At 42.5% G+C, this 144179-nt stretch overlaps 3 protein-coding genes across 7 annotated transcripts; all 3 read right to left on the bottom strand.

Moving 5' to 3' along the window:
* Positions 1 to 1509: 1509 nt before the first annotated feature.
* On the bottom strand, positions 1510 to 46162 carry dpf2 (double PHD fingers 2). Of its 2 annotated transcripts, none has more exons than XM_060912568.1 (11): positions 45830 to 46162; positions 13610 to 13770; positions 13383 to 13490; positions 13098 to 13282; positions 10812 to 10904; positions 10574 to 10658; positions 6434 to 6571; positions 4157 to 4291; positions 3846 to 3958; positions 2336 to 2417; positions 1510 to 2245 (listed from the first exon to the last, which is right to left on the bottom strand). In XM_060912568.1, exons 1-11 carry the CDS (start codon positions 46153 to 46155, stop codon positions 2163 to 2165), a joined length of 1509 nt encoding a protein of 502 aa, XP_060768551.1. In that variant the 5' UTR covers positions 46156 to 46162; the 3' UTR covers positions 1510 to 2162. The 2 variants fall into 2 exon arrangements, with proteins under 2 accessions (XP_060768551.1, XP_060768552.1); XM_060912569.1 differs by lacking the exon at positions 45830 to 46162 and adding an exon at positions 23142 to 23227.
* cdc42ep2 (CDC42 effector protein (Rho GTPase binding) 2) lies at positions 37132 to 45917 on the bottom strand. The gene is made up of 2 exons (XM_060912570.1): positions 45830 to 45917; positions 37132 to 42237 (listed from the first exon to the last, which is right to left on the bottom strand). Exon 2 carries the CDS (start codon positions 42036 to 42038, stop codon positions 41370 to 41372), a length of 669 nt encoding a protein of 222 aa, XP_060768553.1. The 5' UTR covers positions 42039 to 42237; positions 45830 to 45917; the 3' UTR covers positions 37132 to 41369.
* A 24399-nt stretch (positions 46163 to 70561) lies between the features above and the next one.
* sptbn2 (spectrin, beta, non-erythrocytic 2) lies at positions 70562 to 142874 on the bottom strand. 4 transcript variants are annotated; one of them, XM_060912411.1, is made up of 41 exons: positions 142124 to 142874; positions 110888 to 111039; positions 110475 to 110648; positions 103365 to 103456; positions 97957 to 98037; positions 96386 to 96501; positions 96150 to 96262; positions 95811 to 95998; positions 95602 to 95719; positions 95300 to 95458; positions 94905 to 95207; positions 94545 to 94698; positions 93997 to 94391; positions 93342 to 93446; positions 93074 to 93232; positions 92772 to 92983; positions 92469 to 92606; positions 92162 to 92381; positions 91584 to 91937; positions 91288 to 91470; positions 91006 to 91208; positions 88417 to 88507; positions 88072 to 88218; positions 87723 to 87986; positions 87309 to 87533; positions 83745 to 83834; positions 82151 to 82444; positions 81812 to 81942; positions 81519 to 81723; positions 80869 to 81246; positions 80518 to 80762; positions 77459 to 77597; positions 77300 to 77384; positions 76960 to 77156; positions 76767 to 76885; positions 76608 to 76683; positions 76186 to 76293; positions 74478 to 74653; positions 74103 to 74276; positions 73875 to 73917; positions 70562 to 73405 (listed from the first exon to the last, which is right to left on the bottom strand). In XM_060912411.1, exons 1-41 carry the CDS (start codon positions 142227 to 142229, stop codon positions 73193 to 73195), a joined length of 7125 nt encoding a protein of 2374 aa, XP_060768394.1. In that variant the 5' UTR covers positions 142230 to 142874; the 3' UTR covers positions 70562 to 73192. The 4 variants fall into 4 exon arrangements, with proteins under 4 accessions (XP_060768394.1, XP_060768395.1, XP_060768396.1 ...); XM_060912412.1 differs by lacking the exon at positions 76186 to 76293; XM_060912413.1 differs by lacking the exons at positions 97957 to 98037; positions 103365 to 103456; positions 110475 to 110648; positions 110888 to 111039; positions 142124 to 142874 and adding an exon at positions 96826 to 97359.
* Positions 142875 to 144179: the final 1305 nt, after the last annotated feature.

The raw sequence follows: 144179 nt of genomic DNA, 5'->3' as shown, positions 1-144179 counted from the left end.
GCATTCCTGGACAGCCCACCCACACGTGAAGTTTGTGCCAAAACTGCAAGCAAAAAGTCAGGGAGCGCAAACGAGAAAGCTGGAATCGCAACCAAAATAAATTACGTCAAGCAAAACCGAGCAAGACGCGGAACAAAAATAAAAAGTTTCTGAAGAGTAATAGACTGATATTTTGCACGATTACACGAATAATTTGTTTGCCAGTCTAAAAAAAAATTGACTTTTTTTCTTTTTTTGTATTTTGATTTGTCATTTTTGTTTGATACTTCAAAAGTGTCGTATGAACATTTTGGCACAAAATTGATTCCATACCTCCAGACGTTAACGCCGGAATTAAAAATCGTTCTCCTGCTCCTTCGAAACAAAGAAATTATACCATTTGTGCTTAAGGATTTAAAGTATAAACAAACATCGATGTAGTACAGTATAAATATAATAGTAAGTGCTAAATAGTTTTTATTGTCCTTGGAGAAAAAGATTTGTACCACAAAGCAAAAAACATTCCATCATGAATCAAAATGCTGAAAAACAAAAATAATTGACAAAAAAAAAAAAAAAAATGGCCACTTTTCTTTAAAAAAAAAAAAACTGTGTGAACAAACTTGCTACCTTTATTTACCATGTTAATAATGGTTAGTTGACTACTGATATAACAGCAGAACTAAAAATATCACAAAACTTTCCCCAAAAATTAAAGACCATTATGTTGAGTGCAACAAGAGGCGAGCGTAAGCGCAAGTGTACTTTGATAACTGGTACCAGGTAAACATGCATACGGTTAAACAGTTCTAACTGTAAATGACACTAGGATACGGTCAAAGTGACAGGTGCTGGAAGCAATACTCAAAAGTACTGCGGGTTGACCATGGAACCGTCTCGACGAAAGACACCGTCCTCAACAGACAGAACGTCGTGTCCACGATTTTGTCCGTTTTTCGAAGTCAGGCAGGCCATATTGCATTTCATGCTGGACAGTGCGTCAGTACTGAGCTCGTTCTGACAAGAATCTAAAACCAACCTGAGTTGTGAGCTGTCACTCTCAAAATCCACGAATCTTGGGTGAACTTGCATTTTAAGCCACATTGTCTCCTGAGCCATCTTACACACTAATACACTACATTTCACTTGATTAGATCCTTGAGGAAGTTGTATTTATTTCCATTAACAAACTAAAGAAAAAAAAAAATTCTTAACCTCCTAAGGCCCAAGCTGTTTTTTTACATGCATTTTTTATTTCTCTTTGCTATTTGGGCTTATTAGAACCTGATTAGAATAAAAACTAAGCATCATCTTTTGATAAGATGTACTTTTAGAGAAAAAGTATGTCCACATATGTGGATTCTTGTTCCGAATTTCTAAAAAGTGCTGTCCACGCATGTGACCGCTAAGCCCTAGGAGGTTAAGGTATCATCATCATCATCAACGAACCTTGCGACGACGGCGAAGCAGACGCATCGATGGCACTGGCGAATGATGCTTGGGACAAAAACAGGCTTAATACGGCGAAAATAATAACCAATCACTTTTTATAATCTCACTTTTAAATACATCACACCTTTATATGCTTTACAAATATATAAATATACAAAAAAAAGAAAGGAAAGAAAAAAAAAAAGCTACCATTTGTCTTATTACGAACAAGCATGCTGATTGGTTTCAACTATTCCCAGGAGGTGAGAAACGTAAACGGTATGAAGAGTAGTCTTGGCTAACGTTAGCTAGTGTGGGGTTTTGGGGAATATTTCAAGTAGCTGAAGGATGCGTTTACTTATAAGCAGAGTCGGATATTCTCAGAGCGGCTTGCCAGACGGTTTCGGTTTGGATTAGTCGGCTATTGTTATTGTGTGTGGTTCCCCCCCCCCCAAAAAAAAAAAGATTAATAGTTGAAAACAAAAAGCAGTGGATAGTTTAAAACTTGGAACTGTGTAACAGTCATATTAGAATTAAACCTGCCAAAGAAGAGGGATTCGTTTTCTCTTTATCCTCGTTCATTCCTCCCTTTCCTTGGGTAAATAGGTTAGTTATGTTTCCCTTTTCCGGTCCCCAGCATCTGTGTTTTTTTTTTTTTTTCCTTTTTCTTAAATCTCTTCCCTCACTCACTGAGTGGCCACAGAAAGAGCTGGGGACCGAGAACGCGGGGCCAGTGTTCTGCGGCAGGTCCATCAAGACGGCGGCGCGTTCTGGTTCTGGTATATAGAAGCCTTTTCTTTCAGCAGGTCCAAACACAAATGGCAGCTCCAGCTTCCTGTACAGGGCACGGAGAAGGGCAGGGTTAATTCTGGGTGCATGGGTATTACAGGAAGCTCGCGTGCTATAACACGTGTACATTTATTACCTTCAGGAGGCTCCGACATGGGCGGGGTCAGGCAGTACATGTGATAGCCTCGGTCACAGTCGTCGCAAAAGAGCAGCTGGTCCTGTGGACAAGCAGGAAACTCGAGGTTAAACATAATACACCTGGAAGGTTAACAAGGTGTAGATCCTAAAAACAGGCAGAACGTGTATGTGGTTTAGGATGATGTCGATGGACATTTCTACCAAGATGAGTCACGAAAATAAATAAATCAAGAAGGTAAAAACTTGATAGCCACCAGACAGGGTTTACTACAGTATCTTGCTCATCCGGCTAATCGTTCGTTACTCCGCAATTTATTTCATTACAGTCATTTGTACGCCAACTCGGCAAAACGAACACTAATTCCAGAATTTATTCATACTGCCGCGCGATGTGGTACCTTCGCAGTTAGGGCTGGGTTCAAAAGATCGATCCACGATCCGATATCGATTCACGCTCAAAAAATACGAGATCGATTCAAAAATGTGTGGATCGATCTCTTCCAGGTGGCTATAGGCACTATTTTCTCGACCGCGCAAGGACCGCTATAAAAAGCGGGTGCTGGCAAACGAAACCAAAACTTAAGAACGCGAGATGGCTGAGGCTGCACAGCTAAAATCACCGCCTGGCCTGAAAGCTGATGTATGGCATTACTTTGGATTCAAACGTTACGAGGACAGAGACAAAGTCGACAGAACAAAAGCAGTGTGCAGGGACAGTTTTTACTTTAAAGTGACAATCCAGCAATATCTAAGTAGATCAATATCGGATCGAATCGTGACCTTATGAATCGGGATCGATTCCCAGCCCTATTTGCAGTTACCGCAAATTCCAAACATTCGTAACTCAAAGCTGGAGCCGCAGAACTTTCACACGCAACAGGACAGATGCAGCACCTGAACTTCATACACGAAACTCAATCTCACAAAACACGCGGGTACTGCAGTTCGGCAGCTTCGGACTTAATGAGCGAGTTCGGACGCGACCGCAGTCAGGAATTAAACACTCGGAGCGCTCATCTCATCTCGTTATCTCTAGCCGCTTTAGTAAAGATGATTTTCTTACAACAGCACAGCCTGAAGCGTTTTATTCCTCTTACGCCACAGCAACGGCTTTTTGTCTTTTTAATTGAATAAAGAACACCTTATATTGATTATCCATTTACAGATACGTTTAAGGTTGTCTGTGAAACAAGTTATTCCCTGTTCTTATTGATGTTAAAGAAGCTATAAACTGTTGACATGAATAAAAAAAAGGGGAGACGACCAAAAGAGGGGAGAAAAAGAAAAAAAAAAAAACACCTTCTGTTAAATCACACCGCAAAATTTAACGACTGACATTGGAGACTCCTTCCAGAAATGTAAACATCACCATAGCAACAATTCTTTGTTAAATCACACTGGTTATTATGCTTCAGACTACCCCGAGCGTCCCGACACGCAGGGACTTGAGCCATCATTATAGAAACTATAACCGACGTGTGCGTGTGAGGAGAGTAAACCGAGCGTACGTCGTTCTCCGACGTGCCGCACATGTTGCAGCACTTGCACTCTATGCACTGCCAGCGGTACGTCTTCACCGCCGCCATCATCACCGGGGTGAACTGCAGACACGAGGGATGACCTGAAGAACGGAAAAGAAAGGGGAAGCAAAAAAAAAAAAAGAATATTATTTATTTATTTAATATATAAGCAAGAGAGAACAGGTGTGGTGAAAAGTAAGATAAAGGAAAAAAAAACCACAGTGGAAATGCCACAAATGAGAGGTAATAATACACAAAAGCAAGTCAACCAAGTGTTCTTTGCATTTGTTCGCTCGTACCAGAGCGGCCGCAGTCGGAGCAGGACACCAGCTCTTCTGATTGGCCGGTTTTCTGGTTCATGTTGGAATCACCCAGGCAGAAGTCGCAGTAGTTGTTGGGCAGCGCCAAACCGTCAGGACCCCTCTTTGGGGCTGCTAAAGAGGAAAACGGAAGCTTTTTTTCATTATTAATATACAAGTAATAAATCTCTCATGCACTTCATGCTCATTAACATACAGGAATACAACTTTTGTTACGGTAATCTAATAGTCTTTAGTATTTAGTTCTTGTCCTGTTAAAAGGAATCGCATCTAAATACTGTATTATGATGAAACCGTAGCTGTACCTTTTCCTTCTTTTTCTACAATTATAGAAAGAAAAAAAAAAACCACAACAACCTTATGGTCTTCATGCTGGAGCCAGGTTGCTGGGTGACAGGCTTGTAGTTCTCAAGCCCGACTCATTTTAAGGACTCGTGACTTGACTCGGACTCGTAAATTGGAGTCGAGGACTCAGATTTTTTTGTAACATGCCATAATAATTTGGCACAAGATCTATTAATTCTTAGACTAATTTCGTACAAGACGTCATGTTCAGGGACAAACTAATGTTAATGGTGCTAAAACGCCTGGAGAGAACGCCGCTACGATTGTCTGCTTTGCTTATACAGACTTCTCGTGCAGTGGGGGGGGGGAACGCACTGCTATGTGTTCCATACGTAGAAGAACTATCGTGGAGACGACGGGGACAACGTCGAACTTCATTCGCCATTTGGTAAGACTCCACCCATAGAAGGAAGGAAGTGACACGCTACATTCATTGCTCTGTTGATAGTAGGCGGGGCTTACTTGCTGAGCGATGAACTAGCTAGTGTAAACCCCCTCTCATGTTGATAGTGGGCGGGGCTTGCTGAGCGATGAACAAGCTTTTTTTATCTGGAGCCTATTAGCTAAACCGGGGCAGTGGAGCAGTAACGTTAGTCCAACACAGCAGCAGAGACGCTTTCACATAAAGGCAGCAACAGCCACCGTCACATGGTGCAGACGGAGTCCTGTTCTCGGACTCGACTCAGACTTGAACACTGGGGACTCGAGGTTTGGTGACTCGACTACGACACTGCTGGGTGACATCATCGTGTGATATTATCGTGTCATGATACACTTGAGATTTCTCATATCTCTTTTTATAACAGTTTAAATAACAGTTCAGCTCAAAAGGAGCTGATTAGACGTTTCTGTATTATTATTATTATTATGCATCTTCAGTATCATCAAGTGTTACAAATTTCCAGGCTGTTCCACTTTTTCAGTCATAAATAATATTTTTGTTGAAATTTCATTACAGTATCGACTTGTGTTGCATGTACGGCGTCTGTGTCCATCTTGTGTTATAACATGTCGCGGAACGCAGAAATGTCTTTAAATATCGCGATACGACATTTTTGTCATATCGATCAGCGTCTAAATCAAAACACACAATTATAACAGGCAGGTTTAGACTAACATCTCTCAGGTCACAAAAGACCTACCGTATTTTCTGGACTATAGAGCGCACCTGTATATAAGCCGCATCCGCTCTATTTAAAAAAAAAAAAAAAAGATATACAAGCCGCACCGGGCTATAAGCCGCAGATATCTATGTTGAAAAATTAGATATTTACTGCACGTACAGAACGATTTTGTACTGTAAATGTACATGTACCTGAACAGATTCTTTCCGAACAGTGCCTTTTAACACGGCAGCAACTTTGCTGATTAAAACGGAACAGAACCAAGAGAAAATAACCGGTATTTATTTACCTTCATTTCTCCTGTGTTTGAAACCACAAGTCACTTTAATCATCTTCGCTGGATTTGAAAATAATTACCAGTTAGTAATTTGTCGTGCGTGTTCTATCTGCTAAAGATCTGCTAATTCTTCTTTGCATTGATTTTTCGTCTATCTTATTTTTGATTCTACTTCCGGTTAGAGCGCCCCTAGCGGTGGAAGAAAAATCCACAGAATAGCCGCACCTTTGTATAAGCCGCATGGTTCAAAACCTAGGAAAAAAGTAGCGGCTTATAGTCCAGAAAATACGGTAATACTCAGAGATGCTTCCAGAAAGGCGAGGCGAGGGGGCGGAGCTAGAAGGAAACGTTTTCACAAACGGTGGCTGTAAATTATAACTCGAGTACAAGACGGTGACGATACAAGATCGAGACCAGGCGCTGCTGTGACGTGGAGGATTACTTCCGACAGGAAATGAACTCAATGATTATTATTATTATTAAATGATGTACTCAGCATGAGCTCCTTACTCTTGGGCTCTTCAGGTGGGGGCGGAGTCTGTTCTTGAAGCTCCACCTCCTCTTTTTCCTCCCCTTCCTCCTCGGCTAAATGAGAGTGGGTGTAATGGTAGCTCAGTCCGGGTCTGTTCTTGTAGCGCTTCCCACAGACTACACACACACACACACACACACACACTATTCAGCATGTCTATTTCATTATTTTTTCCATCCTTACAGTATGTTGTTCACTCATGACACACACAGCCACATTTAGTTACGCAAACTGCTGACACTCAAAACTTTTTACTGTCTACGTAAACCTAGAATAAATCTAAAGGCTAAAAATACTCGGGAGGGGTGTCTTCCGCAAAGATCGTGGTTTCTGTTCCTCTCCTCTGAGCTAGGAGAACAGCAGTCTGAGTCTCTCACACACCATCATGCATTGTTTTCCTTTTCCGCGCTCACTCAACCTCTTAAACTCCAAGGAACCACCAGTGGTCCCAGATCCGTATACTGGATTAATTCTTTTACTTCCTGTAAAATTTTCAAATCAACCTGCTACATTCTTAATACTCGTAATAATCCACAGACCCTGGAGGATGAGAGGTTCAACACGAGATGCAACAAAACAGAGGCTTGCATACACATTCACCACCCCATGAAGTCAAGGGTAACGCTCAACATGATGCTCCCACCACCATGCTTCACGGCCGCAACGGCGCTCTAGAAAATGTTGGGTTCAGTTCCAGGTTATAAATGCTACAAAATGGAGGGAAAATGTTCAGGAGGGGGGTGAATACTTATACAAGCCATTGTATTAAATCGCTAAAAAGCAGGAGGAGCAGTTCTTAGAAGCATTCACCAAGTTGAAGGGAAGAAGGAATGAAGGTGTGATGAGCGACAGAACATTTTTAGCAGATGGAGGATGAAGAGACTGACGAGGACTGGGGCAAGGTTTCAGCAAAGCAGACGCATTCGACCAAAAACAGCAACATCATGAAGAAAGAGAAGTAGTCAAGTCAGACGGCGCAGTAAGAATGACACTCGGCACAATCTCTGGACTACTAGTGTTGCCACGGTCGCGTCGTTTGACTGACAGATCCGTTTAATTACAGGGTCGGATTTGCCTGAGGGTTAAAACACAAGGATTTCACGCTACAATCTCTCTTCAAATGCTCGTTATTGCAGAACTCCACCGTCATTTGGTGAAAATCATAATCAAGGGCGTTCGTTTCATTTCCTTCGACTAACCTCAGAGATGATGATCAAAGGCTGCTCTCTGCTCAGCGCGTGTGTGTGTGTGGAGATTACATTTTTAAATCGCACAACACAATATTTTCCTGATGTTACAATATTTATGAAATATATGATGTAGTACTTGGAATACCCGGTTGTGCTAGGAGTAGAAAATAATCGAGCTGCGTCACGTTCGAGTGTTTTATTCCTCTTGTACCTCAGAACTTCATCAACTGTTGCAATGTGCTTTAAATGGAAAAAATAAAATGTAGATTTTATCAGTTTATAGCTACGTTTAATACTGTTATCGCATACGTTACGCCGTTCCCTCACCAGCAACTTGCGTATTATATATTTTTTGTGCAGCTTTATACAACCCCGATTCCAAAAAAGTTGGGACAAAGTACAAATTGTAAATAAGAACGGAATGCAATAATTTACAAATCTCAAACTGATATTGTATTCACAATAGAACATAGACAACATATCAAATGTCGAAAGTGAGACATTTTGAAATTTCATGCCAAATATTGGCTCATTTGAAATTTCATGACAGCAACACATCTCAAAAAAGTTGGGACAGGGGCAATAAGAGGCTGGAAAAGTTAAAGGTACAAAAAAGGAACAGCTGGAGGACCAAATTGCAACTCATTAGGTCAATTGGCAATAGGTCATTAACATGACTGGGTATAAAAAGAGCATCTTGGAGTGGCAGCGGCTCTCAGAAGTAAAGATGGGAAGAGGATCACCAATCCCCCTAATTCTGCGCCGACAAATAGTGGAGCAATATCAGAAAGGAGTTCGACAGTGTAAAATTGCAAAGAGTTTGAACATATCATCATCTACAGTGCATATCATCATCAAAAGATTCAGAGAATCTGGAAGAATCTCTGTGCGTAAGGGTCAAGGCCGGAAAACCATACTGGGTGCCCGTGATCTTCGGGCCCTTAGACAACACTGCATCACATACAGGCATGCTTCTGTATTGGAAATCACAAAATGGGCTCAGGAATATTTCCAGAGAACATTATCTGTGAACACAATTCACCGTGCCATCCGCCGTTGCCAGCTAAAACTCTATAGTTCAAAGAAGAAGCCGTATCTAAACACGATCCAGAAGCGCAGACGTCTTCTCTGGGCCAAGGCTCATTTAAAATGGACTGTGGCAAAGTGGAAAACTGTTCTGTGGTCAGACGAATCAAAATTTGAAGTTCTTTATGGAAATCAGGGACGCCGTGTCATTCGGACTAAAGAGGAGAAGGACGACCCGAGTTGTTATCAGCGCTCAGTTCAGAAGCCTGCATCTCTGATGGTATGGGGTTGCATTAGTGCGTGTGGCATGGGCAGCTTACACATCTGGAAAGACACCATCAATGCTGAAAGGTATATCCAGGTTCTAGAGCAACATATGCTCCCATCCAGACGACGTCTCTTTCAGGGAAGACCTTGCATTTTCCAACATGACAATGCCAAACCACATACTGCATCAATTACAGCATCATGGCTGCGTAGAAGAAGGGTCCGGGTACTGAACTGGCCAGCCTGCAGTCCAGATCTTTCACCCATAGAAAACATTTGGCGCATCATAAAACGGAAGATACGACAAAAAAGACCTAAGACAGTTGAGCAACTAGAATCCTACATTAGACAAGAATGGGTTAACATTCCTATCCCTAAACTTGAGCAACTTGTCTCCTCAGTCCCCAGACGTTTACAGACTGTTGTAAAGAGAAAAGGGGATGTCTCACAGTGGTAAACATGGCCTTGTCCCAACTTTTTTGAGATGTGTTGTTGTCATGAAATTTAAAATCACCTAATTTTTCTCTTTAAATGATACATTTTCTCAGTTTAAACATTTGATATGTCATCTATGTTCTATTCTGAATAAAATGTGGAATTTTGAAACTTCCACATCATTGCATTCCGTTTTTATTTACAATTTGTACTTTGTCCCAACTTTTTTGGAATCGGGGTTGTACACACACTCCAATTTCAGGACAGTCAGATGTATTACTATCTGAGGAATCCGAAGAATCTCCAATAAATCTGAACGAAGAGGCCATTGCACCGCTCTCGCCTGACGAGTCTGGCTTTAGTCGATAGCACAGGTTACCGCGGTGACGTCACGCCCTCAGGGCTGGCTGGCTCAGCAGGGCAGCTCGAATGCCAACTTTGCGGTTGATTTTAACTCTCAAAAATATGTATTTCTTAAATTCCCATTTATGCAGCAGACAAGAGTCAAGGGTAGAGAGACTATCCACTCAGAAACGTATTTAAAAATAAAGGTTCTGTGTATCTCCTTTCATATATGATTAACTTTTTTGGTGCGACTGAAATTCTGGACAGCGCCAATTTTAAACTAACGACTCCCATCATACAGTTTGGGATCGACGAGACACCCTGACTTACAAAAGAAATTGCGAATGCACATAAAACAAACAAAACATCCATTCACAGATCAAGCATCAGGCAAAGAAAGGCAGAGTGGAGAAACAGGGACAGGAAGTGAGAGAGAGAGAGGGAGAGAGAAATATACCTCGCTCAGACGTTTTGGAAATATGCTTTTGTTTGAAAGTGTCTGAAAGAGAGAGAGAGAGACAAAGAAAGAGCAAGGGAGAGAACAGACTCTCAGAGTGACATGAACAATCAGGAAAATAAAGAGAAGTTAAAATGTCTGAAGGACGAAGGAAAACAGGAACTTCAGCACAGCATCACAATGTGTTTTAAGCGAGACGGAGGAGATTAAAGAGCGCTCTGAAGACGAACGTAAAAACAAAAGCCGACCTGTAATCCAAGTGCATGGACAGGAATTTTATTATAAGCTTGGATTAAAATTAATTAAGTGTGATGTAGAGTTTGTTGGGTCTTACTTTGAACTACATTTCCCAGAATGCCACATGCGTGAGAGAGAGAGAGAGAGAGAGAGAGACTCACTGTCACAGGCGTAAGGTTTGTCCCGGTCCTCAAGAGCGGCGGCTGCTGCGTCCAGCTTCTTCCGAGCGCTGCCGACACCCCGCCCCTAAACACACACGAAGGTGAAAATTAATAAATCGACACAAGTCATATGATCATAACTACAACTGTAGCGTTTCAGTACATCATAAACAGCATCCCTTTCACTTCAAACGCATCTCCTATTCCGTTCCATCATCGAGAAACGAACAAGATCTACCTTTCCCTTGCCTTTCCCGCGTCTCTTCGGTGTATCTTCCTCATAATCTTCATCATCCAGGTCGTCCATGAAGTCATCAGGTTCCACAATCCTCTACACACACACACACACACACACACACAGTCATCTTTTGCATGGCGTGGTACCTTGCTAACGCTAAAAGCAAAAATGCACAAGTTTAAAGGCTTCACGGGGGAGGTTTAACTTCTCCGCTTCCTGTCTGAAAGCTCAGCGTTTCCACCACGGCTGAACAGAAAACGCTCGTGGCTTACGTGGGGTAGCCATAGCGACAGCATCGCCGAACGCCTTCAGAATCAGCACGCACCCAATCCGGAGATCGCACTGCTGATTTAAACCCGTTGGCTGTATGTCAAAAACAAGGCGAGGTGAGAATATCACCACCACGTCACCACCATGTCACGAGCCAAGTCAAGGTTGGAGAACGAACAAAGAAACCGCCGACAAAAACAAAAAGTGCTGAATTTAATAAATAAATAAGTCAAACTACAGTGAAGTGATATTTTTATTTACTGTTGAGAAGAATTAAATATTTAACACTGAAAACAATGAACATTTATCATCAAGAAAGAGTACTGCGAGATAACTGAATCACAGCACTGATGATCTCTCCACGCTCACTGGATATGAGAAATCGTGCGCTCTGATTGGCTACTCTACGGCGAGGATATCAGCTCATATCCTGCCAGAAGAGGAAAAAACAAAACAGCGGACCGTGTTGCTGAACCAACCGAGGACGAAATAAAAACTCCACGAAAACAAAATCCCAAAAAATAAAAAGCAACAAAATATGGAATAAAAGTCTCTCATGGTAAGAACATTTTTATTTTTCAAGTATTATTATTATTGCATTTTTCACAAACCGCTCATGTCATTTCGCCGGTTTGTTTATATTCTTCTTCTTTAAGCATTAAAATGTGCTGAATTTTTTTTAGACTGGGTCAAAAACTCAAAGAAGTTTGAAAATTACAGAACTGAAATGTGCAAGGAAGAATTTAATAAACATCTAAAGCTCTTCTATACCTCGGCACGACAGCGAGACGGCACGTTCTACAAAAAAAAAAAAAAACACAAGTCGATTTGTGCAGCCAGCGATAGGTTAAGTCATCCGCCTGAGCAGAAATGATTGTCAGACATTTTATGGAAAAGTTTTTATTTATCGAATTTGTAAAAAAAAACAAATAAAAATGCTCCGTTTCTCAAAATCCGGTGAATGTGGATAGAATAAAAGTTATTCTACTCAATCTCGTCATAGACGGATTATAACCAACATCAGCTCACGTACGACTCGATTTCGTGGAATAATTGTTCAACAGTCCGCACTAACTCCTGAGCAAAAGGAGGAGACACATTTAAGACATCGATAAAACATGATGTCAGCACGTGAGCTACACAGAAAGCGTTTAATACTAAAATAGACCGCTAGGCAAAACTAGCAAACCTCTCTTCTCTATCAATATTTCTAGATTACGTTGTACTGCTCAGGAAAATCCGGACACTGTGATATTGAGGCATTTCATGTTCCCTCAGCAACAACAACCACCACCACCGATTTCACTGGTCAACACGAGGGGTGTAACGATTCTGAACTCAAGTCGATTCACGATACCAGGTTCATGATTCGATATTCTCGGAATATTTTGAACAAACTTCCAACGATTATGACTGGAAATTATTTCTGAATGCAAAAAACAGTGTGCGATTTTATCTGTATGAAATATTAATATAAATAAATAATTCGCCTTTAAGATTTTAAAAATAAAACACATTCATTTATGAACGTCTCAAAAAACTTCGACAAACTCAGTAACTCTGCAGCAGTGCCCGAGGCATCATTTTAACCAGGAATGGAGCTCCAAAGGGGGCTAAAATGACCGTTTTCCGCAGTCTCTTTCTCAGGGACTGTAGATCACAGCGGAGTGCGGCCGGTGCTGCTGAAGAGCTCATTTTAACACGTCATAAAATGCAGACATCTGATTTTGACAACGGTGTATAAATGGTTCTGTATGAACGAACACAATCACCTGACCAGCATGCTCGACATTTTAACAAGCGCAGACCGGGACCTCTGGTGTTCAAACAGTGCCATTGCGATGAACAGAAGGCGAGTTGCATCACAGTGTCTCGTTACACCCACGACTCAACAATAAAAGAAAATCAGGAAGCAGGCGCGAGTTAACGTCTTCCCGAAAAGCATCACGAGGAGGGGAGGTATCGGGTATCAGGGTTGTGTTCTGTGATGTGTTACTGTGCCAACGTGAGCGTTACCTTCCTCACTCTGGTCGCAGGGTTGAGTCCTCCGCTCGTGTACTCGTTGTGCGCAGGCTCCTCGTCGTTCGGTCTGAGCTCCAGCGCTGACCTCTTCTCCAGAGGCTCTCCACGGAGCAGGGCCTCCAGACTGCTACTGCCATCGCTCGAGCCGAGCACTTCCTTCTTCAGACCCAGGTCCAACTCTACACACACAGAGACAAAATTCTGCTCACCAGACAAACGTTCCATTAAAGTATAATGAGGAAAAAAAGTGCGCACACACTGGAGCTCCCGAACGAGTACCTGACTTCAGGGAGGGGAACGCCAGCCGAGGGTCTTCTGGAGGATGAACTCTCCTCTTCTTCCTCCAACGGCGGGCGGGGTACGTGTATAACTGCCCAGGAGCCACACCTTCTCACACACACAAACACACCCAGTGGGAGGAAGAGAAAGAGATTCACACACCATGTTTGTGTGTGTTGTATCTATTCATGATTCACACACCACGTGTGTGCGTGCGCGTGTTATACCCGGTCCTCGGTGCCTCTTCTCCATCCAGATGTAGCAGTTGCTCTGGGCGACACCAGTCTGTGAGTCAAGGAAGGGCATTCTCACACTCCTCTCTGCGCACAGACGGGCGTTATAGTTATGGCACTGCTCCAGGGCGTCTCTGTAGTACTGCTCTCCCAGTCTACACACACACACACACACAAAAGTTATGGTGTCTTCACAGATGTCTCTAGATCACTGTCCCGAAATCAGATTAACTCAGCAGCTCCTCCGTGTGTGTTTGAGTAACAATACTGACTAGGAGTTTAATCAACAGCTTCTGTGCGAGAGGCTAATCCGCTGCCAGAGGCGGAGCGGTCGTCCAGTCCTTTCATTCTCATGTGTGCGCGCGCGAGATCCTGACAGCAGGTGGTGACACGCTGTTACCGAGCAGCCGCTAAGAGCCAGAAAACACTCCGGAGAGAACACGAAAGAATGATTTCAGGAAGGACGAAGAGGAATGTCTCCTCCTTTCTTCAAGTCACAAAAAAAAAAAAAGTAGCCAGCCAATAACATTCCCCATTTTGGAAACGTCATCAATATCAGGGCTCGAACAGACAGACAGACTCATTACCCAAGCCCAGGGGCGGAGCTAAGGGTTGGCCAGGGGGGCCGTGGCCACCCCAGGGCCGGACAATAAGATTTATAAAACCGATACGTCCCACGAAATGTTAGTTCCGCCCGCTGGATTTTTGTTCCGCCTATTTGGTTTCTGCGGGGATGCATATTATCGTAGCACAAACATTTCGCGCGTTCAAGCAGCAGGTGGTATCAGATAGTCATGCTCTAGTTCGACAACACAACAACCTACGAACTGCGTGAACGTGCGATTAATTTGGGATGCAAGTTATTCATCTCTTATACTCTCTTCAAGTTCTCACTTTGTAGACATACAGTTACAATTCTGTCCTCAGACAATCCCGGGTTTCCAGAAATCTCCACTTTGCCCGGGGTTTTTGAAAGTATCCGTTTTCAGTGACTGAAACCTTCGTTTACATGTAAATGCAACCGTATAGATAAATATGCGTCTTTATAGATATCCGGCTACAGTGGGATTTGTGCCGTTTTAGTGATTGTTCCTGTGTCCCTAAAAAAAGCTGTTGTAAAGCCAATATCAAATCTACCATTCATCGGGAAAATCCTGGAAAAAATTGTCTTCAATCAATTAACTGCCTTCTTGATATCAAACAGCCGTTTTGATAATTTTCAGTCAGGATTTCGTACCAATCATAGCACTGAAACAGCGCTGATTAAAGTTATAAATGACATACGTCTTAATACTGATGCAGGCAAAACATCGGTCCTGGTATTATTGGACCTCAGTGCAGCTTTTGATACTGTTGATCACAACATACTGCTATATCGACTTGAACACTGGGTTGGATTGACTGGTAAAGTTATCAATTGGTTAAAATCATACTTAAAAGATAGAAGCTTCTTTGTTACCCTGGGAAATTGTTCCTCAACGTCAATGTCCTTGACCTGTGGTGTCCCCCAGGGGTCGATTCTTGGACCATTACTTTTCAACCTTTGTATGCTCCCACTTGGGCAAATTATCAATAAAAATTCAATTTTGTATCAGAGCAATTCCAGCGTTATGGATGTGACATTTGGACTCAAAATGGCAACAACTGACCTAGCTAATTTTTATTCCTTTCCAGTATTTTAAAATTTGTTGTATATTTTTAAGACCTCTCATATTGGAGAAGTCATGGGAAAAAAAGAATTCCTATAGTACATTTAGAACTCTAGAAAATGCCAAAAAAGACATGCGTTATGGATGTGACGGAAAAAATACCCCATTTCCAGGGTGACTACACATATTCATCAAACTCTGTGAAATTGCAAACATAATATCCAAATGCAGGCATGCATTTAATAAAGGAGTCTTAGCTGAAAATAAAAAAAGCCTTTGTTTAAAATATTTTCTATTTCAAGCAGAATCTAGGAAGAAAAAATCAGCGTTATGGATGTGACATAATTCCGTTATGGATGTGACGCATCTGAAATAGACATGGCATATGTTTAGAAAATCAGCAATTTAACCACCATAACCCTTTGAAAAACTCTCTAAATATCAGCTAAAACTATCAAAGTTCTTAAATAATATTTAGGATGGCTATTGTTTTGCTGTTTTGTGGATTTTAGCATACATTTCTGTGGCTTGTGGCAATAATATAGAATTGTACATGATCAAAGTTGATTTTAGCTTGGGTTTTACATTATAAGAAAGAAAGACTGACAGTGACATATTAGGTTGGTTACAAATTGGTTCAACTTATTCACATCTGTAAAATACAGGCCTCGGTGAGATCTCTGGGAGTGGTTTTGATGTATTACATGTTGCTTTATTTTTGCATGGTGAGGTTGACATTTACATGGAATTGCCCTTCACTGCTATGCAGATGACACCCAAATTTATTTTGCTCTATCACCTAATGACTATGCCCCCCTTGAATGTCTCTACCAGTGTATCGATCAAATCAATAGCTGGATGTCACAAAATTTTCTTCAGCTGAATACAGATAAAACAGAAGTAATTCTATTTGGAAAAAAAAGATGAAAGACTCAGGATTACCACTATTCTTGACACAAAAGGGATTAAAACTAAAGAAATGGTTAAAAATCTTGGTGTTTTCATTGACAGCGAGCTAAACTTTGACAGTCACATGAAAGCAATCACTAAAACGGCATTTTATCACCTAAAAAACATTTCCAAACTAAGAGGACTTATGTCAAAAAATGATCTGGAAAAACTAATACATGCCTTCATCTCTAGTAGGGTTGATTACTACAATGGCCTTTTCACAGGCCTGCCAAAAAAGACCATCAAACGACTTCAGCTGGCTCAAAATGCAGCGGCGAGGGTTCTCACACGAACAAAAAGAACAGAGCACATTACTCCAATTCTAAGGTCCCTTCACTGGCTTCCAGTAAGCTACAGAATTGACTTTAAAGTATTGCTGCTGGTGTACAAATCTCTAAATGGTACAGGGCCCAATTACCTCTCTGATATGTTGCAGCGGCCTAACCCAATCAGATCTACCAGATCAAAACAGAAAAATTTACTATTAAAACCAGTTGTTAAAACAAAGTGTGGTGAAGCAGCTTTTAGCTACTATGCAGTACAGCTATGGAACCAACTGCCAGAGGACATTAAAAATGCTCCTGCTGTTGGCAGCTTCAAATCTAGGTTAAAGACCAAGCTGTTCTCAGATGCTTTCTGTTAAATAATTAATATTGTCTTCTTTACATTCTTTATAATCTTTACTTCTCTGCATGTTTTAAATGTACTTTAACTTTATCCTATTTTATTCTTTATTCTATTCTGCTGGGGTTTTTTTTCTTTTCTTTCTCATCCTATTTGAACTACTACTTCATTTTATTATTTTATTTTTACTATTGTTTAATTCTTATTATTTTCTTTTAATTATTTTAATTAATTGTTTTAGAATAAAAATAAAATTATTTTATGTCATTTTATTTCTCTATCGTTTACTGTTTTTGTTTTTACTTCTGTAAAGCACATTGAACTGCCATTGTGTATGAAATGTGCTATATAAATAAACTTGCCTTGCGTGCACACATAGATACTAGATAGAAAGCAAAACGTTGGTGGTTTTCGACTGTACGACTCAAAAGAGAAAATTACGTCGGCAAGTTAGCTGTCTGTGAATCACTTTGCTCACTCTAACCGCAGAATACAACTTTTAAAAGTTAATGTTTGTCTGTTACATGAAAATATAGAGATGTGTGTTACTGGTGGGAGTACACATTGATTAATAATCATCACACTCATACATACACAACACTCATGCATTCTCTCAACACACACTCTCCCCACCCCTCTCTCTCACACACACACACACACACACACACACACACCACTCATGCACAGCACCTCATCTGTGTCATGTGTTACATCAGTATAACACTTTCACTCACTCTCACTCGCGCGCACAAACATTTTGTAACTCAACACATTTAGTTTGTACAGTACTTACAATGGACAATATCACGACATGTAAGTGTTTATATATGTTGTATGTATGAGTTAAGTATACAAGTATTTTCCTTTTCCTGAGCAAAAGCACTCTTTATTCAAGCCTGACTAATATCCTTACTACTTCCCAGGTGCCTGGGGCAGGTGATCTTTTAGTTTTTACTTTTGCATTTTAGTAGTGATCGCTAAAATCCTGATGCTTAACTAGAGTAAACAAGTTGGATGGTTTCTTTGTTTTGCAGGTGCTTTATGTTACATAAATAAATTAATACATTAATTTCTGACCTCTTGGCTCACATGGGTTTTGTTCATGAGTTCGGCACCAGATATGCCACCAGATACATCAGAATACAGGAAATCAAATCTAGCTAATTCAAAATTTCCCGGGGGAGGACCCCCAGAACCCCCCCCCCCCCCCTTTATTTAGTCACAGCATGGCCACCCCTTGTATATCCTTGGCCCCCCTTTGGCCACCCCATGTAAAAAAAAATCCTGGCTACGCCACTGCCCAAGCCTACTGATTACACACTTATTTACAGAACTGTGCAAGATTTGTCTCATTTCAACATACATAGCTTGTTTATTGTGGGCGTGGCCTGTTTTTTTTTTTTTTTTTTAGCCCTGATGAGAAACATTAGGCGCGATAACAGAACTCTGAAAGCTAACTGGCTAAATTATTCATTAATTAGCGGTGGTAGATGTAATAGATAGATAGATAGATAGACAGACACACACTGGGTGCGATTTGCTGGGGGGGATGGTGGGGATCATCCCCCCCTCTGGTTTTTATCTCTGCTGAAAAAAAATCCTCGGGGACAACCCCGTCAATAAAACAAACAAACCAAAAAAAAAGTTGACATGACAGGCATGTTGTGACACAGTTTTCTATGGTCTACATTGCACTCACTTTCAAAATGACCCAAAGTGGCAGCTTTGATGTTCACGAACGTCCCCAGCAAATAGATACATTGTAGATAATAAAAATAGATACATTGTAGATAATAAAAATAGATACATTGTAGATAATAATATCCAGAGTGTGAACGTGGATTTAGCGCCATGAATCACATCCTTACTGATGAGCGCAACAGAATGAATGTATCCACACTGACAGCCTTCTTTTCCTCGCTGTCAATGGGCCAGATGTGCGTTCCTTCCCTGCTGAGAAATTCGCAGAAGGGCGAAACGCGGCGGATAGCGCACCGACGGGAAAGCAGAAAAGGCCACATGAACTGCGCCATCAGAGCAAACTGTTCATTTAGTATTCATGTATTTTAGTGATTTTCGAGTCACTGTCCATTTAATCCGGAGGGAGAGAAACATCACAGCAACGCGACAAGCAATGCGAACTTTGTTGTGTGTTAGTGTTCGTGTATTTAGTCAGAGAGATAGGAAGATGAATTTACTATCTCTGGTTTAGTGTTCGTTTTCATTTAGTGTTATTCATTTGATATCATCGGATGTTATTGAGCTGTTAGCCTATTGTTACCTTAATTTTGTGACGTTTCATGATTAAAAAAAAAAAAAAAACATCCCCCCTTCTGGTTTTTTGACAAATCGCACCCTGTATATATACTGTCTCAGAAACTGGGTACTGTGGGGGTCCCCCACTAAATATACTCAGTCAATAAACTATACGGTTTTGAATGATGTTGGGTTTAATTTGAAATAAAATGATGAAAGAAATAATACAGATAAAACTAAATCTTTGATGTGAATACTCTTCAGAATTTGGCAAAAATTCTGCAAATTTGTGGAAAAATGGCGGCTTGATCTGGGACATGATAAATGGTTGACTCCATCGCATTCCCTTAAAAAGGTTGTAGTCCACTGAAAAGTCTACAGTTATCACTAAGGCTACGTTCACACTGCAGGCTGAAGTGACTCAAATCCGATCTTTTCGCCCATATGTGACCTGTATCCGATCTTTTATTGACAATATGAACGACACAGATCCGATTTTTTCAAATCCGACCCAGGCCGTTTGGATATGTGGTGCTAATTCCGATTCCTATCCGCTCATTTCATATGCGACTTCAGTCTGAACCGCCAGGTCGCATTCATCCGACTTACACGTCATCAACAAGCCACAAACGTCACTATTCTGCGCTGAAGTAGGCGGCGGGTCTCTCAAAAAAGTTACAACAACATGGCGCATAATCACGGGCGCAGATAGAGGGTGGGACGAGTCATATTTAAATTCACCTCGTTCGGTCCCCCCCACTTATAGGGAGGAAAAAACGTCTATGCTGTCTTTCTTTGCATAAGGCAAACCTCACGGAAAAATCAAAAGACTAATTACCATTCGGTTTATTGAGGTGCACAGCAGTGTATACATAGTTGCAACAACTCACATAAAACAAAACAAAGACTGATATTCGGTTGGTTGAGCTGCGCAGACTGCACAGGTTGCGAGCTCGAGCTTGGTTGCTATGGTTACTAACAACAAGTTTGACAGGCATATCGGGGTTGGGGTTGATTTGCTGGCAGCTTTGTCCCCCCCCAGTTCAAAAAACGTATCTGCGCCCCTGCGCATGACATCAATGCGAGGGACGCTTCGTGAAGGTTCTGAATCTTCTCAATGGAAGGACGCAGAGGTTAGGGAGCTGATTTCCATTTGGGGGGATGCAGCTATTCAAGCTAGATTGGATGAGTCATACCGCAACCGGGCGGTTTTACTTCCGTAAACACTGGCCATGCTCACTGCGTGTGACGTCGTCGTATCCTGCAGTGCGCATGCGGAACACTTTTAGGTCGCTTTTCGTTCATACTGAGGATCACATACAAGTCGCATATATTTGTTAATGTGAACGACCTCACAAAAAAATCGGATTTCACAAAAAAATCGGAATTGAGCATTAAGCCTTGCAGTGTGAACGTAGCGTAATTGTATTTTAAGTTGTAACTTTATCCACCTAAGGATTGGTGCGCTCACAGAATAATCATAACCGTAATAAAACATCATGCAGAATATTTGATCACCGTCATAACTCCATTTTCCGCAGACCCAAACCCAATACGATCATGTGTTTTGATCAACGGAAAGCCTCAGGGTCAAGGTCACGACCTCACCAAAAGTAGCAACTTAAAATCACTACGCCGTATAAAAATCTAGTTAAAAATCTGCGATCTTGTTTTTTAAAATGAAAGCTGAAAGTTCGGTATAGAATATGTTTCTTGCAGAATATGTTACGATGGTAGCTGGTCTTGTATGAATTTCTGAGCTATAAAATGAGTCGTGGTCTATTTTTTACCGTAGCATGTTATTTGTGTGCGGGGAAGGACAGACATTAACAATCTGCATGTGTAGAATGGAATTTTCCACTCCAACAGTTAGAAGTTGATCGTGCTTCCATTTGCGGTCTCTCTGTTACGTGGGTGATCTGTTCGGACGTTATCACTGAAAAGGTGAGTTTTGACAGTTTTATTTTGTTTTAGTCTTGCAGTATAAGGCAATAGAATGTTTCTTTTTCATCTTACTTTCATATTTCGTAGTGTTTGCGTATTTTTGGCCAATATTTTGCAACCATGGTCAATTTAGATCGAACTTTTGATAGAGTCTACGGCCAGTCATTTTGCCCCGCCCACACCTCGCGCTCCGTCCGGTGCGGTAGTGATGTCCCGTTGCTCGCGCGCCACAGCAGAGACCCACGCGACCTTCAGCCGGTACAATCGCTGTTCTTTTACCGCCGCCGTTATTCTCATCTTTCCGGTGTGTTCTTGATTTTTCCATTGTGTCCTATTTCGCTGTATCAAACACCCAAAACGTATCATATTATTCATATTTAAGTGAATAATCAATTCAGTCATCATAACTTGGCATTTTTAACCCAAGCAATCAAAAAGAGGAAATTTATTCAATATTTTCACTCATCTGTGAAGGAGGGGCTTTAATTCTTCATGATGAAGTTATTTTATATGGAAATCAATTTTACAAAAACATTTGAACTGTAATCAAAAAAAATATTCCACAGTGGAGGCCAGATAAAGCAAGACACTATCTTTATTCTTATTAAACATGACAAAAGAAACATTGTTAGGTAAATGCAAAAAAATAAATAGTAAAATTAGAAAATTTATTTTTTGACCATAATGTCCCAAATGAGAGAGCAGTTTCTGAGACGGACCTGTATAAGATAGACTCAAACATGGTGAGCGGGGAACTGAAGAAACATCGGACCATGGAGAAGTGAGAAAACATCACCGGTTGTTGAAATCGCAGCACCACATCGAAAATAGACAGACATCGCTTGTCGCTTGCTAGGGTAAATCAAATGAGTAACGAAACCCAATCTCTTTACGGTTCGTGTACAAGATGTGTGTGTGTCAAAAACAGGGTAACTATACAATTTAAAAATACATAAACAACGACTTCCTTTTATAAGCTGATTACAAACAGGATTAGAAATCCTCGAGTGTGGACGAACACACGTGTGACTGCTTTCCAGCTTTCAGATATAAAAGGAAACCATGAACAGTGAAAAATCATTTCCTGGTTCTGGTTTAATCTCACTTCCCCCCTCCAGACTGAACGAAGCGAGTCGCTCTGAGTCGAGTTCTAGAGTAGAGTAATCTGATCGGGGGAAAAAAGGGAAGAAAAAAAAAAAAAAAGTGTTACAGAAAAGATCAGATCAGAATGATCAAGAGTCAGTCAGAGTATAATGATGATGATGAAGTACTTAAAGCAGCAGGATTAATTTCACTGCCACAGAGAGGTTAAACACCACCACCTCATCCATCAAGGGGCATCTTGATGAAAATTTGAGATTTTAATTCAAATGTCTGGGAGGAAGATGTACAGGCCACACTGTTAAAGGTGAAGTAAAGACCTGGGCAAGTTTGTGCGAGTTAACAGTGAGCTGATCTTTAGAGCTAATGGTGCAGGCAGGGCGGCTTCTATTGCCCCAGGGGGAAACACACACACACACACACGATTCCCAGCAGCAGCTCTCTTGCTCTATATCGCCGCCACATCTTTAAAAATAAACTCCTGATGTGTTTAAGAATCATTCGTTTCCTTAAAAAGTCACAAAAAGCTTCAAAACTTGACCCATTTCTCCATTAAGACCAGCTGCTCCTTTCCCCACCCGTATTTCGTCAAAACCCCGCCCGCTTTTCCGACGATACACACTCCAACCAATGCTGCCGTTCAAAGCTCACCGAACCAGCCAATCACAATGCAGTGGGCGTGACATGACAAACCAATCCCTGCTCAACAAAAGTGGGACTCGGAACTGAGAATACGGGTAGGATTAAGATAATAAAGGTACCCTTTTTTTTAAACCCGAATAGGACATTCAGCTAATTCGACAAGTTATCCAACAGTACAAGCTAACGCTAACTAGCTAGCTAGCTAACGTTAGCTACTACAGTGCGCTTCAGGCGTCGCTCGCTGTTTTAACTCACAACCACCTCCAAAATGTCTGAAGTCCTTGTTAATACGAACCAAAGTGGCGCTAAGTCGCGAACGGCTCGCTTTAAACTCCCAACAGCGTGAGAAATGTACTCACAGTTTCACAACATTCTCCACCACCGCCGCCATCTTGGCTCGCCTACACTTGGACTCCAACTGCGCATGCGCACCAAAGAGGTCTAGAGATTTCCGAGAGCGGAAGCAGGTCACGTGGTTACGATGGTTGAGCCACAATAATCTCATCTCACCTAACCTGCATGTCTTTGGACTGTGGGGGAAACCGGAGCACCCGGAGGAAACCCACGCGGACAACATGCAAACTCCACACAGAAAGGCCCTCGCCGGCCACGGGGCTCGAACCCGGACCTTCTTGCTGTGAGGCGACAGCGCTAACCACTACACCACCGTGCCACCCCGCCACAACAACAATAATAATAATAATAATAATGTCTTGCATCGTCAGTTGAGGTCGGTTATTTAAATATATACTTTAATAAGGGTTTAATATCACATTAAGACACGTTGTAAGTAACTTTTTAAATAGCAAGTGAATAAACAATGTTTAAACTAATGAATGAAGAATATTGAACGTGTTCTTTTTTTAATGTTTTTTGCCTTCAATAAATGTCTGTCTCTCTCTCTCTCTCTCTCATTCTCTCTTCTTCTTCTTCCTGTTTTTAGGAGGCAAATAAATCTCATTAAAACCTCGATGGATTTTGGGTCCCTGCTGAACAGCCAAATACTGGTGCAGTTCCCTACTTGGCCACATGATGGTAGTGTTGCTGAAATAATTTCACCTGCTGAGTTTCTTCACGTGTTCAAGGGCAGATAAAGTGATCTGAGAAAAAAAAAAACAACCACTGTGATCAAATCTACCTCAGAACTCTTCACTCCTAGCCCGTGATCAGTGCAACCTTTAGGTTATTTGGTCAAAACCCTGTTTTCTTTTTCACGTGTGATTTTACAAGTGTGTCTTTCGTTCTCCTCCTGAGCTCAGACAGGAATGTATGTTCCTACATGTGTGAGAAATGTGTCAAACATACCAGTAAAACCATGTGTCAGGAGTACAAAGCTAATTATTTTATTCCTCCAAGTGCAGCCAGTCACGTGACCATCAGGGCATTGTGTTCTACTTCAACACCTTGCCTGTTTGTTTAGCACTGAGAACAAAGTAAATCAGTTTCCAGGCTTGGTTTGAGCTCTGTGGCATATTTTATCCATTTAAAACTGAAATCTGAACCAGTTTGCTTAACTCCAGGCTATAAACTTTCCCTGTTTGTTCAATCCATTAGCACTAAAAGCAAGCTTCACACACCAGACCTACTCGTTAATCAGCTACATTTGGTTCATTTGTGGCCAAAGAAGTCAAACGCCATCTTGAAACACGTTCACTAAGGCTATATCACTGTACTTTTAATGCGTTTAGCAATTCTAGTGCTAATTTGTCACGTGGTGTTGTATTTTCATTATTCCTCTAAGAAGTTAGTAGGCGTGTGTCGATCTGACGTCAATCTTATTGTTAGTACATTCACAACCTAGCTTGAGACGTTCTCAAACCTGAGAGTTTTTATGTAGTGCCTACACACAAAATAGCTAGTACTTCTTTTATTCATGAGAAATAAAGTGTAGAAGTAGAAATATTCAAGCAAATGCTAGGCACACATCCCAAGAATTGGATGCAGCTGCTATGTGACGACAGCGTTATGCCAGATGCTCAAGTAGGCAACTAGTTAGTGATGACATGCGCAATGGGGGGCGGCACGGTGGTGTAGTGGTTAGCGCTGTCGCCTCACAGCAAGAAGGTCCGGGTTCGAGCCCCGGGGCCAGCGAGGGCCTTTCTGTGCAGAGTTTGCATGTTCTCCCCATGTCCGCATGGGTTTCCTCTGGGTGCTCCGGTTTCCCCCACAGTCCAAAGACATGCAGGTTAGGTTAACTGGTGACTCTAAATTGACCGTAGGTGTGAATGTGAGTGTGAATGGTTGTCTGTGTCTATGTGTCAGCCCTGTGATGACCTGGCGACTTGTCCAGGGTGTACCCCGCCTTTCGCCCGTAGTCAGCTGGGATAGGCTCCAGCTTGCCTGCGACCCTGTAGAAGGATAAAGCGGCTAGAGATAATGAGATGTGCAATGGGATAAGCAGGAAAGTTAAAACTTTGGAAGTTGATCTGTTTAGACAACTCTAATGAACTCGGAACTTGGAAAAATCCAAACTCGGATACAGAAAAGTGCAATGGAGCGGTCTTTCAGTGTGGAATTCCAACGCTAAAACAAACAATGTCGCACCAACATGGCGGCACTCTCAGTCACCAGGATAACAGATTTCCAATTTTAACAGCTTAGTAACACTGATTTCTGCCCAATTTTATGAGCACCAGTGAACAAGATGATTGTCAGATGTCCGACGTCATTTCTGTTTGTTAATCATGCAGAAATATTTCATGTCGAGCTTCTTCGTATGTTGTTAAAATGCAAAGACTAGCCATATAAACCAGGGCTTTGAACCAGAATTTTTTTCCTATTGGTTCGTTCCGAACAGAAACGGAATTTTAACGTTTCCGGTTTTGGGTTCCACCATTAAATAGACGTTCCCGAACCGGTTAGAACAAAAAAATTTCGTTCCCAGAATGGTTAATTACGTTCCCTGTCAGCTGTTTAACAAATGGCTATAAAACTATGTCTCTGTCTCATCCAGCTTAAGCCAAATGTAGGCTAATTCTATTACAACCTTCATTAAATAAGACAAGAAATAATTCAAAACAATTATTATTTCAAATGTTGGCGATTTGGATTCTCAGTATGTCTTCCCATCTACACAAACAGAAAAAGTGCCAAAAATGAAAGATAATTCGTTTAGTGTGTTACCAAAGGCTAGTCAGGCCCTATAGAGGGCTACTGCATGACGTCACCGCGCCGCGAGATTTTGTTAGGCGCCAAATTGGAAGACCAAGTACACATCTATGCAAGTACATACATACATAAAACAAACTACACCTGAAATGTAGCCAGGGCCGGTTCTGCCCTAATCTGGACCCGGGTGCAACATCGCGCAACCCCCCCCCCCCCCCCCCCCCCCCCCCCCAAAAAAAAAAAACACCAGTCTAAATCAGGACAACCATCACATAACTATAACTATAAACATTTCATATCAACTATTTTAACTAAATGGGCTATAATAAATAAGCCTGAAGGCAGCCACGGCGGGCTGCCTCAGAAAAGTAACCATTTGTCCTACCTTAAAACTCGTTTTGCATTTTCTGCCTCCTTTTTTGTATTTTCAACCCTCTGTTTATTTTCTTTCCTTTTCTGAAAACCCGATTTGTGTCCAGACATTTTGTTCTGCTACCAACGAACTAACTCGTCAGGTCTCGTCTCTCGAGCCCGCGATGATTCCCGTGGGAAGGGCAACAATTGATACATTTTTACAAACAGCCAATAGGGAGGTTGCATCGTTCAGGCTCTTCTTTGCTCAAACACTCAGTAATTCATTTATTATCACATGGAGACGTGATAGTAGTTCACCTTCCCGCTCTCTCCATTCAATCAGCAAACGTCACACAGGAAGTGAACCCCAGCGGGTCATAGAAACTTGCGCAGGAGAAGAATGACTTTTTAATTTGTAGGCTACGGAAACTTTGAGGAACGAAATAAAAACCGGTATTAACCGGTTACCATTATTTTTAATAAGCGTTTCTGTTCCGGAACATAAAAAATAATAAAGTTTCTGGTTTCGTTTCTGTTCCTTGTGAAATAGAAAAAGTTCCCGGTTTTCGTTTTCTGAACCGGTTCAAAGCCCTGATATAAACATGCACTTGCTCTGGGATTGTGTGCGTGGATTGTAGCACGAATCCCACTGCACCACGATGAGCAACAGCATTACGGGTAATATAGGAAAGTGGAAGCCAAAGCAACATATCAAATCAAAAGAAAGGTCAAAGGGGAAAAAAAACCTCACGATATGCCAGCGTTCTAAAGAAGTTGTAGAACTTTTCGACTGGATTTGATTGCCTTGTTTTGTTTGGTGCAGTGGTTAGCACTGTCGCCTCACAGCAAGAAGGTTCCGGGTTCGCACCTCACGGCCTTTCTGCGTTTCGTTCCACAGTCCAAAGACATGCTTTGGTTAACTGGCTGCTTTAAACTACCCGTAGCTGTGAAGGTGTGTGAATGGTTGAGAGGAGAAAAGCTCTATAATAATCCAGTAAAAGGCAACAGGAAACCAGTACTGTAATTTTGCTGAGAGATTTTGAGGCAAGTCAGAGCCACGTCACTGTAGTAACATGCCAAATAATGAGTGAGTAAGATTTGTTTTATTTATTTGATTGCACGTTCCAGCAAAACGAAGGAAATATCATTAAACAAGTTAAGACTAGACTTGAGGAAGGGGAAAAAAAAACAATTCCACTGAACTTCGAAACCATTTCCTCCTCATGGTTGCTTTCTTCTTTCTTGTTTTTTTCCATCGTCTTCCAAAAAGAGTGAGTGACTGTTTACACACACACACACACACACACACACAGAGGTGCTGTTTTGGTTGTTGGTTGCAAAATTAGCAATCATTTTCAGCTTGCTTTAGGGTGGTGTTTCTCAGGAGTGTTGCAATCTTCATGAAGCTGTTGACACACACACACTTTCCTGATTAGCCACACGCTCCAGACTTTTTATGCCTCCAGCATATAATGCGGGGGAATGCAGCTATCGCCAGAGGTGGACAGTAACGAAGTACATTTTTTGAGTAGCCGTACTTTACTTGAGTATTAATTTTTTTTTGGCAACTTATGACTTTAACTTCACTACATTTGAAAGACAAATATAATACTTTTTACTCCAGTACATTTCTGTCAAGGTCCTCGTTACTTGTTACTATGAAGCAGCTTTGAAAGTGGATGTTTTTTTCTTTTCTTTTCTAAAACGTGATTGGTGTTTTCGCAGGTGACCCTGAGACAGCCCATCAGTAATCACTAGGGTCACGTTTCATCCATAGACTGGATAAAATCAAGTTCAGTCATTTCTCTGCAGCATTATTTAACACAATCAGTTGATGGCAGAATGGAAAGAGACGGTTCTTCTGGGGAATGCATGCACTCATGGCTATAGAGGGTTGCCGCGTGACATCACCGTGCCACGAGATTTTGTTAGGGCGCCATATTGGAAGACCTCAAGTGCATACATACATACATACTCACAATACAAAACAAACTACGAGCGAGAGTGAAGTGATATTACAGCTTGTGAAGTGACACGATGGCTGATAATTCTGGTTATGTGAGTACATTACCAGCTGCAGAAAGGACACGGTATGTGGAGAAACTGGCTGTGATAGATGGGTTTGACCTATATGATAAGACTCGGGGCAAGGGAGAATGGAAACATAAGGAGGACCTGACTACTTATCTGTTTTTATTTATATATCTTTGAATTATTTGGACATGGGGAAAAACTATATTTAAAATCCAAAGAGGGATGGAGGGAGGAAAATTAAAACAAAAGAAAGAAATGAAATATATAACATAAATGTGATAAAATTAAGGATGTTTTTATTCAGTAAACATTTAAAAAAATGTTCTACAACACTCTAGCATAGTGACTTACCAGTAACAAAATGGTCTGAACATATTCTGTACTGTTGTAGACTTGAGGTATTCAGATCCGCTCTGCATAAAGCAGCTAAATACTCTCTCTGTCTCCTGGCAGAAAGCTCCTTGGTTTGCTCCCCTTGTGTCTCAATCACAGCTGGTATTCTGAAGAAAGACTTCTTTTCACCTTTCCCATCAGCTTTGTTAGAACACCCTAACACAGCACAAAAGTTTACCATTGTAGGTTTTTGATGAATCAAGTGCCTCGTGGGTTCACATACCGCGCGCTGCCGTTATTTCCCCCTAATCACGAGTTTATTGGTCTTCCAATATGGTGCAGGGTTTGTTTACTTCTGGTTTTGGGTGACGTCAGTGAAAGGGGTCTATAGCTAGAACCCATGTTTCAGTTTTCTGAAAGGATTAAAGAGTTGTTTCGTTTTAAATATTTGCTTTGTTTGCCTAAAACGGAGCACATTACAGCCTACAAAAACTTACCGTCCAACCTGCAGAAGCATATTAAGGTATATAAACGTTTTACTCCAAGAGAAAGCTTGCAGTGAAGTTGTCTGTGCTTTTAGAGCTAGCGATAACGTTGCAATAGCTGTGCAGTCTGGTTAGTCAAATGACTTTCTATGGTTTTTCCCACCAAGTTGCCATAGACTTGTCCACAGCTAACGTTAACACATAGCTAGTTAACTTGGACACTGTTAGTTAGCATGTAAAAATGGAGTTACACTAACATGAATAACGTTAACTTATCTGAAGTGCTTTCAGAAATGTTTTAGCATAATATTGCCAAATAAACAAAATGTAGAAATCTTTATTTTCTAGTAATGTCAGCTACCCAATATGATTTCAAGTTTGAAAAGATTTTGCTAGCATGTCAGGTGGAGCTTCACTGACTAGCTAGCTTAACATTAAACCATCATCATGATTCCAAAGGCAGATTCATATGTGCATGAATACATACACTTGTGTGCACGTGAGACCTGTGAGATGGACAGTATTGTACTAGTCAGTCACAACAAATTGCTGGAATTTTTTTTGTTTTGATGTCAGATGATGGTCTTGCACTTTTTTGTCTTGCTTAAAATGGTGTTGCTGTTGGGCAATTATTAAGCTCGAGGTGTGGACCTGGGTTTTAAGCAGGTTGGACTGTCATTTTTATTTTCTGAGCAAGCTGCATTTACAGCTATTCCACTGTCTTCCTGATTAACATACACGTACATGTGTGCACATACTGCCAGAGCTGGGTCAGAACCCTACCATGTTGCTTTGTAGGGGTGGGGAGGAGTGTGACAGTTTAAAAAAATGATGACAATGGTTCTTTTTTCAGTTCAGTTGTGTTTCATTTTGTGTTATTCTACCAGGTGTTTATTCTACAGGTTCTACAAGTTAGTCAGTAAATCCAATTGGTTGCTTCAGAGACATTAGGTTTTGTAAGCGTTGTGGCAATAATACAACGATGCATTGACAGAAAATGTACTTTGAATACTTAAGTATTTTTAAAAGCAAGTACTTCAGTACTTTAACTTAAGTAAAAAGTTTGACTGGACAACTTTCACTTGTATCGGAGTAACATTTGACCAGTGGGATCTGTACTTTGACTTAAATAATGAAGTTGGGTACTTTGTCCACATCTGGCTATCGCTCTGTCCGTCTGTAAACATTTTAGTTTCCGGAGCATAACTCAAAAACTATTAGGAATTTTTTTTCCGCGAAACCTCTGATACCCCTTTTCCACCAAATCAGTTCCAGGGCTGGTTCGGGTTCACAACTCGTTCAACTTGCGAACCAGCTGAGAACCAGTTTGCTTTTCCATAGCTCGGGGTGCTAAGGGGAGTCACGTCATTACGTCACTGTATACGTCAGTTACGTCGCTGTGTTTGCATAAACCTTGGCATGAACATCGAAGCAACAACACCACAGAGAAGAAGAAGAAGAAGCAGCAGCAACAACAATAATGGATGACTTTGCATTTGTACAGCTGCTGCTTCTGGCTTTACGGTGCTTCATTCAAAATGGCGCCCTCTTGCGGTCTTGCTATTGCTGTTGGTCTTAACAACTCGGCCCCCCCACTGATGTAGCAGTTCTTTCCTCTAGCCCAGCAAAGAGCTGGTGCTACCCTGGAACCGGTTTTTCTGGCCCAGAGCCAGTTCTTTGTCAGTGGAAACAGAAAACCTGGTTCCAAACTAAGCACTGGCCCCGAACCAGCCCTGGAACTGCTTTGGTGGAAAAGGACTAACAGTTACATTGAGTAGAGGAGTTGTGCCTTTTGACATTTTGGGATTTCTGTGATTTTTATTTTTTCCATATTTCCATGGCAACCAATTCAACTTACGAGAATTTGGAGCGGGGTTTCATGTGAAGGCTGGGGGGAGAATACGTCATCTCCTGATGACACTTGTTTTTTTGTGCATTTAGGTTTGTGCTTGCAATTGACGCTGCATCCTCAACCATGCCATTATTGTTTGATTTCTATCCCAGCTGTAGATACGTTTTATTCCTATCCACCCTGTAACAGTGCTTCATATCCATGAATTATTGCACCAACAACAACGACGATGTCACCTTTCAAATCGGGTTCTGTCCTGCACCGTGGAAGAAAACACCATAAATAAAAAACACTCTGTGTGTTGTGCTGTTTTAGGAAAGTAATCACACTTGAGTGGACTGACAAAGCGGCATTCTTGTTCCCAACGGAAGTGGATTGCTTTCCAGTAACAGCACAATGATTCCTTTTTTTTTAAAGAATAACATGATCTACATTTTATCCATTTATCATTACATTTTTACGCGTGTCGTCGAAACGACTTGGTTCCACTTTCATTCTTGGAGCTTGTCAAACAAGAATCCAGGGTCAACTCCTCTGTCCTGGGGACTTTCCCCATCCTGGCACTGGAGACTCCTTCTATGAATGTTAACAAAACAACCTGCACATTTTTATACATTAATTGTAAGAGAGAGGGAAATGAGAGGCTGGTTAGGGAAAGGCTCTTTATAGGTGCTCTCAAGCAAATGAGAACAGGAAGTAACTTGACATTACATGAACCACACATAGAATGTAACTGTAAATGGATAAAAAGTGCTGTTCTTTGATGAATAAAATTGTAAATGGTGTCAAATCGCTGTTGAATGAAGCACTTGGAAAAGAATAAGCATGCCGCAACGTGTTTTATTCCTTACATTCCTGCACCAAACACTGACATTTTATTTACACACACACACAGAGTTGTGTGGAGGCTGATTACTGTGCCTGGCTGGAAACTTCACCATTGTGTTTGAAGGTTTTATGTTAAACTGGAACAAGTGGTTCAAGTGCCAAAAAAAAAAAGAGAGTTATGCAACAACATTCTTCATAACAGTGCTGCGAAGTGGATAAACAAAGGAAAGTCTTCTGCTTATTCTCTCTCTCTCTCTCTCTCTCTCTCTGGATTTCCCGCTTTCTCTCGCCCATCCCTGCCTGTCCATCTCCTTCCTGTTGTTCTGACTTTTATTTTGAGGAATAAAGGTGGACAATATCTCCCTTCATCCTCCTCTCTTCCTTCCTTTTCTCTCCCTCCCACATGATCTGTTTTAAGGCTTTCTTCTTATTCTATGACCAAAATCACCTCTCTCTCTTTCTCCACCCTGTTCCCATGGTTCTGAAGGCCAGGGTCAAAGCTTCAGCGTTAATACAGACAGTTGGACAGATTCCCAGGCCTGCATGGAGAATACAAAGGGTACACACACACACATTCACACATCCAGGATAGACCTTAAACCTCCTTAAACACTTGAGAAACTCCACAAAGAGACTCACGAATGCAAATACTCTTTCTGGAGCTTGTTTGAGTTTCAAAACCTTGAGGGTCCGAGTTCAAAATCTCACACCAACACCACACGAATCAAGACATTTTTAGTAGCAATCAGCGTCGCTCTTCATGGGTGTGGATTGCATTTGAATATCTGTCAGCTCATCAAGCAGAGAAAAGACAAGCTTAGAGGTAAAAATCAAAATAAAAAAAAAACGGTTTTAGCTCCAAGTCTGTTGTACTCATAAGGTACAGTACTGTCTGTGTAAAAGTCTTTGGCTCAGGTAAAGAAACGCTGTAGACCAAAAAATGGCTTAAAAAATAATTAAATGAAATGTTTCAACATTAAAAAAATGCTATAAACAGTAATCAGTAAGCCATAATAAATCAATATAGCAAAGTCAATATTTGGTGTGAGACGACCCTTTGCTTTAAAAAAAAAAAAGAGTGCAGTTCTCATCTCATCTCATTATCTCTAGCCGCTTTATCCTGTTCTACAGGGTCGCAGGCAAGCTGGAGCCTATCCCAGCTGACTACGGGTGAAAGGCGGGGTACACCCTGGACAAGTCGCCAGGTCATCACAGGGCTGACACATAGACAACCATTCACACCTACGGTCAATTTAGAGTCACCAGTTAACCTAACCTGCATGTCTTTGGACTGTGGGGGAAACCGGAGCACCCGGAGGAAACCCACGTGGACACGGGGAGAACATGCAAACTCCACACAGAAAGGCCCTCGCCGGCCACGGGGCTCAAACCTGGACCTTCTTGCTGTGAGGCGACGGCGCTAACCACTACACCACCGTGCCGCCCATACATATATATATATATATATATATATATATATATATATATATATACACACACACACATATATACAACCCCGATTCCAAAAAAGTTGGGACAAAGTACAAATTGTAAATAAAAACGAATGCAATAATTTACAAATCTCAAAAACTGATATTGTATTCACAATAGAACATAGACAACATATCAAATGTCGAAAGTGAGACATTTTGAAATTTCATGACAGCAACACATCTCAAAAAAGTTGGGACAGGGGCAATAAGAGGCTGGAAAAGTTAAAGGTACAAAAAAGGAACAGCTGGAGGACCAAATTGCAACTCATTAGGTCAATTGGCAATAGGTCATTAACATGACTGGGTATAAAAAGAGCATCTTGGAGTGGCAGTGGCTCTCAGAAGTAAAGATGGGAAGAGGATCACCAATCCCCCTAATTCTGCGCCGACAAATAGTGGAGCAATATCAGAAAGGAGTTTGACAGTGTAAAATTGCAGAGTTTGAACATATCATCATCTACAGTGCATAATATCATCAAAAAATTCAGAGAATCTGGAAGAATCTCTGTGCGTAAGGGTCAAGGCCGGAAAACCATACTGGGTGCCCGTGATCTTCGGGCCCTTAGACGGCACTGCATCACATACAGGCATGCTTCTGTATTGGAAATCACAAAATGGGCTCAGGAATATTTCCAGAGAACGTTATCTGTGAACACAATTCACCATGCCATCCGCCGTTGCCAGCCAAAACTCTATAGTTCAAAGAAGAAGCCGTATCTAAACACGATCCAGAAGCGCAGACGTCTTCTCTGGGCCAAGGCTCATTTAAAATGGACTGTGGCAAAGTGGAAAACTGTTCTGTGGTCAGACGAATCAAAATTTGAAGTTCTTTATGGAAATCAGGGACGCCGTGTCTTTTGGACTAAAGAGGAGAAGGACGACCCAAGTCGTCATCAGCGCTCAGTTCAGAAGCCTGCATCTCTGATGGTATGGGGTTGCATTAGTGCGTGTGGTGTGGGCAGCTTACACATCTGGAAAGACACCATCAATGCTGAAAGGTATATGCAGGTTCTAGAGCAACATATGCTCCCATCCAGACGACGTCTCTTTCAGGGAAGACCTTGCATTTTCCAACATGACAATGACAAACCACATACTGCATCAATTACAGCATCATGGCTGTGTAGAAGAAGGGTCCGGGTACTGAACTGGCCAGCCTGCAGTCCAGATCTTTCACCCATAGAAAACATTTGGCGCATCATAAAACGGAAGATACGACAAAAAAGACCCAAGACAGTTGAGCAACTAGAATCCTACCTTAGACAAGAATGGGTTAACATTCCTCTCCCTAAACTTGAGCAACTTGTCTCCTCAGTCCCCAGACGTTTACAGACTGTTGTAAAGAGAAAAGGGAATGTCTCACAGTGGTAAACATGGCCTTGTCCCAACTTTTTTGAGATGTGTTGTTGTCATGAAATTTAAAATCACCTAATTTTTCTCTTTAAATGATACATTTTCTCAGTTTAAACATTTGATATGTCATCTATGTTCTATTCTGAATAAAATATGGAATTTTGAAACTTCCACATCATTGCATTCCATTTTTATTTACAATTTGTACTTTGTCCCAACTTTTTTGGAATCTACACACACACACACACACACACACACACACACACACACACAATATTTTATATATATACACACAGTACACATACATACAGTGCTCAGCGTAAATGAGTACACCCCCTTTGAAAAGTAACATTTTAAACAACATCTCAATGAACACAATTTCCAAAATGTTGTCAAAGTTTAATATAACATCTGTTTAACTTATAATGGGAAAGTAAGGTTAATAATCTAACTTAGATTACACATTTTTCAGTTTTACTCAAATTAGGGTGGTGCAAAAATGAGTACACCCCACAACAAAAACTACTACATCTAGTACTTTGTATGGCCTCCATGATTTTTAATGACAGCACCAAGTCTTCTAGGCATGGAATGAACAAGTTGGCAACATTTTGCAACATCAATCTTTTTCCATTCTTCAACAATGACCTCTTTTAGTGACTGGATGCTGGATGGAGAGTGATGCTCAACTTGTCTCTAAAGAATTCCCCAACAAAAATAATTTCTTTCCACCACAAAGGTGAAGGCTACAAGAAGATCAGCAAAGCTTTACTTGTCAGAATACTGTAGCAAAAGTGGTACAAAAATTTAAGAAAGATGGAACTGCAACCATCTCACAGAGACGTCCAGGTTGTCCACGGAGGTTAACACCTCAACAGGAGCGTCTTCGTTGAAGAAAATTGGCATGCAAGTTCACTGCAGTTATCTAAAGAAGTAGAAAGCCAAACTGGGGTGACTATTTATTTCCTGTGACACAATACGGCGTACACTGTAGAGAAATGGCATGCATGGACGCCGTCCACGAAAGAAGCCTCTCCTAAAGACCAGCTACAAAAAAGCCCACCTAGAGTTTGCCAGGGCCCATGCTGACAAAGATGAAGACTACTGGGACTCTATACTCTGGAGTGATGAGACCAAGATAAATGTTTTTGGAACTGATGGCTTCAAAACTGTATGGTGAGGAATACAAAGAAAAATGCATGGTGCCTACAGTGAAACATGGTGGTGGCAGTGTCCTTATGTAGGGCTGCTGGTGTCGGGAAGCTGCATTTCATTGATGGCATCATGAATTCACAGATGTATTGCTCTATACTGAAAGAGAAGATGCTACCATCACTCCGTGCTCTTGGTCGTCGTGCACTTTTCCAACATGACTAAACACACATTTAAGGCCACTGTTGAATTTCTGAAGAACAACAGGGTGAAAGTGATTCAGTGGCCAAGTATGTCTCCTGATCTGAACACCTATGTGGAATCCTGAAGAGACAAGTTGAGCATCACTCTCCATCCAGCATCCAGTCACTAAAAGAGGTCATTGTTGAAGAATGGAAAAAGATTGATGTTGCAAAATGTCGCCAACTTGTTCATTCCATGCCTAGAAGACTTGATGCTGTCATTAAAAATCATGGAGGCCATACAAAGTACTAGATGTAGTAGTTTTTGTTGTGGGGTGTACTCATTTTTGCACCACCCTAATTTGAGTAAAACTGAAAATGTGTAATCTAAGTTATATTATTAACCTTACTTTCACGTTATAAGTTAAACAGATGTTATATTAAACTTTGTCTTGTCAACATTTTGGAAATTGTTTGTGTTCATTGAGATATTGCTTAAATGTTACTTTTCAAAGGGGGTGTACTAATTTACGCTGAGCACTGTGTATGTATATACATATATATATAACATTAGACACACACGATGTTTCAAAAAATAAACTACATAGTCTCAGCAAATGAAAAATGAACAATATAAGATTTATTCCTCAAAATCTGAATGAGAAATTCAAAAGGTGTGTGGATTCCATGAACGATTTCACAAATTTTCAATTTGCGTGCCGCCTGAGACAGACTCACAGACAGCCTTCCTCATTGAATTTTTTGTGCCGTGTCCAAATCTGCATTACAGTTGGTACATTTTCAGAAAATTCTCTCATAAACGCACGCTGTATAGTCTTGTTCGACTGTGTTCAAGTGAACTCTAACACACAAAATGCCTTTTCTTTTCCAACGAAGAAATTAAAACATAAAATTGACCCGTTTCCTCACGTTGTTAAAATTTGATGTCAATTGAACGAGAATTAGCAAAGTTATTAGACTGTGAAATATCATCAAATTTTTTGAAACACCCTGTCGACTGAATTCTCAAATCTGATTGGTCAGAATGTTCGAGACAACAGTGCAGCTCATACAAAATAAGAGTCCTCAGATTTTTCCACATTACTGTACGTTCAAATGTTAGAGCCAAAAGAAGAAGAAGAAGAAAAAAAAAAGACTCACGAATGCAGCACGACTTCATATCAAATTGTCCTTTATTGATATTTTTATAACTATATTTTACAATAAAATTCTCTTTATTCACTGTAAATGCACGAATCATGTCCTCATGTGAACTGGGAGCTCATTCACGCAGCAGCAGCAGCAGCAGAGAGAAAGTTTTCTGTCCAATCAGCTCAGAACTGTGTGTGTTACAGAGGTTTACAGAATGTCACGACGAGGTTCGTGTCCTGCTGCATAATACAGATCTCTCCCAACCTCGATCTCAGCTCGTCTGTGGTTTCGAGCTGTAGTGCGAGTTTGGATTTCCTGAAAGTGGGAATAAATAAATTTCACACCATACGCAAAGAAAGAACATTCACACGTGAGAGAGAAAGAAAAAGAAAAAGAGGAAAAAGGCACGTTTGAAAGGGTTTGACAGAAAGTCGGGGGAAAAAAAACAACTTTGGAGAAATCACCCAAGCTGTCCCCACACACACACACACACACACACACACACTCCTCTCCTCCTTCTCATAATGCTTCACTCCTCAAGGCCTCGATGTGGATTTATGACAACACAACCATTGTGTTGATACGCAGGCTTCACCCCCACCACCACCCACCCACACACACACACACACACACTCCACAGCTACTATACTATCACGCCTGCTTGGCTCACTTCTGAATATCTAATCACATTTTCTGAAGAGAAAAGTGTTTGTGCGTGACTAAAAATAGACCTTCGGCATCTCCTATCCCATAATAGTTCAGTCTGAGGACAAGTACAGGACGTGCGCTGATGTTCTTCTCGCCGAGCTTAATCATGAAAATATAAAGAGAATCATGGATAATTAAGTCTTCAGTGTGATGTCATGATGAACATGGACTCCCTCATAATCACAATAATAATCATAATGTTGCTAATATCTGTTATTGCTAATGAATACAGGAAATACAGTGTTCGTCACCTAGCGGGATGTTCTAGCAGAAAGGCGTGGAGCTGGAACATTCTTTACGCCGCAGAAGCTTAAATCAGTGCTTAACAATTTCACCTTGAGTGGTTAATATAGTAATGATCTACTCGCTGTTGACTTACAGTACACCAAGTGTCACATGACCTCGCTCTTCACCCTGTCTCTTCCACTAGCCAAAGTCTTAAAGAGGAATTCCACAGACTTGTTTTTTATGACAGAAAATCTATAAACGCAACATTCTCGAGCAACCTGATTCATCTTAAGGATTGACAACATTACTGACGGTCCATTAGCATTTCTCTTACATGCACGTGCTTCGGTTTTGCCTTTGACCTTTGTAGCTGTATTTGTAGTTTTCCAGACTGCACCTTCAGCTGTTGCGAGTTCTACTCGCAGTTGGGTCATACCATAGACTATCATAAAAATGGTACACTACCGTTCAAAAGTTTGGGGTCACCCAGACAATTTTGTGTTTTCCATGAAAAGTCACACTTTTATTTACCACCATAAGTTGTAAAATGAATAGAAAATATAGTCAAGACATTTTTCTGGCCATTTTGAGCATTTAATCGACCCCACAAATGTGATGCTCCAGAAACTCAATCTGCTCAGTTTTATAGCTTCTCTAAAGAGCTCAACTGTTTTCAGCTGTGCTAACATGATTGTACAAGGGTTTTCTAATCATCCATTAGCCTTCTGAGGCAATGAGCAAACACATTGTACCATTAGAACACTGGAGTGAGAGTTGCTGGAAATGGGCCTCTATACACCTATGGAGATATTGCACCAAAAACCAGACATTTGCAGCTAGAATAGTCATTTACCACATTAGCAATGTATAGAGTGGATTTCTGATTAGTTTAAAGTGATCTCCATTGAAAAGAACAGTGCTTTTCTTTCAAAAATAAGGACATTTCAAAGTGACCCCAAACTTTTGAACGGTAGTGTACCTACTGCCGTCTGGCAAGACATGCTGCAATGTACGGGTAGATGCGAGTGGTGGACCAAACTTTCGTGGTTACCAGAGGACCAACCTCCCACTGTAACCCAAGCTGTATAGGCTGGGGGCTATAGAAGCGGAGATCGGTGCCGCCCAATGCGCCTTAATGGCCTGGTTAGTCCTGGGACAGGAGACTGCCTGGGAAGACCAGGTCCTGGCATGGGAGGGATTTTGACCTTCAACTGTTGGCTTCTGACAAAACGTGAATGTAAATGATAGGTTCCGATCATAGCATCCTTCAAATAGCGGTATTACACCAAAATGGTCTGTGATGCACAGAATCTTGGAAAGAACTTTTTGAAACTTGCTCAAAAATTTGGAAAAAGACACTTTCTTCATGTGTAATTGCATATTGGTCTTAACCAACACCAACCCAGGCTGTGTCCTGTCTCGTTTGGGGTCAGCCATTGGAGTTTAATTTTTCTCTATTTAGTTGTACTTTGTCAGCTCAACTGTATGGTTGAATTGTTTTCCTTGGCTGTTTATTGAGTGGATGGCACAGTGGTGTAGTGGTTAGCACTGTCACCTCACAGCAAGAAGGTTCTGGGTTCGCGCCCAGTGGCCAACAGGGGCCCTTCTGTGCGGAGTTTGCGTGTTCTCCCTGGGTGCTCCAGTTTTCCCCCCACAGTCCAAAAACATGCAGGTTAGGCTAATTGGTGGCTCTAAATTGACCGTAGGTGTGAATGTGAATGGTTGTTTGTCTCAATGTGTCAGCCCTTTAATGACCTAGCGACTTGTCCAGGGTGTACCCCGCATCTCACCCATAGTCAGCTGGGATCGGCTCCAGCTTGCCTGCGACCCTGCACAGGATAAGCGGCTACAGATAATGGATGGATGGATGTTTATTGAGCATTGGTTCTTCAACAGAACATTACACTTAGCGTTATTCTGTCACTTGTTCAATTGGCACTAGAACTTTCGCACTTCTTGTACGTCGCTCTGGATAAGAGCGTCTGCTACATGCCATGTAATGCAAGGTAATGGTCACTGTGGTGTGCAAACATTTCTAATTTGCCATATCCTCAATACAGCCGCTACGACCATTATCCACTCCATAACCACCTTTGCAATAACCATCTCTAAATCTTCTAAAATCAATATTTACCTCCAGAACTTTTATGTACTTTGTATGTTCAAAAAAAATGCATAGCTTGAATGATCAATAGCGCCGTTATTTGCGATGCGACACTTTCCTTTGGCTTGACATACTCCATGTTTGACAAGATTTAATCCCGATCATTTGCTTTCAAACAAGATCTGACTACAAGCGCTGTATTTTTATATTTTTTTCTTATAATCTTGATCCAAAGCGAGCCCAATTTGGCAGAAATAAAGGTCACAACCCTTTTGACCAGCAAAACTAAACCAACGTGCGCTTGTATACTCATTTTTTCTTGTTCTAAGCCCCACCCCCAAATGAACATGGTCATAAATCAGTCTCTAGAATGACGCATTTTTCATAAAAGTCACTCCAGGATCTTGTTTACTTCTCATCAAGCTGATTTTTTTTTTTCAAATCCCATGTGGAATTCCCCTCTAACACTGAAATATGCTGAAGTGATAAATTTCTGGGGCTCGGTTTCAAAAGTGAACCCAGGCCGTGGGTTCAGTGACAAACTGAGCCTCACACCTCCATCTAAAAAAGGCTTGAACGCAAAACAGGGATCAACTGTCCCAGCCTGAGGGAGTACAGAAACATCCAGCAAAGCCAAAGGTGCAACGTTCCAAGTCTTTTCACATTTCCACGAAGATGGAAGACATACTCAGGGTTGTTGTTTTTTTCACTTGGTCTTTAACTGAGATACCTTTCCTTATTCGTAGCTCTTGGACATAATGTGAGCGAGCTCCTCTAGTTAAAAAAAAAAAAAAAAAAGGGGGAGCAAATCCTCAGACAGGCGCATGTATTTGTTCAGAAATTGCCAACACCACCGTGGAGTAAGGTGACGTCATTCTCAGTGCTGAGAGAAGGTCATTTTTCTTCTCCTGCAGTTAATCCTCGATTAAAGAACTCCAGATACGTCAGAAATTGCAGTCCAGGCTGTAGCTCTGATTTGAAAGATGAATTAATATTTAATCAGTGGCTCAGGAGAGTGAGAAGGAAGACCAGGAAGTTGTAAAAGTTGTCAGGCTTTTATCTCCCATCACGAAGGAGGAAAAGAACAGAATTTCTCTGGAGCCTTGAACACTCTGACTGTGAGAGAGAACAATTTCAAGGACAAATGGAAAAGTTACTGTTCAATCCAGCACTCCAGGCAATAAAAAGAGGAGCGGGAACAAATAAGGGTGGAAGAATGTCTTAGGTGTAGACCTCTTGTCGTCCATTTGGCGTGAATCCTCCACCGATTCCTCCCATACTTTGGGTGTCCATGATCTGCAGGACATCCTCAAGGATAGACGGCCCCAGGTCCAAGTGGAGCGACAGAAGGGAGCCAGCATGAGACAGGTACGCGTGCTCGTCATCTTTCTCGCCTTGCTTTTCCGTGCTTTCCTTTTCCTCTGCTCCAAAGCAAGGCTGTTCGTGATCAGGCGAGCGCTTCGGGGAGCCAGGGAGTGACGTGTGAGGTGAATCCAGGTGCAATCTGGGAGGTTTTGGCGGTGGAGCCATGGCAGGGGTGAGAGACTGCGATGCAACAGGGGCTGAAGGCGGAAGCGTGAGCGCCTGCACTCCTCCAATAACAGGAAGCGAAAGAGCGTTCTTGAGCAGCGGCGAACTTTCGGTGGCGGCGCAATTCCACTGCATTGTGTCTTGCTGACCTTGTTGCCCAGGTAACAAGTGAAACTTGCCCTGGAGGAAGGAAAGGTCACCAAAGAGGTTGTCGCCGCCATTGCCGCTCCCGATGTGAATGGTGTGGCGAAAGTCACCCAGCGGAGGGCTGATCATGTCGGATGAGAGGAGGTCACGCAGCTTCTCCTTCTTGCCTTTGTGGCTCCTGCGCTTCAGGTAGATTGGTGCTTTGGAGGACATGGTGGCCACCGAGTGTCCCCCGGAACAACACAGAGAGAACTCGCGCAACAGCGTGGAGAAAGAAAGAAGGACGAGGCAAGATGAGACGAGGAAGCAGAACCACTGTAGACCTTGATTCAAGGAGCTACAAAGCTTCAGGATGAGTATTCCCACTAAAATTCCACACCAAATTCCAGAAGTCCATCACTTCTGTCACTGCCTGAAAGAGAGAGAAAAAGCACTGAGTCCATTAGCACTGAGACTTGAAGGAACAACAAATACACTTCAACTACCAGGCCACATATTCCTGATGGAGACGTGATATTCTTGAAATCAGACACGCCTCAGAGGGGGAAAAAAAAAGAAAAAAAAGGAAGAGGAACTCCTCTTCCTGGGCACCAGCACTCATGTAACGATTATTAAACTCGAAATGTGTGAAATATGAAAATGAAACACTCGCAGTATGTTGTTAGAAGAAAGCAATAGATTGGTGTGACATGGCATGATGCAAAGCGGAGTTCCTGTTTCCATTCCAAAGTTGATTATTTTCCAATAGCAGCGTGTTATTTTTTAATTGTTTTTTAAATCAGTTTTTATTCCTATTAAACAACTGCAATTTGCCACTGAATACGGTTTTCCATTGTTGATTATCATGTCAGCAAGAAACCGCAAGGTGTAAACTCGTCTGTCTTCAAACTTCACCTCGGACTGTTACAAAGCACTGACACTGGAGACTCCTTCCCCAAGTGTGATATGGTTCGTTTTAAACAGTGGAGCGTTTGTTATCCAAGTTGCTGGAGAAATGATCATATATTAGAACAAGTGCATGAATAGAAACTGATGTTTTTAATTAACCAACACCATCTGACCAATCAGAATCCAGAGCTCTGTGGTAGAAACAGGTTTGTTTTCACCTCAGTGAGATGAAAGGTGAAGTGAAGACTTCAGGCCAAACCGCATTCATTTTTCAGACAGGCTTCGACTCGCCTCCAATCAAGTGATGATTATTTTAATAAGCAGCTGAGAAAAAAAAAAGTGTTTTGAGAAAATAATCAGTGTGTTAGTGTTGGTGAACAGTCCAGGTGTGTGTCATGTCGTGGCTTGGTGGGATAGAAGACTTCAGAGAAAGGATGGAGGAGTCTCAGAGAAGGAGGCATGGCCTCTGTATCTGTCAGTCACAGTGAAGGAGGTGTGGCCTCTTTCACATACACACCCATGGTTGAGGTCTGGAAATAAAGTGTGTTTACCGGTCTGTAGAGACAGATAGAAATGATGTGTCCATATGGAAACAGTGTGTGTGTGTGTCAGAGTGGAAGTACACGGAAGTATAACTCACATACTTCCAGCATTAAGTCATTTCTCTCAAGTTACTTCAGTGATCCATCAGTGATAATGCGTGTGTGTGTGTGTGCGTGCGTGCAGTGGCTTGCTTCAGTGTCACTGAGCATGACTGCTGTGAAACTGTAAGCTAGTCCTCCTTCACACACACACACACACACACTAACAAATATCCAAACGTGTGTTTACACTTGACAACAACTGAACTGTGCAGTTCTGCAGGCAAACAACAGCTCACACATAAAGGACTGCAAACATTTTGCGTGTGTGTGTGTGTGTGTAGATGAGTGTTACGATATCACACACACCTTTTGTACAAATGGTGTAACTGTGGTTTAAACTGCTATCACAGGGCGTGAGCTGAGTGTGTGCATGTAAAGCATTGATTAGACAAAGAGTGTGAACAAGGTGTAACTGATTAGGGGTGTGTGTGTGTGTGTGTGTGTGTGTGTGGAGAGAGAGAGGCTGCAGTGTGCTGACTCACTGAACTGAGCAGATAATGAACAACAGATGAAAAGAGAGAGAGAAAACAAATGCATCAGAAAGAGGAAAACATTTTAAATTGGTACGTGTTCTCTCTCTCACACACACACACACACACACACTGCGGTTTCTGCATAAATTCAAATGAAGCTTTTTACAGGCTGGTTTTGTTTTTCAGTACACAATGAGTTGCTTTGTGTTTTTGCCTCATTTGTATCCATCAGATGGATAATAAAGAGTATCAGGCCCTCTGTGTGTGTTCCTGTGTTAACAAGTCACGAGTCGTGTTTGAATGGAAGATTTCTGTTACACACAGGATTATCCATCTCTGTAGGAATCACACAGAGATGGGCGTGTCCTCACTTTCGTTACAGCAGCTATAACAGTCGTTATGGCCGACACACCTCCTGGGGTCCACTGTCAAGTCCATGTGTTAGGTGTTGCTATGGAAACGATAACACATTCAAACGAGAGCTGGGATTCGCAGCTGCGCTGCTGTCTACACGTCTTGACCAATCAGGATGGAGAACCTGACAGCACTGTGGGATCACATGACACGTAACTCATGGAGATTACAGACTGCTGAAAGACCAACCTTCTGACTGGGCTGAATATTTTCTTGCTCATTTCTGCCCACATCAGGTTCACAGTCCATCACTGCTCACCGATGACTGATAGACACCTCACACACACACACACACACCACTCAGAGGAACAGGAACCGGTCTAGACCAGCTAGTGTGTTGCTGCATCTGGTGTGTGTGAAATAAACCTGCATGTTCAGGTGTAAATCTGAGCTTGTGTGTGCGTGTGCGCGTGTGTGTGTGTGTGTGTGTGTAAACCAGAACTGTCCATGAGCAGTGTTTAGCTCTCAGTATTGTGTGTACCACACTGCAGAGAGAACAAACTGTTTAAAAGCAACTGGAAAGACAGATTATATTTTATATATATATATATATATATATATATATATATATATATATATATATATATACACACACACACACACACACACACATATATATATATATAATTTTTTTTTTTTTTAAATAAAAAAAATGTGTGTGTGTGTGTCCTCATCCCTCTGTCCTGGAGCAAAACAGCACAGTGAATACGTCAACAGAAAAGTCAGCATAGAGGGTAAAGGACTGCACACAGACAGAAAGTGTTGAGTGCAAAAGTTTGCACCCCCCAATCAAAAAAAAAAATTTTTTTAAAAATAATGTTACAGCGTACACTATTATCTCATTGTTTTTGGGGTGTGTGCATGAGATAATGAAAGAAGGACATCTGTGAAAAATGAATGCAGTGCTGAAATAAATTAAGTTTTTTCTGCATTTTGGGATGAGGGTGTGCAAACTTTTGCACTGAACATACAGCTGGAAGGGTCGATCAATTAGCAAAGAGAGAGAAGGTAGATAGACACATACATACAGATATAAATACATACACACATACTATATATATATATATATATATATATATATATATATATATATATATATATATGCGCACATTATATTTTATATATATATATATATATATATATATACACACACACACACACACACACACACACACATGAAAGAGAGAGACAGAGAGACAGAATACGAATCTCAGTAGACAGAGAATGTAGAAAGATATATATATATATAATGAGAGAGAGAGAGAGAATGTAGGTAGGTAAGTAGGTAGATAGAGAGAATGTAGAGATATATGAGAGAGAGAGAGAATGAATGTTCGTAGATAGATTAAATAATAGATGGAGAGAGAGAGAGAAACAGAATGTAGAGAGAGAGAGAGAGAGAGAATGAATGTAGGTAGGTAAACAGAGAATGAATGTCTGTAGATAGATAGAACGTAGACAGACAGAGAGAATGTAGATAGAGAAAGAGAACGTAGACAGAGAGAGAATATAGATAGACAGACATAGATAGATAGATAGATAGATAGATAGATAGATAGATAGATAGATAGATGTAAAACCCCACCTTGCGCGCGCGCTCCCTCTGTCCGGTGTGTCAGTGCAGATGCCGGTCCCCGGTCCCGGGGCCCCCGCGTGTCTCAGTGCTGCAGCTGCGCCTCTGACCGGGACTCCGCTCCGGTGTTTCCTCCTCGCGCGCTCTGTGCGGAAAAGAACAGCCCGAGCTGCGGATCCGGTGATGCGCCGCGCGCGCGCGTTATGTGCTGATGCGGGAAAACCGGAGAAGCTCTGCTTTAAGCTCGCGCTCCGCCCCCTCTCTCTCTCTCTCTCTCTCTCCCTCTGGACTGGAGTCGCTCTCAGGACGGGAAGATTCATTTTATATAACTGTATCATCAAATTGTTGATGTCTCGAAATCGGTAAATAATAATAAATTATTTTTTCTGCATTTCTTACACGATCTGTATCAATATTTCGGTTTTTCAGGAAAACTGTCGTGTTGCAATAAAAACACAAATGATACTTTACTTAATTACTAAACTATTTATATTTTATATTTTAGGCGGCACGGTGGTGTAGTGGTTAGCGCTGTCGCCTCACAGCAAGAAGGTCCTGGGTTCGAGCCCCGTGGCCGGCGAGGGCCTTTCTGTGCGGAGTTTGCATGTTCTCCCAGTGTCCGCGTGGGTTTCCTCCGGGTGCTCCGGTTTCCCCCACAGTCCAAAGACATGCAGGTTAGGTTAACTGGTGACTCTAAATTGAGCGTAGGTGTGAATGTGAGTGTGAATGGTTGTCTGTGTCTATGTGTCAGCCCTGTGATGACCTGGCGACTTGTCCAGGGTGTACCCCGCCTTTCGCCCGTAGTCAGTTGGGATAGGCTCCAGCTTGCCTGCGACCCTGTAGAACAGGATAAAGCGGCTAGAGATAATAAGATGAGATTTATATTTTATGTTGAAAAAAATCTGCATTTTTATTCAGAGAAAATCTCACTCTGAAAATGAGGGAGGAAAAGAAGTTAAAAAAAAAACAAAACATTTTATTACATCAGAATAAATGTTTAAAAATGATGGCTAATCATTTAATTTTTAAAACAAATTTAATTCCTTTTTACTGACCTTTTGAACTGGGTACCGCTCAATGACGTCATCAACCTGAACATGTCATCCAGATGGAGCGGGTTTGGAGTCTGTGGGAGGAAAGTTCAGGAATAAAAATCTGTAGATAAATCAGGTGTGTGTTTGTCTGACGAGAATGATATGTGAAGAGTTTGAGAAAAATGTCCAAGAACTTGTTTTATGCTTCGCACTCTGCGTGTGTGTAGGATCGTCATGATCCGGAACCGATAGCGTTAACGTTAGCTGGAACATTAGCATGTGGGGATTGGGAGAAAAATGAGGAAGTTTTTCCAAGGACTTCACCATATTCAAATCTCCTTTCAGCGAAAGTGAGCAAGAAGGAGAAAGTAAAGCTTTCATGGTTCATCATCATCCTGTGCTCATTGACCGTTTGTGGCTCCTCACAAACAGGATGAGAACCTCTGAAGATCTGCACCATGTAGCTGCAGGGAAACAAAACCAAGAGCAAATACAAGTGACTGTATATAAACATGTACGATGGAGTTTTATCAGAATAAAATAAGAGTTTTAGCACAAAAGAACAGAGCAGAATTTTGTCCGAATAAATAACGGAACGGGGTTTTCCCCATGAAGCAATCGAATATTTGTTCCATAATAGAGTTTTACCAGAATAGAAGTCGAATTAAATTGAATACAACATCAAAACAGAATAGAGTTTTTATAACAGTATATTACACCAGAATAGACAAGAATAAATGGAAGAGAAACGGATGATTTCGACAGAATAGAATAGAGTTTTGGCAAAATTAATAGAATTGAATAGAATGAAGCTCTATCATAATAAAAGTAGAACAGGATTTCATTAGAGGAGAGTAAAACATTCCTTTTATCATATTAGCATTTGAACAGAACACTCAGTATAGAATGGAGTTTTATAATATTGGAATAGAATAAAGCAGACTTATGACAAAAGAATAAAATAGAAAAGAATGAAATCACTTTGTGAGAATATAATAGAATCGAGTTTCATCATAAAAGAAATCTACAGTGTTCTATCATAACATGAGAACAGGATTTTAGTTCCCCCCCCCCACACACACACAGTATAATAGAATTTTATTCAAAATAGAAAAGTTTTATCAGAATGGGATTTAACTTGCTATAATATAAAATAATCAAATAGAATAGAATTTATTCATTATTTATTAGTCGTATTAGAACAGAACAGAGTCGAGTAGAGTGGAAGAGCATTTGGTCAGAATAGAATAAAGGTGGAATAGATTTTTCATAATAAAAGAAAACAACAGAATTTTGCAGTTTTTGGGAAGGTGGGAGGAAACTGGAAAACCCAGAGGAACTCCGCAGAGACACAGCGAGGAGATGAGAACCTTCACCCTCACAGTAACTCAAGCTCAAGATTGAACCCAGGAGCTGTCAGGAGACCACAATCCTCTCCACACACCACCTCAGCACTGTGACGGGACATGGGATTAGCACACAGTGGTGTCTCTCTCTCACACACACACACACACACACACACAGAGGTTATGATAGCATGGACAAAAAAACTACAAGATTCATCAATGTGGAGAAAAAAAAACGGCATTTTGATCAAAGATTCTGGAAAAACATGAAATCTGTCTGGGTGGCACGGTGGTGTAGTGGCTAGCACTGTTGCATCATAGCAAAAAGGTTCTGGGTTCGAGCCCCGGGGCCGGCGAGGGCCTTTCTGTGCAGAGTTTGCATGTTCTCCCCGTGTCCGCGTGGGTTTCCTCCGGGTGCTCCGGTTTCCCCCACAGTCCAAAGACATGCAGGTTAGGTTAACTGGTGACTCTAAATTGAGTGTAGGTGTGAATGTGAGTGTGAATGGTTGTCTGTGTCTATGTGTCAGCCCTGTGATGACCTGGCGACTTGTCCAGGGTGTACCCCGCCTTTCGCCCGTAGTCAGCTGGGATAGGCTCCAGCTTGCCTGCGACCCTGCACAGGATAAGCAGCTACAGATAATGGATGGCTAAAATCCGTCTCTTAACAGAGTCAGAGATGGAGCAGGGCCTCGAACGAACATGAATTCTCCTGAACTTCACAGTTCCATACCAGGGTTTCTTTCTCTCTCTGCACTTTGCTTCCTTGTTTCTGTACATTCCAGTGTGACACTGCTGTGTTCACCCTTCATCGTGTGTGTGTGTGGACGCTGACTCACTGCTCAGCCCAAACTCTAACACACCCAGCACGGGTCTCGTGGGAACCAGCCAACTGCGTCAGAAATTCTGATTATGATTCAGTGTTTTTACATTTTTTCTACAGTAGTGCTCCATTTCCTGTACTTGTAACACCTCACCACACACACACACAGACACATTCCATGTTCTGTCAGGAAGGAAATTTGTGTGTGTATTGAATAAATAAAACACACACACACAGATCTTCATGTCTAAAAAATGGCAGCTCCACATGGACCAGAAGTGCTTTCGTGCTCGTGGGGTGCCAAAACATTTGCTCAGGTTTCGAGGCTCATAAACAACTGCAACCAAACAGTTGCATCACTGAGGATGATGCGGAATTCCATGGAAGACTATTTTCCTTTCTTCATTAAAAAAAAACCTCTTCCTGGGCTGATCTTTCAAGTTTTATTTCATTCCAATTTCAGTCAAGTCAAGTTTATTTGTACAGCCCCTTTAACAATAGACGCTGTCGCAAAGCAGCTTTACAGAATTTGAACGACTTAAAACATGAGCTAATTTTATCCCTAATCTATCCCCAATGAGCAAGCCTGTGGTGACGGTGGCAAGGAAAAACTCCCTCAGACGACATGAGGAAGAAACCTCGAGAGGAACCAGACTCAAAAGGGAACCCATCCTCATTTGGGCAACAACAGACAACATGACTATAACATTAACAGTTTTAACATGAAGTCAGTTTCGTTGATGTTTCAGGACAACTGCATTTTTCATGGCCCTCTAAAACTAAAACTGAGGGACGTCAGGTACGATAGATGTTGAAAGCTTGTCGCAGCGCGTCCACGTCGCCACACACTCACCTCCAAGACACTTTTCCTGGCTGTGTAACGATCATATTACATGAGCAGGTCTCAGATCAAGACTAATTTGATCATTTGTTCTGAAGGAGCAGAGTTGTGGAGGAGTGGAATAAGGTAATTCGTTCGAGGAAATCGCTACTTTGCGTGCAGCATTGTTTGAACTTGAGTATGTTTATACTAGTTTTTAAACCACTCTAAAACTGCAACTGTGAGATTCCGAAACGTCGTATTAAAGGAACAATTTGGCCGAAACTCAAAGTTAGTCAACTCAAATGTTTAGTTTTGCACGAGCGCTGTGAGGCTAATGCGTCCAGATTAGCGTTGTGCAAACCGCATGTTTGCGTCATCATACGCTAACCTCAGAAACACTTGGCTCAGAAACCTCATTTCTACATAAACAGCTTCTTCAACTGACAAATCAAATCGTGACTTTATCATCACTGAACTGAATTTTACGTACAGTCTGTCAGTAATTTTTTTTAATTATTACATAACATACTTTTGCACATTTTTCTACAAATATTCACATCCTTTTTTCCCTCCACTTGAACAATTGGAGTCTAATGACAAATGAAACATTAGCACAGAGTGTAACAACAGTAGTGCAAAATACCAAAATTTTGTTTGAAAAATGATCTAAAAATAATCATGGAGTTTATTTGTGTTCAATAATCACGCAATTGTCATGTGTCTCTTACGGGAACCATGGCGTAATTGTTCCAAGATCGAGCATGTCATGACTCGCGCCTAAAATTTACATAATGCTAAACTGGTAGCTATAAGATCATAAAATAACGAAAGTGTGTTGTTGCAAAAAAAAAATCTTTATTTTCATGTTAGTACGACAAATCTTAGAAAATATCTTGTTACAATATGAAAAATATCTGAAAATACGACAAAGTTTATTGGTATTGTTATAAACATTTTCAGATATGATACTGGGCCATTTTTCTTTTTCACATTTTAACAAGGGGCGGCACGGTGGTGTAGTGGTTAGCGCTGTCGCCTCACAGCAAGAAGGTCCTGGGTTCGAGCCCCGGGGCCAGCGAGGGCCTTTCTGTGTGGAGTTTGCATGTTCTCCCCGTGTCCGCGTGGGTTTCCTCCGGGTGCTCCGGTTTCCCCCACAGTCCAAAGACATGCAGGTTAGGTTAACTGGTGACTCTAAATTGAGCGTAGGTGTGAATGTGAGTGTGAATGGTTGTCTGTGTCTATGTGTCAGCCCTGTAATGACCTGGCGACTTGTCCAGGGTGTACCCCGCCTTTCGCCCGTAGTCAGCTGGGATAGGATCCAGCTTGCCTGCGACCCTATAGGAGGATAAAGCGGCTAGAGATAATGAGATGAGATGAGACATTTTAACAAGATATTTTCACGTTATTATGACAAACTAAATACAGAGGAGTATATTGCTATAGAAAGTAGTTTCTTGTTATAACATGAAAAGTTTATATGTCATAATAACATAGAAATATCTTATAATGTGATCCATACCACATAACTCCAGTGCAAATGTTTATTTTAAAAAAAAAAAGCCAGAGTTAGCTACCAAACACGTCTCGGCTGGTAGAAAGTATCGTACAAAGGTAATATTTGAGGATTCTTAAAAAAAAAAAAAAATCCATTCACACCATGCATTTATATTTCCTTTTGTGATCATGTTTGAAATTGTGTAACTTGTACATCACAACTCAGGTAGCCTGTGTATCCCTGTGGTGAAATTTAGATGAAGACACACCTATTTATCTTCCTTCTTAACAGCACCAACAGCTCGTCTGTCTCTCGGAGTTTGAATAACAAAGAGCTGATAAGAAGTGGAACGGGTTTGGCGGCTTCAAAGCCAGTCAGGAATTGTTTTGGGCTTCGCCAGCACAGATTCCGATTTGCATTGAAAGCCTTCGCGAGATAAAAGTGACACGTTGGCATCATGAAATAACACCGTAGCCATGAGAGTTTCACATTCCGGGTCTTTCCGAGGCAACAGACAGAATTCACACCAGTTGTATGAAACTCTAGAACCCTTGAGAAACCTTAGAATGATGTTTCCTCATGAGGAGGTGAGAAGGAAGGGCAGGTGTAGATATCACCCTGATAGAAAAAGAATAAAGGAAATAGAAAGAAGATGGCCGGGACATGTGGAAAGGATGCCGGAATGGAGTTTGCCGGAAAAGGTGACGCATGGAAGAATGCAAGGAACCAGACCAAGGGGTAGACCCAGAAGGACAACAATAAGAAGAGCGAACCCAACACTGACCGCACAAGAAATGCTGAAAAAAAGAGGTGGAGAGACTATAGAGCGGCTGTCAAAAGGGACCCAACCCAGAACACACTGGACAGGTGCTAAACAAATATATGTCTTAATAGCAATAGCTTCCCTTAGCAAAATGAGAACTGTACAAAGAACCTTTTGAAGAACCAAGAGTCTCATACTCAGTGTGGCCACATCATCCACGCTTGTTGGAATTATTACCAAATTTGGCTATCCAAAAAAAAAGAAAAAAAAAGTGTCACTTGTCAACCTTGATGCATTTTGTCATCAATTTCCTGGGTTACTCATCATCCAAGCCCCTCCCCCTCCGAAAGCGGTTATGACAAACACTAGTCACAAACATGACTCAGGTGCATGACCTAACAGTTGTGGTAATGAGATGGTTGTGGAATCCAGAATTCACAATTCCAACCAAATGAACTAAGCACAGGAACCACCAACTTGCTCAAGACCCCAAGAACAGAAAACAGGGCTGACTTTAGATTCTATTTGCACCACAGGAACAAAAACAGTTTTGCAGAAACTCCAGAACTAAAGTTAGGTTCTCCTAATCCTATTTCCTTCACAGGAACCTTTTCCATGGGTGCAAGTATAAAATTTTCAAAAACCTAAAAAGTCTGACAAGGTCAGACGTGCATGGCTCAGCCATGCGGGGGGGTTTACAAAGGGGGGGTGAGCCCCCGTTAGGGCTCGAAAAAAATTTAAATTACAAGTTAAAATGGTTGTCTCTCATGCAATCTCATGCAAACATTTATAATATTAATAGTTATATGATTTGCATAGGGGGGCACGGTGGTGTAGTGGTTAGCGCTGTCGCCTCACAGCAAGAAGGTCCTGGGTTCGAGCCCCGGGGCCGGCGAGGGCCTTTCTGTGTGGAGTTTGCATGTTGTCCGCGTGGGTTTCCTCCGGGTGCTCCGGTTTCCCCCACAGTCCAAAGACATGCAGGTTAGGTTAACTGGTGACTCTAAATTGACTGTAGGTGTGAATGGTTGTCTGTGTCTATGTGTCAGCCCTGTGATGACCTGGCGACTTGTCCAGGGTGAACCCCGCCTTTCGCCCGTAGTCAGCTGGGATAGGCTCCAGCTTGCCTGCGACCCTGTAGGATAGGATAAAGCGGTTAGAGATAATGAGATGAGATGTTTAATACATTTCATCTGAAATAACAATATTTCAAGTACAAGGCTTGATATTTCAAAACATCTAGCAACTACTAATTTAAACGTTGAAACAACCATTTTTAATATGCTTTTGCTGTGATACCTTTTTTACAATATATACACTGGAATAGCTGTGTTGATTTGGTCGAACAACGTGCTACGTGCATGAAACATATCACACATGTATAACACCATGAAACAACGGGCTAGTCAGGACCGCTCGTCGGTGAGCGGCGTATAAATTGAATGAGGTTTGTGGCGAAGACGAGATGAAAAAGATTTGTCTCGTGCAGAGACACTACCGTTGTAACCCAGTAATAAGCTGAGAGTAGAGCCAATGATTTTCCGTTTCAAAATCTGGCTTTTTCCGTTTCAGACAATGAAAAATTCCGTTTCAATTCCGTTTCATAATTTCAGTTAAAAATTGTTCTGTTTGGCTCCAATTTAGTAATTCTGGCTGGCATAATTTTACTTGGGTTTCAAAGTATTGCATCTCTAGACACAAATGGTCCTTTGCATGATGAAGTCATTCATGAAAAAAATTTATAATAAAACAATTACGCTGACAGTAAGCTGATAAATTGCATTAATAAAAAAATTAAAGTGGGATCACAGATTGAGACAACTCAAAATATTTTACTTGACATACTGATAACAGATAAACCAAGAAACCAGGATCACCGTTAACTAAAAACCCATCACATATAATATATGCAATATAATAGCATATATTATATCTCAATATAATATTGAGAGTACTGATAAATTAATATTCAGTAATACTTACTGAGCCTGTAATGACGATACTCATAACTGACTGTTTAAAAATATTACTCTATATCCATCTTTTTTAGTCCACCACAAACTCATGAAATAATGTTTCCTAACAGAACACAGAACACACTCTCAAACAGATGAGAATAGTTTAACTTTGATTGTAATGACAGTCCTGAATATTCCTTGCAGATCAATCATTGCGTGCTCTCAGAGTTCCTAGAAATGCTGCTCGATATCACCATTATGATCGAGCATCATAAGTTGTTTAGTGTTGGTCTCCATGAGACTGAATCTTCTGTCATTTAGAAGATGCTTATACATGGAAAAGGAGCGCTCAACGTCCACACTCGCCACTGGCAACCATATGGCGTCCTTGGCCACCAGAGCATTCGTTTCTTTTTCGTGGTTGCCATTCTGGTTGCGACGCGGGGAGCGAATCTGTAAACAAGCAGCTCATTGGCTGGCTAGGTGTGCCACAAGCTAATCACAATCACCGACAAAGCTGCCTTGACCGGAAAGGCATGTCTGCTTGGGCGTTACCGGCAGTTACGCAGAAGCCTTTTGTGGCAGTTACACTTTGACACGCAAGCAATGTTTCACTATAAAAATTCCGTAATTTCCGTCCGTTTTCCGTGATTGCAGAAAATCATTGGCCCTATGAGAGTGAGACAGTGAGAGGGCCACCCCTATACCCTCCCCCCCCCCCCCCCCAAAAAAAAAAAAATCTTAACGGATTTACACGATTTGGAAAAATGACTTTTTCAGAACCGAAAAAAACGGAGCTTATGGCACATGCCGGAAAACTTGCACCCATGCTTTTCTGGAACCAGTGTCTTTTTCCAGAACTCAAACAGAATGCAGAGCTGATTTGAGGTTCTACAGTACTTGATGCAATTCCAGCACAGGAAGATTTTCAGGAACCGAGGATAGAACTCAGGCCTTATCCTCACTACTGATGGCTTTTTCAGGAGCACAAGACCAGAACACATGGCTGATTTTAGTTTTAACCTCAACATATTCTTAGCTCACAAGGTTTTTCAGGCATTTGAGAAGAGACAACAAGGTTTACTTTGAGAACGCTCCTTGTAGAACCCATCACGGAAGCTGAGGATCTTTTTAAAAACTTGGGACAGCCTCTGAAAAGCCACAACAGAACCCAGGAACTGTGAAGTACTTGTTCAGGAGGGTTCCTGAAGTTTAAGAACTACAAAAAGGTCTGGAATCTTGGTGGAAATGCACAAAGTCATTTTGCTATCTCAGGCTCGGACTTGTGTGTCTGGTGTTCTGGCAAATGATCAGATTTTTTTTTTTTAAAGGTCTTGGCTACAAAAACAGAAAACCCTGTTAACACGTTAACAAACGACCTTGTATAAATTTTTATTGTGAACCGAATTTACTTCCCTGTCTGGCTCTGGGCCACCGGGTGATATGTGGTTTCGAAACGAAGGCATGGTGCGTTCCTCAGCGAGGATCTGGCCTGCTTCAGGCAACATGTGTTTAGCAGATCGCTGCAGTGGGAGATGAGATGACGACAGTGGCTCTGCTATGCGGGTTCAGGAAAAGGGTGTGTGTGTGTGTTGTACAGACTAAATGTGTGTATGTGGGATGCACCAATGACACATATGACTGACTGTCTGATCAAACGTCTGACATCTGAAGTGATGGTAATCAGGTGACAGGTTACGCAACTCAAATTTTATACGATTTTACAATAATGACCAGATGACCAGAGAGCTGATGTCAGGTCGAGGAGGTATGAGGTGGCCCATATGAGATCATGTTCCTCTGGTCCCTCACATCAGGAGCATGGAGAATCTGAAGAAGAGAACTGGAAGACTGTTTACCGTTTAGTGCATGTGTGCGTGCGCAGTTGATTGATATCAGGATGGAGGCCAGCGATTGTAATGTTGTTTCGTTGCCTCATTCAAATCCGCTCCAGATGTGATGGAAAGGACCAGGATCAAGACGGCGTCTTTGCATGTGCAGAGATTATAAAGCCAAGACAAGTCTCGCTTACCTTCTCAATCAGAGCTCGTTATTTTACTCCTAAATATTATCCAATGGCAGCTCCACCTAAACACTGCCTTACTGAGCTTCAAAATAAAACCATATCTCCATCATATTTCTCAAAAGAGCTTTTCTTTATAGAGCCACTGTTCTGTACACAGGGCAGCATACACTCACTGGCCACTTTATTAAGAACACCCACCTGCTGTTTTATTTTCTGCAGTTCTCTCATCAGCTGATCCCTTGACAGCAGCACAACGCATCAGATCATGCAAATACAAAATCAAGAGCTTCAATTAATGTTCAAACATCAGAATGGGGAAAATTGTGATCTCACAGTGGAGTGTGACTTTTTCACTGTGGTACCATATGGGTGTTGGTTGGAGCCAGATGGACTGCTGGTTTGAGTATTTCAGAACGTGCTGATCTCCTGGGGTTTTCACACACAACAGTCTCAAGAGTTTTCACAGAATGGTGCGAAAAACAAAAAGCGTCGAGTGAGTGAGTGAGCGAGCGAGCGACAGTTCTGTGGGTGGAAACAAACACCTTGTTGATAAGAGAGGGAGGTCAGAGATTGGAAAATGGACAGATTTGAGGTGGTTCGAGCTTTTTTGCCAGTAACTCATATAAATCACTCTTTACAACCGTGGTGAGCAGAAAAGCATCTCAGCATGCAACAGCAGAACACCACATTAGGTTCCACTCCTGCAGCCAAGAACAGGGATCTTAGAATCAACAACAAGTTCCTATTAAAGTGGCCGGTGAGTGTATCTCTAGTACGGTTTCCAAAAATGAACCGCATTGAATTAATTTGGAAAAATATCAACTTATTTTCATCACTGGTCATCATTGTGAAATGAAAATCTTCTGAATCATTAAGGCATAATAATGAAATGGAGCACTGCATCCCAGTGTACTATATACTTTATATCGGAAAACATATCCAGCAAACTTTTCAGATCTTTCTGGAACCTAAAAGATCCATCCATTAGCCGTAACTGCTTATTAAGATGGTCCCCAAATTTTTTTTTTTAGGATTTTGTTATGACCACCTTACCTTTATTTTTTTTTTTACATTGCCTAAAAGAAGTTATTGTGCGAAATTTGGTTAAGATTGAACAATGTTTCGAGGTGCCACAAAGCCATTAAAGTTTTCACTCAAGACACAATCTAAAATAATGTGGCTTATTAACTGTTTCATATTAATACAAACAATACAGTAATATAACTTCCTGTGTTCAGAGTAACAATAGCTATTACTCGTCTGTGATTTTCTAAACCCTTCGGTATTCTGGTATCTTGTGGAGATAAAAGAACACACTAAGGACTTCCCTAGCAGAAGGAAGCTTTCTCCCAGACAGTTCCTTGGAAGTGGGACCAATTAACCAAACATAATTGTCCTTTCTGGTTTTGTGCTTTGCACCACCGGTACTACTTGTATTACTGTTGCTCGCCGTCTGAAAAACATAGAAAGAAAAACATTCACAACTTCATCAGCATATTACGATCAGTGCTCGTTGTTTAAGAACCCCTTAGTGCATGAAAGTTAACCTTCTATCAGTCTATAAACTCTTCCTGCCTCTTCTTTTTCATAGAAGTGGCATATTCCCTCTAGAACTGTGACTTTTTGGGGGTTTGAGATCTTCTCTGCAACAGTCTACGCACCAACTAATGTTAATGGCTTAACCCGATTTGCAACCTCATGTGGCACCTCTAAATATTAACCAATTTTTCTGAAATTTTGCTTGTTGCCTTCTTTTAGCCTATGTAAAAAAAATGGTAGGGTGGTCAGAATGTTTTGGCAAAAAAAAAAAATTTCCCATACATTTCGGGACCACCCTACTGCTTATCCTGTGCAGGGTCGCAGGAGCCTATCCCAGCTGACTATGGGTGAGAGGCGGAGTTACACCCTGGACAAGGCGCCAGATCATCGCAGGTCTGACACAGAGACAAAACAACCATTTATACTCACATTCACACCTACGGTCAATTTAGAGCCACCAATTATCCTAACCTGCATGTCTTTGGACTGTGGGGGAAACCGGAGCACCCGGGGGAAACCCACGCGGACACGGGGAGAACATGCAAACTCCACACAGAAAGGCCCTCGCAGGCCACGGGGCTCGAACCTTCTTGGTGTGAGGCAACAGTGCTAACTACTCCTCCACCGTGCCGCCTTGGAACCCAAAAGATCTAAAATATTATTTGGTGACTGTTTTTGTATTGAGAAAGACTTGGTTGTTTTGATAAAAGACAGATAGCTAGCTTAGATCGTCACCATGTTAGATCGAACACTCACCAGAGATTTCCGCAGGGCGTTGCGTTGAGCTGGATGATGAACTCAAGTGATGTAAAGGAGGCTGAGGCTTTGTAGACGTGCAGAAAATTGTGTTCTGCGAATTGCTATTCTATTTTGTGAATGAAAAATTAATTCCTTTTTTTCCCCCTCTGACCAATCCTGGATTTTTTTCTTTTTCAGTGTGAAAAAATATATTCCAAAGTACGCGGGTTTATGTATATTTAATTATAATTAAAAATACAATCCAAATCAGTTTAAATCCAGATCATGGCATTGCATTCCACCCATACGTACTGTAAAATAGTCTTTTGATTTTGTAGTGTTCTCCCATGTCTCATAACATCCCTACAGAGACAAGACGACACACACCAGCTGTACTTCAGAGGCATCTCCGTGAGAGATAATTAAAAATCTGAACTTCTTTGGAATTGTGGGGTTAATTAACTGATCTGACTTGAACGCAGAACTCAAATTGACCCAAAAATCACATGATACCGTACCAGTTAAGAAGGGTAAAGTTTGCGTGTTTGAGCAAATGTCATGAAACTGCTGACGGAAGGACGAAAGACGAGGCATGTTTGGGCAGCCAATGACCCCCTCATTTTTATTTTGAGGTTGAGATAAGTGTGAGATCACCATCTTCCAGTTTCATCCAAACACAACACATGTCCTCCTTCCTCCAGGCCCCTTCTCAAGAATCACTCACTGTGTGGTGGAGAGGCCACGTCATGTTGAAAGCTGTAGCCTGAAGGAGTCATACCACATTATAAGCATTCTGGGAAACGCAAACCACGTCTTTACCATGGATGTGCTCAGACATGTTCATGTTTAATGTTTGCATGTTTAGTTTTTCCACAAGTGTTAAGGATGATAATGGTAACAATTAACATACTGCATGATACAAACCATGTGATGTTCTTCACCACATGATGGAAATTTAAACCCGTAAAGAACAAACCTGAAACAATGAAAAGCTCCTCAAAAGGAACCCGTGCTCTTCTTGGTGACACCAGATGGTGTGATTATAAATCGTTCCAGTATACAGGTGTAGAAAAGTCAAGACGGACGGTACCGAGAATGTTTACAGGATGCTCAGATTGTGAAGCCCGGGTGGGATGAAAACAGGACAGTCAGCAAGTCTACAGCATCCAGGTGAAATGAAACACTGAAGAAAGAGCGAGGCTTGGGCATGAACTGGTTCTGGGACTATAAGAAAAGTCAAAATGACATCAGAGAGCTTAAATCGAAGAGTCAGTCATCATACGGTCCAGCTTGAAGTTTGGTGTCAGCATCAGACTCCGGTATTAGGCGTGGCCTACATGTTAAGGTGGAAATATACTCCAACTCCTCACCAATTTATTCTGCTCTTTAGATGGTGTTTATGATGGTTTGTTCTCTCAAGTCGTGTTGAAACTCAACCTGAACATTTCAGATGCCGAGCATGTCCAGGCTGCTGTTCTACTCAGCAAGAAGTTTCTTTTAAATTCCAATCTAAAACCTTCAGGGAAAAGAAAGCTGAACTCTGAACACCATACAAAGACCAGTTCAAACCTCAAACGAACCCTGGAGGTGGTTTTCAGGATCCGAGGAGCACAAACCGGCTCCTGAGCTCATACACACTGAAGCTAAAACCGTCAGCGTCGATTTCGTTTTCACTTCATTTCACTTTCAAAATAATAAAAGCCTGTAAAGAAAGCACGAACAACTTTATTCTGTGCTGAAGCACTTTTTTATTCAGCTAAGTGACTACAAAAGTTCCTTTAGCTAATCTGTACATGCTAATCCTAATAAAACAATGATTTTTTTTTTTAAAAACTGCTCATCTGAGATCATTTTCGAGTTGAGTTTTGGTTACCTTAGCGCTCTGATTCGACCTACTTGAACAGAAATGCATACATGTCAACCTATACGGAATGTCTGTATTTTATACGGATTTGATTCAATAAACGTAGTATACGGGCGTACAAATAAAGTTATATGGATTCTTTAAAAAACTTCAATATTTATTTAGAGCTATAATCAATTCCCACGATGATAAAAGAGCGCATAACGTTTACAAACGTACTGTACACCACAGAAAGCACAAACAGCCAGTAAAGAGTCTTATGAAATCACACGTTATCTTGTGGTAGCGAGACTTCGTTCCACTTTTGACCATGCGCACACCGCATTGCGAGAATCCCGCCAACCGGGAAGTAACATTTTGTTTGAAAAGCGTATTTCCACCTGAGCGACTTTCACTAGCGACTGAAAAGATTCTGAATGGGCACTCCGGCAAGATCAACACAGACACTTGCTGTGACATGCAGCCTCGTGAGGTATTGGTGCAGAGTGCTAAAAAAGCTGTCATGGAGTACAATTCAGAACATTAGAGTGACACTTTGTGTTTTTGTCGAACATTGGAGCTTTGTATTCATTCTGAAGGTTTATTGTTATTAATATTGAATAAAAAGTAACTTGGATATATCATTGTTAATTATCATTCAAATTTTAGGTAAATTATTTTAATTTGCATCTTATACGGATTTTATAAGGGAAATACGGATTTTGGAGGTTGGTTATACAGGTTTGATTGACCAAAGGTTGACATGTATGGAAATGAGGAAATTAGCTTTTCACACTAGCTGTGCGATTCCGGCTCCAAAATGGATGCTAATTGGGTTTGTGATTGGTTTAAAGCTTTCCTCTACCACCTCACTGCATTACTCATGCTTTAACCACAGTAACTGGAGCTGTACAAATAGCTACTGGGAAGAAATTAAACCATATCTGAAGAAAACTGAGTGCTTTACCAAACTACAGCGTCTATGATTCTTGTTAAAAACAATTCGTGCATCTTGTACGAGTGTAGAGACGGGTGTGGAGACTGGGATTGTGCAGGAGCCAATAAAATGTTGAGGGGTGTTTACTTTCCAGGCAAGAGGTGAGATATGAAGCTCATGGGGCAAAAAACAGACCATGAGAATATACAGAGTCCTCATTCAATCTGAATCAAAAAATGAATCATTCAAATTGATTCATTATCAGTTTGGTGATGTTAGAGATGTAGAATCACAAGCTTTTTGGGATCAGTGGGAAATGTTCCATGTTCTAGCTACAGCATCCTGTGTACATGTGTGCCATTTCCTTCAAAAGCAATAGTCTCAAGTCACACCTTTTTCCAGGGAAGTTGAACAACCTGAAATGGTCAGATGAGGACATATCAAGTTAATATCACAACTTTCTCGGTTATCAGATGTGGCTCGGAGGAAAATCAAAGGGCATCGATGAATTGCAAACAAGTCCCGGGTTCAGTTGAGACACGTTTCTGTGAGAAGTGTTTATCTGGGGAAAAAGTCAGTTGTTATCAGTAAATCTAACTGAAATAACCTGGAATTACATGCTGGAAAGAAAGTGTGGAGAAGAAAAACCCACACAAAACAAAGGAACGCTTTAACAGCTGGCAAGAAAAAAAGACAACAATAAAAGAGCTTGCTTGGAAAAGATAACAATTCGGCCTTGGAGTTTGTCCTCGATAGCCGACTTTATAACTCAATAATGGAATGGAATTGTTGGCAGAACATCTGCGTTATTAACCGCTTCAACACTACAGATAGAACACAAATGTAGAATTTGCTCAAATTAAATAGAATTCTCAAAATATTACAAAACGTTATTAAAGGAGGAACAAATCAAATGTTTAACAGTATTGTTTACATCAGGATAGATATCAAGTCAACTAGCTGTAGTGGTTAGCGCTGTCGCCTCCCAGCAAGAAGGTTCTGGGTTCGAACCCAGCAGCTGGCAAGGGCCTTTCTGTGCAGAGTTTGCATGTTCTCCCCGTGGGTTTCCTCTGGGTGCTCCGGTTTCCCCCAAAGACATGCGGTTAGGTTAATATGGGATGGCCTTGGGCTGAGGTGCCCTTGAGCGAGGCACCGAACTCCCAACTGCTCCCTGGGTGCTGTTAGCATGGCTGCCCACTGCTCTGGGTATGTGTGCGTGCAGTGTGTGCTTCAGATGAATTAAATCAGAGAGGAAATTTCACAAGTGTGTGATGAAGAAAGTTGTGCTTTCTTTCTTTGACTTTGTAATGGTTAAATATCCACTGGGATGGACAACGCTCTTAAACATTGTATTATATGGAACAAATATACATTTCTAAGATATACGGTATGCCGTGGAAATTGAATTTCCTTCTTTGTTGGTAAACAACAATGTCAACATTTATTTGAGGGGGAAAAGAATTTTATTGGTCCAGATGTAGTGTTCGACTTCAGAAAAAAAAAAGCTTTACTTGTGCTCGCCATTTTTTTTCTGCACAGAGTTCCGATTAAACACCATTAAGTTGCAGCAATGAAACCTTTCCAAAAGCGTCTACGTTATTAAATCAATCAATATTGGTGGAATTCAAGATTTTTAATGAAACAAATGATCTAAACATCTCAGTGCACTTTTGCACTCTGCTTTCCTGCAGTGATGAACTCAACAATCAATCATTCTATGTCTTGGCCTTTGGCGTTTTGTGTTCTATTGGATTGTACTATTATGTATTATACTGCTTTTGATTAGTGACCCCTAGTGGTGAAAGAGTATAAATTCTTTGCTACACCTCAGGTTTTTTGTACAAGTTAAAGAATAACTATATAATTTACACCTTTCCAGTAAACGTGTGTTGCATTTAAATGGGACTTGCACAGTTTATTATTATTATTATTTCTTCCATAGCCCTGCCTTATGCTCTGTAGCTTTCTATCTGGGCTGTATACTTATTTCAAAGTATATTGCACGAGTGCAGTTACAGCTCAAAAATGAGCTGAAATCTCAGTTTAATTAAAAATAAGTCTCAAAGCGAATTAATCAGTTATTAAAAAGTTTCACTCAGTATTTCGCAATTTCAAACGTAAAAAGAAACTCAAATGAAGCTTAACCACCCCCCCTAAAAATAATGCCGTTTTCTTACTATATGAGCGCCACCATGTTGGAAAAGGCTGGGGAGTTCTTGGAAATTTTCAGAGGAGGAATTCCAAGTTGAAGCAGCTGTTCAAATTGCAGTTTTGTGGGTTAGGAAGTCGTTTTCCCAGTCCCCACTTGGTGGCGAATGCAGGAAGCACTTCCACTTGTCCTTCAACAGCTGTGAAGTGTTTTGGTTACCATCTGTCCAACATCCCTTTCCTCCTGCCCGCACTCCTGGGGTACAGCTTGACTGCCACCACCAACACACACCTCTCGAGCTGTTCCAGTTTTTTTTTTCATAAAACCACAATCAAGAGTCTGTGTCACAACACAAACCTGAATGCAGATGACAAGCAGAAGGCGGCCATGAAGACACAATGGAATCCTGTTACATACCTGGAGATGCTCAAATTCCTGGACCCAGTCATTTACTGGCCTAATTGAGCCATAGAGAAAGGACAGACTCCGTAAATTTAAATTCCTGACCTCTGCCATGGAAGGCTCCAGATTTGAGGCAATATTTTGGAACCTGCACATGAGCAATGTCAAAGAGGATGAGGAGAATGACCGGTTAAAAGGAACCGTTGGCTACAATTGACTTTTTGTGTGAGGCCCCCAATGGAGCAACTCTTATTGGCATGCAGGGCATATTACCAGCCTCTCCAGAACCTGGCTGTTGGGGAAACCATGGCCTAATGGTTAGAGAAGCAGCTTTGGACCAAAAGGTCACTGATTCAATTCCCTGAATCCTAAAACGTTCTTCTAACATATTAGTGTTGACTATTTACAGACCACCAAGACTTTCTGCACCATTGTTCCTAGAGGAGTTTGGGGAACTGTTGTCAAATATTTGTTTAGAGTTTGACAATCTTATTATTTCTGGGGATTTTAACGTCCATGTTGATAATCCAGATAACACGTATGCAAATGAATTTCTTACACTGATTGATGCCTTCAACCTAACACAACATGTACAAGGGCCAACACACTCCCATGGCCACACCCTCGACCTTGTCATCACTAAGGGTCTTAATGTATCTACTAGTGTCATGGACCTGGGTATATCTGATCATTTCTGTGTTTTCTTTGATGTTTCCATTTCCCCTCACTTTCAAAACAAGTCTGTGACTGTAAAAAAGAGGGTAATTACCAATGGCACAGCAGCTCTTTTTGAGCAGGCACTCTCAGAACTCCCATGTCAGTCTTCAGATTGTGCAGATGATCTAATGGAAATTTTTAATTCAAGAATGAATCATATTATGGATGCTATTGCTCCTTTAAAAACCAAAAGAGTCATAGACAAAGGAAAAGCACCCTGGAACCTAAATCCAACAGTTAAAATGTTAAAGAGGGAATGTAGAAAGTCTGAAAGAAAATGGAGTAAATCTAAACTCCAGATTCATCATTAAATCTACAAAGGGATGTTATGTAAACACAACTTAGAAATTTCTAAAGCAAGACAGTCTTTTTTTGCTGATATTATTAATAGGAATATCAACAATACCCATGTGCTATTTTCTACAGTTGAAAAGCTAACAAACCCGTCAAAACAAATGCCTTCTGAATTTCTCTCAGTTAATACATGCAACGACTTTGCATCTTTTTTCAAAGGAAAGATTGATAAAATACGTATGAATATAGCCACACAGGTGCAAACACTTCAAAATCTGGAACCATTGGATAAAGAGAGAGGGGGTCATAATACAATGTCAACATTTAGTTTAATTGATGTTGAGACTCTGAGAAAAGCAGTACAAAGTCTCAGCTCCTCCACATCTGAACTGGACATTTTACCTACAGTCTTTTTCAAATCTGTTCTTCACCTAATATCAGACGAGGTACTTCAGATTATCAACACCTCCTTACGAACTGGCATGTTTCCCTCATCTCTGAAAAAAGCGGTTGTAAAACCCCTACTGAAAAAGAATAACCTGGATGTCTCAGTACTCAACAACTACAGGCCCATATCCAATTTGCCATTCGTTGGTAAAATAATTGAAAAAATTGTTTTTAATCAATTAACTGCCTTCCTGACATTAAACGGATGTTTTGATAAGTTTCAGTCAGGTTTTCGTGCCAATCATAGCACTGAAACAGCTCTTACTAAAGTCATGAATGGCCTACATCTTAATTCTGATGCTGGTAAAACATCAGTCTTGGTGCTTTTAGACTTAAGTGCTGCATTTGACACGGTAGATCATTCCATACTGTTACATCGACTGGAGCATTGGGTTGGATTTACTGGTATAGTAATCAACTGGTTAAAATCCTACCTACAACAAAGATTTTTTTATGTGGCCATTGGAGGCCATAGTTCATCACCCGTGTCCTTGAACTGTGGGGTTCCCCAGGGCTCAATCCTGGGACCATTACTATTCAACCTTTATATGCTCCCACTTGGACAAATTATTAAGAATAACTCAATAAACTTCCATAGCTATGCAGATGACACTCAGCTTTACTTAGCTATGTCACCTAATGACTATGCCCCTCGAGTCTCTTCATAGATGCATTGACCAAATTAACAAATGGATGTCTCACAATTTTCTTCAGCTGAACGCAGATAAAACTGAAGCAATTATGTTTGGCAAAAAGTAGGAAAGGCTTAGGATTGCCACTGTTCTTGAAACTAAGGGGCTTAAAGCAAAGGATACTGTCAAAAACCTTGGTGTCCTTATTGACAGCGAACTTAACTTCAACAGTCATATGAAAGTGGTAAAAAAGTCTGCATTCTATCACCTAAAAACATTTCTAAACTCAGGGGTCTCATGTCAAAACATGATCTAGAAAAACTTATTCATGCTTTCATCTCCAGTAGGGTTGATTACTGCAATAGCCTTTTCACAGGTCTTCCAAAAAAGACCATCAAAGAGCTTCAACTAATCCAAAATGCAGCAGCAAGGGTTCTTACAAGAACAAAAAGGGTGGTCCATATCACTCCAATCCTAAGGTCTCTGCACTGGCTCCCAGTGAGCTATAGAATTGACTTTAAAGCATTACTTCTTCTATTTAAAACATTAAATGGGATGGGACCCAGCTACCTACTGGATATGTTTCAATTATATGCACCAACTACGGTAGGTCTCTAAGATCACAGGAGAAAAACTTGCTAGTAATACCAGCTGTCAAAACGAAGTGTGGTGAAGCAGCCTTTAGTTGCTATGCTATTAAGCTTTGGAACCAACTTCCAGATGATATCAAAAATGCTCCTACTGTTGTTAGTTTTAAATCCAGGCTCATGACAAAGCTGTTTTCAGATGCTTTCACTTGATTAATTTTTACCTAAAAAGTGTAATTAATTTCCTTTAATATAATTTCTTTTAATTTTGATTTTAATTATTTTACTTTATTTTAATTTCTTTTTAATCTTGGATTTTAATTATTTTACTTTTACTTTAATTCTTTGTTACTGTTCTTATGCTTTTATTTTTTTGTGAAGTACATTGAATTGCTTGTGTGTATGAAATGCGCTATACAAATAAACTTGCCTTGCCTTGCCTGGATCAGCAGGAATGGCTGAGGTACCCTTGAGCAAGGCACCGAACCTCCAACTGCTTCCCAGGCTGCTCTGGGTATGTCGTATGTCACTCTGGATAAGAGGTGTCTGCTAAATGCCTGTAATGTAATGTAATGTAATGTTGATGAAAGAAGGGGAGCCATGAAGTCTCAAACTGTAAAGCAAAATCCCACAAAGTGGAAGGTTAAGTTGTTAAATCTTTGCTGATTGAAAGAATGGCTACATATCGAATTTCAGCATCTATCAGGGAAAAGGTCAATCCTACTCTGGACCTGTTAAGATCCTCCAACTCAGCACAGCATACCACATCTACATGGACATTTTTACACAAGTCCCACTTTGTTTCAGGAGCTTCACAAGAATCACTATGGGACTTGTAGTAGGTCCTGTATGGAAAAATAGAATTGGATTCTCAAAGAGGGGCGGCACGGTGGTGTAGTGGTTAGCGCTGTCGCCTCACAGCAAGAAGGTCCGGGTTCGAGCCCCGTGGCCGGCGAGGGCCTTTCTGTGCAGAGTTTGCATGTTCTCCCCGTGTCCACATGGGTTTCCTCCGGGTGCTCCGGTTTCCCCCACAGTCCAAAGACATGCAGGTTAGGTTAACTGGTGACTCTAAATTGACCGTAGGTGTGAATGTGAATGGTTGTCTGTGTCTATGTGTCAGCCCTGTGATGACCTGGCGACTTGTCCAGGGTGTACCCCGCCTTTCGCCCGTAGTCAGCTGGGATAGGCTCCAGCTCGCCTGCGACCCTGTAGAACAGGATAAAGCGGCTAGAGATGATGAGATGAGATGAGATTCTCAAAGACAAAAACTAAATGCTCTTCCTAAAACAGCCACCAGGGTGATCGACAGATCAGAAAAGGCCCACTCCTGTATGTTAAAGGTCATAGGCAACGGTCGGAGGCGAAACGTAGAATATCAACTTTATTGTCTAGAAGAACGACCCAAAAAGCGAATTCAATCTTCCTGGTGTCTAATTTGCACCCTAAAATTGAATAAAATGGTTAAAATATACTGTTTTGCCCAATTTCCGTAGGTTTGTTTACATCTCACTTCTGCGCACTTTCACCGCCAGGGGACTGTCGTCGTGACGTCATTTAAGCCAAACAGACCGGGAGCAGCTCTGTGTTTACTTGCGAACCGAGCACACGTGTACAGACTTTGGTCGTGAGAGGTTGTGTAAAATGCCTGAAAGCGAAAGCGATTTTGAAGTAGGAACTCTGCAAATTGAATATCGAGAGGTGAAACCGTATATGTATGAACCTATGGCCGTTGCGAAGCAATCGGTGAATGTGGCTCACTGGTTTGACCGTGCGGCCTCGGAATCGGACAGCGACTCGGCCGACTCTGATCACGGTGACCCTGGACCTCAAGACTCGCGCCCAAACGATTTATCCTGGTAGTTATGATAAATTCCTACTTACGTCGTAATACTAAATAAGAGGCCTTTTGAAGAATAATTAAACCGCCCTCTCTAGTGGATATCGGGAACGATTACTGGACAGTGCGCCGGTAGGCCACATTAGCCTGCCATCCATGGCATTATACTATTTATAGCCGACTCTAAGCGAGGAAATATCCCTTTGTCTCATTTCCACAATGATTGTACAGGATCCCTCAGGATTCTTGACTTGTCAATTCCAAGCAAAAGTAAAAATGTTTACCTCCAATCTTCTCCTTTTTGCTTGAGCGTTGCTGGTCTGTTTCTTCTTTGACTGCTTGATTTTGTTTCACGCACACAATCCACTCTCTCCGCCTCTTCTGGAAAAAGCCAACCCACTCGCTCCACCTCTTCTTTTTCGGAAAAAGCCAATCCACCCTCTCTGCCTCTTCTCCTCTCTCGGAAAAAGGTAGAAACTTCTTCCTGAACTGGTCCCGTTGTTACAGTTCACTACACAACAATAAGGCATGGGGTTTTTCTTTGGAAATTCCTGAACGCACATCTGCACTCAAGCCGAACGGCAATGCAAGTAAACGAAAGTACACTCAGCTCAAGTGGTTTGTTTGGCTTAAATGTCACGTGCCAAGTGGTCATGAAAATAGCCGAACAGAAATTCACCGTAATCTGCACTAACTTATTCTAATTATTACTTATTAACAATACTTCTTGGGACCAGAAGAAAATTATAGATAGTTTAACATATAAAGTTTCAAATGTGCATAAAATTAAAACCGTTGCCTATGAGCTTTAAGTGGATTGACACATGGGACGTCACTGTCTGTTCAACAGTCCACAAGGTTTACAGCAAACCAACATGGCACTTGGTCTTCCCAAGCCGTCCCAGTTCCTGAAGCAGTGAAGACATACAATAAGTATATGGGGGAGTCGACTTATCCAACAGTCAAATCAAACACTTCACCGTATCCAAAAGCCAATGGAGTGGTACCGAAAACTGTTTCTTCATTTTGTCGACATCGCTGTGGTAAACAGTTCTATTATTCAGAAAGAGCTGATGGAGGGTAGAAAGCAGAAGGCTCTCACTCCAAAGACAGAGAGGTCCTGTGCCAGTAGCTTGTGGATTTTGAGAATGATAAGGCCCCAGGTCCTGAAGGTTTGGCCCCTGAGCCAATGGAGGCCAGCAAAGAGTTGCCGGAGATCGAGAAGAGACCATGTTACCCAGCGATATCTCTGCCAAGAGACACAGAGCCTCAACGTGGAGCAGACACTACGTACTCTACCTTCAAAAGAGGAAGTACTTCAAGACTATTTACAAGTGCGTGTATTGCAATGGGGCCCTGTGTTTTACAGCAGGTTGTATTTGTTTCACTCGGTGGCATGAACTCATGGACTTGGGCTCTTGACCCAGAGTATTATTTTCAAGTTTGTGCCATTTGGAAAAATGTTCAAAAAAGCTGTTTGCTATGTCTAGATGTTAGCAGCTATGAAAACCTGCTCCTTCTTAAAGTCTCAAGTGTCTACTTTCAAATGAGTTGTAGTATGACATCACAAATAAATTCAATGTGGAATATGGGCACCCCCAAAATAGGCGGAAATTAAAAATAAATAAATATTGGTCTCTGCTCGATACGGGCAGCCTACTGATGAGGAGGATGAGACAGCGCTGCTAGGTTACACCACACACTTGTTCAAAGGGAGCTCTGATGCCTGCTGCAAGGGTTAATTTTTTAAAAAAATCCAAACTTGGTCCTTTACTTGGACACTGGACCCTCCAAAGCCAAGATGTGGATAAGTAAACAACACTAAGTAGCATTGCATTTATGTGACGAAAGGCTGTTTTCAGCTGTGTGGTTGTCAAGATTCGCCATGTCAGATTATCTGATGAAGATCCTCTTCCGATAGACCTGTGATTAAAGAAATTGCTCCGATTATGTTAAGGCTATTATTCTATCCATTATCAAAGGTTTGGCATTTATTTGTGCTTTCGCGGCAACATAACTGAAGCAGCAAATAAACATGACGTATGCTTTCCGGTTCCTCCAGCGTTCAAGGCACATACAAACATACGACAAGCCAAAATCAAACCAGCGTCCTTTTTAAACGATGTTTTATTATTCCTAATATTATTAGATGTAGATACACAAGTCAACAAACAAGTCTTTGTCCATCTGTCCCATCCCTCCCCACCCCACCCCACCCCAGGATCGTGAATGAAAAATGCTGCACGGCACACTGTGGCCCCCTTGTGGCCAGGCTCGGTGTTGCACACGAGAGAGAACCTCAAACTCAACAGCAGGAACGCAGGAGCGGCAGTCCTAATAGTAATAACAGTAGCAAGAAGTCATCAGAAGTGTTTTTGTATTAATAATATTATTAATCAGAATAACAACTGTATTAACAACTCAATTCCATTTAAAGACACAGAAACAGTCGAATGACATGGGGGAACATTTATATATATATATATAAAAAAAAAACACAAACTCTTTCTGCTCAACCCTCAGGAGCTAAAATTAGCATTTGTTTTTATTAATTAATTTATTCATTTTTAAAACCTTTCCCTCATTTATTAAGCTCACTGAAATTAACCGAAGCCCATTTAAGGATGCGGTAAAATTATAACTATTATTGACTTTTTTTTTTTTTTTACACAACCCTGTGCACACAGTGAGAACACACACACACACACACACACACACACACACACGACATTTTATGTTAGTCATATTTCCAGTCAATTTAAAGGTCGACTTTGGCAATAAAATGTACCTTTCTAAATTTTGGTGCATGACGCTTACGCATCATATTCTGTTATGGGTGACGCCAACCTCAATCAACTTATCCATATTAACTTTGGGCGCCACACCTTGGTTGTAAAAGAAATCTGAGGTACAAATTCAGATGGAGATAAATGGTTCACAAAAAAAAAAATCTCCACAATTCAGAAAACAGCATATTTCCGTTCGTATCCGCATAGTGAATGGACAAAGCGGTGAGTTCCGGTTGGGGTTACATTGAAGAGTGCTACCAGGTTTCAGCTACGTATGCAAAGAGTGTCATCTGGAAGCTGATTGGCTGACGTGAGCAAACCTGAATCATCGAACGGGATGATGTCACAAGTCACGACAACTGCCACTGACCAATCGGAGCGGTAAACCGGCTGAGGTGAGAATCAGATCAGTGTGTGCTTTAGGCATGTGCTGATATTGAACTATAGGATCACTGGATCTGCTTCACTTTTTAATCCGGGTTCCAGTTCCAGGTTTTTCTGTAGAAACTGTGCACCAAAAAAAAAACAAAAACAAAACCCTCAACTGCAAATGCAACATTTTCAAGCATCCACAATAACAGTACTGCATGTGCGCTGAATATTATGATATATTGCATAACTTACTATCAGCACATGCCTCTTATTTTTGCATATATACTTGTGACTTGAGTGTGCGGCTGAGTTTTATTCCTCGCCGTAGCCGGTGAGATGATTTCACGTAAAAATGACTGAAATTAAGAAGAAGAAAAAAGCTCAGTCGTTTACTTTGTGTATCTTCCTGCATGTGCACCGCTCCAAAGTGCCACTATGAGTTATGGGTTCTCGTTTTGATACTCCGCTCCCCTCAGACGAAGGGGCTTCATCGTACATCGACAAAATTCCCCGCCCCACCCCCATGGCTACTTCTTAAATCAAACATCACAAACATATCAAGGCAAGCTCGCTAGCGGCGATTAGGACCAGGCCGACGAACACACCGCCTCTGCCTACAAAAATACTGTGTTCATGCTACACCGGATAAATGCAAAACGAACACACACCATGCTCTCCTGTGTACAAATGCAAAAATAGCATCGAAAATATTGGTCAATTAAGCCACGCCCCCTTTTCTGTTCCCACGTTTAAAGCATCGTTTTGTGATTTATCAGTAATACAGCATAGCGTATTGATCGACGAACAGAGGGGTGAGAAAGGTAGATTTGGTCCACATTTATGGGAGGAAAAAAAAAAAAAAAAAAAAGAGGACAGTAGTTTCGTTTCTCGTCCAGTGTTTCGTTTCACAAACGTTCTACAGCGAAGTGATTTTTCCAGAATGTCTCAAAATCACACAAAAGATAAGAGAAGGAGAAGGGAAGGGAAGGAAAACAATCCCATCCTATGATCCTTTTATGTTTTAGTGTGAATTAGAGGAATAAAGACGAAGTTTATTGTGCAGCAAAACACCTCAAAAAAAACCCTCAATGTAAAAACTTTTGGGGATAGAAAATAAATCCCAACTTAAACAGAAGCTTCCAGACTTTTTAGTATTTTTTGTTTTTAATAGTTATCCCCTGCACACCAGAAAAATAAAACACTAATCTAAACCTGAACTATTTTTAATGAAAAAAAATTAAATAAAAAAACTGAAACCGTATGTGCTGTCAATTGTAGAAATCTAAAACCCAGGTTCTATTCTCAAGCTCTTCATCCTCAGGTTCTAGACATGTGTGTGGAAGCGGAAATGGTGTTCCCTCTCTAAAACCAGAGTCGCTGCTTGCTGCACTTGGATTTTCTCTTTAAATATTATTGTCACAAATCATCGTTAAATAATAACAATCTGATATATTAACTAGGAACATGAACATTCGTACTCGGAAAAACAAGGGGAAAAAAAAACAAAAAACTAATTCCGATCCTTCACAAGGTCAAATAAGATGAATGTAAAGGATGAAAGAAGAAAACTTTGGAAGTGCCGCTTTAAGGGAAAGGCTGCTAAGCCCCGACTCCTAACTCCAGGACAGTGTTAAAATAAAGTCATCCAATCAACAGAGGTGTCACTGATGAGCCCTGGTCCTTCAGGAGGCGGGGCTACGTTACAGAAGGATGACAGTGGGTGGGACAGTGATGGAGAAAGTAAAAGGTGTATAGCTATGTGACAATAGAGGGCGCAGTCTTCCTCTCGTCTCAGACAGTTCACGCTTTTCCCCTCCTTTCTTTTCCTCTTTACTTCTTCTTCCCGAAGAAGCTGAAGCGTTTCTCTCGGTCTCTCTCTTTGCCCTCTTTACTGCGCATGGTCACGCCTCCGCCCTCAGTCTCGGTGGGGGACATCGGTGGCATCGTCATGGCTCGCGTCAGAGGTGGAGCCGGAGAAAGATCATCAGCGGTATTCGCCGGCATGGAGGAGTGGATCGCTCGAATCCAGGAACTCATCTCAGCCTGGGGGTGGTGGAGAGAGAGAGGCAGGAAGACCGAGAGAGAGAAAGAGAGAGAGGGGCAGGAAGAGACACACACACACACACAGAGAGAGAGAGAAAAACAGTGGGGGAGAGACAGACATAGAAAATAAAAGAAAAAAATTTGTATTAAAATGGAGACATCCCAGTAAAATGCTTCAATTAAAAGCACCACTGACAAACAAACAAACAAACAAAAACAAACAAACAAACAAACAAATGCAGAACACATTCATTTTTCTCCACAGATGTTTAGGACCATTTCTGCATTTTCAGTTTTGTCGTCCGTGTCCTTGTCATCAGCACCGGAATACGCTGATCATCTCGTCAGCGTTATCGCATCATAAAATACACCAGCATATCACGTTCCAGTATGCAAACGCAGGCTTTTGGCTGCGCGCGAGTGTCGAAGCTTGATGTTTTGTATGGAGATTGTGGAGGGACACACTCACCTCGTCCTTGGCTTGGAACAGGAACTCCTTTCCATCTCCCAGCCTGAGGAGAACAAGAGGAGGACAAGTGTCACACATTGCACATCTGGTGTAACTCTGATATCAGACAGGAAGTACGGGATGATTTTGTTGTAATTTAACAAAAAGATAAACTACTTGTTGATACAGAGAAGCTCTCCGCTTTGAATATTTATGGGAGGAGTCTGTTATATAGACGATGTGTCTCACTTTAGTTTGAAGACGTGTTTTCTCTTCTTGTAGTCATGGGCGACTTCACAGGTGGCCTCGCTGAGGCTGATGGGAACTTCTCCGTGGTAGGGGATGCCGTTAGACGCGCTCTTATTGTCCTTATAGAAGGCCAGACTGCCCTTCCTCAGCACGCAGTACACGTTTTGCCACGATCTGCGTGCACACACACACACAGATGTATATATAAATCATGATGTGAGAGATGTGGTGCCCCTTAACATCGCCCCTTGGTGAGTTATGAATTAGTTCTTATTTGTATAATGTTGCTATAGTATCGTGTAACAGTGATATAATAACACGCTGATAATCTGGTGTGACGGCTCTTTTTTTTTCTCTCCTGCAGTGTTTTTGTACCTGTTGGCTGCTTTCTTGCCCTGGCTCTCCATTTCCTGTTTCCTGCACAGTATTCCCTCCATGGCCTCAGAGGGTGCCTCCATTCGGCTGGGCAGTGTGCCCGATGGCTCGTGGCGTGATGCCGTGTCCAACCCACTGTCCTGGCCAGGGCCGTTCACTGACTCCACCTCAGAGCCCTGCACACAACCGCGCACGAGTCAGAGTGAGGTCACAGCGAGACACTGCAACGCTAATCATCACCAAGGGAATGAGCTCAAGCGGAGAGGCAACGAACATCAGTATGTTGATGTCAACGTGAATCATTAATAGCACCAATTTCATTCATTCTTTCTCCGCATTCAGGTTAAAAAGAGGGTTTTTTCCCTCGTGTCTCCTTTTAGGCTCGAATTAGTTGAAATATTCAGGCTACATTTCTGAACTAGCATTAAACACCAACATATTGAGAGATGACATTTTCTTGGCGAGCAACAAAATCCTAGCAGGCAAAGAGGAAAAAACAAATTAACATATATAAATCAACGGAAGAAAGGACTTCCTTCTCTTCCACACGCATGACAAACAACCACCCTAAGCGCTTTCATTTTTTACTGACCAAAACATCAAGGCCACACCCACTTATTCTGACTGGCTCACAAGACAGAGGCTCATGAATTCACACAGCCCAAAAAAAAAAAAAAAAAAAAACCACCACAAGCATATGCTACAGCTCAATCATAAATGTTGGCACCTCCGCAGATGCATTTGCAAATTTTTCTTGTTTTTGTGCTCCAAGACTTAACGTTGTTCCACATTACAAACAACACAAAGATGAGAACACACAGCCATATGGCCTGGGTGCAATATGGAGAACACCGCAAAAAGCACACACGCACACAGCTGAACCATCCTCAAGGAGTTCCACAAATTCAGCACTTTCACCAAAAAGCCAACGTGAAAAGGAAATCGAGGAGGCAGGGGTGTGATGTTCAGTTCAGCCTTTATGGTACACAATGAAACGTCACATTTAAAAATGTTCCAGTGTGAAACTTTAAGGTCTTTAGTCTTGATACATGATATAGTTTTGCCCCGATGTTCTGAGAGCTAATCCACGTCGACATAAAGACCAGAACCAAACCACTTTTACCACAAAAAGAGGGAGGGGGGAAAAAAAAAAAAAAAAAAAAAAGTGTTTCTCAATCCAGGTGAGTGAACATTTGACTGCACCACGTGCTTTTTTTTTTTTAACTTCAAGAAATAAAAACAAAGGTTGGTCAGAGAATGACCGTTTATAGCTGCTATAGTCTAAGGGAGAACAGGAACCAAGTTGGTTCCTGGATGTTCCACAACATTAAATGTAAATATAAACAATAGCAGACAATGCATCATTTATTTAAAGCATTTAAAATTGTAATTCCTGGCAAATTACTGCAATATAAAAAGAAATAAACCACTTCAGCATGTACCGTTACAGGAAAATAACTGATCGTTTTCCTGTAAATCGCACACCACCAAGTGACTGGGAAACACTGACCATTTTTATTTCTTCACAGACCGACACCAAACAGAACAAACTGGACAAGACATGGAAAGCTCTGCAGACCACAGGGAGGCCCCCGGCGCCCTCTAGCAGGCCGAGTGAGGAACTGCGCCCACCGGTTTGCTAGTGATGGGATTAGCGATGGTGCTAGGCTAAAGCTGGACTTGAGCACGTGCTGGGGTTAGTACTCACACGCTGCTGTGCCTTGTAGGGTTTGGGCACAGAGACCGGCTTAGAGTCCGGTTTTGTAAGAGGTTTCGGTTCCGCGTTCGGGAGTTCAGATACCGAGACCGATAAGGACTGCAGGTAAGAGAAGTGTAACAGGAACAGTTAAGAGTGTGTGTGTGTGTGTGTGTGTGTGTGTGTGTGTGTGTGTGTGTGTGTGTGTGTGAGAGAGAGAGACAGAGATGTAATTTACTCTTAAGATGTCAAGTTTGGGTCACATTAAGACTTCACAAATACAACGTGAATTAAATTTCATAACTCTATTTACAGGGACTTGGACTCTGGAAGAACACGGACATTTACAGGACAACATTTATAAAAACAAACAAACACACAGTAGAATAACGTTTAACAAAGCGATGCTTAAATGTTGGTGTGTAAAGCCCAACCTGTGACGTGTCCTGGTCACTGTGGATTCCATTAACAGACACTGACTGGTTCAGTGTGGTCTGGTCCAAACTCGTCCTAGAGACAGAGAGAGGGGAATGGTCACAAATCTCTCTCTCTCTCTCACACACACACAATTCTGAGACGTGATGTATATTCACCTTGCTCCGGACTCATATTCAGCCTCGGACTGTACCACTTCCTCTGCGGGGGGAGGCGTCGGAGGTCTTCGCGCCCTCTCCTCTTCTTCCTTCCTTCTCAGAATCTCCTGTTCCTCGAGCTGTGCGGTAGAGCATGGATAGTGAATAAATGAGCACACTGATGAAAAGTGAGGGTGAGTGAGTGCGTGTTTACCGTGGTGAGCTTCTCAAGCTGAACGAAACGCTCCTCCCAGCCAGCAGCGAGCTTCTCGAAGGCTTCGTGTCGCTTGATGAGGCTCTCCACCTCGTCCACGTTGGACCCGAGCTCAGCCGCGCGCACCAGCGGCTCCTGACCCGCTAACCACGACTCCGCCACGGAGGCGTCCCGGCTGAACTGCAGCACCTCCAAGACTGACACACACACACACACACCATTAGAAAAATAACAGTAGCCAGTACTGATACAGAAGACACCTAGGCATCTGAGAAGGCGCTGACATTTTTCATGTTCCATGGACAACCAGTCAAACTAAAGAACTAACCAACTCACTCACCAATCTGCAGGTGGTCCATTTTGTCCTGCCACTTCTGGTTGATTTCGTCTCTCTTCTCCTGAAGCTGATCCAGTTTCTCCCGGATCTGGAACACGATCAGATAGTGAGTGTAAGAGCTTATAAAAAGCTGTTGAGAAGTGTGTGTGGTGGTGTGTGTACCTCATCTGAAGCGTAATGGTTGTTGTTGATGAGGGCGTGTCCCATATCAGTGCAGGCGGTGAAGCTGCCGGATCGGGCCTCGATCTCCGCTTTAATATCCTGGTGGTTCGCAATGACGAGCCCAGCTGATGACACGTCCCTAACACACACACACACACACACACACACACACACACACACACAATCACTACATAACAATCCATAATGTGTACGTGTGTGTATTGACATACGAATGTGCTTGTGAACAAAACTCCTTGTTTATTTTGTATTTTTGCCCCAAAACCAGTCATTAAAAAAACAAAAACAAAAGGCAAAACAACATGATGTGCCGGCTCAAGTGCCATTTTAACGAGGGTAGAAGCCATACTGCTGTGACGTCACCACCGTATTCATGTTTATTTCTAAATTTTCAAACTCTTGCTTTTATGTTACATCATAATACTTGAGAGCAAAAAAAAAAAAGGTGGGGGGGGAGAGGAATAACTAAATTAATAAATAAATTAGCAGTCTGCTTCAGTCAGTATTTTCTATCCCATCAGTAGTTTGAGCGCTGGCCTCAGGACTATTTGCAAAACTGTTGTTTTGGAAGAAAATTCCGACTAGGGATGGCGAAAACTAAAAAAAATCTTGACCAACCACCGAGCCTCATTAGCCGGTTAAAGTCGGTTAACCTATGAGTTTAAACAGGGATGCAAACGGCGCGCCTTTTAGTGGATGCCGCCTTTTTCACGGCTGAATCGTGCAAAGATCCGATTTTTTTTTTAGGAGGGGCGTTGGAGTGTCTGAATAACTTCATCAGAGTAAATTCTCAGAGATGCCTACCCCAAATTTTGAATTTCAGTATTCTTGAAAACATTTTTCAGTATTTTGGAATGACTTTCAGCAACATTAATTTATGCACATTTCCATTATAAAGAGGTGTATATACCAATATGTTTAACATTTAAATTATTAAAAAGAACTGTTTTGTGTGAATTGAATAAACAAAACGCAAGCAGCCATCTCAACTGAATTTCCACTCAACAAATTTCTAGAGCATACAATATATCACATTTTTATAAATACAATAGTGTTCCCTGTTTGCAGACATTACGGTTGACGAACAATCATTGGTATTGAATGTAACTCCTCAAAAAGTATTATATTATATTGCTTGGCAAAATGTTCTACCTGTTAACGGATTCTAATAAAATTAAAAAAAAATTTCTTATTTCATGCCAAAGAGAGTCCGACATTGTTATCTTAATGTCCCAATATATAAATACTTCAGCATAATGCTTCAGAAGAGACATTGAATAAAATGACATTTATAATTGTATTTAAAACAGTGGAATGATCAATTTTTTGCCACAATCCCAACAGCACTAATCATAAAATTCTGTTTTTGATCAGACTACATGTACATTTGTACTTGCAACACTGAAAAGACTTTGAATTAAAGAAGTCCAGCCAGTGTTTGATATTTCAGTGAATAAAAAATCAGACATGTAAAAAGAAACTGAATAAGTTTAACTCACATTTCATGGCACTAATTGGCGAGTTCAACTCCAAGCACAGGTCAACCATCACCGCTTCAGCACGGGTCACGTTCCGTGTCTTTTCATCCACAGATTTCGTAAAAAACTGCTGGATACCCCCAGATTTACTTTCCGCCTGACTCGCCATTTCAGCATACTCCATATGTTTTTTGCAGTTGACATGCCGCCTGCAGTCATCGCGACCACCATGAGTGATGTTAATGTCAGTTCTACACAGTTTGCAGTGCGCGTATCCATTGCTCTTCTGACTGGGTGTAACGCACGGCCATTCTACCGTATCGAAAATAGCGCAAACAAATGTGCGGAATCTGCGCATGTCACACACAGCATGTGTGGTTGTCGTAAAAATAAATAGCCGTGAATCGCGCATGGATTGAAAAAGTCGCTTGGACATTTAAAAACAACTCACTGGAATTTTTTAAGACTTTATAATAATTCCGTACAGAATAACACTGTTTGCCGTAACATCGTATTTACGTAACTTTTCCGTACAAAATACGGCCAATCCGTACTAGTAGGCATCTCTGAATTCTGTATGCTCAAAGGAAAGCAATCGGATCTGCACGATTCAGCCGTGAAAAAGTCGGCATCTGCGCCTTTAGTTTGTGTGGAGAGATACGATCTGCAATAACATGCATTGTTGGCTACAGACCGAAACATACTTTCAGAATGCACTGGCCAAGGCAGGACTAAACTCGACGTGCCTTCTAATAATAATTTTTTTTTAAAAATAGTAATTTGTAAGCTAAAAAGCCTGTGTCTACACTTTTTTCTTTAGCCGAGTGGCAGCTGTGTTCAACTGGGGCGGGACGTGACTGAATGGGTGTTTCTGATTTGTTAGCTGTCTTTAACTGGGGCTGGAGGGCGGGACATGACTGAATGGGTGTTTCGGATTCGTCAGCTATCGTCCTTACACCGCATGGCACGCCCCAAGCGTTTACAACACAGAATTCCAAGTCCTCCGCTCCAAAATCGGCAGCTTCAAAACGATTGATTTTTTTTTTTAACTGACAACCAAAAAAAAATTAACCGGTTGACGTTGATTCGGTCAACCACCGGTCAAACAGTCATCGGTTAACATCCCCAATTCCGACAACCTCAAAGCTGAGCAATATCCCATAAGCCTCGGTCACTGTGCAAAAAATGCAAGAAACACACGGAGGGCGCACGTGTGACATGCTGATTTTCGAGCCGCAGACCAGCCGCAGAGGTTCTTTGTCATGTCAAACTCTACGAGCGCTTACGTTTTTTCAGGTTGCAAGACAAACTTACGGCCAACGTGCATCTTTCTCCACGAACAAAAAAAAAAAAAAAAGCAGCGATTTGGGAAATGCCAAAAATCGCACGGCCAAAAAATCGTACATCCGGTTGTGACCTAGGCTTTAATAACATCGAAGAACTCAAGCTGATGTTAATATAAACGCTTACACACTTACAAATGTGGTACTTCTAATAACGTGTACAGTATCTGTAGTGTGTGTGTGTGTGTGTGTGTGTGTGTGTGTGTGTATAAAAACACACCTGGGGCTGTCATGAGACTGGATCTGTAAGTTAATGCCGTCCATCCACAGCATCAGATCTCGGACCATGTTAAAGAAGCGGAACTTCTCCACCGTGTCCAATAGCAGCAGCCGTCTGGCTTGAGTGGCAGCCAGAAGCCCCTCCCACGCCTCAGTGACGGCACGCTCGTGCCGGTGGATGTCGTCTGCCTTCTCTCCCGCGTACGCTTTCTGCAGACGTGCCGCGTCGTCCTGCACCTGTGTCACCTGCAGCGAGATGATGCAAAGATTCATGAAACAATCTGCTGTCGGGTAATCAGATACAGAACGGCACCCGACGCCCCCTCTCGCACACAGCCCCGCCCACTCTGACCTGTCCGCTGAGCGCGTGCACGTCATGCTCGTAGGCCGTGTGCTGCCGGTGGAGGTGCTGCACGGTGTTGAGGTCGCGGCCCAGCTCGGCCGAGTTCAGCGCCTCCCTCTTGTTGCGGACGCGTGCCAGCGCCTCGCGAGCGTCCTGCTGGAAGCGCTGCAGCTCGTATGAAGCAGCCAGCATCTGCGTGCGAGTGTCCATGAGCTCCAGGAGGTCTGCCCAGGCGTCGTTCAGCCCGTCCTTCCACTCTGCCACGCTGGCATTCTCTGGGTGGCCTGACTCGATCAGAGCGTCCGCCTGGGCGTTCACCGCGTCCACACGCTCCTGTCCGATCGCACTCGTGTCCCGCGCAAACTCCCGGAAACGATCCCGCAGCATCTGAGACCGAGACAGGAGAACTATTTATGGAAATAAATGATTATAGACCTTCACTGCTGCAAACTGATCTCTGATGGAATTTAATACCCATGGTAACCTTTTTCCAGTACAGTAACTGATACCGTCATTTCCGAGACCGTTAACTGACTCAAAAGTACAAGATGCATCTTTTATAAGCATTTTCCATGAATTCATGTTTTTTTTTTAATAGTGTGACCCTTAAAAGGCATCTCTGAGCGAGTGGACGGTAATGAGAGTGACGTTATTCTTACAGTGACGTGCTCGTAGTCCTGGCCGAGCTCGTGCGAGCCGGCAACCACCTCCCTCTCGGCGATCCACTGCTCCAGATCGTCCACCTCTCGCTTCAGCTGTGTGAGACGCAGACACTCCTGCAGTTTCCCCCTCCTCTCCTCGGCCAGGTCCTTCAGGCCGGCGTACAGCTTATCCACCTGAGCCTGCCTCAGCGTGATTCGCTCACTGACGGAGACAACGTGTGAGAATCGCCGTTTACGACAGCGGTTTTTAAACAGCGGTTCAGACAGAGATATCCCAGAATGTTCCTCACCTCTCAGGATGTTCGCCGTCCACCATGAGTCTGCTGCTGTTGGCCAACTGGTGGATGGTCTGAGCGTAATCCTCCAGTGCCTGCTCGAGGATCTGGTGCTTCTTTACCATGACCAAAGCGCTCTGCTCATCCTGTAGATACAGTTATAAGCATATTATAAACACCAAAGTGCCCTGCTCGCCCTGGAACAACAGTTATAAATGCATTATAACCACTGGAGCACGAGCCATCCTAAAACACAGCACAACATAATAGCTATAACGCGTTTACAGCATCTTTTACATTAATTGTATTTAAATGTCACCGACATTCTTGCTGCACACGCGCAAGCACACGCACCTTGGCCTTCTCTTCAGACATCATATGCAGCTCCTGCTCTCCCATCCAGGCCTCGGCCTCGGCGGCGTCCGCGTAGAACTGCTGAGCACGATGAGCCTCCACCAGGCGTGCGTGTCTCTGCTCCGTCTCCGAGATAAGCCGCGCCCACAGCTCCCCGAGCTCGTTCAGACGCTCGTCTAAGACAGCCTGCCGCTCCCCGCCCACCTCCGTCCCGTGGCCGGGGCCCATGTTGCGCCCATGGGCCTGCAGGTCGTCAATACGAGGCTGGTGGCCCTGGATCTCCTTCTGCAGGGTCTGAGGATAAAGACAGAACCAAAACCATGAGGGAAAGTGAAAGGTTTATTGTTATTAATATTGAATAAAAAGTAACTGGGATACATCATTGTTAATTATCATTCAAATTTTAGGTAAATTATTTTAATTTGCATCTTATAAGGATTTTATAAGGGAAATAAGGATTTTGGAAGTTGGTTATACAGGTTTGATTGACCACAGGTTGACATGTATGCACACCAGAAACATGGTTCTGACTGATTTGTTGTTTCATTATTTTGTGCATATCCAATAATTCCATATATAAATGCTGAAACAAATAAAATATACATTACACAGCTCCTAGAGATTGCAAATACCTGCACGAGGATAAATCAAAACTGAGCCGGCCAAATTGTCTAGAATTTGGGTAGAATGCTAAGGAAATGGTCTCGAGACTAATTAGCGCGCTCTTCCCGTGACAGCTTATTCACGAGGATAAACAAATCGTCCCGTGGCTCTTCCACGAGGATAAACAATCTTCCCATAAACCAGTTACGAGGATAAACAATCAATCTTCCCGTGAACCAGTCACGAGGATGAACAATCTTCCCATGAAACCATTCATCAGGATAAACAAATAAATCATCCCGTGACAGCTATGTCACGGGGATAAACAAATTTGGGTTTTCGGATACTACCAACCAGGCGGAAGTCCCTCAGACTTACCTGGTCGGTAGATCCCCGTACGGGCCACCAAATTGTTAGGTTTTCTTCACCTCTTGCCCTCTCTCTCCAGAGAGCGATTACCCCATCTCGAGATCAGTCCCCCCGCGCCACCCAGACGTCTGGGGGACTTGCGAATAAGGATGTGAACTACTTTGGGGATCCTGTCTTTCTTTGCGACTCACCCCCAGACGTCTGGGTGGCGCGGGGGGACTGATCTCGAGATGGGGTAATCGCTCTCTGGAGAGAGAGGGCAAGAGGTGAAGAAAACCTAACAGAAAGCGAGTCAGTCAGTGGATTCGTACCTAAAATACCCAACACTACTTCTTTGCACTTCAGTTACTGGCTATACAAGTAATATGGATAAAATGGGCACCCTCGATTTCCCCCCCCTATGCTTTGGAAAGCTAAATCATTTTCAGCAGTTTTATTTTGCATAGTGGGACCAAAAAATAAAAACACACACAAACTGTCTTGCAGCCTATGGGTCAAGCTAACCAGATCATTTAAAATGCAATTATCTTGCAATACAAATACAATATTTCCAAATGCTGATTTATCTCTGCTGGAGAGCTACTAAAGCATGCTACTTTCACACTGTGTGCGCTAGTTTTACCTGGTTCTTTTTGATGAGCAGCTGAACACTGGGCAGGTCTTTGCCATGATCTGTGGATGTAGCCAGCGGCATTCTCTCCTTTACCCATAACTGCCGGAGAGAAGCAGCAAAATGAAATTTGCAATACGTCACACATGTACATTATTTAATTCTCTGGAAATGAATACAGACACCCCAATTAGTGCATCAGTCCAGTTGTGCGAGTGGTGCACATTACACACGTCTCACATTTAGTATAAATCCCAGAGGTGGAATCATTCAGAAAGCAAGTCTTAAGGTTTTGCACGAGACGAATCATTTTGTGTGCGCGGAATCGACTCCGAAGCTTTGGAACTGACTCTTAGCTTTTAAAGCAGAAATTGGAGCGTTATGGTAAATTGGATAAGAAGTTATTTAAATAATAGGTTTCAGTATGTAAAAATTAATAATACTGTGTCACATCTTAGAAAAGTAACTTGTGGCGTTCCACAAGGTTCGGCATTGGGACCCAAGTTATTTATACTTTATTTGAATGATATTTGTGCAGTATTTAATAAGTTGAAATTTATTGCATTTGTGGATGATACAAATTTATTTTGTTTAGGACCAGATATTAAAGAATTGTTGACAACAGTAGAAAATGAGTTGATCAGGTTAAAAGAATAGTTTGATATTAATAAATTAGCATTAAATGAAAATAAAACAAAATTTATGGTGTTTGGTGGGGTTAGGGCAAATTGTGAAATTCAATTAATCTTAAATGGAGTCGAAATTGAAAGAGTATATGAAACTAAATTCTTGGGAGTAATTTTAGATCATAAATTCAGTCGGAAGCCACATATAGAATATATAAAACAGAAATTATCTAAAACTATTGGTATTATTTACAAAACAATCGATTTTTTTGAACAAGAAATGTCTGCGTATATTATATTTCTCACTTATAAATGCCATGTATGTCGTATTGTGTTGAGGTTTGGGGAAATACATATAGAACATATACAGACCCTATAATTAAACGCCAGAAAAGGAGTTATCAGAATAATAAATAAAGCTTCCTATCGTGAAACCACTAATAAACTATTTATTAGAGTCTTGTACCTTAAAATTCTTAGATATTGTATACTTATAAACATTAGAAATACTATTTCGAGTAAAGAATAAAAGTCTTTCCACCTGTATTCAAAACATTTTTAAATCAAGAGAAAAAAATTATAATTTAAGAGGGTTGGGTGTCTTTGAAAGAGGTAATGTGTAGCCTAGTAAACTAGACCCACCCGCCTAGCGGCCAAAAATATTTTTGCCTACGAGTGGGTCTAGCCTCGGACCATATCAACAACGCACCCCGGGCATCAAATCGTGCCCGCCAATCACAACGCAAGGTTTTTGTTTGGATTCTTTGGGCGGGCTTTTGCAGGAGTGACGACAAGGCTGTGCGACGCTGGAGAAAGCACAACAAGAAAGATGGCTACGGCTATTGAACAGCGCTCGTTTGATTCCGCTTTGGAATCAGTTTCAGAAGATTTAGAAGGTTGTTGGAATCTTTGAAAAAGTTGTGTACAGTGGTGTAGTACACCGGCTACTCTCATGTCTTTTTGGCACAAATGACAAAAACAGTCAAACTCGATGATCGCTGAATCTTCACCAAAACACTCGACGCTCCAATGGTGTCCCTCTCCACATGCTGTTTGTTTACCCTCCCCCACTGCTTTCTGTCGCTCTGACTACGTCACAGTTGCGCTGATTGGTCAGAGCTTTGGCCTATAGACCCCTTTCACATGACGTCACCACGCCGCGAGATTTTGTTAGGCGCCATATTGGAAGACCAAGTACATGCACTCACAATATAAAACAAACTACGAGCAAGAGTGAAGTGACACATGGCTGATAATTCTGGTTATGTGAGTACATTACCAGCTGCAGAAAGGGCACGGTATGTGGAGAAACTGGCTGTGATTGATGGGTTTGACCCATATGATAAGACTCGCGGCAAGGGAGAATGGAAACGTAAGGAGGACCGGACACCAATTCTGCCATCTGTTTGCTACCCAGACATCGTAAACTATTTGTTGTTTACACCCAGTGCCTACACTCAGTGTTCGAACTATGCCGATATTTTCGGGGGCCCCCTTTTTTTCCCTTGGGTGTGTGTGTGTGTGTGTGCTTGTCTCGGAGCGCGGATCTCCAAACACATGAGAAGCCTATCTTACGCACATATCACGCGGACTCCACACCTCCACACACGCATCGCGTCTGAAGTCATAACTCATCAGGGGAAATCGTGTTCGCATTGGCATGTTCAAAAAACAACCTCGCGTCAACAATGATACCACACGCAAGAAAAAAAACAGTCAGGCTACTCAACAACCAACCTGGCAGCAGCGAGCAAGCCCCAAACCATCCTAAATTATTATTATTATTAAATTGTAGAAGTCTGGGAGGCTTGCTCCTCATACAGTTATCAACTTGGGGCCAATTTAGCATGTTTTAAATCTGAATTTCTTGCGTTTGCTTACCTCAAAGTGTCCGCAGATCATGCACAGACTTATCCATTATAGCCACAGTTTTTTGCCAAGTCTCACACAGGTTTCTTTCAAGTCTACTGTTGGGCCAATAAATCATAAATAAAACAGCTCAGATTTGTTTGTTTAAGTCGTTTGCCACTCCACTTTATTCTCGTGGGTTCACATACCGCTGCCGTTATTATCCCCTTATCACGAGTTTGTTGGTCTTCCAAAATGGCGCAGGGTCTGTTTACTTCCGGTTTCAGGTGACGTCAGTGAAAGGGGTCTATACGCACAGAGACAGTTTGAAAGACAACGGGTCGTTCCTACCCACACCCTTCGGAAATGTCTACGACCGAGACCAGACCAAATATTCACATTTAGTCTGGCTTGCCAGGCTAGGTAATGTGAGAACTAATGTTAAATATTAGATGTGCTTCATTTTTGGGAGTTATATTGTGGAATGGACTTAGTGATGATTTGAAATTGTGTAGATCGCTGTCGAGTTTAAAAAAAAAAATTGAAAGGTAAAATAATTAAGGATTACAATGTAAAAAATGATTGACGTGAAATGATTAAGAAGAATAATTTAGAGTAATTTTTTTTTCCTTGTATTACTGATATTCTGGGTTATTTTATGGATTGTACAGGATGGGCAAAAATAAGCCTTGGCTTCAGCCTATTCCTTTTTCGGTTACAGAGTTTGTTAAATTTTCTTGTGAGAAAATGTTTAGTGCAAGTATGTAGAATAATTCTTTGTCAGCTGAGTGCACAAAATTTAAGTGTTGTACTGTAGATTGTAACCGAAATAAACCATTCATTCATTCATTCATTCATTCAAAGCCTGGAATCAATGAATCAACTCCTTTAGGATTCACTCCAAAGCTTTCTAAATGACTCTTAGCTTTCAAAGCCTGGAATCAATGAATCAACTCTTAAAATGACTCTTAGCTTTGTGAATTGACTCTTTTTATCCCATAGCTTACATTTAACACATGTGCCATAATCAGTGGCTTAAGATATTTTTCAAATAAAGTCTCAAAATCCTGGACTCAGTGAAGTGTGTGCGTCTCTCTCTCACTATCTCATCCTCCAGGTCTCTGTTGAACTGGTGGGCCTCTTTTGACGCGAGCAGGTGTTTTTGTCTCTGATTGAGAGGCTCCTGGAGCTGAGCGAAGGTGTCCATCACTCTCCTCTGCTGCCCATCCACCTCCACGATCCCGGCGTCCTCCTGAGACAGGGCCTGAGCCTGCGACTGTAGAGACTGCACCTCCTTCTCCCGCACTTCCATCTGGTGCTCCAGCATCTGTCATTCACACAAACACAGCATCAAGCCGTCCATATTCACACCTGCTATCAGCAACGTCACGAGGTGTGGTTGGTCGAGAAGATTTTTTTTTTAAACCTCAAAAAAGGTTCATAACTGCTTAATATATTATATGTATACTGGTTAGCACGCTCCTTTCCCTACACTTCGGTGCCATGTGAGCGTAACCTGGTGTTTCTTGAGCAGGATGTTGACGCTGGTCAGGTCCTTGCCGAAGTCATCGCTCTGCAGCTGTGCGGAGAGGTTCTGCAGCCACGTGTCGAGAGCTGAGCAGCTCTGGGTAAAGAGCTCGGCACGGTTAGCGTCGAACAGACACTGCGCTTTGGTCTGCGTGGTGGTCTCCAACAAATCCCACTGCTTCTGGAGCTCACGCAGGGTCTCGGACACGGTCTCCTCCAGCTCGGGCTTCTCCTTCACCAGAGCCTGACCTTCCTGAGAAAGGCAGCGCGAGAACATTGATCATTTAGCTTTGGATGAACGTGCGCTAGCATTTGTGTGCGCCCGCACGCGTGTATACCTTATCGATTTTGTCCAGCCAGTCCTTGTTGGAGGCCAGTTCAGCCATGAAGGCTTGGTGTTTCTGCCACTTGCTGTGCAGGTTCCTGGCTTCGTCGTACGTCATGTCCTGGGCTGTCAACATCTTTTCATTAATCCACAGAGACAGCTATGACGAGCGAGCCAGAGAGAGAGAGAAGAAACAGTCTGTTAATTTATTACTAATTAACCAAAACCAGTCCCACTGGAATCTTTGGTAATGGACCAGCAGCCAGTGGGGGGGGGGGTTTGGAAGCACAGTGCCAGGTTTCTGGTGTGTGTGTGTGTGTGTGTGTGTGTGTGTGTGTGTGTGTGTGTGTGTGTGTACCTCTTGGCTGTCCTGGAGGAAGTGCTGAAGCTCTCTGTTATCCTTCAGTTTCCCCAGCAGCTCATTAGCAGCCTGTTTGTTCTTCTGGTGCCTGAAGAACAGAAGGAAATATTTAGAGACACTCCAATGCAGCGTTGATAAAATCAGCTGACGTTACACTTCTCTGGTGTTCTTGGCATCAGCAGAGATCAGGCCGATAGAGCACCAGTACGTTTACAGACAAACACACTAATAAATTCGTGAACGAGACCGTCAATGACGGCGTAGCTCACTCCAGCCCCATCTAGAAGGTCCGGGTTCGAGCCCCGTGGCCAGCGAGGGCCTTTCTGTGCAGAGTTTGCATGTTCTCCCCGTGTCCGCGTGGGTTTCCTCCGGGTGCTCTGGTTTCCCCCACAGTCCAAAGACATGCAGGTTAGGTTAACTGGTGACTCTAAATTGACCGTAGGTGTGAATGTGAGTGTGAATGGTTGTCTGTGTCTATGTGTCAGCCCTGTGATGACCTGGCGACTTGTCCAGGGTGTACCCCGCCTTTCGCCCGTAGTCAGCTGGGATAGGATCCAGCTCGCCTGCGACCCTGTAGAACAGGATAAAGCGGCTACAGATAATGAGATGAGAAGTTGTATGCACCCTTGGTACCCCTACCTTCATACCAGAATGAATCAAAATCAGTGAAGAATTGAGGGAGAAGTCGTGATTTGCGTGGAAACTGCTCGTTAGGGCTTAATTACTTCATACCTTCATTATTAATTGCGGTTATGCAAACTCAGATCGAAGCTACTGTATATGCACCCCAGGCAGACCTACCTTCCTGCCAAAAAGAATAAAAAAAGGGTGAAGAACCGAGAGAGAAGCAGCGATTTTCGTGAAACGTGGACGACGCCAGATGACACGAGGGCATAAACTCATCACCTGTCGGCTGGATGAGCTAATAAGCGAACACACATGACACTAGATGGCGCCCTTTTCTTCCCTAATACAAATACATGAAGCCAGGGCTCGAAATTAACTTTTTTTCTTTGTGTCCCCCAGTGGTCCCGAATTCTGTGTTGTATTGTCCCGAATGGAAGCAATAGTGTCCCCATTTTTTTCCTCTCTGAAATAACCAGTGGTTAATATTATCATATGAAGTTTCTATTATATTTGTAACTATACGATTTTGAACCCTCTATATCATTGTTACAATAAGTCACAAAACACAAGTGACACATGTCCAATACATCATCTACTTCAAAATTACAGTTATTGCATTTTCAGTTTATTAAACTTTGGTGATCTCACTGTATGAATAGATACCCGTTTATTTAAAAGGGGCCAACTAGCTCATTCAGAAAATGTTTCAACTCACTACATCTGCAGTACACTTTAGCTGAAAATAAGACCCCTTTTATGTTTGTTTCATCTACTTATACCTTGAATATCTGTTGGCATATATAAGGCCAACTTATCATTTTCACCATTACCGTTATCCATTTTTATGTAATATACCTGTTGCCCCATTCAGAGATGTTTTGAAAGCCATCAGCCATACCATCAATGGATGAAATGCACACCCATGTTGCAAGCAGTACAATAGAAGGTTTGACCCAAAAAACGAAATATTTTAATCCAGTCTACAGTGTAAAATAAAGGAAAAACGCCATCCAATCATATCGAGGTACCACCTCAAAATGATTGGATACTGACACGTCAATCAGACTGAAGCCCGCGACTAGCCCGGCCCTTCTGTGTGTGTGTGGGTGTGTGTGAGAGCGAGCAGAGTGTCACACAGAGCGCAGGATTCTCTCAGTGCGCTCCTTCCAAACAACGGGGATTTACACGAAAACGGAAGGAGATATTCACAAAATTCTTTCACAGTGAGCGCCACAAGGCTCTCCTGAACACACGGATGTAATTTTTTTTGTCTGTAGTGTAAAAAATGAGGTCACTAGAGCGAGTTAAAAACGAGTGACTTTTCTGCCACGTTTATAATGAGAGTCTATGAGGCTGCGCGGCTGTGCTCTCGTTACTTTCAGGCTTGTCATTCAAAAACAGTAAATCCTATCGCTCAGGGAGACACATTGTGTGAATCAGGACAAGTGTGGCTACTACTTTTGAGAAAATTGTGTGTGGAGTGAAAATTGGGGCTGAAAACACAGTTTAAATGAGAAAGTTTGAGCTATTTTTCCAAGCTCTTTACACTCTAACTTAACGAGCTCCACTAGTGTGTAACGCAATAGACACCCATTATAAAGCCGGACTTTCTCAGGCTTTAGGAGGGGGAGGAGGGGTGGAGACGCGGGGGGTGGGAGTGTTTCTTTTCAAAATATGGCTTGCGGGAACCGTTATTCCAAAATCTTGTACTGCACCTTTTAATGTAGAACTTTTTTTCTAGATCTATTTTTTTTTCCATTGTCCCGGGATTGTCCCAGATATGATAATTTTGTGTCCCGATGACATTTTTTATGGTCCCCGGGACATCGGGACACCGTTAGTTTCGAGCGCTGCATGAAGCGCCGTTATTGTGATGTATGACCTACTATATAAATTGTGGGTTATTTTGCAGGGAATCGAGTGAACCGCTTTACACTCGTCTTTTCTCTTCCTCCTTACCTCTCCTCAATGGAGTCGGCTTTCTCCTGGATCTTGTCGGCGTTCGCGTTGCCGTCGGATACGAGGCGCCGCCCCGAGTCCACCACGCCGTTGATCTTTTCCTCGCTGGCCTCCATAGTGGTGAGGAAGTCCTCATGTTTCTTGATGGCCTCCAGTGCCCCCTGCAGGCTCGATGGCATCTCAGTGTGTGACAGGACGTACTCCTGAAGAAAGAAAGACGGACACAATGTCAGAGGATTACAGCTAACCGTCCCTTTCTCAAATTTCGTCTCTGTCTCTAACCTGACTGTTGAGGAAGCTCTCAGCCTGCTTGGCATCTCTGAGGAAGGTCTGGAAGTCGAAGGCCTGGGCCAGCAGGCACTGTCTGCTCTCCCACATCCTGCGCAGATCCTGCCAGCCCGTGTCCAGAGCCTGCAGCCGCTGTGCCAGGAACATGTACTGAGCGTCCGTCTGGCCTTGTGTCACCTACAAACACACACAATATATTTAAGGACATGCCTAATAATTTTTTTCTTTAATCAATCATCTACATATTCTCTCTGTGTGGGCCGTCAAATAAACAAAGTATTGTTTCTCACCTCTGCACCAGTAGCCTTGATCCTCTCGTAGTCATCGCGGTAGTTGTCTATCTCGTTCTTGATGGCATCGTGCTGAGCCAGGAGTTGCTCTGCCTCAGTGAGCGATGTGGGCGTGTCCTCAGAGGCCACGGCTGTCTGCGTACGTGAAAGCCAGGCCTGAAAGTCATCGAGGTGGCGCAGGAAGCCCTGCAGCTTGGAGGCCTCGCCCAGACCCTCTTCGCGCTTCTTCATGGTGCCGCATAGCTCCTCCCACACTTCTTCCATGTCGGCCAGCCGCGCCTGGATCTCCTCAGCCTGCTCGGGGTGCTCGGATGCCAACTTCTCAGCCTCGGCACGCTGGCCGCCCAGCTTCCCCTAGCGGCATGACATGAGAAAGTGGGGGTGTGTCACTACCTTAGCGCGTCTACGTGAACATAATGAGCCTCATGAATCAATCTTTTGACGCGAGATCTCTCAGCAGGCTTCTGAGCCTCCACAGGTGTATACTGTGCGCGAGTGTGTGTGTGTGGAGGCTCCAGGGCTCTTGGCTTGCTCAGCGCTTCTACATGTCTGAGCATGTGTGCTGTGCTGCACTGTACCTGTATGGCCTCCAGGTCCCTCTCCATGCCCGTGAGCTTGCGCTGTAAGGCCATGACCCCGGCCAGGTCGTTGCCGAGGTCCTGGGTGGACTCGATCACTTTAGTCTTCTCCTTCATCCAGCTCTGCAGCTCGTTGCACTCCAAATGGTAATTCTGAAGGTTCAGCGCTGATTCCAGAGCCTGCTTCCTTTCATCTGCCAGCCGTTGGAACTCACGCCACCTACAGAGCAAATAAAATCTTACAAGGAACCTGTTTTGAAAAATAACAATGCAATATGCTCAAACGCAGTGGTGTGTGTGTGTGTACCGGTCATTGAGTTGATCCTGAGTCTGGTTAATTTGCTCCTTGTTGCGGTTGTCAGATTTGAGCAGCTGCTCGGCGACCTGATTCACGTCAGTGATGCGAGAGCCAAGATTATTCATCTCCGGCTCCAGAGTCTCGAACCTACACAACAATCGCAACACCAAGTTACACTCAACAGGCAAAAAGCATCCAGTTAGCCACCATTTCCAAGATTCGCTGAAATATTTCATATTGTGGTAAGTTCTGATACGGTCGTGCATTTAAACTTCGACAGTGTGAATTTCAGATCGGCATCCGCCCACTCGCCTCTGCTGGACCACCTCCAGGTCCTCGAGTTTGGAGGGGATCTCCATGGTGAGGAGCCACTGCTCCTTCTCTCCGATCCACAGCTGGCAGGCGTCAGCCTCGCTGTACATCCGGTACAGAGCCAGAGCCCCCTCCAGGGCATCGCGCCGTGCTGAGGACAGGGCCTTCAACTCCTCATAGCGCTGCTCGATAGCAGGGAGACGACCCTCCACCTGAGAAACGCCCAGAGAAAGACAGGGTCAACCAGGAGGCTACCAGAAAACACTGACTACGCAGTTGAAATCGTTACCTGGCACACGTACCTGTGGAGACTGGGCGTATTCTGAAGGCAGCGTTTGAGCCTGCTCGTGCAGCGAGTCGATGAGAGAGCGATGGCTCTGGATCTCCTCCTCTACCTCCTTCTGTTTCCGTGCCAACGTCTGCGTAGAGTACTCGTCATGGCCCACCTCCTGACTGGACACCTGCCACAACACGCACAGGTTATTAGCATATTGTAATCGTTACAATCGCTGTAGCACTGTTATGAACATCGCAGTCACAGTCGCATCATTTGCAGTACGAGTGTGTTACCTGTCTGAGAGCCTCCTGAAGCCAGGCCTCCATATCGCTGGCGTCGGTCTGGAACTGGTGGAATGCTACAGACTCCTTCAGACGCTGCTCTCGCAAACGAGATGCCTAGTGGGACCAGCGAGAGAGAGAGAGAGGATGAAAGAAATGGAGAGAAACAGAAAGGGAGAAAGAAGAGATCATTATGACCAACTCGGAGTTCATTCATTTCTGAAGAAAGGCCTCTACTTCATCCATCCATCTAAACACTCATCCATCCATCCATGAGTCCAACCATCATCATGCCTGACTCTCCATCCATCCATCCATCCTTCAATTTAACCATTTACCCACCCACTATGCTGGACTCTCCAACCATCCATCCATCTGACCACCCATCATCATGCCTGACTGACTATCCATCCATCCAACCTGCCCGACTCTCCATCCTTCAATTTAACCATCCATCTGCCCATCCACCATGCTGGACTCTCCAACCATCCGTCCACCCATCATGCCTGACACTCCATCCACGAGTCTAACCATCATCATGCCTGTCTATCCATCCATCCATCATGGCTGACTCTCCATCTGTCCATCCTTCCATTTAACCATCCATCCACCCATCATGCCTGACTCTCCATCTCTCCACCCATCTCCTCTCTCCCTTCTTCCTCACCTCCTCCAGTCGGTCCCACTGAGCTTTGATCTCTTTGATCCTCTCCGTGATCTCCGGCGCTCCACAGTGCCCCTCCTTTACCAGCTGCTCTCCGGAGGCGATGCTGTTCCCCAGCGGGCCGTAGCGGGCAGCCATCTCATCGCGGAACGCCTCGTGTTTGGAGAGGAGGCGTAGGGCAGAGGACAGATCCTTCCCGCACTCCTCTGTCGCCATGATCTGCTCCTGTTCACGCATCCACGCTGCTTCCTCACCAAGCTCCCACAGCAGCTGCCAGAGACGCCGAGAGTCCTCCAGCTGTGCCCGTCGCTCAGCCGCCAGCTTGCCCAGCTCTTCATACGCCTTGCCCAGGAGCGCCGCCTTCTCCTCCACCAGCGCCGGCTCACATGGCTTATAGGCTGAGAAGAAGAGGAGGAGGAAACGGAAATTACGGAGATGTAAAGAGGACAAAAGTTCAGAGTCAGATCTATCGCAACTAGCTACTCGAGCGTGTTTGTTTTGTGCGCGTGCACTGCAACAACCCGCGTCTCCGTGCGGATGAGAACACTCACTCATTTCGTCTGAGGTGAAGCGATTTGCTGCGGCCTGCACCGCCCGGATCCCCTCCGCCTGAGCCGACACATCTGCCTCCACCAGAGTGTGTTTCTGGAGCAGGTCCTCCACGTCGTGAAGGTGTTTCCCGCTGTCTTGAGACTGCAGACGACCCTACATACACACACAATTTTTAACGCATGTTTTCTGAGGCTGAATCTTGATGTGGCATTAGACGCCATGTTGGTTATAGGAAGCCAGTTTTTCAAAAACTAATAATTATGAAATGCATCAAAAGTCTTAGATTGATCAAACAACGGACACTAGAAGACTAAACCAGAAGTCATCAGAAGCGTATTACAGTGAGGTTCGTCACGCACCTTCATGTCTTCCATCCAGTCCATAATGTAGCTCATCTCCTGCAGGAGTCTCTGCAGGTCCCGGTGTGCCGCGAGCCTTTCCCGTCTGGCCGCGAGCAGCTCCTTCAGGTACTCCCAGAGACGCAGCACGTTGTCCCGGCGTGCCAGGATGCGCCGCACGTCATGGTATCCCTCCGCTTCAAGCTCACGGGCCACGGCTTCCACGGCAGCCACGCGCTCTCCGTACGCGCCGATGTCCGTCTCGATGGCCTCGTGCTTCCGTGTGGCCGCCTCCACTGCGCCAAGATCGAACCCAAAGTTGTCCTGGTTTCAAAGAGAACGGAATGAATATTCTCATAAAAACCAGCGCATTTTCCGACACCCGAGTTACCACAGAAAAGCGCTTCCTTTCTGACCTGTGAGACGAGGCGCTGGTTCTCGCTGAGCCACGTCTCTCTCATGGCGGCCTTGCGGTCGAATCGCGCTGCCAGCATCTCCAGCTTCTCCTGGCGAATCAGCTCGTTCCTCAGCGCCAGCTCGCGCTCATGTTCCGCCTTCTCCAGCCGCTCCCACGCCTGCTCAGCCAATCACAGAGAGTGCGCAAAGGGGCGTCGGTCTCAGAAACGTGCTGCTTGTACAGTATGAACCGGTAATGCAAGAAGATTTTTTGCCATGTCGATGTGTGTGTGAGGGATAGAAAGAAAGAAAAAGACAGCACCTTATTGATGTCGGAAATGAGCTTTCCTTCTCGAGGCATGTAGACTTTCTGGTTGTTGGCCCTCATTTTGCTCTGGATGGTGAACAGGAGAACCTCCAAGTTCCCCTTCTCTGTGAATCTGTCTCACACACACGATGACAGAAATGCAATACAAACATACAATGATCTCCCAAAAGGCTATAAGCTATATAGTGTGTGTGTGTACACACTTGGGTGGTTTCTCCACAGTGCGGTAGGTGTTGAAGGCCTGCAGCTGGTTCTGGACGGCGCTCAGGGAGTTAGCGAGCTGCCGGTCGTTGAGTGTAACGATGGTCTGCTCGATCCACTGCAGCAGCTCCGAGGCCAACGTCTCGTACTTCTCAATCAGCTGGTCTGCCTCGATCGCATAGTCCAGCACCTGCACACACACACACACACACACACACTTCTTACTACATCTAAAAAGTATGGCCGTGATTACGACTGAACCAGTATGACCACCTCAATCATCAATAACGTTTGTCAGTCATATCCACTATTTCAGACGTACAGAGAAACCACACACACACCTTGCCAATTCTCTTGCCCTCCACAGCAAGCGCCTTCATCTTGCTGAAGTAGTGGTAGTACGTGGCCACATACGTGATGATCGACTTCTCATCCGGCTGATCCACGTTCACATCTACTCGCATGCAAATATATATAAATATATTACTGCATAAGACGCAAATGAAAAATTATAAAAACATTAAAGAACGTAGTAGTGCGAGTGTGTTTTCGGTTTGTGCAGACTCTGCGTGTGTACCTTCAGGATCCAGCAGTTTGGTGAGCCCCATCTCTTTCTCTGCGATGTTGAAGGCGTTCTGCAGGTTGTAGTGAGCGTTGGAGCGCTTCAGCGAGTCGAACTCGATCAGATCCGGCCTGAGAGATGGAGAGAGAACGAACACCTGTTAGACGAAAAAACAAAAACAACACACTGCAGTATATTTAGCCAACAGCAGAGGGCGGCGGTCAGTCAGTAATGCAGAACTGCAGTGCGTGTCTGGGGGGGGAGGGGGGGGGAGGGGGGGGGCGGCAGATCGTTTATTCTCCTTATGTAGGTCAAAACATGCAGCCTTTTCCACCAAAGGTGTGTAAACACACAAGAAGAAATAGAAAAGCTGTCACGGATGGACGGCGGGCCACTTCCGCGAGCAGGAGCGTAATCAGACAAACGGATGAAAGGAGAGGCGGTGGGTCACGAACCTGTCATGAATGAGGTGTGCAAGAAAACGATGCAACTCACACACCTCAAATGATCCTCATCCCTCAAACATAAGATGTTTTCTTTCCACAGCTCACATCTTCACCGTCTCTCGTCCAGGACGGAATTAATGAACGATTCAATATGTAAGGAATAAAAAAAAAAAAAAAAACCTGTGTTTACAAGGTTTAGGCATTAAGAAAAAAAAAAAGTCGTACAAGACGATTATATCCAAATATAGTAACAGTTGACGTTGTGGAACGGCCCACGATCGAGTTACTTCCTGTTCCTGCTTACGGTAGCGTAAAGACGTCGGAGAACTTCAAGCTCCAGCTTTACCTCCGACACTGGAGACTCCTTCCAGGAAAAAAAAAAAAAAAAATCATAACAGGAATGGGGCGGCACGGTGGTGTAGTGGTTAGCGCTGTCGCCTCACAGCAAGAAGGTCCTGGGTTTGAGCCCCGGGGCCGGCGAGGGCCTTTCTGTGTGGAGTTTGCATGTTCTCCCCGTGTCCGCGTGGGTTTCCTCCGGGTGCTCCGGTTTCCCCCACAGTCCAAAGACATGCAGGTTAGGTTAACTGGTGACTCTAAATTGAGCGTAGGTGTGAATGTGAGTGTGAATGGTTGTGTGTGTCTATGTGTCAGCCCTGTGATGACCTGGCGACTTGTCCAGGGTGTACCCCGCCTTTCGCCCGTAGTCAGCTGGGATAGGCTCCAGCTTGCCTGCGACCCTGTAGAAGGATAAAGCGGCTAGAGATAATGAGATGAGATAACAGGAATGCTTTTAATCTCTTCACGTAGAGTCTCCTCCCCTACAAATGAGCTGTTCCTATAGAAACGATAACGTAGCAAAACGTTCCAGAAAATCAAAATCAATACTTTCTGAACAATCGGATTAGAGAATACAACAGCGGTGTGGTTTTGATTTTATAGCACATAGCAGGATGGGATTACGGGACCTGACCTGAATCCCTGCAGGCGTGGCACTATGCATCGACATGTTAAAGAATGAAGCAGTGTGTGTGTGTGTGTGTGTGAGATTTTGTTCAGTAGTTAGCTTCATATTTGCATTGGGATGCATGAGGACAACGACCTTGTGTCCCGGCGTGTGTGCGCAGGCGTGCAGTAGGCTACCTGTGTTTGTGCACGATGGCGTTGAACGCCAGGCCGTCTCTCCAGCTGGTGGTGAAATTGTGCACGTTGACATTCGGGTACCTGCAGGACAAACAGCCCGTTAGAGAGTGTTAGTAGTTGTGTCATGACTTACACAGTCGTCTAATAATTAACACACAGCACTTACACACAGACTGCCTTTCAGATTTTTCAAGTGTAGGTCATAAAAAGAATTTTTCCCCTCCATGACACCTAATTATTTTTGTTTAGTGACCAAAAGCTACGTCCAAAAATTGGATGTCTGTCCAGTTTATTAGTTTAACAATTAATGAATTTATTTCCACGTGGCCCTAAATTCTCCGCTATTTTTTCCTGCTTCACCACGACCCAATACAAGATACTACATCATGCATGACGTGGTGGGCTTTCCCTGTTCACGCAAGGCATTGTGGGATACAGATTTGAAACAGAAAAATGGAGGACACGAGTGTGCGAATGAAACGTGAAAGACCGACTACAGTAACGGAAAGAAAGCGAGAAGAAATATACCTTGTTATTTACCAGCTGGGAGGTCCGTATCATGAAATATCGCAACCGGGGTCTTGAAAGTACTGAGCGAGGCCCTCTGGGCCTAGGTCAATATTCAAGGCCGAGGTCACGGTATTTCACCATACGGACCGACCTTAAGCTGGTAAATAATATTTTTTTTTTTTTTCTTTACCAAATTCTAACAGAAAACGAGAGCGCCCGAAAGGGAAAACTGAGCCGAGCTGCCATTTTGAATCCTCATTCACGGCTGCAATGCGAATTGCTTCCTCCTTGGTATACAAGTGCACTTCCATGGCAGGAAAAAAAAAAAAAAAAAAACTACATTTTGCCGCCTATGTAGTCCCCTATTTATACAAAATTGAGTAATTCAGGATTCAGCCATGTTTTTGCCCGGCGTTCGCAGCAGTTAGAGGTTTTTAGCTTTCTCCTCAAATGTTTTCTTTTATTTCTTCTTCCTCAGGGTAGTAAAACTCGCTTTCGCTGTGAATACTGTCGTTATCGCTATCCATGCTGTAAAATTAATGCTATTCTCCTGAGAAATGCTGGCAAAAATTAAGATTTTTGATAAGCTTATTAAAAAAATAAATAAATAAATAAATTGACAAAAAATGCTACTATGTTGTTTGTTGTTGTGAATGAGCGAGTCGCCAAAAGGTCCATATTGTAGGATACGGACCCGCTCGCCAGCCAATCAGAGCACAGGATTTGATGGAAACCGCATCGCGAAAAAAAAAAAGACGTTATGTTGTATACGAAGGAAAGAAAATGCAAGAAATATCACACAAATAAATATGGGCGCTCAGCGAGCACCTCGGCGTGATCAGCTGTTCGTTTAGCGACAGAATGATGGAACTGTCAGTGCAGGGTCAAAGGGAAACCTGTAGATGGCAGTAATGCAACACTGTGGATGCTCAAAAGAAGGTGGTGGTGGTAAACCTGCGCGTGTGCACACGGAATTCCTTTGTCTGCGCGAATCACGCACATGACATGACACTCAGACTTTCTCTGTTCTATGCTAATCAGGCACGATACGAGCCGGGTTTCAGTTGCAGCGTCGCGCAAAATAGAAGCAGTTAAACACAAACTCCAACAGATTTAAGAATTCGTATGTAAATTGACTCAACAGGATATTTTAAGCATTTCTGTAATTTGTGTGTGTTGTCGTCTATATTTTTAGTTGTTTAAACGTTTGCAACTTAAGATATGTGTCTTTATCTTAAGAATATCTCCAAGACGTGATCTTTGGCGCGGGATTTCGATTGCGTCCGCCGCAATAGCCATGATAACGTTTCATCAAACGCAAAAAACATGTTTCCAGTTCAATTTCACGAAGTCAAATCATCGGGGGGGGGGGGGGGGGGGGGGGGACACCACCATGTGACCATACGAATTTTAACAATATCTAAGAGCTTTTATTAAAAGTCACCCGTTTCTATGACTCATTTTTGAGTTCGCGATTTCAAACTGCGCACTGAACAGGTGAATAGAAACACAAAATCCAAGTGACTGGATTCCTTGCACTACGCCTATTCTGTGGTGCGTGTGGTCCGATGTTTCTTCAGTTCCCCACTCAACTTCAACTTCAGTTCCTATTTCCTACTTCACACACCCAAAAAAAAAAAAAAAATCCTACAGTCGTAGTTTCTATATGTACCGTGTCCTATGTAGAGACGTTACAAAGAAAATCAAGTTTGGGAGGAAGTAGCGGAGCTCGTCGGCTACTCTGGGAGTACAGATGGCCTGCTTTGCAATGACGCAAGTACCAATCCGAGCGAATCAAACTTCAATACAATTCAACACGTGGTCATTGTTTAGCAATCTGACAGCGATACGGTTTTCGCGACCCCCGTTTCTCATCTGGAATTCCTGGACAGGCCACGCTTACAAGTGACTTGTGCATTAGCAGAGATTAAGGGCCCGTCCACACGAGTACGCGGCCTCACCCAATACGCTGTCGTTTTGAAAAAAATCTCCATAAACACGGCGTCGTTTCCAGAAATATCTGCGTCCACACGGATTCACTGGAAACAACCCAAAATGCTGTAGTACATATGCCAGGCCTGTATGTGGTGCTGTGATGCCGCCAGTGTTGTGCATGAACGCGTTCAAAAGAACGCGTTCACTGAACACGCTCGTTTTTCCATGAACTTTGAACTGAACGCAACAACTTTGTAATGAAAGAACTTGAACGTGAATTCGTTCAAATTATGCGACATGAACGACAAACATGAAGATGAACGAAACATGAAACCTGATGAATCGAGTGGCACGTCTACTTGCAAGATATTTTATGTTCTACTACTTCACTGTCAGTCTGATGATGTTGTCACTCACTGCCCTGAGGTGCTGCGTGTGTGCAATGCATCATGGATAACGTAGTGTGAAGCCGGAGAAAGTGGATGGCGCTATGATTTGGCTCCATACTACGTTACCCATGATGCAGCAGAGCAGAGTAGGCGTAACCCAGCGTTCCCTAGCTACAGGCAGCAGACAGCGCGCACACCACAGCCGGCACACACTCACAGCAACATGGCCAGTGAAAGTTCAAGTAGCGGCACGGAGAACACAGATGAGTACAGTGCCAAATAATTTTAGAAATTTGATTGTTGTGTGCATACACAGATGTGTACTGAAGAATGAGGCTATCTGAAGTTTTCCTGTTTTGTATTTTGAGAAATAAAAAGTCCTTGAGCATGCATCCCTCTGTCTGATCAATATGGTTGATATGGTCAATGCTGTTGATATGGATCTTAAAATAGCACTCCTTCAGTGTATAACATATTGGCAGTCATCTTTTTAGAAACACACACATTTATGAGGAAGTCTAGTTGTCGTTTATTAGAAGTTACTGTTAGTTGAAACTGAAAGCATTTGTTTGAAGTCACGTGTAACGTTTTGGTAGCAGTGGTTGAGTCAGTGAAGAAATCAAAATATTTTGTCCTTTTTCCATATATAGTATGTACAATAACTTCCATTTTGTGTGATAGAATATAATATCTATAATATGTGAGTAGTTTTGAGCTAGAATGTAGCATATGATTTTAGTCTTTATTTTCATATCCCACCTAAAAGTAAAATGAACTGAACTTTGAACTAGTTCAGAATTAAAACTGAACTATGAACGCGAACAGTTCACTTTTAACATGTTTGAACTGAACTTGAACTAGTTCAAAAAAAGTGTGAACTTGCACAACACTGGATGCCGCCACACCAATACACTAAAACCGGAAGAGAAGCCATGGAGCATGCGTATAAAGGTCATGCGCTGTTTACAAACAAGCTCATTTGTTGCTCCTTGCAGTAATATAAAAGCAGAAGGTTTTGTTGTAGCAGCCGTAATCGACTGAGTTGTTTCTGCAGTACGAGCACAAGCCTGTAGTCCGCCATTGTTGTTATGACACGTCTCGCAGCAGCAGCTGAGGTTAAAGGTTAGAGAGGCGGGGCTTATACATCACCGTTTCTGAAAAAATCCGCATTCGCCGTCCAGACGACTCCGGGCTATCCGGCGTTTTAGGATTTTCCCACTCTGGGACCCGTTTTCAAAAAATACCAGTTTCACACCTCGAAAAAGCCAGATCCGTCTGGACGCGAGGCCGAAACGATAAAGTATTTATGCGGATTCGACAAAAACGTACTCGTGTGGACGGGCCCTAAGAAACAGCTGTCTGAGGCATCTTTTTTTTTTTAAGCATACATAAAAGTACCAGTTATATATCTGTGATCATATTCCTAGAGCTGGAATCATAAAACTTTTTTTTTTTTTTGGTTTCAGGACGTTTTATCATCTCTCTGCTGCTTATCTTGTGTTTTGGCAGGAAGCTCAGGAAGCTGTAATCATCCCATCTGCTACTTTTGTAAGGAAGCGGACCCAAGTTCCACCTAATTGTGTTGGTGTACTGCAGGAGATTGGATTTCGGTCACTAATTAGGTTTGTGCTTGGATCCTTGTGCTTATTTGCCTTTTTTTTTTATTACAGTTTTATTCTAAGCATCGCTGCAAAGCCATGGTGATCAAAGTCATGCAAGAATAAAAAAAAAGTCTTGATCTGAGGGATGATGAGAATCAGACTTTCACTTGTACTGGGGGAATCCCTTCTATAGGGCTTCATCAGACACGCCGAGATATCGCTGGGTTTCAGTCGCGTGACTTTTCTGAGCTGTTTTACTGGAAGTGAAACAGCTGGTGGTCTAAACGGCCGCCGTAGTGCAAACAACTAGCGAGAACTTATCAGAAGCCGCTGCTGGCTTTAGATATATTCAGACGGTTGCTGTGTGCAATGGAATCGACCCCTACAGTCTGGGAAAGAAGGATTTGGCATCTGATCTCGAAAACGACCCTTCAGTTGAGTTCCCCGACATCTCGAACTATCTGGTGTTGCAGACGTCCTTCTACACCGCAGAACAGATGAAAGCGTAGAAGAGTATGGAGGCTCCCTTCAATTTCACTGAAAGCCACCTTTCGTCACGTCTTTTTGTGAAATCCTGTGCTTATTAGTTCACGCCGAACCCTGAAGAAACTTTTATCAGTTTCACGGTTTGATTGATTTGAACAGCGCAACCGTAAGGCGTTTTTCACGCGAGCGATGCACCTTCTCCATACAAACGCTTTGTCAGCTGAGCTTTAGTAGACCACCGGAGAAAGTTTTGAATAACTAATAAGGCGGATGTGACGTCACGTGAAACCCAGCAATACGTTCTAACCGCAGGTTTCAACAAGGACCTTCAGAACAGGACGTACGAACGGAAACGCGTCCTTGTTTCAAATGGAGGACGTCACAAACAAATGTGCTTGGACCCCGAATGATCGCTCCGATATTATTTCTTCTATTCTTTTCTTGATTTTTTCCCCCCTTTTATCATTCCACCATCTCTCTCTCTCACCCAGCTGTCTTCATCTGGCACCACAGCAGTAAGGCGTCTTTGGCGGATTTCTTCTCCTTGTTGTCCTCTGTCTCCACGCTGATGTCCTGAATCTGCACGTGCACACACACACTTTAGCTTATACATGGTTTAAAAATAAATAAATAAATAAATAAATCAAAAACAACATCCAGCTCATCCTTATCTGCATATCGACATGCTGATACGTCAAAGTCTTACCTGAATTTTTTTTTTTGGATAAGCTAACATTTAAAGTGCATATCCTGGACCAAATAACTATTGTTGTTTTTTTAATACATGAAAGTACAACCCTGATTCCAAAAAAGTTGGGACGAAGTACAAATTGTAAATAAAAACGGAATGCAATAATTTACAAATCTCAAAAACTGATATTGTATTCACAATAGAACACAGACAACATATCAAATGTCGAAAGTGAGACATTTTGAATTTTCATGCCAAATATTGGCTCATTTGAAATTTCATGACAGCAACACATCTCAAAAAAAGTTGGGACAGGGGCAATAAGAGGCTGGAAAAGTTAAAGGTACAAAAAAGGAACAGCTGGAGGACCAAATTGCAACTCATTAGGTCAATTGGCAATAGGTCATTAACATGACTGGGTATAAAAAGAGCATCTTGGAGTGGCAGCGGCTCTCAGAAGTAAAGATGGGAAGAGGATCACCAATCCCCCTAATTCTGCGCCGACAAATAGTGGAGCAATATCAGAAAGGAGTTCGACAGTGTAAAATTGCAAAGAGTTTGAACATATCATCATCTACAGTGCATAATATCATCAAAAGATTCAGAGAATCTGGAAGAATCTCTGTGCGTAAGGGTCAAGGCCGGAAAACCATACTGGGTGCCCGTGATCTTCGGGCCCTTAGACGGCACTGCATCACATACAGGCATGCTTCTGTATTGGAAATCACAAAATGGGCTCAGGAATATTTCCAGAGAACATTATCTGTGAACACAATTCACTGTGCCATCCGCCGTTGCCAGCTAAAACTCTATAGTTCAAAGAAGCAGCCGTATCTAAACATGATCCAGAAGTGCAGACGTCTTCTCTGGGCCAAGGCTCATTTAAAATGGACTGTGGCAAAGTGGAAAACTGTTCTGTGGTCAGACGAATCAAAATTTGAAGTTCTTTATGGAAATCAGGGACGCCGTGTCATTCGGACTAAAGAGGAGAAGGACGACCCAAGTTGTTATCAGCGCTCACTTCAGAAGCCTGCATCTCTGATGGTATGGGGTTGCATTAGTGCGTGTGGCATGGGCAGCTTACACATCTGGAAAGACACCATCAATGCTGAAAGGTATATCCAGGTTCTAGAGCAACATATGCTCCCATCCAGACGACGTCTCTTTCAGGGAAGACCCTGCATTTTCCAACATGACAATGCCAAACTACATACTGCATCAATTACAGCATCATGGCTGCGTAGAAGAAGGGTCCGGGTACTGAACTGGCCAGCCTGCAGTCCAGATCTTTCACCCATAGAAAACATTTGGCGCATCATAAAACGGCAGATACGACAAAAAAGACCTAAGACAGTTGAGCAACTAGAATCCTACATTAGACAAGAATGGGTTAACATTCCTATCCCTAAACTTGAGCAACTTGTCTCCTCAGTCCCCAGACGTTTACAGACTGTTGTAAAGAGAAAAAGGGATGTCTCACAGTGGGAAACATGGCCTTGTCCCAACTTTTTTGAGATGTGGTGTTGTCATGAAATTTAAAATCACCTAATTTTTCTCTTTAAATGATACATTTTCTCAGTTTAAACATTTGATATGTCATCTATGTTCTATTCTGAATAAAACATGGAATTGTGAAACTTCCACATCATTGCATTCCGTTTTTATTTACAATTTGTACTTTGTCCCAACTTTTTTGGAATCGGGGTTGTATGTCCCTTTACACACTTATCCAGAAGGGTAATTTTGCACAAGGCCGTCTACAGCAGAAAAAAATAAAATAAAACGCGTCTGGAAAAATCCCAAGGGAGTCTGGAGCCAGATTCGTGACGTCACCTGCGGAAGCGCCAGCAGGCTGCGAGAGCTTTGCACGGTTTCAGTGCACAGCCTGTGTAGACCAAGTTTAGCAGCGAGCGATTTTGCATTGAAATATGGAATTGTCACCTGAGCGCAATGTGGGAAACGATGAGTACTAATCCCATCAAGATTGGTGCTGCTACACCCTCCTACGATACATCTGTTAACCATTTTAATAATTACGCGATAACGTTGAAGAAATTTGCAGAAAACCACCAGGTCGTTTTCTCAAACAAACCAGCGCTGACGTAGGATTCAGAGGGAGGCGTCCTGCACGCAACGTAACGAAAATCAATGTTTGCCGGGAAATCCAAATGCCAAGTTTTTTCAGAGGCGGAACAATTCGCCTCAAATGGCTTGATTTCAACTGAATTTTTCTGGTATTGAGCAAGGTAAAAAAATTGCAGAGAATGCAGAATGTGACAGATATTTGACCGAAGTTTAATATAAAATAGGAGAATTACATTGATCTTGCTCCTGAATTTACCCGTGATATGCACTTTAAGCTAGAATACCTTCGTTACACAAATTTAATTACATTTTTTAAAAAATGTTAAAAAATTACATCAATCAACATCCATACAAATCAACCAACCCACCACATGTAGCACATTTGCGGGTCGTCCAGATGCTGCTAAATTTCCATAAAAAGGAAACAAGTTAGCAAAAAGAGTGACAGCGAAATAACCCGAGTCTTCATTTAGCGAGATATTTCAACAGCTAGGTCATGAACATTTAGGCTGCGATATTTCAGAGCTGTCAGATCTGGAGCAAACGCCAAGAGACTAACCAGCAAGGGATCGCAGACTAAATTGGAAACATGACCGCAATACACTCTCTCTCTCTCTCTCACACACACACGACGTAGAACAAATCTCCAAACCACACCAAGACTCTTGTGATCTCACACACTGGAAGATTGTGATCTGTAATTGCGTGCCTTCGGCAAAAAACAAACAATCAGCATATTAGGACGCTAATCGGAACCATCAGGAGTGCGGCGCAATCTGGACCACCATCATCATCGTCGTCACGCTTCACTAATTAGCCTCGGTTTCATTCGAATAAAAGCTGAGGGGGGTCAAAAGAAAGCGTTCAGGGTGAGATTATAATCAATCATCAGCATTACAAGTCGAACATGACGCACCGAGAGCGCACGGCTTAATGAACACGCCGTGTGCACGTCGTAACCAGATCTCACCGGCTTTTCCTCATCAAGGGCTCGGGGGGGGGGCGGGGGCGGAACACAACAAAACAATGATTCCGTTAAACCTCACCTGACCTTGAAGACAGGCCTCATCTGCAGTCGACTTGCACGTTCAAACTGCAACTGAGGTTCCTGGAGATCTTTAACAAGTCAGCGGATTTGTTTTTTGTGAAAAATGCTCAGGTTGAGTTTACAGTTCTCACGAGAACATCGAGACGTTCAAGTAAACCTAGAACCTGTTCGAAAAAGGACTTGAGGTGTTTGTCCGTGGCGTGATGAAGCAGAGTTACCGCGATCACCTCAAAGTTCATCGTTTTTTCATCACAGCATGCCCTCAAGGGTTTTATTCCTCTTATACTACAGCAAGATGCCAACGATTATGATTAATCATAGATTAAAGAATGACTTCATGCATTTTAATCCGTTTATAGTTAGATTTAAGTGTCATGAAATGTCCGTGTTTAAAACAAAAAATCAATCAATCAATCAATCTTTCTCCAGGCTTCTTATTTTTCCTCCGTCAACTTAAAGTGCTGATGACACGTTTTTGACATCTTTGGCGATGTTTTATAACAAAAAGTAATTCCCGATGATCCATATATTAATTCACGAAAGCGCCTATTTTACAAGTTATGATAAAAAACGCAGCTATTTGGGCAAATTTGACGGGGCTGCAGCACCCAGGAGACGAAAGAGGAGGAGGGGCTATATGACATCAGCGAAAGAACCTTCCTCCTAACCAGTTTGTTGTTGATGCAGCAGGTGTTCAGTTCATCATTATTAGTATTTTTATTATACATTTTTTATTTCTTTTATATATATATATATATATATATATATATATATATATATATATATATATATATAAAGTTTATTCAAATTGCCCAGAGATCCTGAGCTGCATGCGAAGTGGGTGAAGCAAGTCAGGCGCACTCGTGACAAGTGGGAGCCCTCACCAACATCCGTCCTGTGCTCTGAACACTTCGATTTGGATTGTTTTGACACCCTTCCCAGCTTAAAAGAATCTCTTGGGTGTTCAGTTCAGCACAAACGTGTTACACTACCATCAGCAGTGCCTACACAGTGTTGCCAGATTGGTGGTTTCAAGTGCATTTTGGTGGGTTTTGAACATATTTTGGGCTGCAGTATCTGTTGCCAGATACTGCTGAAGTTTTACAGCCCAAAATATGTTCAAAACCCACCAAAATGCACTTGAAACCGCCCAACTGGGCGGGAAACCTCCCAATCTGGCAACACTGCCAGTATTCCGGAGGGGGTCTACTAGTAGCTATGCCGGATCCAAAGACAGTCCTCCTGTCAGAACATGTGTTGTGAAACGACATAAGATAAAGGTACGTAGAGCTATAGATTCTACATGATAATCATAAATGTAATCATAAACTCGGCGTGATATCAGTCATGTATTTGCTTGTGAAAGCTTGCGGCTTTCATGTAACTGCCGCCTAGCAACGAGAGGCAAAGGGTAAAGAGGGTAGGCTATCATAGATTCTATTCGGAAGAGATCAACACAATTCTAGACTCCCAGAAGAGGAAGAGCTAGCACTAGAGAGTTCACCGGCGTTTTCATGCGCCATTTCCATTGAGTAGAACCAGAGTAGAACAGCCAGTGAACCGCAGCATGTTCTTCCGCTGATGTCACAACATGGCCGCGAGCCACGGACCCAGTTTTCTTGCGCTGTGCAATTAAAAGTTGGATATTCGCGTAACAACAGCTTCTTTTCACGTAATTATAACAGAAATCTAACATGTTTGCCATGTTGTATAGTTTATTTAAGAAATTGCATAGAGTCATGTGCGTGTCATCAGCCCTTTAAACACCGGAGACGACTCCAATACAAGAACAAATCTAAAACGTCACCACGTCAACGATGTCTTTGTTAAATAACAGTATGCTTTTTTTTTTAATTTGCTCCGAAGCAAATGAGTACTTGCTGTTCTTTCTTGGGGTTTTCTTTCCATCATCTTTGTCTGTCATCTTGTAGCCTTTTTTTTTTTTAACGAACGTTGCTCGCCATACAAGTCCCTCTGTACGTTGTTACTCTGGAAACGATTACGTATGGAAATGTACTCGAGCGAGCGCACGAATGTCAGAGCTGCTGTTATGGAAAATTTATCAACATCTAACTCCAGATCAGGTTTATCCTGAACATACAAGCTATTCTGCAAGATTAGTGAACTTGCTATTCAATTTTGACGTACGCAGGGCTATTGTGGTTCACGAAAGCTGCACTATGCAAAAACGTCCTTAAAGGAGAACTGAAGGCAAATTTATCATCAAAATTCTATTTCTCATTTTATTAAATATCGGAATGCATGTTTGATCGCTATTTTGTCGCTGCTATAGCAAGTTCTGAGTGTTTGAAATATGCTCTGTAATACATCAGTCCATACGTCAAAGCAATGGCCGTAAACGAGATTCGTTGAGACCTGTGCGAGACATCGTAGGACGGAAGTAAAACATACAGCGGAAATCAAAAGTGACCAATATCTGCCAACGTTGTCAAAAGATGCGCGCGCCCGCTTTCGAATGCTGACGTAATCAAGCCGGAAGTTTTGTTTGTTTTGATAGCAAAAGTAGGCAGTAATCGTCATTTAAACTCGTTTTTGTGCAATACTTCGTTTGGAAAACAGTTTTCAAAATGGCGGCGCTGACACCTGGCTGACACTTCTTCACATTTCGAAGTCTCGCACAAGTCTCGTGAAGATCGCGCGGATAAGCGACGCCTGCCGTGGACCAAACGAACTAAATTCAAACACGACTAAAAACCGAATAGGCCGATAAGTATAATATTTAATTGCAATTAGTTGCCAATATGAGTCACGATATAAGGTTACTAAAACCGAAAACGTAATTGAATAACACGCTAATTAAGAAATCAAGTTTAAAAATGACTTCGGTTCTCCTTTAAATTGAAAAAGAGAATTCTGGAGAGACAACAGTTTTGTCTCCAAAACCACAAAAAAAAAAAAAGCAGAAGTGCATTTTCATTACTTAAAAATAAATTTTATACACACACATACACACGATACCAGTGAAGTTTCAATTTCTAATAATAACACCATGCTGTTCATCAAACTCCGGGGGTAAACCCCTTCTACTGAAGTACGCACCTGCACAACACGCGTACACAAGGAACTAAAAAGTGACTAAAAATAAAACTGAACATTAAAAAAAAAAATTTCAAGTGTGTCTCGACAAAAACAAAACTTTTATATATGGGATGAGTGCATGAGTGATTTTTTTTTTTTTTTTTTTTTTAAACACACCATGTCAGCACCTCCGGCTATTTCATGGCAAGAGCATTTCTAAAAAGGTCCCATAATTTCTTCATAAATAATTAATTAATTAAAACAAAATGTGACATAAAACAAACAACGTAACTAAGTGAGATGCTTCAGACACGCGCGCGATGAGAATTCTGAAACGTTTTGTGGCGGCACCTTGTTCAAACCTTCAACACCCAAAGTACTCGGAGAATAAAATCGTTCCCTTGTGTTGTTTAGACAAAATAAAGTCAAAACACGCTCGACTGGCAGAGAGCCGACAGAAACTGCATGATGGTGGCTCTTCACCCTTTAATTATAATAAAAATAATTATAATAATCAAAAAAAAAAAAAAAAAAAACCATGGGTGAGCCTTGAATGACCAATACGATACCTGGGATACGCCTCCTGATAAACTTGTGTATATTTATATATAAAAAACAAAACTTAAACAAAAAGCCCCTAAGGAATAAAAGGTCCCAGGATTTCCTGGAACGCATCTCGGCTCAATGGTATCACGAGTCATGACAGGAGACATTAAGGCCCTGCCCCCCCATACCTGGAAGCGCAGGATGATGGTCCAGATGAGGCCGAGCGTGAGGCGGTGGTTGCCGTCGACGATGTCGTGAGAACCCATGTTCTCCAGATGGACCTTCTGCTCCTTGAGGAACTGAAGTGCTTTATCCACGTTCTCCAGACAGTGGATCCTCATCCGACCTTTAGTGGGCTTCGGCTGGATGAGTGATTGGGGGGGGGGGGGGGGGATGATATCAATATCGTGCAGAATTATGAAGTTGAACAAATTGGTGACCCAATAAAATAATTAATCGAATGAGTGAATCAACAAATAAAAAAGGGCCAAAAGCTATAACAGTCTTTACAGGACAAACTGCGAATCTGTGAAAAGAACACTGCGAGTGGAGGCTGAGGTGGAGTGAGAGAAGGTGAATGAACGAGTCTGAAGGTACTGACCAGTTGTTCTGAGGAGAGCACCTCAAGCAGCCTGATGAGCATGCGTCCATCCCGCAGGTCCGTGTACAGATCGCTGATCCTGCACGTCACACGGCCCAGGTGAGAGTTCACCCACTTGGTGAAGGTCTTCTTCTGTACGGCCTCTCGCTCATCTACACGACACACAGCAAGGGAATATATTTATGAAACAACGAGCTTCATTTTTTTTTCCCTTTCAGTCTTACAGTAAAAAGGGTGTAATTATTTTCAAGTACCTTCATACTCGTGCATATACTGATAAATCCCAAATCAGCCACAAAAAAATCACCAAGCACAGCTTGGTACAACAGTACAGCTGTTTAACATCCAGCCACGCCCAGGCTTGTAGTACTCGAGTCCGTTTCGTGCCCTAATTTTAAGGACTCGAGCACTGATGACTTGGACTCGGACTCGTGCATTAACTGCATTCGGACTCGTAAACTGGAGACGAGGACTCGGATTTTTTTCCTTCATTTTTGGTAACATGCCATAATAATTTGGCATAAGATATTTATATCTACATTAATTTTTAGACCAATTTTGTGCAAGGGAACGCACATTCACCTGTTCATACGTCATGGACGATGCCAGCCACCCTCTGCACACCATCATCAGCAACCAGAGGAGCCTGTTCAGTGACAGAATGCGCCTTCCCAAGCGCAGGACGAACAGAATCAAAAACTCCTTTGTCCCTCACGCCATCAGACTATACAACTCCTCTCTGGGGGGGGACGAGGGGGAACAGGAGGACAGAGGACGGGAAGGAGCAGCAGCCTAGCCTGACAATAAGCAATACCGGACAATGTGCAATACCTCTCCTGCTGGACTTTTTTCATATCTTTTTTTTTTTTTAATATTTGTATATGTAAATGCTTAATTTATCTAGAAGTTCTCTCTATTTTCTATTCCCTGTTTATCCGGTCATGATGCTGCTGGAATTTTAAATTTCCCTGAGGGAACCCGCCCAAAGGGATCAATAACGTTCTGTCTAATCTAAATGTTCAGGAACAAACTAACGTTAATGGCGCTAAAATGCCTGCCTAGGATTGTCCGCTTTGCTTATACAGACTTCTCGTGCAGTGGGGGGGGGGGAATGCACTGCTCTGCGTTCCAAACATAGAAGAACTATCGAGGAGACAACGGGGACGACCTCGAACTTCAATCGCCATTTGGTAAGACTCCACCCAAAGAAGGAAGGAAGTGACACGCCATGTTCATTGCTCTGTTGGTAGTAGGCGGGGCTTACTTGCTGAGCGAGGAACTAGTTAGTGTTCACCCTCTCTCATGTTGATAGTGGGCGGGGCTTGCTGAGCGATGAACAAGCTTTTTATCTGGACCTTATTAATTAAAATGGCGCAGTCGAGCAGTAACGTTAGTCCAACACGGCAGCAGAGACGCTTTCACATAAAGGCAGCAACAGACACCGTCAAATGGTGCCGTTGGGAGTCTTGTTCTTGGACTTGACGACAACACTGGCCACGCCTGCAATATTCCACAAAAGGCTAAAAATCACAGATCTGAAAAGTGCTCCTCCTACTGTAAATACGCCAAATCTTTGACGAGACACACAACTCCTCCTCTTGTCAGGTGCCAATACTTTCGTCCTAGTCTTAATTTATAGATTTGAGGGTTTTTAGGTTACTTTCTTCCAATCTTTATTAAAATGTTCAACAAATGAGTTCGATTACACTGGTGTGACCTTAAGCGATTAAAACTCGACAGCGCAATCCGTATATAAAATCGTAGTAACTCGTTGAAAACTATTCGGATCTCATTCACGAGTTTCCTGATACGAAAACGTACACAAACTCAGGAGGGAAATGAAGATCCAGATTTTCGTAAAGAGCATACTGTACCTCCTGCGAAAGACTGACCAATAAAGTTGCATCAGTTACAAACTGCAACATTGCTTCATAATGTAATAGCAACTCTTGAAGAACATCTCACACACACAGTTGACCAAGACCCATGCGTTGCATCATCATGACCAAGTCTTGCGTGTTAATGCCGAAGTGTCCGTGACTTCACAGAAAGTACAGCAGTTTATCTTGAACACCACTGAACCGAACTTCCTTTCCAGCCCCTTCAGTGGAGGATGCTTCGGAGCGGCGCGCGCCGATGATCACAGAGACAAATGACGAGCGTTACTCCGGACATACGGGATGCGGAAGCTAGCATGGTGGCTATGTCATGAGAAATTTTTGTGCTGGTTTGAACACATGGTGCTGTCAATAATGCCGCTTTTCCACTACCAACGCGGCTGAGTTGGGCTGAGCCGTGCCGTGCTGAGTTGGGCTGAGTCGAGCTGAGTGGGGCTGTTGGAGTTGCATTTCGACTACAACCGCGCTGAACCGTGCTGGCTGGAAGTGGGTGGACACATTGGGTGGAGTTAGCGAAAGTGGGTGGACGTCACGTGATGTCGTTAGGCTGCGCAAACAGTGACATCAGTGATCTTTTAAGCGGTAGTCTCACGACCCGGATAGTAAACAATAAACATGGAGTCGTTAGTGTTGCTGGTCTTGGTGCTGTGGCTTGTTGTCATCGACAACGCCAACAGATACTGGCAAAAGCGTATAGATGAGGCGAGGCGCATAAGGCTTCAGAAATTCTCGTAATTCGTAATTATTCTTCTTCCGGGTTTACAGTGTTTACAGATCCCAGCGTGCTCGCGGGGTGTGTGTGGGCGTGTGAGGACACTCCTCCTCACCAATCAGTGCACAGGGGAGTGTCTCCTCACGCCCCTAGCCCCACTCGGCTCGGCTCGCTTCAGCCCTACTCCAAAACCGTGCAAGTTTTGGGTGCTAAGCAGGGCTGAAGCAAGCCGAGTCGTGCTGCTCTAAGGTAGTCGAAACACGAGCCGTGTCGGGCTGAAGTGAGCTGAAAAAGGGTAGTGGAAAAGGGCCATAAGGCTCAAAACCAAGCAGCAGGTGACGGATGCTCAACGTCACATGATCTAGCAGACCTTTACAGTCAAACGCATTTCTTCTCAGCGCACAATACACTCAAGGGCTACTGAGTGGTTAAGAAGGAAAAGATGTTTAAGCGCGAGTGGTAGTGACGTTAGCAAGTGATTACATGCGGCATCAATAACGTATCGTGATACAAAACACCACAAATGTTTAGTCTCTCACACACACAAGCAGGAAATAATCATTATGAGGACCTGTAGAGGAAGGACAATGTAGGACCGACGCACATTGAGTGACCGTAATCCTTACGACACAGCTTAACCAGCCACTTAAAAAGAGGGAATCCCCCCTTCTGTACTTAAACACACACGCCAGGTTTCGTTCCATCTTTCTGAGGACCTCCCACTGACACAATGATGTTTACTGTAACTTGTTGATGCAATGCTTCAACCCGATCTTAACCATAACCACACAAAGCAGAAGGAAATATTTTGGCTCCTTCGGTTTTTAAGAAATAAAAGCTGTGAAAGCACTTTTTTTTTTTTAAATGAGGACCGGATGATCACGAAGACGTTTGATACTGCCTGATCATGGTCATGACATGCACGTCAATATAAAATGCCCACGATCCACATTCGAACGTTTTCGCTACCACGTTTTACTTTTTGTCGCTCAACACAAGCAGATACAAAAACACACGTTTCCTAAACGCTTCCTGAAATGCGTGACGTAGGTAAAGGGGCGTGGCAAATAGAAGGCAGAATCCGTTTGTTACAAGGTGATTACGACAACCTTACTCGTGATAAATTGTCGGCCCGACTGCTAACGTTACAACACGTAAATTAAATCGTAAACGTAATACAGACAGCAGAACTTTCGAAGACCTGAAAAGTCCCTATTTGGAATTCGTCATATACCGTCGTAAACGCCCCCAACCACCACAATACAAATGTGAATGTTTGCAATATAAAACTTTAGCTAGTTTTACACCTAATTAGTATTTGAACTTTGCAAAGGTCATCGAAATCCTTAAAGCATACTAATGACATCACAACTCCTGAGGATATCGGGAAACGCCCTGAACCTTCTCCTTTTCAATCCCTCCATCTTCCTCTAGGCATTTCTCCCTTCTCTTTCTTTCCGCTCATTGTTCTTTCGTACCCATGTTTGTGTCTCTGACATGCTGAGAAACGTTAGCTCACTTGACGTAACCCATACACAGACAGGAACACTGAGCAGATTGAGTGATTCACTGGTGTTAATCCCCGATTCAATAAAAGGCTCCAGGAGTGCTGCGAAGTGTGGCATTCAAGACCAAAGGCCTGACCTTCCACCCACTGAACTGTGTCAATGAATAAGATCTCAGCTGGGTTAGAATTTAAAAATCTCATTTCTGATCTGGCTGAGAAGATTTTCAGTTAAATGTCTTGTTTAAACATGTTTCAATGACCCAATTCACATCACCTTCATGAAGATATTTTGTGAGCTCTGTTGGTTCATGAGAACCCTCACACTATTCCTACTAAAGTACTCGGTCTGGTCTCACACCTTTGAGATCATCACGGGGCCAGCGCGACACCGAGTTCAGGGTCATGGGAAACCACTGGCATCAGAACCTCACACAGGAACTTCAGGTGGCGTTCCAGGTAAATAGAACAATTAAAAAAAATAATAATAATTAATAAAAAAAAAAAAGGGCAGTTGATACATTATTGACTTAACCAACAACAGAGACTCTGACCCACCCACCCGGATCAGAACAACTCAGAAATAATTACAGACTTCAGTCGAAATTTAATCGGACCCTTGAAAACTAAACCCCTCACTTCAGGGTGCAGTTCAGAAAAATGGTGAAATGAGGCAGAGCTTCAACTCTGATCAACAATTTTGTGCATCAACATAATCCCCAAGTGACTGGTACCACAATGATTTCTCAGTGTTTAAAATTTTTTCTTGATTCAAGAACGACATCACACTTTCCATCCTGACATTTGACGTTGTAGAAGTTAGCTCCTGTTCACACTTGGGTTGTAGCAGCTATAAACCGCCATTCTCCTTCAACAGCTTTTTCTCTCTTAAATTAAGCAAAAAAAAAAAAGGAACTTGTAATATTACCAGGAAACCACAAAGTGTAAACTCTTCTGTCAGAAAAACTTCAAGTTACAGCTTCGCTCCCCTCCGACACTGGAGACGCCTTCCATTAATGTTGAATCAACGCCTCTACTTATGCACCCAAGTCCCTGTGTTAGTCGTTACTTCGGAAATGATAACATATTTACCGTATTTTTCGGACTATAAGTCACACTTTTTTTCATGGTTCGGCTGGCCATGCGACTTATACTCCGGTGCGACGTATATATGTTTTTTTTTTTCACCGCGGAATAACTGGAGCTGATGCTGAGTCTGACGACAGCCACGCAGAAGAAGAGGAAACGGCGCTTCATCTGCCGCTGGAGGCAGAGTTGTTCAGAAGCGACACCGAGGATGAGGAATTCAATGGATTTGCTGATTTGGAGTGAAATCATCAGCTTGATAAACTTGATTGACCTGTGTTTTATTATTAATGATAGGCCTATAGTTATTTAAATAAGTTATGTAGTGATTTTAGGCAGTGCTTAATTTGTGAAGTGGGAGGTCCCAGAACGCAGGAGGTGGGTGGGTCCGGCGACTCAAAAAAAAAAAAAAGGGCGGGGGATGGTTTACTATAACTTTACACACATGCGCTTATTGTGTGTGTAAAATAATAATAATAATAATAATAATAATAATAATAATATCAGACATTATGATCTTAGAAAACGCTTTAGTGACAGTTACAGACAGTAATAGGTTGTATTATATTATAAAATATTAATTTTTATTAGTCTATATATTAAATTATATATTACATTTATCTTCTAAAATAACAGACTGTACTCATCACAGCCGGTTTATTTCACCATTGGAGATCAGATCGCACAAGACATGAGTTAAATGACTCATTTTAAGGATTTAAGTAGGGGATTTAAAAGCGGTTGTTGTTGTTTTTTTTCACTAGACGGTTGTTTTTACTACCGTACCTGTCTTTGGAGATGATATACCTATAGCCTACTTGACCTCTGATTTGATGAAATAAAATTCGACAAAAATGAAGAATGACACTCCTCGATGATGACTACAGCTTTAATAACACAGATGAAAGAGCCATGGGGCGATAATAAGCCCTACCGCTAAAAATATTCTAAAAGCAAACTGATTAATGCATCAGTAATAGGCTATTAATATTAGTTATAATAATAATATAGGCTATTAGTAATAACGATAGTGATAGTATTAAAGATAGTAGTAGATATTTAAAATAATCAGACTAGGCTACTTACAGGGCAAAGGGCGCGTTATCACTGCTCAGCTGTTCGTTTATTAAATAAACGATGCAGTCGCGCAGTAACCACGCACCGCTTATCAGATACAATCACAGATTCTATGGATAGAATAACCCTTCAAAAAAGTGCGACTTATAGTCCGGTGCGACGTATATATGTTTTTTCCTCTTCATAATGCATTTTTTGGCTGATGCGACTTAAATTCCAGAGCGACGTATAGTCCGGAAAATACGGTAAATGGGCGCGCAGGTAATCGGACCAATCAGATACAAGAACAGTGCTGTGGATAATACTGAACACATCACACCGATTGTTTTTTCCTCTTTGGTCCAAAGGAACCTTGAATGATGGTAATAAGAGAGCAGTCAATGGTGGAAACGCCTGAAATACAAAAACTGCCTCAGGTCTGTTTTTGTACACATGCAAAGCAACCTGGGGTACACTAAATGGAGAACGCTGAAGAAGTCCAGACCTTCCCACCGAAAGTGACGATGTTAGTGTCGTATTAGCCGAGTAAAAGTTCACTCATGTAGTATTTGCTTTAGCCTGTATTTGCTTGTTATGATTAACAGTAAGGCCGTATCCTACACACAGAAATATTATCTTCACCCTGTCTCGCCAAAACCAGTTCGACTGGCCACAACCCAAGTGTATTTACACACCCTCACCTCACCTCACCTCACCTCTCACCCATGGCTCTAATTTCTCAGGCCTGGTTGCAATCATACCACCATAGAATTACAAACACACACTGGCTGAATTCATGCAGCTTTTTTTTTTTTTTTAATTAAAGCTTGGAATAAGAAAGCTACACATTCTTCATTGCGATGTTCAACCCACACACACACACGGTGATGAAATGTCCACGCTGACATCAGTAAATGACGCAACACAATTATTAATAGTCTTGACTGTGCTCAAATGTGCCAATCTGTGATTCACTGTGTTTGGAAACTTGATATCAATCTGACGGATTTACACAGACGACACGCCCACCATTTAATTACATCTGATGACCAAACCCAGCTGGAAAGCAGATTATAAAATGCAACAGCCTGGGGAAAAAAAATGTAGCCTGGGATACGGAGCTTTTATGATTTCTCTTTTGCACATCTATCTGTAAAAGTTCTCCCATTCTGAAGTATCCCAATAGTGGTGGGGGAGCGTAAGGATCTCATTTCGGCAGCACAGGAGTCGATATCGGATTAAAACCGGATCGATTAGAAATTATATAAAAATCACACATTTTTGTACATCTATCTTTGTGGGGAAACTCATTGACGTAATGTCTGAAGATTCTCAGTCATCCAGGTCATAGTAAACTGTGGGTAGTAAAAGCGAGCAACTGGGCTTGCTTCAAGACGTTTCACCTCTCATCCGAAAGGCTTCTTCAGTTCTGTCTGACTAATAGGGAGTATCAGGTATTTATCCTCTCCACCTTAGGATTGCTTTCCATCCATGAGAGGATAAATACCTGATGCTCCCTATTAGTCAGACAGAACTCAAGAAGTCTTTCGGATGAGAGGTGAAACGTCTTCAAGAATCTTCAAGCAAGTCCAGTTGCTCTCTTTTACCACCCACAGCTCATTGACGTAATGCAGTCCCTCACCCCTTACCATCATAAATAAATATCCCAACCCCGCCCCCAACCCAAACCTCATTCTAACCTGAACCCTAAAAACAGGCAAAAATGTCAACTCTGTTAGCTAAAAATGTGTTTCGGTCCACAATATGCAGCAAGTGCGTGTACACACACACACACACACCTCTCTTAACTTCAGGAGCCAATTTGTGTAGTTTTTCAAATAAACACTTTTGTTTTTCTGAGGACCAGGAAAGTGGAAGGACATTGGACACTCATCATTGTGAGGACTCTCGTTCTCTCTCTCTCTCTCTCTCTCACACACAATTTCTATCTTGCCTTTGTGCTGCTTTACAATGCAAATGAACATCTCCAAATAACTGCTGGATCCTGCAATACAACCATAGCATCAGTGGTTCTCACACACACACACACACACACACACACACACACACACACACACACTATTCAAATCTGTCTCGAGTTTAACTGTTTCTGAAATATTCAATCCATCTGATTAATATGATAATAATGAACATTATGCACACAACCACACAACTGTTTGACAGAACATGACTTTATTAAATTCAATCGTAACGACCCAATATATCCATTTCATTAAAAACAACTCTAATTTGAAATTTCTAAATACAAGCATCGTGTGCACATCATGATTTCGCTCAGCTCACAAATATCACCGACGATCAGAAGCGTTTAAAAAAAAGTACCTCAATTCCTTCCTCGAGTAAAAGTGAAAGTAGATAAATGCGCGAGTCAAAGTTGGAATACAGCTTCCAGGTCTTCGCTCAAGTTAGTCAGAAAGCTGTCAATTTACTTGAACAATGAAAGTAAAAAAGTATGAGACAATACCAAGTTCAAACAAACAAACAAAACAAACAAACAACCGAGGAATGGAAAGGAGAAAACCATGGCCAACAGCTTTATCCATCATCTCTCAAATGTGAGCTAGCATGAAAAACGATTACACAAAATCTGAATGCTAATCTGTGGTTTGCGCAATACAAACTTGCAAAAAAAGGTATTACCAAATAAATACATTTCCTATTCTTCAACTTAAACACTCCTTTTGTTACATTAAAATTTTTACCCACATTTGTAAGGGTTGGTGTAAAATCTAATCGTCTATTAACTAAAATTATTCCTTTTACGAAAAAAGTTAACAAATAGCCCAATTTTACCGACTCCATCTCCTTCCCTTTTCTTCATCTTTCAGCAATCTGTAAGAGAGCTGCGATTTCTTGTTAAATCTATTTGTACAGTCACACAACAGCATTCACATTTTACATCGTTTTTTGCTGCATTAGAGCAGAGTTACTTCCGCCTATCGTGAAGTCACATATTCCCACTAATGTACGTTTTACAGCAGCGCCCTCTGCTGTCTCAACAGCACAATCATCGCGAGGAAAAGCTAAGACATGACAGTGTGATCACAATTCATTCTTTACTTCATCAATTTGAATAGTTCTATCACTTTTTGTTTCACGCCTAGTTTTTTCGCATTCAATTAAAACACTACTACGGTTATTGTGGTGGATGCAATCGAAATCCTGTACCAAATACCAGGTCTCAGAGATCCGAATGATGATCACGAGAGGAGGAAACCCTGCTTTAAATCACGTAATATCACTCCATGGAAACGGATCATTCGCAACTGTGTTTTATCGACTTTAAATATAATTTGTAAAAAAAAAAAATTGCTTCTATTTTGCGCAACACTGCAATGAACAGACTGGCTAGTGATGGAAGTTGGATCTCAAGTGCTAAAAAGTCGCCTTGTGATGCGGCAAAAGTCTGATTATAAAGAAACATGGTGATGGACATTTAATGGAATTTAATAGAAATGCAGGTCAGTAATCCTCAGAAGTCTCATCTCATCTCATTATCTCTAGCCGCTTTATCCTTCTACAGGGTCGCAGGCAAGCTGGAGCCTATCCCAGCTGACTACGGGCGAAAGGCGGGGTACACCCTGGACAAGTCGCCAGGTCATCACAGGGCTGACACATAGACACAGACAACCATTCACACCTACGGTCAATTTAGTCACCAGTTAACCTAACCTGCATGTCTTTGGACTGTGGGGGAAACCGGAGCACCCGGAGGAAACCCACGTGGACACGGGGAGAACATGCAAACTCCACACAGAAAGGCCCTCACCGGCCCCGGGCTCGAACCCAGGACCTTCTTGCTGTGAGGCGACAGCGCTAACCACTACACCACTGTGCCGCCCCCATCCTCAGAAGTATTAGCTTAAAAAAAAAAAAAAAATACTTAAAAGTAACCCTATTTTCTTTCTTAGCTGTCGCCTTGCTGGTGATGTTTATTTACCCAAAAATCATCAGGTTCCATGTTTTCTATGATGGAAAACTTGAAATAAAACCCATTACTTACTCATGAATAATGACAAAAAAGGCCTGCGGGTTTATAAAGAAGGCTACTGTGTATATTTGACAAAAAAAAGGGTGTGCGCACCGCTGACAGATGTTGGTCTTTCCTGGTTAATCTATAATTGAAATTTGTTGAATATCAGCAGTCAACATTTACACTGTACACACCCACACACTTGTTTTTCGATCCTCATGAGGACCTCACATTGACAAATTATTTACGCAGCTAATTAATCCGATGCTACACCGAAATCTAAATCCAACCCCGACCTTAAGCTCAGGAAGCAAAATAAAAACCTTTTGGTTCTTCATTTGTGTTTGTATTTTGAAATAAAATCATTTTTATCATCATTCATATGTATGGCATTTCAATTACGGTCGCCATGGTAACGTAAGCTTTAGTAAACCCAGGTTTATTTCCGTTGCTGGACGGCGCAGGTGAGAGAGAGGTGGGTGGGTCTAAAACACGGTGCAGGGCTTCAGAGAAAACCTGGTGTGTAAATACATTCATATCTGCTTCATGGTCCTAATGCCCCGGTTATTTTTAGTGTGAAAAACCAGAGACCTTTTCTTCATAGTTGGCAGAGGAAGTGTGAAAATAAGGGCTCTTCCTGCGCTGTAAACACTCACTCCACCCACACACAAGCAGATGTTACTCGTGTGTGTGTGTGTGTGTGTGTGTGTGAGAGAGTGAGTGAGTGAGTGAGTGAGAGAGAGAGAGAAAACTGTAGCACTCTACAGTGTGTAGCCATCTGCAGGCCCCGACATGAAAGGTGTTTCCACAAAGAAGCAAGACAGGCTAAAGATGCTGATTACACCTTACTAATTATACACACCCACCCACCAATGGTGAAGAACCAGGAAGATTACAGTACTGTGTGTGCGTGGTGTGTGTATCAACACCTTGGTGTCGGAGATCACGTCATCTCCTGTGCATTTAAGCTTGCTTGTGTGTGTGTGTGTGTACACACATTCCTCTACAAAATGATCATGTTGGGACAGAGAAGCTTCCCTAAAGAGAGAGAGAAAACGAGTGAGAGAGCAAGAGAGAAAAAAATGTGTGTGTGTGTGTGTGTGTGTGTGTGAGAGAGAGAGAGAGAGAGAGAGAGAGAGAGAGCGCAAAACAAAGATCGTGTAGGTGGTTGCAACTGCATGGTGCAAAAATGGAACTGTTGACATACAGCAGGATCTCAGTTTCCAACACACACACACACACGATCTGATGTAAAGTAAATGTGCAGTCAAGCAATGAAATTACTGTGTGTGTTGAATAATCCAGGCACAGCAGGAGAATAGGATTAAACGACATAATCCTGCCTTTATACTGCAACCTTTCATCACTCGAACCCCAACAACCAGTTGGGTGGGTGCGTGTGCGTCCCTGTCCCAAGACTTGTGTGTGTGGTGTTGCTTTTTGGATGTTTTACACAAAAAGCTGAAATGCAAAAACAGACTTCCTCCAAATGCAAAAAAAAAAAAAAAGGGTGTGTGAGACTTTCCCCAGTGCACCGACACCAGGACACTCGGTCAGTCTTTCCTCAGAGCAGCACGCTCCTCAACCATTCCCTCGAGTCAAAGCACTGGAAAAGTAAACACTCTGAAAAGCACCATGGGCTTCATCTTACTGGAGATCGTCCCAGGAATAAATTTCAGTTGTTCATCTAACAAACAAGAAATTATTCTCGTGTCTAACAAAACAGTCCCGGGGTGTGTGTGTGTGTGTGTGTGTGTGTGTGTGTGTGTGTGTGTGTGTGTGTGTGTGTGCGCAACTGACATGTTTTTAAAAATAAGAGTAATGATGTGATTTACACACTGACCAACACAACCTCTACTGACATGTCCCATATGGACAGAGGAATGAACAACCATTGACACACACACACACTTTAATAAGGTCCCGTGTTCTACAATTAGTTCAACATCGAAACAATCTCCCCAAACTGAAGTTTACACGTTCTCTTAAACATTTATTGCCATCCTTGGAAAGATCAGTAAAAGGGGTTAGAGAAGGAAACCAAAAAAAAAAAAAAAACCCTGAGAGGTTGGATTTTTCCTCATTTTTTCAGTGGGAGATGAAGCGACTTCACCAAAAGGTGGATTCTTCAAAGGGTGCCAATAATCGTGGACGGCTCTGTCTGTACGTCATAAATTAGAACAAAGCTAGTGTAAATTTACTGACAAACTAGTGTAACTTCACCAAAAAAAAAAAACGCTAGTGTAAATTTACAAAGCTCCAACAGACAGCTTGTGTAAATGTACAAAGATCAACCTGCAAGTGCAATTTCTCGAGAAACAGTAATTTTACTAAGAACTGGAAAAACTAGTGCAAATTTACTGAGATCAAAAAGCTTGTATAAATTTACAAACGCCCCTTTTCCACCAAAGCAGTTCCAGGGCTGGTTCGGGGCCAGTGCTTAGTTTGGAACCGGGTTTTCTGTTTCCACTGACAAAGAACTGGCTCTGGGGCCAAAAAAACCGGTTCCAGGCTAGCACCAACTCTCTGCTGGGCCAGAGGAAAGAACCGCTTACATCAGCAGGGGGGCGGAGTTGTTAAGACCGACAACGGTCGCCATTTTTAACCAGCAGCAGCTGTACAAACGCGAAGTCATCCATTATTCTTGTCTCTGCTGCTTCTTCTTCTCCATGTTGTTGTTGCTTCGATATTCGCGCCAAGGTTTATGCAAACGCAGCGACGTAACTGACATATACAGCGACGTAACTGACGTGGCTCCCCTTAGCACCCCGAGCTATGGAAAAGCAAACTGGTTCTCAGCTGGCTCACAAGTTGAACGAGTTGTGAACCAGCACCAGCACCAGCCCCGAACCAGCCCTGGAACTGATTTGGTGGAAAAGGGTGGAAAGAAACAGTTTGTGTAACTTTATTAAGAACTAGCGTATTTTCACGAACAACACTGTTAGTATAAATTTAATGACAAAATAGTGTAATTATTAACAACTAGTGTAACTTCACTAACATGAGTAAGCTTAAGATCAAAACACCAAGTGTAATTTTACTAAGAACCAGCGTATTTTCACGAAGAACAAAGCTAGCGTAAATTTACTAAGAACAAGCCATTCATGTAAATTTACTAAGAACAAAGCTGGTGGGGCGGCACGGTGGTGTAGTGGTTAGCGCTGTCGCCTCACAGCAAGAAGGTCCGGGTTCGAGCCCCGTGGCCGGCGAGGGCCTTTCTGTGTGGAGTTTGCATGTTCTCCCCGTGTCCGCGTGGGTTTCCTCCGGGTGCTCCGGTTTCCCCCACAGTCCAAAGACATGCAGGTTAGGTTAACTGGTGACTCTAATGCCGCTTTTCCACTACAAACGCGGCTGAGTTGGGCTGAGCCGTGCCGTGCTGAGTCGAGCTGAGTGGGGCTATTGAAGTTGCATTTCGACTACAACCGCGCTGAACCGTGCTGGCTGGAAGTGGGTGGAAACATTGGGTGGAGTTAGCGAAAGTGGGTGGACGTCACGTGATGTCGTTAAGCAGTGCAAACAGTGACATCAGTGAGCTTTTAAGCGGTAGTCTCACGACCCGGATAGTAAACAATAAACATGGAGGACATGGAGTCGTTAGTGTTGCTGGTCTTGGTTCTGTGGCTTGTTGTCACCGACAACAGATACTGGCAAGAGCGTATAGATGAGGCGAGGAGCATAAGGCTTCAGAAATTCTCGTAATTCGTAATTATTCTTCTTCCGGGTTTACAGATCCCAGCGCGCTCGCGGGGCGTGTGTGGGCATGTGAGGACACTCCTCCTCACCAATCAGTGCACAGGGGAGTGTCTGCTCACGCCCCCAGCCTCACTCAGCTCGCTTTGGCTCGCTTCAGCCCCACTCCAAAACGGTGCGAGTTTTAGGGGCTAAGCAGGGCTGAAGCAAGCCGAGTCGTGCTGTTCTTTGGTAGTCGAAACGCGAGCCGTGTCGGGCTTAAGTGAGCTGAAAAAGTGTAGTGGAAAAGGGCCATAAATTGACCATAGGTGTGAATGTGAGTGTGAATGGTTGTCTGTGTCTATGTGTCAGCCCTGTGATGACCTGGCGACTTGTCCAGGGTGTACCCCGCCTTTCGCCCGTAGTCAGCTGGGATAGGCTCCAGCTCGCCTGCGACCCTGTAGAAGGATAAAGCAGCTACAGATAATGTGATGTGTGTGATGTGAAAATGTGCAAAAGTAATTTTACTGAGATTTACCGTGACTGAACATTGTGACTAGCTGGCTAGCTTGTTTGCTATAAAGCTACAATGCTAACCGCTAGTTAGTGACCTTACAGCTAATTTATCAAAAAACAAACAAATAAAAGTCCATCCTTAAATATGGTTTGGCTACATGTCGTGTCTGTGGTACAAACAGCATGAAGATTTCCAAATTTAAAAATTGCTTGGGTGTAAACATTTTGTTAAAACGTTGCCCTCACACACACCTGTGAGGTTAATTACAGTCATGTCTGTTCTTTCAGAAACTATACACTGGCCTTTCTTCCTTCTCTTGTACTGTTGTCTGATTTAACCCCTTGCTATTCCGGCTTCCTCCCTCCTTGTCTGTCTCTCTCTCTCTGTCTGTGTGTCTGTCTGTGCGAGTCGCCTGTGGCCACATCACCTTCAGTAATTGCTTCAGTGAAGTCATCGATCACCAGCGTCTGGGTTACAGCCAGGTGTCATTAACTGACTCCCCACTGCTAGGGCATGATGGGTAAATGTGTCTCGAGATTTACAGGCACAGGATAAAGTTTTCTTACAAACTGAACAACAGTCTCATGTTAAAATAGGTTTTGTTTTTTAATTAAAGCTTCAACTCCAACCTAACCAAATCTTTCTCAAATAAGATTACATTATTCTTCCTGAAGACAAAGTCAAAGTGTTCTCCAGTTGTCGTCCAGAAGAGACAGCGAGACAACTCTAAACACAGAACAACACACTGAAGTAATACCAGATGCAGGTCATTAAGGCCAAGTTTACATTAGACCGTATCTGTCTCGTTTTCTTCGCGGATGCACTGTCCGTTTACATTAAAATGCCGGGAAACGGGAATCCGCCAGGGTCCACGTATTCAATCCAGATCGTGTCTGGTCCGGTGCTGTGTAAACATTGTGAATACGCGGATACGCTGTGCTGAGCTCTAGCTGGCGTCGTCATTGGACAACGTCACTGTGACATCCACCTTCCTGATTCGCTGGCATTGGTCATGTGATGCGACTGCTGAAAAACGGCGCGGACTTCCGCCTTGTATCACCTTTCATTAAAGAGTATAAAAGTATGAAAATACTGCAAATACTGATGCAAATACTGCCTATTGTGTAGTTATGATTGTCTTTAGGCTTGCCATCCTTCCACTTGCAAGTGGTAAGTGACGCGCATGCCCGACATGCACTGAGATCACACACACACAGCGGCTCAGTCCCGAATCACTGCTCGTGCGCTCCACTTGCGTGCTCTGTGAGTTGCGCAGGGCCGGAGTGCGCACCCTCCAGAGGGCACTCGCTGTTCAGGGCGGAGTGATTTGGGGCGCAGGATGCCTGCGGAGCCGAGCGTATCCGTGTATTGGCGTTGCTGTGTGCACGCGAATCGTGTATTGGCGTTGCTGTGTGCACACTAATCGATTTAAAAACGTTAATCTGATGATCCGCTGATACGGTCTAATGTAAACCCCACCTAAGAGAAAACAATTAACACCGTGTGTAAGAAGTGTGCACACATTAGCGTTTAAACAAAATATACGGCAATAGAACACAATTTGAAAGAAATTTCAGCTGCATTCATGTTCAAATTACTGATCAAAGTAAAACTTGACTTTTTGGACTCTACCATGTAAAAAGTACGGCTTTAACACTTACGTATTTCTGACAGAAATACCCAAGTGTTACTACTAAATGCATGCCGACTTCATGACGAGCTCGTAAACAAGTCCGTAAACAAGTCCACGAGCTCACAGTGCTGTGTGCTCGAGTCTTTGCGTCCAGACAAAAGGCTTCACCTTCAAGGATTTAACTAGACAAAACAAAAAGACGTAAGCTCAGGCCTTCGAACTGCGTGCACAGGATTCTAACAATGTTTCATAATGGAGCTACAGTAGTATAAAATATACAGAAAAATAAAGCTGTTAAGATACATTTTACCACACTATTATAAAATGGTTTGACAGATTCAAAAGAGGCTAACGATACAATAATACAACAAACTAAGGAAACATTTTTGCTTGTAAACGCAGTCCTAATTTATGTGAACTGAAAATCACCAGTAAAGTTAAACAATGACAAAATGTAGAGAAGCTAAACAAAATTTCTAAGTTAATATAGTAGTATAATGCTATTTAAAAAGCTGCAAATCAGTAAAATAGTCACAGAAACATGCTGAAATGGTAAAAAATAGAATTTTATTCGTAAGCTAAATACATTCCAATGTTACTAAACACATTAAGTTTTATTGATCAGGTAAATACATTCAAGCTAACCTAGCAATATAATGTTTAAAAAAAAAAAAGCTGCTTTTAAAATTGACAGAAACCAGCTAATATTAATATATATATAGATACAACCCCGATTCCAAAAAAGTTGGGACAAAGTACAAATTGTCAATAAAAACAGAATGCAATAATTTACAAATCTCAAAAACTGATATTGTATTCACAATAGAACATAGACAACATATCAAATGTCGAAAGTGAGACATTGAAATTTCATGCAAAATATTGGCTCATTTGAAATTTCATGACAGCAACACATCTCAAAAAAGTTGGGACGGGGCAATAAGAGGCTGGAAAAGTTAAAGGTACAAAAAAGGAACAGCTGGAGGACCAAATTGCAACTCATTAGGTCAATTGGCAATAGGTCATTAACATGACTGGGTATAAAAAGAGCATCTTGGAGTGGCAGCGGCTCTCAGAAGTAAAGATGGGAAGAGGATCACCAATCCCCCTAATTCTGCGCCGACAAATAGTGGAGCAATATCAGAAAGGAGTTCGACAGTGTAAAATTGCAAAGAGTTTGAACATATCATCATCTACAGTGCATAATATCATCAAAAGATTCAGAGAATCTGGAAGAATCTCTGTGCGTAAGGGTCAAGGCCGGAAAACCATACTGAGCGCCCGTGATCTTCGGGCCCTTAGACGGCACTGCATCACATACAGGCATGCTTCTGTATTGGAAATCACAAAATGGGCTCAGGAATATTTCCAGAGAACATTATCTGTGAACACAGTTCACCGTGCCATCCGCCGTTGTCAGCTAAAACTGTATAGTTCAAAGAAGAAGCCGTATCTAAACATGATCCAGAAGCGCAGACGTCTTCTCTGGGCCAAGGCTCATTTAAAATGGACTGTGGCAAAGTGGAAAACTGTTCTGTGGTCAGACGAATCAAAATTTGAAGTTCTTTATGGAAATCAGGGACGCCGTGTCATTCGGACTAAAGAGGAAAAGGACGACCCGAGTTATCAGCGCTCAGTTCAGAAGCCTGCATCTCTGATGGTATGGGGTCGCATTAGTGCATGTGGCATGGGCAGCTTACACATCTGGAAAGACACCATCAATGCTGAAAGGCATATCCAGGTTCTAGAGCAACATATGCTCCCATCCAGACGACGTCTCTTTCAGGGAAGACCTTGCATTTTCCAACATGACAATGCCAAACCACATACTGCATCAATTACAGCATCATGGCTGCGTAGAAGAAGGGTCCGGGTACTGAACTGGCCAGCCTGCAGTTCAGATCTTTCACCCATAGAAAACATCTGGCGCATCATAAAACAGAAGATACGACAAAAAAGACCTAAGACAGTTGAGCAACTAGAATCCGACATTAGACAAGAATGGGTTAACATTCCTATCCCTAAACTTGAGCAACTTGTCTCCTCAGTCCCCAGACGTTTACAGACTGTTGTAAAAAGAAAAGGGGATGTCTCACAGTGGTAAACATGGCCTTGTCCCAACTTTTTTGAGATGTGTTGTTGTCATGAAATTTAAAGTCATCTAATTTTTCTCTTTAAATGATACATTTTCTCAATTTAAGCATTTGATATGTCATCTATGTTCTGTTCTGAATAAAATATGGAATTTTGAAACTTCCACATCATTGCATTCCGTTTTTATTTACAATTTGTACTTTGTCCCAACTTTTTCGGAATCGGGGTTGTAGATAAATTAGAAATTTATTCACAAAAAGTTTTAATGTGAAATTCTGTAATAATAGAAACGTAATAATAGAAGTTATTTATAAACCATATGCATTTCCATTTTAAACACAGTATTAGGATATTCTTAAAACAAAAACGACTTCAATATAGAAACAAGCTAAAAATAATACAACTTGATTAACCTTTAAACTAAGTAAAGGCGATTTGTGCAAAAAAAAAAAAAAACCGGTACCAAGATAAATCCTCTAACGGTAATAAAGTTAGAATTGAACAAATATATAGTGGAAATAAAAGTTAGTTTATTTAATAAGCCGTTTTCAGCTAAATAAGCTAACTGAAGGAAAAAGCCATGTTAAATTAAACTTGAACAGGGTAAACAGTACAGATGCAGTACTGTGCAAAGGTCTCAGGCCCTTATTTTTTTTTTCATCCAAACTTTGTTACAGATTTCTATTTTATGACGTCTACATTATCAAGGTAAAAAAAAAATTACAAAAAGTTCCAAACGTTTGGTTTTTTCCAGCACGAAATTAAAATGTTAAAGGAAGAAAAAAAAAACACAACTTTGTAATATGTCTGAGCAGCATATTATATACATAAGAGAGCACTTTTCAGATTAAAAAAGAAAACATAATGATGGCTGCTGGGTTTTGGTGCAAAATGAAGACGCGAGTGTGACAGTCAAAGTGTCCAGAAGAACTGCGGCTGGTTCTGTAAGATGCTCAGGAAAACCTACAGATCATTTCCACATAAAACTGCACTCACTGGACCTGAGACTAAAGCAAAGGGTGGTCTCACACCAAATACTGACTGTTTCATTTATTATGGCTCACTGATGACTGATTAAGCCATTTTTGGTCTACACTTTTGCACAGTATTGTATATTGATCTGGATTGTCAGTAAGTGTGTCAACACTAGTGTGTGTGTGTGTGTAATCAGTCCTCTTATTGGAGAATACAGCTGCAAAGCCAAGTCGACAACTGCAGGTAAGAGAAGCATGTATTTACTTCCACACACAGCACAAACATGAAAAGCAGGGAGGTTTAACACCTGTGCAAGCGGAAACCTCACCCGCCCGCACACGTCTTGACGTCACGCTACCTGCGATGCATTTTTAAATCATTAAGATGTTTTGTCTGTGTTTTAATGCTCGTTTTTCCAACATGTTCAGGCTCCCAGGAATGTGGCTGAGCTTTGAAGCGGAAGAACAACCCCCTTAACTAAAGCCTGGGCCAGACTTGGCTTGAAACTTTGAGCTCCGAAGCTACATGTTAACCCACACACATGGGATTCAGCTTTCCAGAATGCTACCGAGACATTACTTTGTCATTTTTCACAGCATTTGTTTTTAGAGATCATCAGTGACAAGTGGTGGATTGATGAGTTATTCATTAACCATTTAATAATACAGTCGCAATTTCAGGTTCAAAGACCACGGTGTGCTACAGAGACACTTTTGCAATGCAAAATACCTTTAATTTAAATCAAGTTAATGTTTAGCTCAGCATATCTGCTCTGACATATTACTCCCAGAGAAAACGCTCTCCTCCTCCTTCTTCCGGCTGCTCCCATTCGTTCAGGGTCGCCACAGCGGATCTGTTCCGCATATTTGATTTGGTGTAGGTTTTACACCGGATGCCCTTCCTGACACAACCCTCCCCAATTTATCCGGGCTTGGGACCGGCACTAAGCATACACTGGCTTGTGCAACCCCAGTGGCTGGGTATTTGACCTAATCTGAATGTCTTTGGACTGTGGGGGAAAACCAGAGCACCCAGAGGAAACCCACATGGTCACGGGGAGAACGTGCAAACTCCACACAGAAAGGCCCCCATCGGCTGCGAGGTTCAAACCTGGAACCTTCTTGCTGTGAAGTGACCGTGCTAACCACTACACCACTCAAGTTCTCTAAATTTGGGAGGCTTCTTTGGACTGTTTCACAGCAATTTATGACTTGATTGAAGAAGCAGCCTTTATTTGGTCAGACAAGCACAGCAAAATTGCTCCTCTGCATTTAACCCATCTGAAGCAGTGAACACACATGCACACACAAGTCAGCAGTGGGCAGCTCTGCTACAGCACCCGGGGAGCAGTCTGGGGTCAGGTGCCTTGCTCAAAGGCACTTCAGACATCATACAGAGGGAGGGGAAAGTGCTGTTCATTTCACTCAACTCCCCTCACGGTCCCAGGAATCAAATCGGCAACCCTTTGGCCCAAGGCTGCTTCCCTGACCTTCAGGCCATGGCTGCATCCTTGTATGATTGTATGAAGACCGTACATGGCACCAATCCTACTGCACTCACAACAAGCGTAGCATCATTAATTACTGATAAAATAACCTGTAAACAAAAAGCATTTCATGCAGTAAAACTGCAAACTTAATCTCCCTATTCAACCCATGGGTTAAAGCAGCAGCTTTGGGACCCAAAGGTCACGAATTCAAATCTCCGTACCAGCAGGAATGGCTAAAGTGCTCTTGAGCAAGGCACCTAACCCCTGACTGCTCCGGGTGTGTTGTACATCGCTCTGGATAAGAGCGTCTGCTATAAAGAGCTGGTGTTCTTCACTGAATAAGTTAGCTTATTTCAGAAGAAACTGGGTTTGACCCTTTGACACAAAAATTGTGCAATGTTCCAAAAGAGGAAATTACATCACAGCCAAACTTACTTTCTTCTTGCATTGTGCACACAACCATGACTCCACAGTTCAACCACAAGTGGTGTTTTTGTTTAGGTCTCCACCAGTTACGATGCAACAGAAATTGATTGTAGTTAACATCTCAAGCCAAGTCACCACACACTCCAGCACAAAAGAAACAATAATTAGGAGTAAACTTGAGGCATTGACAAATCAAATTCATTAACTAACCCTCTGAGCAAGTCAAAGCTCCGGTGTACTGCACAGGTTTACCGTTTCATTGCCTGGAAATCTAACTAGTCTAAAAAGTGAAAGCTAGCATAAATGTAATAATATACAGTGAGCTAGTTATGTGCACTAATACAGATTAAGACAAATTAGTATACCATCATCTAGCAGATCATATCTGTGCTATAAAGTCAGTAAACCATTGGCCAAAGTTTCAGCTATGAGGCGTGGTGTTCCGATGTTCCGTCAGGGATACAGGTTTAAAAACATGCACACATACAGTGTTGCATTCACACAGAGAGAGTTAAAATGTACAAGTGTCCATGTGTACTGCTATATAAAGCAAAAGAACAAAATACTCCCAAGATCGTATCTACAACCACCAGGACCACCAATGTTCCCGAATGCCTGCTGCAGGTCCGGGACAAGGTCAAAATCATGAATAACTAGCTATGGCCCATTGCGCTGGCTCTCCCATAAGGGTGTGATTAAACCCCATCACAAACCCATCATCATCATCATTTGAGAAGGTTCTCGGGTTTCATCGGTCACGTTTAACCTCGACAACCATCCATCAAAAGAAAAAGGGCAGCATACATCATGGAGACTTTACTCCATACTGGCACCCAGGTGATGGAATTAAATTTCTTCTGGTTGGTTTCAAAAATCAAGACTGAAGTTCAACATGTGCGTTAATTAGCAGTGAATAAAATAAAATAAATGAACAATTTAAGCGGCACAAAAGAAAAAACATCCACGCTAGCTCGTCAGAAGACTGCGAATTTGAATTCCAACAATGCCACAGCTATCCGTGGTTGCAGTTCAAGTGAGCAAAGTTGGCCATGCTCTCTGGATAAGACGTAAGCACCGATTGGCATAGAATCTCTCTCATACCCCTTTTCCACCAAATCAGTCCCAGGGCTGGTTCGGGGCCGGTGCTGGTGCTGGTTCACAACTCGTTCAACTTGTGAGCCAGCTGAGAACCAGTTTGCTTTTCCATAGCTCGCGGTGCTAAGGGAAGCCACGTCATTATGTCACTGTATACGTCAGTTACCTCGCTACATTTGCATAAACCTTGGCACGAATATCAAAGCAAAAACAACATGGAAGCAGCAGCAACAACAACAATAATAATAATAATAATAATAATAATGATGATGAATGACTTCGCGTTTGTACAGCTGCTGCTTCTCGTCGCTTAAAAATGGCGATCTTCCACGGTCTTGTTATTGGTCTTAACAACTCCGCCCCCCCCCGCCCCGCTGACATAAGCGGTTCTTTCCTCTGGCCCAGCAAAGAGTTGGTGCTAGCCTGGAACTGGTTTTTCTGGCCCCAGAGCCAGTTCTTTGTCAGTGGAAACAGAAAACCCGGTTCCAAACTAAGCACTGGCCCTGAACCAGCCCTGGAACTGATTTGGTGGAAAAGAGGCATCAGAGTAACACTAGGCACAAGCGACAATGGCAGGCATCTAGAAGCTTAATGTATGCAGAAAAAGGTTGACGGCACTTTCCTTTGAATGGTTACACTGCCTTTTGATGCAGAGGAAGCACTTGTTCACCTTCATCCTCCCTGGTTGGCGTGATCCGAGTTAGAGTTGGCAGGATTTGGCAAGACCAAATTCAGGAGAAAATGGGGAAATAAACTACTCGATTACTAGACTTGTACTGTTTTTCACTGCAGTACCATCTCCAGAATACAACCTCCACTCTAGCAGGGTGTGAGCTCAGCAGGATTCTTAGACTCCAAAGACTCCATTCAGAAACGTAGACTTTTCACTCACTAGAAGGTTCGTGGTATTGGTAACTTGAGATACAAGAATAAAAGGTCCTTTTGGCTTCAACCAAAAATCATACTGTAGGTCCAAATATTGCAGGACAAACAATCATAGCACTGATATAAAATGATCAAAAGAAAATTGAACAGGTTTATAATTTATACATATAACTTCATTTGATGTTGAGTTACTCATGAACTAAACAGGAAAGTCTGAAACCAGGAGGTTAATATTTTATATTTTCCTGTTCCTGTTTCCAGTTAAGAGTACGCTGTATGCATTCTGGCTGACGCTTCTCACCGGAGCTCCCCCCCTTTTGTTTTTCTGTGTGTTTGTGTAGTTTGAGGTTTGTTTGCCGGTTGTGGCGTAGCTCCGGAACCAGTTTTGGGCGTCGGTTCCCTCCAGGTCTTGGTGCGCCATGGGTGATGCCTGTGCTCCTCGCTATGGACTGCAGGGAGCTTGTTGCTCTTTTAACATAGCGGTTGTCCAGCACTCTGTGGGGCAGTGCTTTTGTGTTGGGCGTGATGTTGCTTGGTGGCGTCACAGCGGCTGTGCAGGCGGTTTGGGACGTACCAGCACCCTGCGTGGTGGTGCTCCTGTGCTCGCTTTGTGGATCTATGGCACTGTGCTCCGAGCAACATTGCCCAGCGGCGTCACGACAGTATGGGACTTATTTTCATGTGCCTTTTGGTGAGACTGTGGTAGCTACACCATTGGAATTACATCCTGACCTTCTTTTGGTAGACTTTTTTCCCCCTCCTCTATAATTGTAAAGCGACCTTGGGTATGAGAAAGGCGCTACATAAATATAACTGATCATCATATGCAGATAAATTAAACTTTGTTCATCCTGTTCAGTAAAAGAGCTTCACTGTAGTTAAAAAAAAAAACCTTTCACAGGAACAGATCTGTTACCGGTGCTCTTGGCTCATCAGCTGCTGTAGGTACACACACTTTTGTCCTTGAAAATGCTTTGGACAATGAAAGCAGGGTACAAACTGTTCCCTATTAGCTCATCTGTAAAACTGGCACTGGAAGCTACCAACCAGCCCTACTCTGTCAAGACTCTTTTATTGAAAATGGTACATCGATACCACTGAAATGCCAAAAGATAACTCTAGAATATTATTACTGTACGTCGTGTAGTCCTTGTACTCAACTTTTACAACATTACCTTTATCTTAATGAACAGATAAGTCAGTTTATACATACTCTGGATATCATTACTGTTCATACCAGTAACAATGTTCTAGCAAAACCTAATCTGAAAGGACATTCCTTCTCCGGTTTAAGACTCAGAAGTTCTGGAGATTGTTGTTCCACGGCATTCTGTGAAAAGTTCAGGAAAACACGGAGGGATTCAGTTTTCAATTCAAAGGGTGGTTAACATAGAGGTGGACGACCTTTTGGATCTAGACACACCCCCTTTTTATCAGTTCCAGTTTACAGAATGTGGACTGCAGAATGAGCAAATATTCAATGCTTCTGAACTCAATTGTGTAAACAGACTGATAGCGGAGTTATTTTGATAGAAATGCCACGGGGGGGGGGGGGGGGGAGGGCTGGAAAATCTCATTCCAAATTAAATTGGCAAACCAGCCCAACATTGATGCATCTTCAGCATTGGAGAAAAGTTGGAAGAAAATGGCGACTGAATCAATACTAATGTTGTGATTCTATAACATTATTATTAGCTTTCATTTATAAACTCACATAAGGAGGCTTGTAATGCACAGATGTTTACACGACAACTTGAATGCTTATGAAGTAAGACAATATAAAGCTGCAGAAAATAAAAACGTCAACATGAAACAAGCTACATATAATTAGCTCCCTTTATTTATTTATTACTTCTAAACATTTGCTTGGTCAGAGCGGAAACGAGAAACGTCTTTGCTGAGCCGCCTGGATGTGGCATTTCCGTGCATTTTTGTCAAGCAAGTGACACCAAGAATTTACTGCACTGGTTATCCGAACACCCACGGCCAGGATCGCTCCAGGTTTTATGGATCCACAGCTGTTCAGGATCTGTTGGTTTATGTTGTTAAAACTACTTCCATGGAACAAGCTATAATTATCATATTAGTAAGATTCAGGTCTGCCGTTGCAACATCAGGTCCAGGCCTGTGTACTTCAGCCATGTTTTTAAAAAAGGAACAAACAATCTTTACTACTAATACACTGTTCAGAGAAATTAGACGTTGTATGTTTCTCTGAAAAAGGGGTGTGGTTAGTAAACCTGTCCGTCTTAATAAAGTAGGCGTGGCACATCATGCTGAAAAGACCAGTACAACAACCACCTTAAAATCGTACAGCAATTCAGATTCAGACTCACTAAGTTGGCTTTTTTTTGCTAACTTAGATTATTCAGACACTTCTGACACGCTTATGCAACAACGTTCCAAAAATTTGTCCCCAGCACAAAACCTCGACTTGCCAAGTCAGTGTTTTTAAGCAGCACATTTCTGCAAGAATCTCTAGAGTTTCTAAGTACAAACTTGAGGCAAGAAGCCCCACATTAGTACAAGGGAAAGATAAAGAAAGGCAGAATGATGACCTGATTTTTTTTTTTTTGTGTGCCAACACACCAGCTGCCTATTTATGATAACACAAACACAGGATCTGAGAAGAGGAGGAGTCACCTGGTTTCCCAAAGAGTAAGCCAAAGAACGACCTGACTGAAATTACCCAGGTATGTACATATATACAGTACATTGCAGTTACTTCATGATATAGACCCTTTTCAGTCACGTGACCTTCGTAAACGCGACCACCATTTTGGACATGTAGCAGACTTCGGCTCGAATTGGTTTGAAGGCGACAAACGGAGAACATACAAGAAAAAGGAGCGAGATGCAGAAAACACCTTCGCTATCCAGTGACGTAGGGCATTTACAGGGCGAGCAGAGGGAGAAATAACAACAGTAACACCACATTAGCAACGCCGTACAGAAATAACGGTTTATGGCACAGACCCTTTCGGTTCTCGCTCATCTAGCTGCTACAATGACTGCTTAGACTGCAACAATAATACCTAACACACATTTAAGTATCCGTCGTAAAGACGTGAAACTCGTCGAGTGACGAGTGTGTTCATTGATAAGCTAACACAATCTAAAAGTAGACATACCATCACACTGCCCTGGCGCTGTGTACAGTTTACCTTCTATGGTTTGTGCACTCACTATTTGCCATTACTTTCTCCAACCCAGTGTTACAGATTACAGGGAACGGCCTGGATTTAAGAGACAAATACATGTTCCTCTTGTTTTGAACACTTAGCCCATGTTTACATTAGACCGTATCAGCGGATCATCAGATTAACGTTTTTAAAACGATTAGTGTGCACACAGCAACACCAATACACGATTCGCGTGCACACAGCAACACCAATACACGGATACGCTCGGCTCCGCAGGCATCCTGCGCTCCAAATCACTCCACCCTGAACAGCGAGTGCCCTCTGGAGGGTGCGCACTCCGGCCCTGTGCAGCTCACACAGCGCGCGAGTGAAGTTCACGAGCCACGATTCGGGACTGAGCCGCTGTGTGTGTGATCCCAGCGCAGATCACTCACCACTCGCAAGTGGAAGGATGGCAAGCCTAAAGACAATCTTTTTTTTTTTTTGTTACATAGTCAAGAGAGGTGTCGGATCACCGGATCCAGTGTAAATAGCTGCCGGAGCCAACGCCCGAGGTTCCGGAGCGCGCTCCGGCTTGCTCCCCCTCAAATTAAGCGCTGTTTGTAGGACACTGCCTCTGATCTGTCCTACAGTCTACCAACAGCAAAGGAACACAACGCTAGCTAATGTCGTTAGCTAATAGCTACTACAGAAGAACAAAGAGGTTACAATGGGTTATTTTAACCCACTTGGTTACACACTCGCCGCCACAGAATGTTAACAGCAATGTAATGCCTTTTCTGGCTAATTTTATTCGTCTTACCTCCAACAAAGTGGTCACTACACAAGCGCTGGTATGCCGAGGGCTGCCAATCTGTTTATGGCCGCTATCCATCTTCTCCGTCGGGATCCGATAAAATGATAACCCTTGCCTTGTGTGTTGATGGTTACTACATCCAGGTGCACAACAATATAGTAGCATGATGGAAGTCTTGCTGAAAATAAACACTTTCTTTGCTGCCGTTCCTCAATGCTGGCTGTGGTAAACTACTGGTAGTACATGTCCAAAATGGCGGCCGCGTTTGTCGTGACGTCACGTGAAAAGGGTCCATAGCCAAGTTAATCGGTGTGTATCCGTTAAAGGCAAGTCTGAGGCAGACTGAAAGTATGTGAGAAATTTTCGACTAGTTTTATGATGCAACCTTAAAAACCATTACTGCCATTATCACATGTTAACATGAACCTCTGAGTGACCCAGTAAGATTGCAAACAAAGGTGTGATAAGAAATTTGTGATAAATGTACTGGTTATAAACGTAAATTCCCAAAGAGCTGAATGATGGAAATTCACTAGTTAAGCCTCAGGTGTGCTTGAGGCTAACAGTGCTTTAACACTTCATTCAATCCTCATCTTCGAAATTAGTTTTGTGAGATCTGAAACGACAGGTGTGAAGACAGAAGCTTGAGGTCTTGCTGTAAAAATTAAGACATAAGAATTAAAGGGGAAATTTGCATCTGTTATGTTGAATTCAACTCCAAAAACTCTTAATTCAGTCCTCTGACTTGAACAAAGAAAAACACCCCCTCAACTTGGAATTCCTACTTGTGATCAACTCCAAATTTAAAAAGGTGACAACAAATGGACATGGCTGCAAAAAAAAAAAGTAAGCAAAAGCAGCAGCTTACCTTTAAAAGGCGTTACACTGTATATGCTGTCTAAGTATTAGCTTTAGCACCATCAACATACAAACATTCACATGTTAAACCTACAACATTGACTGTACAGTTCACCATTTTGACATGGTTGTTTACAAAAGATGAACGCATAGCTCAAACCCTCCGTAGATGAAAATAAAGTGGTTTCGTTTTCCATTTCCAAGGTATGTGGAACGGTACTGTTAGCCACTACATTTAAAGCACAGGTGCAGTTTACTTCAAATAAATGCAATCTGATTTTTTGCTTGTTTGAAATGATGAAAATGGTCCAAATAAGGAAAACGTTGTTGTTTCGGCTACACACAACCTTCTCATGTCAAACTTCGAGCAGTTTCTCCACCCAAATCTCCCACTTTCGGTCAAGAATTCATTTCAGAAAAATCAGATCTTTTGCGAATTTTCTATCGAAACGGAAGCTTATTTCGTTTTCCCCTCAGTTTCTTCTCAATTTACTGAACTATTTATCAGCCACGAAGAAACTAATTTTTCAGAGATGCAAAGCATGACACCACTGTGGATGGAGTCTAAATTTACAAGTTCAACTGTGCAAAATTGTTGTCGTAGCGGAAATTCAGACAAGTTCCAACGTTGGAGTTTGGGCGTCATCGAATACATGCACTGACGCTGGAGTGCCGCTAATGGGACATTTAAATATGTCATCATCTTCAAAAGTACAAAGCTATGAATCAGTAATTGAAAATATATAAAACAGCCAAGGACTGGAATGACGAGGTAAATGGACAAGAAAACTGGAACTGCTGGAACAACGAGTGACTGGACAGTACACTCTGGGGAGATTTGGTAATATCTGTCTAGCACAAATAGTGTGTACACACACACACACACACACACACACACACCGTGTTTGCGAGGACCAAAAAGGTCCTCACAATGGTAGAATAGTGTCAAATGTTCTCAAAAACCACCACCACCCCATCCTCATAAAAAAAAATAAAAAAAAGTCAGTGGTTTTACAGCTTTTATTTGAAAAACTAAAATAGGCTAAAAGGTTGCGTAGTAGGCATGGAATTAATTCGCCACAGTAATCACCGTGTCAGTGGAAGGTCCTCACAAAGACAAACACGAGTCTGTGTGTGTAGGTCATTGCCACGCTTTCCCTGCAGACACAGCAGATGGAACGATGAAAAAAAAAAAAAAAGTACTATGCGAATCTCTCTTCAACCCTTAGCACACAAGCAAGATAACCACACTTTCCATGCCCTCTATCACACAGCGTTTAAACATGGAATGCGTCACTGCTGATACGTTCCTCAAATCGATACATCTTTCAACAGGACTGAGATTACTTTTCCGCCTTCCATTTCATATACTGTACATGAAACTGATAACTGTGTATCTGGAATCTTGCTACACTTATGAGGACCTGCCATCTTACAAAGGGCTTCCCCCCCCCTCCTCTTTCAGAAAGTCCCCACAGCATCACCTTTATTTTACTGTATCCGTGTTTTTAATAAGGTTTCGTTTCACAGACTGTCTCCTGCTTGAAAGCAGGGTTGTGTTTTGGGAGATTTTGTTACCACATTGTTGGAGTGAATGTAAGACCTCACAGGTTTTGTAATTCAACCCTGCCTGTGTGGGACTGTGTAAATATCTCAGCTGGTATTGCTGGAATTGTGGGGACCTTCCGAGTCCTTTGTGCTCACCGTCACAATTTGATGAAATCTGATGGGGCTCTAATTTTCTAGCTGTCGCAATATTAACACGAGAATTCGGGCAATCTTGGTGGCGGTGGGGGGCAAACTTGTAGCATTTCTTACATTTTCACAACCTAGCCACGTTAAAACCTGTTGAACTGGTGTCTAAATGTTCTGATAACATTCTCTGTTTGCTGTGAGGTATAGCAGTAAACACAGTGTACACACGAGTGCACGCGCACACAAATATCATTTAAACAGGAAAGCATGCAAAACATTTAGGGTGTGAGTGACAAACCATGTTAGTCAGCTCTTTTGACCACAAACCACCCTGCAGGTCCTGCGTGCGTGTTGTCGAACGCATTCAAATAAAATGCAGTTTTTATCTACCTGTACTTCAAACACACACACACACACACACACACACACACTTTACCATCATACAGTATACTACACCTAAACCTGATTGTTATGCTAACCTCAGTAACCAAAAAGGAAAACACTTCAGCTCTTTTAGGTTTTTTTTTTAATGAAATAAAGGTGTAGTTTTTTAGTTTAAAAAAAAAAAAAAAAAAAAGCAGTTTTCCTTGCAGGTCCTCACAAGGTCAAAACTTCACATCTTCCTACTATTGTGGGGAAATTTGGTCCCCCGGTAAGATCTAACATGTCCACACCCACACACATGGCGTCTTTCTGCTTTGGGTGTTTTTTTTTTTTTTATGCTGGTGAGATCTGGGACAACAGGGCCTGCGGTAAAATCTAAAATATCTGTAACAAGGCCACATTCAAAACATACACACACACACAGCGTTTCACGAGGCGTGACCTTGTGTAGGTCAGCTTCACTTTCTCAATCTTAACGCCTCAAAATGAGCCAACATACACCACACTACACACTGATCATGTGTTGTATCATCGTAAGAGTCTGAACTCTTCCCTGTACCGTACAATGGTGTACAACGGTGTATATAAAATGACATGCTTGAACTGGATTAGCGAGGTGGGTGTGTGCAGCGTGTGGTGCTGCACAGGTCGAACTTAACACCAAAAGCCTAAAGCATTCAGGATTAAAAGCGTTTAGTAGATATATGTGATTTGGGCGAGACTGGTTGACGAGCAAAACCTTTGACGAGTGCAAGTTTCTGAGAATTTGTTGAGTCCCAAGGGTTCGTCCGAGTTAATTGATAGTGAAGGTGGTATATTTGAGTGCTAGCCAAGTTGATGACTAGCTTCTCTTACAAGTTTCTTGATTTTTTTTTTTTAAGTGCAAGTCAAACGATATTGAAACAAGAGCAAGATTCTTGGAATTTGGTTGATAAGGACAAGCTATGTAGACTTTGACCAAAGATCATTAGCTCATTAAACTTACCCGAGTGATAGTTTCTTTTCTGAGAATCTCACGAGTACTGATTTGTTGGAAGTGCTAGTTTCTTTAACAGCTAGATTATGCTAGACTCCATAATGAATCCCAGTTTCTTAGACTTTCATTTTTCTTAGCGTCTCTGAATCAGATTCCTGCCAGATCTGTCCACGAGTGCTGATTTTTAGCCAGTGGGCCAGTTTCCTTGACTTTGATCACCACAATTTCTTCTCTGAACTTGCTAGTTTTGTGAACTTTCGTGTGAAACTTTGGTGAAGAGATTACAAGCAGCCAGAAAAAAAGTCATTTGTTTGAGGTGGTAGAATGTGAAAATGCCTCCAAACGCCTTACCTTGCAGCTGTTTGAAACGGCCCTCCAGGATGTTGGAATACTGCACCTGGTTGACGAAGGCAGCGGGAGAGAGACACGGCTCCCTCTCCATCCGCCCGCACTCCATCTCTCTCTCTATATATATATTCAGATATTTTCTCCCCCTTCCTTTTACCCTTACAGTCACTCAAACACTAGCTTGCTCCTGTTATGAATAACCAAACCAGACGCCGAAGGTTCAGGGCATGCTAGGACTCTGCTAGTTGAAAAGTTTTTTTTTTTTTAAACAAACTTTCTACGTTCCCCCCCCAAAAAAAAACAGCCCCGAAGCCAAAACAGGTGAGGAAATTCAGAGCACGTCTATCCAGGTGCACAAGTCCAGTTTTACAGCAGGCTGTGCGCAGGTTCGCTCAAGCAACACGTCCACAGGAAGCATGCGTTTCATCGGAGCGCGAAACGCCGTGCCATGCCGTCTCTGAAAACACTCTACTCTTCTCCAATTTCCTTTCTTCACCGTAAAACCCGGAGGACAAAAAAAGACAAAGAACGAACAGACTGTTCCTCTGATTCCACCTCTTTCCTCCTGTACGGACCTGGCCACTCTGTTCTCTCCTCTTCAGAACGCAAAGCTTCTGCCTTCCCTCCAAAACGAGTGTGCCTCGGTGTATGTTTTACAGGAACACACACACCTTGTTTGAGCTCACCACAGTGGGCTGCATAAGTAAACAAAGCCTTCTGCTCTTGCCTTCTTTCTGAGAACTCCCTCTCTCTCAGCCTTGAATTTGCATAAGGTGTGTGTGTGTGGGGGGGTGGGTGGAGTAAAAGAGAGAGAGAGAGAGAGAGAGAGAGAGAGAGAGGGGAGGGTGTGGATGTGTGGGTTAAACCATCTCGAAAGGTGTAGGAGGGGAACAGGAGCCAGATTAGTCCACTGGACTGGCATGGAGAGATGGAGATCCAAGAGAAACAGAGCGAGTGTGTGTGTGTGTGTGTGTGTGTGTGTGTGTGTGTGTGTGTGCGCGCGCGAGCGATCTGGAAAGAGGTTTCCCCCCCCCTCCATGTCTGGTGTGTGGAACAGAAACAAGTCGTTAAGACAGGAAGTACTTGAGAAAGACAAGAGATGAAACTCTCTTCCTGTGTGTGTGTGTGTGTTACCCATCAGTAGAAGAAATAGCACCCAAAGACAATCAACCATCTCAATGGAAGAGAGATAAAGATACTGAGCTCTGTGTGTGTCCGTATTTGACTTTGCAGGGGTGTGAGAAATCAAACAATCACACTGGACTCACAACTCCCACACACACACACACACTCGTTGGTTCAATCTTCTAAAATATACAAGAATTAATATATCTTAAACCAGTGACCCTGAAAACCTAACACTCAAGTTCAAAGCCGTTCCTGTGGGATTCGGACCGGCCCGCCGGCTCCCATCAGCATTCCACTTACCTCGGAAGTGGGAGTTCGGAAGATCATCGATGTTCTGACGGATTTCACAGGTGAACGTCTGAATGCTGGCGTTCACTGCTGATCGTGTTGAGTCCACGTCGCTTGCTGACCGGACCTCCCGACCATCCAGAGCTCCCAATTCGGAATTCCAAATTGAAGTAGTGTTTTCATTGTTTTTTTTCTACTCGGAGGTCCCAGTTACAAGTTTCGGTCATGCGCAGCATAAAATTGTAACAAACCCGACTTCATAAGTTGAGCTGCGAGAGGGCGAAAGCAGCTGCTTCCTGTTTTGGGCACCTGACTCTGAAAATTTTGTTTTCAGTAACCTACTTATGTGCATGTGTTATAGACCGTGTTTGTGGGGAGGGAGAAAGAAAGGTTTTGTCCCCCCATTGGCACTGTAACCAAACTATTACAATTATGTCTGTATTTCTGAAATAAGCTATATTGCATCAATGTCAGTGTGTGTGAGAGAATTGAACACAGTGAAAATGATAGAAAATGTCGATAAATTTCTCTTTACAGTGTCGCAGCTGAACCATGTGACTAAGATTTTGTGAGGCAAAAATGAACAAATAAAATGAATTTTAGTTTGATGCACATTATAAAGAGGATATCCAATACCTCATGT

Source organism: Neoarius graeffei, chromosome 28 (genome assembly GCF_027579695.1).
Source record: "Neoarius graeffei isolate fNeoGra1 chromosome 28, fNeoGra1.pri, whole genome shotgun sequence".
Lineage (NCBI taxonomy): Eukaryota > Metazoa > Chordata > Actinopteri > Siluriformes > Ariidae > Neoarius > Neoarius graeffei.
This window is presented reverse-complemented; position numbering and strand designations above follow the sequence as displayed.

What these genes read in the sequence shown, in the direction of transcription:
- cdc42ep2 (XM_060912570.1), bottom strand. Translation starts at nt 42,038, where the DNA reads ATGTCCTCCAAAGCACCAATCTACCTGAAGCGCAGGAGCCACAAAGGC.
- dpf2 (XM_060912568.1), bottom strand. Translation starts at nt 46,155, where the DNA reads ATGATACAGTTATATAAAATGAATCTTCCCGTCCTGAGAGCGACTCCA. An exon ending in CTGCGACCAGAGTGAGGAAG is followed by an intron (nt 10,905 to 13,097) that starts GTAACGCTCACG and finishes GTGTGTGTGTAG; the next exon opens with AGGATTGTGGAACCTGATGA. An exon ending in GCGGGAAAGGCAAGGGAAAG is followed by an intron (nt 10,659 to 10,811) that starts GTAGATCTTGTT and finishes GTGTGTGTTTAG; the next exon opens with GGGCGGGGTGTCGGCAGCGC.
- sptbn2 (XM_060912411.1), bottom strand. Translation starts at nt 142,229, where the DNA reads ATGGAGTGCGGGCGGATGGAGAGGGAGCCGTGTCTCTCTCCCGCTGCC. An exon ending in TGCTCATCAAAAAGAACCAG is followed by an intron (nt 82,445 to 83,744) that starts GTAAAACTAGCG and finishes CTTTATCCTCAG; the next exon opens with ACCCTGCAGAAGGAGATCCA. An exon ending in AATGGACCACCTGCAGATTG is followed by an intron (nt 77,157 to 77,299) that starts GTGAGTGAGTTG and finishes TGTGTGTGTCAG; the next exon opens with TCTTGGAGGTGCTGCAGTTC.